This window comes from Rutilus rutilus, assembly GCF_951802725.1.
Source record: "Rutilus rutilus genome assembly, chromosome: 13".
Lineage (NCBI taxonomy): Eukaryota > Metazoa > Chordata > Actinopteri > Cypriniformes > Leuciscidae > Rutilus > Rutilus rutilus.
This window is the reverse complement of record NC_140218.1, coordinates 5,967,192-6,077,768: the sequence shown is the minus strand read 5'-3', so window position 1 is coordinate 6,077,768 and position 110,577 is coordinate 5,967,192. Positions and strand designations below refer to the sequence as shown.

General features: G+C 41.0%; 5 protein-coding genes and 1 long non-coding RNA gene across 8 annotated transcripts in view; 2 read left to right on the top strand and 4 right to left on the bottom strand.

Annotated features, from left to right (window-relative positions):
* Positions 1-7,828: 7,828 nt before the first annotated feature.
* Positions 7,829-28,110, bottom strand: LOC311302618 (E3 ubiquitin-protein ligase TRIM39-like). 3 transcript variants are annotated; one of them, XM_084428608.1, is made up of 9 exons: positions 27,973-28,090; positions 24,197-24,332; positions 21,719-21,795; positions 18,168-18,724; positions 17,167-17,262; positions 16,475-16,708; positions 13,856-14,006; positions 8,850-8,876; positions 7,829-8,730 (listed from the first exon to the last, which is right to left on the bottom strand). In XM_084428608.1, the coding sequence occupies exons 4-9, from the start codon at positions 18,720-18,722 to the stop codon at positions 8,177-8,179; spliced, it is 1,617 nt and encodes a 538-aa protein (XP_084284734.1). In that variant the 5' UTR covers positions 18,723-18,724; positions 21,719-21,795; positions 24,197-24,332; positions 27,973-28,090; the 3' UTR covers positions 7,829-8,176. The 3 variants fall into 3 exon arrangements, with proteins under 3 accessions (XP_084284734.1, XP_084284735.1, XP_084284736.1); XM_084428609.1 differs by lacking the exons at positions 21,719-21,795; positions 24,197-24,332 and having other exon boundaries at positions 27,973-28,110; XM_084428610.1 differs by lacking the exons at positions 24,197-24,332; positions 27,973-28,090 and having other exon boundaries at positions 21,719-22,116.
* A 5,906-nt stretch (positions 28,111-34,016) lies between these two features.
* LOC311302627 (uncharacterized protein) lies at positions 34,017-64,428 on the bottom strand. Its single transcript, XM_084428625.1, has 7 exons — positions 63,112-64,428; positions 62,049-62,602; positions 61,763-61,819; positions 61,508-61,642; positions 42,881-43,181; positions 42,334-42,429; positions 34,017-35,877 (listed from the first exon to the last, which is right to left on the bottom strand). Exons 2-7 carry the CDS (start codon positions 62,598-62,600, stop codon positions 35,819-35,821), a joined length of 1,200 nt encoding a protein of 399 aa, XP_084284751.1. The 5' UTR covers positions 62,601-62,602; positions 63,112-64,428; the 3' UTR covers positions 34,017-35,818.
* Positions 64,429-64,443: 15 nt separating this feature from the next.
* On the top strand, positions 64,444-71,765 carry LOC311302659. Its single transcript, XR_014629638.1, has 4 exons — positions 64,444-64,649; positions 64,784-64,851; positions 66,091-66,190; positions 67,264-71,765. It is a non-coding gene; the product is annotated as an uncharacterized lncRNA (long non-coding RNA).
* A 1,360-nt stretch (positions 71,766-73,125) lies between these two features.
* Positions 73,126-101,230, bottom strand: LOC311302614 (E3 ubiquitin-protein ligase TRIM39-like). Its single transcript, XM_084428600.1, has 8 exons — positions 99,113-101,230; positions 91,049-91,279; positions 89,294-89,619; positions 87,798-87,893; positions 87,137-87,370; positions 78,470-78,614; positions 78,072-78,107; positions 73,126-77,973 (listed from the first exon to the last, which is right to left on the bottom strand). Exons 1-8 carry the CDS (start codon positions 99,228-99,230, stop codon positions 77,435-77,437), a joined length of 1,725 nt encoding a protein of 574 aa, XP_084284726.1. The 5' UTR covers positions 99,231-101,230; the 3' UTR covers positions 73,126-77,434.
* A 2,570-nt stretch (positions 101,231-103,800) lies between these two features.
* On the top strand, positions 103,801-106,720 carry gltpd2a (glycolipid transfer protein domain containing 2a). The gene has a single exon (XM_084428650.1). The coding sequence runs from the start codon at positions 104,188-104,190 to the stop codon at positions 104,770-104,772; it is 585 nt and encodes a 194-aa protein (XP_084284776.1). The 5' UTR covers positions 103,801-104,187; the 3' UTR covers positions 104,773-106,720.
* A 3,656-nt stretch (positions 106,721-110,376) lies between these two features.
* Positions 110,377-110,577, bottom strand: part of atp1b2a (ATPase Na+/K+ transporting subunit beta 2a) — an 18,505-nt gene continuing 18,304 nt past the window's right edge. The window contains exon 7 of the mRNA XM_084428585.1: positions 110,377-110,577. This exon is cut by the window's right edge and continues 2,844 nt beyond it. The gene's annotated coding sequence lies outside the window, so the exon portion shown is untranslated.

Sequence of the window (110,577 nt, the reverse complement as noted above, 5' to 3'; positions counted from 1 at the left end):
AGACAACCGTTTATCCCGCCCCTCAGATTGAGCCCTGCATGAAAATACATGAAAGGAGGTATTAGGGACAATTTCACCTGTATCAAGTCAGTCTGGTCAAAACCTTCTACAAGCTTTGGAATTTGAAAATGTCTGTGTTCCCAGACCCAACATCTTGATGTGGGTCTAGCTTGCCAGGCTAGGAACGTCTGCCAAATCCACCAACTGCGTTAAACAGAGCCTATAGTTTGTATTATTTAAAATGACTTTTAACATTTAAAAACAGACATTTTCAAATTCCAAAGCTTGTAGAAGGTTTTGACCAGACTGACTTGATACAGGTGAAATTGTCCCTAATACCTCCTTTCATGTATTTACAGTAAACAGTAAATTACTTTTATAAAAAAATACTGTAATTCACCACAAGGGTTTTTGGTGATTTACTACAGGTGAGATTTTGCATGATTTATAAAAAAATACTGTAATTCACCACAAGGGTTTTTGGTGATTTACTACAGGTGAGATTTTGCATGATTTACAAGTAGTAAGTCATTCTGGTCACTGGGAACGTACTACAACCATGGCTGTAGCCAGGTATGAGCTCTCAGAGGTCTGAATAATAATGGTGTATATAATAAAGGTTGTAAAATAATTGCCTCATATAGTATTAACTCAACTTTAGAGCTGCAAGGATATTGCACAGCATCAAGATAATTTATTAATGGTCATAAAGTGTGAGGTAAGATGCAAGTAGCTAAAGTAAACATTTAATAATTGACAGCTGTTTTAAGATAGAAATGTTAAAAGACCAACAAAAATAATCAGGCAAACTAATAAACTTTTGACTAATTTCATCATTTTGGATTAAAAATAGGCCTATATAATTTACGTAACATCCATGTATGTAATAATTTTAGAAACTGTCAATGTGAGAGAACAAGAAACCTTAATGAAGCCTTCTTTTTAATCATATTGGGCATGAGATTAATAATGAATGTATACATATTGTGAATGAATTTAATAAACTTTGTTAGCTTTCCTGGTAGCCTTCAGTAAATTAACTTGTCTAAGAAAATGATTCACAAAACATATAAGTATCAGTTGACCCTGTGTTTACTTGCTAAACTGACACAGGCAAAAATGAAAATACTATCAGTCAAAAGCTCAGCTTTAGGAGGGGAAGAGATGGGGCAGGATAAGGAGACAGAGAGAAAAGGAAAGAGTAATGAAGATGGTATTAGGACTTCCGGTTTGAGCATGTAGCGAACAGACGTGTGAGAAGTGGCTCCCAAACTACTTTTTTATTTTCTCCCTCATTTTTTCGGCATAAAGTTTGGCGCACCTTAAGTTGATTATGTGAACGGTAAGACATAACTTTGCACAACTAAATGAGACCAAAGAGACGTGACCGAGGGCAAAAAACGACCGAGATGGACGAAGATGCCACAAGTGAAGACAACATGGCTACACAAGCTAGCCCAAGCTCGGAGTAACCTGCTGATCTTGATAAGCTTCACTCGGTGCTTCTGTCCGACCTTGCACAGCAAACGGACACCCTCCTGAATAAAGCACTTGGCGATGCACTGGCACCAATTTCGGCATCCCTGGAACTGGTAAAATCGTCGCTTGACTCCCACGAAGAACGTATCCATGACATGGAGGAAGGGCTAAACGACCACAGCAACAGGATTGAGGCTATCGAAACAACATGCACCGCACTTCTGTAAGAACTGATTTTCCTGTTAAAACAAAACTCACCCTGCAATAACGCCATAAAATGCACCCTGGACAACAGATAACAAAGGCAGAGCACAGAACCTTGTCCTGCCCAAACTTATCTCATTGTCCCTTGTTTGACTTCAACTCATCCCCCCCCTCTCCTTCCTCAAGGAATGTCTATTTAACACATATGGTGTATCTTGTGAATATGTTGTTTTTCCTTTTCATGTTTGGTGTCATTTTAAAGGGCACAGTGCGATTGGTAAAATGGTCTTAATTTCATTGCAGTCATTGGTTTAATGAGAAAGATTGAGAACTCAGGAGAATCCTGTATCTCTCTGGTTGATATCTCTTTACAGTATCTCAAGAAACCAGGTGCTACCCCCCTGGGGTACATGGATTGGCCCAACCAACTCTAAACAACATTTGTATAACCCCCTTTTGTTCTGATCTGGTATTTAAGGTGAGGGAACAGAGCAACCTTTGGGACTTTTTACCAGCCCCCATAGTAATGTTTCAGTGCTTTCTGGTTGGGAAGCCCTGACGCATTACTGTGTCTTTGTCAGGAAAACATTACTTACTTTTAGAGTCATCTTTGAGTAAATTATGTCATGTATTTTCTGAATTCGCTTTTAATAATTTACTTCTGTAATTGGCATGATATATATTTTACCTGACAAATAAATGTTACATCTTGATTTATTCTGAAGTATTCTGAAATCATTATTTTAGTATATTTAAGGAGGCTGGTGCTACCGCAAATCTTAGTTAAGGTAGGTCAAACTAAAGGCACATGTATGAACGGAGCAGTAGGCACGTCATCTGGAGATCTTTTGATTTCTGTCTATCACTGGTTTAGCAAGTTGTATGGAAGTGGCTAAATTAAACTACACTCTCTAGTCCGAGTAAGCAGTAGGCGACCGACTTTAGAGGTATTAGCAAACCCTACATCCTCTGACTGAAATCAAAATTAACAAGTTTGTGTCCGTGAGAAACACGAATTGGCCGACGTGATCTCTGTGCGGCATTGGGTCCATAATGAATTAATAACTGAAAGTATGGGATACTCAGAATAATCAAAGATCTAAATTAATTCATAATCAATGTGTATGATTATTTTCTAATCAGAAATACGATCTAAATTTGATTATCATTTGAAATTGGAGTCAGATTACGCATAGAGCTAAAGTAATACTAAAACTAAGTTCCAATAAATTAAGTGAACTTCACTGGAGCGCTGAAAAGACATACACGCTTTAAACCTTCGCCAGGCCGTTGGATTCCGTCGTTGGGCCAATGGGTGGTCCTTACACTTCTAACTGAAAACGAGAGGCTCAAAAACAAAGTGGAGGATTTGGAAAATCGCTCCCTTAGGTCCAATCTGCAAGTTATCGGTATCCCGGAGCATATGGAGGGGCCAGACACAGTTAAGTTCATGACTGAATTTTTCGAAGAAGTCCTGGGTAAGGAATTCTTCCCGCATCCCCTCATTATCTCCCGCGCGCACCGAGTGGGACCCAAACCGACCGCCGACTCCAGCGCTAGCTCCAAACGGCACAGGATATTCCTCGTTCTCTTCCACAACTTCCAAAACAAACACCGCATAATAACGAGGAAACGAGTGCAGCTGTTCTTCAGGGGACATAAGGTATTTTTCCACGAGGATGTCAGCGCGGAACTCGGCAAAAACAAGCTGCTTTTAAAGAAGTGAAATCCCTCCTGTATAAGAAGAACGTCAGGTTCGCTCTTATCTATCCCGTCCCGTACCTTCACGACGGACAGACGCTGATCTTCGAGACTCCGGAGAAGGCCAGAGAGTTTTACGAGCTTCACTGGGGAAAGTAGCCTAAATGATGCTGGAGCACAGAATATTTACGAGAAGGTGAAAGTAAGCCTAACTTTCAGCTTAGACACTTTGATTACTTGGGACTATTTGTTTGCTTGGTTAATATATAGGGGATCTATGTAAACAAGAAAAAAAAAAAAAAAATTTCAAACCTTTTTTCATCAACCTACGTTGATGTGGTTTTCGTACATGTTTAAGGCACAATAACAACACAGTGGCCTCTGTGATTTAAATATACAACAGCTAAGGTTTTTTTTTTTTTTTTTTTTTTTAAAAAGCATGGCAGGGTTGTTTTAGTTAGTGTGGCTTTAACACATAACTGGCATATGACCATTTCACAGACTGGTCAATTTTAGTAAGGTAAATTAACTGACAATATCTGTCCCAAGTGAGCTGGATACATTTTATTTTAACTAGGTCAGCCAATCGTTCTCTGTGTAATTGCACAGTGAGCACTGGTGATCCAGATGCAAATCAGGGATATATAATATTACTTTCAATTTTATTTATTGATTTAGTTTGGTCCCTTTTTTCTTTTTTCTGAAGGTGAGCCGAATAGATAATTGTATATAGGTAGAATACAAATCACTTACTGAGAGAGGAGCCATCCTCAAGTTAGGATAGGAGTTATAGACAACGCTAGATGTCTTGGAAGTTTTCCGTCTGGGAATTCCTGCGGTTTTCTTTGTTTGGGGAAGAAGATCTTGGTTTGGGGTGTTCAATGGGATTTTTTTTTCTTCTTCTATTTCAACTTAAGTTTCATGAGAACTGGGGAACATTTTATTTACATGGCAAAACCTTATCTTCTAAGGATGCACACAGCTATGTTAAACTGTATTTTTAGTTGATTATTATTACCATTTCATTTTACTTCTACACAACTGCATGCAGTGTGTGTTGACATCACTTATGACCACAAATGCACTTCCATAATGTGGTTCAGGCTAATCATACACATTTTGGATGTCTCCTATGATAAATAACGCAGGCGGTACACACCCAGGAGGGGGAGCTGCAGTTAGGTTTATGTCCTGGAATGTTAAGCGGATGAACGGTCCTGTGAAACGTTCTAGGATTTTTTCCCATCTTAAACAATTGAAAACTGATGTTTTGTTTTTGCAGGAGACTCATTTACGGCTAGAAGATCACACCAGACTCTGTAAATCATGGCTTAATCATATCTTCCATTCCAAATTTAATAACAGATCACGAGGGGTGGCAATTTTGATTAATAAACGAATTCAATTCTCACTAAATGCAATTATTGCAGACCCGAATGGTCGATATGTCATTGTCTCGGGCTTCCTATTTCAAACACCTGTTCTTTTGGTAAATGTGTATGCCCCTAACTGGGACGATACTGAATTTGCCAATAAGCTTCTGTCATCTCTCCCTAATTTAGATACACATAGACTGATCCTTGCAGGAGATCTTAATTGTACAATTAACCCATTGCTCGATAAATCTAGCCCTAAATCTACCTCACCTTCTGCAATGTCGAGGGTCTTTTCAGACTTTATGAGACAAAATGGCTGTGTAGACCCATGGAGGTTTCAAAATCCGACCTCCAAACAATTCTCTTTCTTTTCTCATGTCCACCATTCTTTCTCAAGGATAGATTACTTTTTTATAGATAGCTCGTTCATCCCTGCAGTGAAATCGGTTGAATACTTGGCCATCATCATTTCAGATCATGCACCACTCATCTTAGACATTTCTTTCACTTTGAACGTTAGAGAGCAATCCTTCTGGAGACTTAATTCGCTGCTGCTTTCAAATGAGAAATTTTGCGAACATGTGGCTACTAATATAGATACTTTTCTTGAAGTAAACAAGAAGGAAGGTATATCATATTCCCTACTTTGGGAAACCTTAAAAGCATACTTAAGAGGACAAATTATCTCCTATGTAGCACATGTCAATAAGGAACGCCACAAACAAATACAAGACCTGACGGATTTAGTTTTTAATTTAGACCACAAATATTCTGAAAGCCCCTCCCCAGAATTATATAAAGAATGGATAGCTCTACAGTCTAAGCTTAATCTTCTATCCACCAACCAGGCTGAATACTTATTACTGCGGACCCAGAGCACTTACTATGAGTACGGAGAAAAAGCTAGTCGATTGCTGGCTCACCAGCTGAAACGTCAGGCTGCTTCATTGTTTATACCCCAAGTGAGAGATCAGGGTCAAAACATAGTCACCAACCCAAAGGAAATCAATAATACTTTTGCAACATTTTACTCTACACTTTACACATCTGAATTACCATCAGATGTTACGAATATGAACAGTTTTTTAGATAATTTAGAATTACCTACTATTGAGCCTGGAGACAGGGAAGTGTTAGATCAACCTCTTGCACTGACAGAGATCGCTGCAGCCATCGGAGACGTGCAAACTGCAAACCCCCCCCAGTATTTAACGAATCATTGGGAAACGGTTCCTTGCCCCCAACCCTCACACAAGCTAAGATTACACTACTCCTCAAAAAGGACAAGGATCTTACCAATTAATTAAAATAATTAAAATAGCCCCACATCATCACATAGCCTTCACCATACCTAGAGATTGGCATGGTTTTATTTCAGTTAGCCTAAAAGCTAGTTTGATTTGCATTGAGAGATGATCTTATGGAAAGTACCCCATGCCCTAGGTATGGTGAATGCTATGTGATGATGTGGGGCTATTTTAATTCCAAAGGCCAAGGGAACTTTATCAGGATGCATAGTATCCTAAAAATTTTTTTTTTAAAACACTTAAAAATAAAAATCTGCCTGCCTCTATGGGAATTTAACATAGGGGTGTACTCACTTATGCACCATGTATTTTAAGGAAGAACATTTATTTATTTACGATACATTATTCATTCACAAAGAAAATTGGTGTCCTTAAAGGTTGGATTTTTCCTAATTTTTTAAATTAAGGCATTAAGTTCAATTTCCAAAATATGATTTTTTATTCCTCTTTTTAGTCAACTTTAGCATGGGTGTATTCACTTATGCATTGCACTGTATATCCAGGAACGGACGGGAGTTGTGATAGATGCTCCCTCTCTCCAGCTGATTTAACACACATTTTGGTTGTGCCCCTGTCTAAATCAATATTGGTCATCTGTTTTTCAAACTTTATCCGAAGTCATAAAAATTCAAATTAAGCCCTGTCCGTTGATTGCAATATTTGGTATTCCAAAGGAGACCTTAACTTTAACCCGGGACCAATCGGACATTATCGCTTTTACATCACTTCTTGCCCGTCGTAGAATCTTATTGGTTTGGACATCCGCTACTCCACCAGCGGTGGCTGCATGGTTAAGGGATGTTTTATTTTTTCTTAAACTAGAAAAAGTTAAATTCACGTTGAAAGGGTCCGTCCAGAAATTTTACTTAAAATGGCAACCCTTTGTGACATGTTTTGAGAATCTCAAAGTATTGCCCGAAGTATGAGATTCCTTTTTATTTTACAATTTACTCTCTGTTTCCTTTTTTATTTTTTCTGTATATGTTTATTTAAATCAATGGTCAATTACCTTAATGTGGTGGGAACTGAGTAGCCTGACTGACAATTGTGAAACTGTGAGTTTAAAGCCCTGTTAACCAATTGGGGTCGAAATGTGGGCATGCAGTTGTGTGCTTGTTTTCAATGTGTAGATCCTTACACTTTTTTTAAGTACTGTGTAACAAACAAAATAGGGGAGGGAGGGGGGAGGGGGGGAACTCAATTCCTGAGTATGTGCAATTTAAAAGTCTTAAATTGCACATTCTGTATAGGTCCTAGAACTCAAACTTTTCTCGGGGGACCATGCCCCCGAACCCCCCTAACTAGCTCACATTTGGGACCTCTGTGATTATTAAACCATGTCTACAGCCCTGACTACAACTTTTGGAACATGAGGAAAAACACTTTTGGTGAGTTACAGTAATTCATTATTATTATTATTATTTTAATTTACAAGTCATATATTGGCAGAAGCTCATGCAGTATGTCAGTCTGTAGGCATTTACTATAACCTTGTAAATATCGTTCTTTGGAATAAATGATTATACGTTTATATTTTTGGACTGTGAGAGGAATTTGCAGACGGTCCCTTTAGCAGCCTCGGCGAATATGCAGCGAATGTCAAACCTAAAACTACAGCTTTCCCGGAACGGTTGCTTTCCCCTACAAATGCAATGTCAAATGCAAATGCCGTTGTGAGCAGATATTAGCAAGCAGTTTAGATTATACTCAAAATCAGTTTTAGAATTGAACAATTGTCTTTATTCAGATGCTGCAGTTATTACAATATAAAACAAGAACCTCAATATTTCACAAGTAATTCAATGTTTACAGCTGGAGAGGAGAGAGAGAAAATGGCTTAAGAGATTTCCATTTTTCATTATTTAACTCTTTAAATATGAGTGAATTACAATAACACTTTGTTAATTACATTGACAATGAATGAAGAACTCACTATTTGTATATAGTTTATTAATGTATTTACTACAGTTTATTAACTATTAATTCATTATAAACTAATAGTTTGTAAATGACTTAAGTTCTTTATTACTGTATTATTATAAAGTGTTCTGGTAAAATCTACTTGATTATGGTTTGTGCAAACTCTTTTTTGGTTTTCATTTACATTTTCTAATCCATTAAAGGTGAGACAGGAGTGATGATCAGTGGGTTTGAGTTTTTACCTTCATCATTAAACCCTGGGCTGAAATATGGATAGAGTTTGTCAGTAAAAGTCTGACCAGTGAAAGAGTAGATATGAGATCTGGACTCCACGTCATAAAAAGAGACCAGACCCTCCTCATAATCCACAAACACACCAACCTTCTCAGGTTTCACTCTCAGAGATAAAGAGACAGGTGGACATTCACAAGCTTTATATTGATTCTCGTTCCTCAGAGCCACAGTCCAGACTCCATCCTCAGGAGTCAGTGTGATCGTCTTCTTCTTCCTGTTAATGGATTCTCTGGCGACTCCTAGATCCCACTCAGTCTTTCCCTTCACCTGCACCTCATAGTAAAATCTCCCTGAACTGAATCCCTGCTTTGCCAGAACACACAAAAACTCATCAAATCTCTTTGGGTTTTTTGGGACGTCCTGCTCAATGTCTCCTTCACTGACTTGTTTTCCATCATCAGACAGGATGAGATATGGATCTGCTGTTTCAGGATCCAGAGTCACATCCACTGAGAGAGAACAGACATTATAAATCAACTTCAGAACAAACATTTTCATGTGTACAGTATATAATACAGATTATAAACAATGTAGTGTATTGAAGAAAATGGTGTCAGTCACACTGTACCTGCAAACTTCTGCACAAACCTCAACCCTGTGGACACAGATGACAATATAATGATGAATTATTTATAGCAATAGTTTGAGTTTAACAGTAAGTTTTATTTAGAGACACCGTTGTTAGTTCCCAGCATGCTTTGCACATGGCTGGAAATGGAGAGTAAATATTGAAATTAAGTGTTATTTTATGTGTTTTTGAGTGAAGGGAAACATCAGTTAATGTTTAATGTTCAGTCATGTTTGACATGTGAAAGAGTTTCTGTTATGTTGATGTTTTGATAGTTTCCATTGAAGAGTAGAGCTTATGGATAGGTTATGAATAACTGCATGTACTAATAATATGTTGCTTTATTCAATAAGCAATAGCTTTGCTAATGCCAGTGCAGTAACAAGTGTGTGTATTGTGCTGTGCTGAGCAGATACAGTCTTTTACTTCTACAACATAACTTAAAGTCAAGTCACCTTTATTTATACAGTGCTTTTTACAAAACAGATTGTTTCAAAGCAGCTTTACAGAGATAACAGGAAAATAATGCAACAAAACAAAATGTCTTGAAGAAAATAGCGTTACAGTCCAGCTTAACTAAGTTCATTGAAGTTATTTTTTGTTGTAAAAAGTTATTAATTTAGTTAATTTATATATAAAGCCGCTCTGGAGAAAACAGTGATGTTGAGCTCAGTTCAGTTATCATATAATGGTGTCAATGCAGGAGATCAGTAATATTGTTGAATATTAAATGTCCCCAACTAAGCAAGCCAAAAGCCAAAGGAGACAGTGGCAATGAACCAAAACTCCGTCAGTGACAGAATGGAGAAAAAAAGAAGAAGAAAAAAAAAAAAACCTTTGGAGAAACCAGGATCACTGTCAAATACAATACAAGTCCATTTCAAACAGGTCATTTCCGTTCACTAAAAATCACACACTTTTCAGTGCCAACTTAAATAAAAATAAAACAAAAACACATTTCACAACGAAAAAAATTTTATGATTAAATTATATTAAATTCATTGTGTCATATATATTAAATAATTTAGGAGATTTTACATTATTTATTCAGGTAGATTTCATTAAAGAAATCAAGCCTTAAAAACTACTCAAAAAATATCATGTGTAATATGGCTGAAAAGAACAGGGAGGTCCAGGCTGCCACGTTGAGAAGTAGGCCTATGATGGGATCTGAATGCAGACATGTTCACCGGCACAATTTGAATCTCACAGACGCACAACAAATAGACATTAAAACCATCCTAGATGCATTGGACGCATACTTCAAGCCTGCCAGGAATGTAATTTATGAGAGGTATGTGTTCGGCTGTAGTAGACAGGACGAAGGGGAATCCATAGATAATTTTGTGACCAGATTGAGAGAAAAAGCTGCAACTTGTGATTATGGTGGATTGAAGGATGAAATGATTCGTGACAAAATCGTACTGGGCATTACAAATGAAGTGCATGCCCCCAGCCGAAACGGTTCACGCTGTTGCTAGGAAACCATTCAAGCCTAACCAGTGGAAGCAGAGTAAATCACCAAGACTCTTAGACACAAGCAAGACATGCCGATATTGTGGTAATGTGCATTCAAGAGGCAGGGATCATTGTCCAGCATACGGCAAAACATGCAGACTCTGTGGAACTGACAATCACTTTGCTAAAGTGTGCCTTAAAAGCAAAAGCAGATCTACAGAGGGAAAGCTTCATTGCATGGAATATTCCACGGAGGTGCCGGGTGGAGGCAGTAATGAGGATATTTACACAGTTGAGTCCATTAGCATGGTGCACATGAAAGGGAAGAAATGGTTTGTTTCCTGCGATTACATGGCAAGTCACTGCGTTGTCAGTTAGATTCAGGGGCAACATGCAATGTGATGAGCTACAAGGATAAAGTAAAGGTGGCACCGCACACACCACTCCGCCCCAGTAACGTCATATTACGGCTGTACTCAGGCGAGGTGCTGGACTCCATGGGTGTTTTTGAAACAGAATGTTTGGTCAAAGGAGAGAGATATCAACTGTCATTTGAGATAGTAGAGACAAATCAAAGTCCACTTCTCTCAGGATCTACTTGTGAACAGCTAGGTCTGATGCAGTTTACAATCCCAGATGACATGCTCAAAATGGAACATGAACGGTGTAAGCCTCTGACTAAGGAACAGTTAATTGACACATAAAGTGATGTGTTCAACTTGCCTGTGGAATCTCTGCCTGGTGAGGTCCACTTTGAGCTGGATACCAGTGTTACACCGGTACAGTGTGCCCCCCGGAATGTTCCAACCGCTATGAAAGCAGCCATCAAAGCCCAACTGGATGTGTATCAGGCATAGGGTCATATTGCAGATGTTACAGAGCCAACAGATTGGATCAGCAACATGGTGATCGTAAAAAAAACAGACAAGCTGAGGATTTGCTTGGACCCAATGTTCCTGAAAAAAGCTCTGAAACGCTCTCATTATATAATGCCAACTCTGGAGGATGTGCTATACAAACTGCCTAAAGCAAGGATCTTCACCTTGGTTGATACCAAAGATGCATTCTTACAGTGCAAGCTGGACCAAGAGAGCAGCTTCATGACCACATTCTGGACCCCATGGAGCAGGAAACGGTGGCTAAAGCTCCCATTTGGTGTCTCAGTGGCACCTGAGGTGTATCAGCGGAAACAGCATGAACTGTTAACAGGTTTAAAGGGGATTGATGATATTCTTGTTGTTGGTTGCGGTGACACAGACCAGCAAGCTGAAAGTAATCATGATCTCAAGCTTCGGGCCATGTTGGAGCGTTGCAGAGAGGTCAAGCTACGACTCTGCTTAAAAAAATTGAAATTCAAGGTCACTGAAGTGAAGTTGAAGCCTGTGAGGGCTATCATGGACATGCCCAACCCCACAGATGCAAAAGGTGTGCAGCGTCTCATCGGCTTTGCTAATAATTTTTTAGCCAAGTTCATGCCCCACTTATCGACTGTTTGCAAGCCACTTCGGCGCTTGCTAGACAAAAACACACCTTGGCACTGGCTACACAAACATGACGATGCAGTTCGCAAGCTTAAATCCATGGCCACATCGATGCCTGTGCTGCGCTATTATGATGTTACTAAGCCTATCACAGTACAAAGTGACTCCAGCCAGAGTGGTCTTGGGTGATGTCTTGGGTGAGGACAGCCTGTCGTCTTCGCTTCAAGAGCCCTCACTCCCACAGAAAAAAATTATGCTCAAATCAAGAAAGAGTGTCTCAGTATCGTTTTCGCATGCCAAAGATTTCACCATTGCCTGTACGGACGAGAGTTGGTCACAGCAGAGACTGACCACAAACCCTTGATCACTATATTCAGCAAACCACTTCTCAGTGCACCCAAGCGACTTCAAAGCATGCTCATGACACTTCAAAACTACAGTCTCAAGGTTGTCTACAAGCCGGGGCCTAAAATGTTCATCAGTGACATGTTGAGCAGGGCTGCTGCTGACTGTACAGGCAAGGGATCAGTTTACCAGCGGCACGCCATATGCCATCTGCAGAAAGAGCAAGATGATGTACAACTCATCAACCAAGCAGAATTCTTGAATGTGACGGACCAGCGGCTGAAGACAATCAGGGAGCACACTGAAAGAGATGATGCACTACAGGCCCTTAAGGCCACTGTCCTTGCAGGCTGGCCTGATAAGAAAGAAAAAACAACACACATCATCTGAGAATTCTGGCCTTATCAAGATGAAATTAGTGTGCAAGATGGTATTTTGTACCATGGACAGTAAGCTATTATCCCCAAGTCACTACGTCCAGAGATGCTCAAGCGCATACATTCAAGCCATATAGGAGGTGACGCATGTTATCGTCAAGCCTGTGACACACTGTATTGGCCTAGTATGCAAGCAGAAATCAAAGACTTGGTGAGTAACTGCTCGACTTGAATTGAATTTGCGAACAACTAACAGAAGGAAACCATGCTATCTCATGACAACCCAGGCAGGCCATGGCAGATCGTCAGCATGGACTTGTTTAGTCACCGGCAAAAGGACTATCTTCTAATTGTGGATAATTTCTCAGATTTTTGGGAGATTGAACTGCTTACTGATCTATCTGCAGAGACGGTCATTAAGCACTGATAGGCTCAGTTTGCTCGACATGGTCAGCCAGATAGAGTGATCACAGATAATGGCCCTCAGTTTGGTGCTCTGTTTAAGCGTTTTGCCTCAAGCTGGGAATTTGAGCATGTCACTTCTTCACCAAGACATCCTAAATCAAATGGAAAGGCTGAGTCAGCCGTCAAGATTGCTAAGAACCTTCGGCACAAAGCTATGCACGAAGGAACTGACCCTTGGTAGAGAGGATACGCATGAAGCCCCTTCCAGGGGAAAACCCTGCGCTATGGATGAAAGTGGCATGCGCTCTTATCTTGTGAATGTGGGTGGATCCCTATATAGACGAAACAGAGTGCACCTAAGAACGGCAGAGTCAAACACCACACAAGCATTGGACAATACTGAACCCGAATTGCCTCTTATGCTGGAAGGGATTGTTGCAGAGGCCCTTCCATCCGCTGACTCACCTCCTGCGAAGCCCATGCCACAGGCTTCACTTGGCCCTATCAAACCCTCATCATCAGATGGACACACTTACACTAGGGCTGGCCGATTGTCCAAGCCACCCAAGAGGCTTGATTTGTAATAGGTTATAAATGCTGCTGTGGCAGTTTTTGGAAAGGAAAAGAACAGTTAGTGTAACAAGGACTCTACAGTCAGCGATACTTCAGGTCATTAGTGCCTAATTTGAAGTTTATTGCAGTTGCTTTAAATGTGGTCTAAAGTTTATATAGTATTTTGTTCTTATTTACTTCTTATTTTAGAAGGGAAGTTATATTTGTAAAGGGGGATGTTACGGAATGTAATGAATCGTGCGATCGGCAGTCGATTGCTTTTGCCTTGTTCTCTGGCTGTTCTGTTGTCAATACAGTTGCTGAGCTGCACTCGCATGTCTGCTTCTTATTTTATGATTATACTGCTGCATAAACAATATTCACATACCAGTTTGAGTGAGTTTTTCATTCAGTGTCTCATCTAGAGTTTTCTTCAGTTTAGTCAGAGCTCTTTTCAGAGAGTTCACATTCACATCAGAGTCAATCCTGATTTCAGTCCAGTTCTTGGTGTGTGGACGAGTGTTCAGGGATGAGCTCATCTACAGCAGGAGAGAGAGAAGACTGTTAAATATGATCATTATTTTTAAAGCAGTTCAATTTGTTTTACACAGGAGCTTTCTAACACAGTTGAGGCAAAACCTCTGTATGAATATGGATGGATATCACCGTACTTCCTCTAGTTGATTGATTACAGGAAGAATTGCAAATCGTCACTATTAAAACATTTCTGAAAATTTTAAATATGCAAATTAAGCATTGTCTTATGTTCAGTCTACAGTGTTTCATCGTCATCTAATTGCTTGGCAGAAGAATACAGGGTTTTTAGTCACTTTGGCGGATCCGTGTGAATGAGGATTGTTTTGATAATGGTGTCGAAGAAAACTCAAAGGAAAAACTTCTCCATTTTCAGCATATCGGTGTTGTGTAAACGTATCCTCAAGCACAAGAAACAAACACATGCCGGCATCCGTCTCCACACCCCACAGAGTGAATATGTGGGAAAGCTTCTTTCACTCTTGTCCTTTCTTCACAATTTATCCCTTCCCTTCACCCATTCTTCCCTTCACTCAGTTCAATCAGAATGATTACATGACAAATATAATGTTCTGTCAATGCAAGTGAATTTACAGTCATGTTTGGTATCATTTGAAATGTTTCAGTGTGATTGGTACAATGGTCTCAAGTCCAGAGAAATAGACCAAAAGCTACAAGTTAGAGAGTTTAGAAATACTTTGCTTACTGTGGAGGGAGAGCCCTTTAACAGTGTATTTCATGCAAATTACCTTCTGTCCTCAATAAGGTCTAAACTACCCAAGTCTGGGATCTTGATTAATGCAAATTTCAATTGTTAGTTCGTGCCTCCATTTGGAGGATGTTTTGTCTTGTTCTGAGTATTTAAAGAAATTTTGCAAACGGCTCAGAGTGATTCTGTATTCAGATCAGCCTGTAATGCTGAAGGTCTTCCATACACTCAGCATTATGTATCTTTCAGATGTCAGGTATGCATATTTTACTCTTTATTTCTGAGCATTTTATGTTTTGTATTGATTATCTTCAAAATGATTATGTAATTGCCATTATAGATTTACCTGACTAAAAAGAAATTATGTCTAATTTTATTCTGTCCTACTTTGAAACTATTGACTCTACTAGATTATGTTGTATCCATGTTTCTGCTAATCTGTGTCCAGGGTTGAGTACGTAATAGATCTCGGGTTAGATTGAGCATGTAGCACATCAGGTGAGATTCTAGATGTCTGACTAACTGCTTGACTTTAGTTAAGTGGCTATATAGTTGCATTCACTATAGGGGGCTAGACAAAAATGCAATTTAAATAATAGCAAGCAACATTACTTCATAGTATTAGCCATAACCTCTGGTTATTGTTTGAGCTTTAAAGGAGAACTCCGGTCAATTTTAACATTGAGCTCATTTTTTTGTACATTTGGAGTGCTGTCAATACAGAGAACAACGACAAAAATCGGTGTTGCCTACACCGAGTTATTCTATTTTTAAAATTTGCACCCTATTGACTTCAATGGGGCAAGTAGTAAGCCTGCTTTTTAGCCTCTTAACATCCTTTAAGTGTCATTACAAGTGCACAGAAAATGTGAGTGATTCCTTCCGAGTGAACACGAGTGGATCTGACTGCAGTAGATGTTAGAGATATTAATAAAAATGAAGTTAATTCAGCCAGCGCTCATACCTTTGTTTACATCCTGTTTTCGGTGGAAGGCCATAGTAATCGATTGTCGAGTTCACGCGCGTGATCATAGGTACTAAACCTATGCGCGTGAACTCGACAATCGATTACTATGGCCTTCCACCGAAAACAGGATGTAAACAAAGGTATGAGCGCTGGCTGAATTAACTTCATTTTTATTAATATCTCTAACATCTACTGCAGTCAGATCCACTCGTGTTCACTCGGAAGGAATCACTCACATTTTCTGTGCACTTGTAATGACACTTAAAGGATGTTAAGAGGCTAAAAAGCAGGCTTACTACTTGCCCCATTGAAGTCAATAGGGTGCAAATTTTAAAAATAGAATAACTCGGTGTAGGCAACACCGATTTTTGTCGTTGTTCTCTGTATTGACAGCACTCCAAATGTACAAAAAAATGAGCTCAATGTTAAAATTGACCGGAGTTCTCCTTTAACTATGTTGTTATATAGGCGGCTGTAAGGGACCAAACGGAATAATCAAATAGTATTAGTCATAACCTCTGCTCTGACTAATGATCAGACTGGCGAGTTTGTGACCGTGAGATTCACGTTAACGGCCGGTGTGAGACTCTGAACAACATTGGAATCCGAATGAACAAGTACAATCTAAAGTAAAGAGTTAAACAGAATAATAAAATATCTAGATAAATATAAATTACCAATAATCCACTGGACAGAACACACAGAAAACCTTCAGCCACACCATTGGATACCATCGTTGGGTCAATTGGGTGGACCTTACAGAACAGACTGTTTGTCCTTTAACATTGTTGACAGACCTGTATGAGATGGAGATGATCTCTAATGTGTGAGAGCTGCTCCAGCTCAGTGTTTCTCCTCTTCAGCTCAGTGATTTCCTGATGCAGCTCTTTAATGAGATCTTCAGCCTGTTTCTCTGCTGCTTTCTGCTGTTCCTCCATCATCTTCAGCAGATCAGACTGACATCTCTCAATGGAGCGGATCAAATCAGTGAAGATCTCAACACTGGAGGATTTCTCTTTCTCTGTGTTTCTCTGATGAAGGAGAACAGTTCTAATTGTTAATCTATTCCGTATTCACATATTATTTACAGGGATAGTTCACCCCAAAATGAAAATTCTATCATCTTTAATTAGCCTTATGTCACCTGAAATGTGTGATTTTCAGTGTAACACAAAATAATGTTTTGCATGCTGCTCTTGAGGACGAGCTGTTGAAGAACTCCAATAGAACTCATACAACAGATTTGTGCTCTATGGGAAAAAATCATATGTGTTTGGAGCAACATGAGGGTTACTAGATGATGGCAGAACTCACAATTTAATTCAACGCTTTTATTAAATAGATTTAACTATATGTAAATAACTATTATGATGCATATAATTAAAATGTATTTTTTTGCTAGGATAGTTAGAGAGTGAACACAAAGTGAAAAGGGGATCGGAAATGACCATGAGTCAGGATATGAACTCGGGTTGATCGAAGCACAAACCTTTCTCAGCTCTACTGAATGTTTGATCTCTTGAATCTTCTTCATTCTGTCCTGGATCATCTGATGAACGTCTGTCTGTGTCTGAACCAGCTGATTCTACATACAGAGAAAAACACAGACACATTTATCACTGAAAATAGCTTTCCATCTTCTGACTATCTTATTTTTTTTACAACCATTTAAAGATCAAATGAATTCAAAATTATAGTTTGAATCTTTTAGTCCATGTCTGACTGTTTTGAGAGTGACAAAATCAGCTTTTATCAGATGTAATGAAAGGTTCTTCAACATGTCAAGACACAGGAAAGAAAATGTCTAGGTTACTAATGTAACCCCCATTCCCTGAAGAAAGGAATGGAGATGTTACGTTGGACTGAACTGATGTATTGCGATCTCGCATTAGAGCCCAATCACCTTTGAGTGGTAACAGAACAAGTTAATGTGAGATTTGCATTGCAAGCCACTCTCCGCTTCTCTCTCTGACATTAAGTTTTCTGCTGAGGGGCTGAGACGGGATCCCGGCCGTTTCAGCGGAAGTACAGGCGTTGTGTACAGGTGTCTAGGTTACATCAGTCAGTCACGTTCGACGTTCCCAGTAATCCAGCCGCGGGACATGGTTGGAGGATTCCACTCGACATCCGGTCCTCTGCTGGAGCCCCGAATGAGATGCTGGGATTCACCCGGCAGGAGTGTCACACCAACAAAGGAACAACTCACTCACTGAACGATGATTGAAGAGCAGAGTGAAACAACATCTGCTCTGCTCCGAAGCATAAGCTTAATGTGTGAGTTTGCACACTGCCTTATGTAACTGGAAGCTGGAAGTGGCTTGCGATGCAAATCTCTTTCGCCAATGTGCATTGGCTTGTTCTGTTACCACTCGATGGTGATTGGGCTCTCAGGCGATCCCTATACGTCAGTTCAGTCCGATGTAACGTCGAACGTGACTGACTGATAGGGATTTCATGGGGTGTTTAAAGTGCTTTGTTTGTAACTCTTGCCTTCTTCTCTCGACTCTCCTCCTCTATAGGAACAGTGTTGTGAGTCCTGTGTTCTCCTTCAGTGCAGGACAAACAAACACACGTCTGGTCATCTCTGCAGAACAGCTCCAGAGGTCTCTCGTGTTTCTGGCATATATAATCCTCCAGTTTTTCCACAGCGTTGATCAGTGTGTGTTTCTTTAGACGTGGGACTCTGCGATGAGGCTCCAGATGAGAGTCACAGTAAGAGCTTTGACACGTCAGGCAGGTCTTCACTGCTTTCTGCTTTCTTCCATCACAGACATCACAGAACACCACAGTTTCTCCTAGATTGAGTTTCTCCTTAAAGTGTTGCATAACTTCTCTGAGTGTTGTATTAATCTTGAGCTTAGGTCTTCTGCTGAATTTTTCTTTACAGAGTGGACAGAAGCAGGTATGTGAGTTCGGCCAGCTCTTGCTCAGGCAGGTTCTGCAGAAGTTGTGTCCACATGGAGTGGTGACTGGATCAGTGAACACCTCCAGACAGATGGAGCACTGGAGCTCCTCATTTAGTGATGGACCACTGGAGGATGCCATGGCTGAAAAGATAAGTAATGATGACAATATATCATCTGCATTGCTGAAGAGAGCAACTTTCATAATGCAAGAACTGTTCACTGAGTAAATTAGTTTGTGTTCTAAAATGTATGTTGCATGGTTAAAAATGATTATAACTAAAATCTGTACTTTGAACCACTGTCCAGCAGTCAAAGCCGCTATACGTGCCATAAACTGGCATATAAGTCAAGTCAAGTCAAGTAATCTTCACTTATATAGCGCTTTAACAATGTAGATTGTTCCAAATCGGCTTTACATTGATAATAGGAAATTAAAGTAACAGAGATTGTTTTGGCTTTACAGCAGCTCAAGAATAAAGTTTTTGTCCAGCTAAAGTTAGTTATGATTGATTCACTTCCGTCGCCGCGATCATTGGTTATTAACTTAGCGACCACTAACACAACACTGTTTTAACAGAAAACTCTAAGTTCTTTCTGCGCAAACTTCAAAAACGTGAACCCGTGAGAACGCTGATGGCGTGCACATGCACATTATGAGTTCAGTCTATAAGTATGTGCATTTGAATATATATGTGTGCAGGCGTGTAGTCCTTCCCTACAAACCAACCCTCAACAAACTAATTGTCTGGCCTTAAAAATTTTAATTCAGAATTTCTATCGCTTCCGCGTAGCCACGCGAACCGGAATCATCCCGACAAAGCTTTATCTGTACAGAGGTAAAGAGAAGGGAAGGAGGCCTTCACAGGGGAGAGACTAGTTGACACTTCAGGACTGTGTTGTCGTCGCGTCCAGGCGCAGGTCCTTCATCAGATCTGGATACGCCCGGGATCCAGCAGACTGCAGCTAACCTCGAGATAAACAGAGAGACTAATATTAGCGTAGACGCTGTTCTTCTTATGATGTAACAAGTACATCAGGATTTATGGGAAGTGTTCCCGGTTCCCGGCTGACCTAAACTATGCAGCCTAACCTTGAATTATAGAAGTCTATAATGTGTTATGTGTATGCTAGGTCAAAGAGATGTGTTTTTAGTCTAGCTTTGAACTGACAGAGTGTGTCTGTTGCCGGCTGCAACTCAGGAGGTCGTCTGCAACAAGTGCTCTGCCATGACGGCAACACAACAAGAAACACAAGAGAGACACTTGTTACAATTGCTCTGCCATGACGGCTACATGACGAGAAACACAAGAGAGATACTTGTTACAAGTCCTCTTGCCATGAGGGCTACACAACTAGAAACACGAGAGAGATACTTGTTTCAAGTCCTTTGCCATGACGGCTACACAACGAGAAACACGAGAGATACTTGTTACAAGTTCTCTTGCCATGACAGCTACACAACGAGAAACACGAGAGATACTTGTTACAAGTCCTCTTGCCATGACGGCTACACAACGAGAAACACGAGAGATACTTGTTACAAGTTCTCTTGCCATGACAGCTACACAACGAGAAACACGAGAGAGATACTTGTTACAAGTCCTCTTGCCATGACGGCTACACAACAAGAAACACGAGAGATATACTTGTTACAAGTCCTCTTGCCATGACGGCTACACAACAAGAAACACGAGAGAGATACTTGTTACAAGTCCTCTTGCCATGACGGCTACACAACGAGAAACACGAGAGAGATACTTGTTACAAGTCCTCTTGCCATGACGGCTACACAACGAGAAACACGAGAGATACTTGTTACAAGTCCTCTTGCCATGACGGCTACACAACGAGAAACACGAGAGATACTTGTTACAAGTTCTCTTGCCATGACAGCTACACAACGAGAAACACGAGAGATACTTGTTACAAGTCCTCTTGCCATGACGGCTACACAACAAGAAACACGAGAGAGATACTTGTTACAAGTCCTCTTGCCATGACGGCTACACAACAAGAAACACGAGAGAGATACTTGTTACAAGTCCTCTTGCCATGACGGCTACACAACGAGAAACACGAGAGAGATACTTGTTACAAGTCCTCTTGCCATGACGGCTACACAACGAGAAACACGAGAGATACTTGTTACAAGTCCTCTTGCCATGACGGCTACACAACAAGAAACACGAGAGAGATACTTGTTACAAGTCCTCTTGCCATGACGGCTACACAACAATAAACACGAGAGAGATACTTGTTACAAGTCCTCTTGCCATGACGGCTACACAACAAGAAACACGAGAGAGATACTTGTTACAAGTCCTCTTGCCATGACGGCTAGACAACAAGAAACACGAGAGAGATACTTGTTACAAGTCCTCTTGCCATGACGGCTAGACAACAAGAAACACGAGAGAGATACTTGTTACAAGTCCTCTTGCCATGACGGCTAGACAACAAGAAACACGAGAGAGATACTTGTTACAAGTCCTCTTGCCATGACGGCTAGACAACAAGAAACACGAGAGAGATACTTGTTACAAGTCCTCTTGCCATGACGGCTACACAACGAGAAACACGAGAGAGATACTGGTTACAAGTCCTCTGCCATGACGGCTACACTACGAAAAACACAAGAGAAAGACACTTGTTGCAAGTGCTACAAATGATTGAGAGCAACCATACAATTCACATAAAATCGTGATAACCTGATCTGGATCCCCCTGTTCCTCACTGGGACAGTGCCTAATCCCCTCCCGTGCTTCACCTTCCAAGTGGTCGAAGTGAAAAAAAAAACGCTTTGTCCGCCTTAGACAAATAACGAGCCCGCATGCATGCCTCAGCCTCCTCCACCCACTCGTCAATACCGGTGCCAGATTTGCCACTAAATTTTGGACATTGTCTGTCCCTGGGAACCCAAACAAAGCGTTCCGGCACGACAAAATCAGTTTCGACTGGCTAGGGAGGGTCAGGCACTGCTGCGGGGGCAACCACCGGAACAGTGTCAGGACCAGGTAGCTCACCTGGCACCTGCTCATGTTCACGACAACAACAGTCATTATCTGCTCTCAACAAAGCCACTATTTCTCGCAACTCCTGCATCTTGTCCTCCATACTGGTCCTAGCTGCACTCACCCCAAAAAATAGAAAGGGCCACCGAGAGAGAAATACAGCTTGCTCACAAGGTCGAGACACACGCTGCTGTTTTGCTTCTGAAAAGAAAAAAGAAATAAAAACAAACCAATATTAAATTAAACACAGAATTACACCCACGTCTCACCTAAAATAATCTCTGCCTTACCCGGTAAACCCTGCCGACTATGCCAAAATGTGGCAAGACTCGAGTGGAGGGTAAAGTGATTCACTATTAAATTAATCCGACTACGCCACCCTGGTGGAGAGCCAGGGAAATAACTCCCAATAAGGACATACAGGTAAGTTTTACCATTTGAAGACAGAGATGACGTGAGACGTGAGGAAGAATACAAAAATACACTTTATTATAAAATCAACAGCGTCAATCAAATTCTCGCTCTCAGGAATTTCCCAACATGACAAAAATAAGTCTCCAGGGCCAGGCGTAGTGGGAACAAGGCAGGTCGGCTGCAACTCAGGAGGTCGTCCAAACCCACCTCAAATCACAACAGATCAAACATCAATCGCCCACACCATAAAGAAGTGTTGTCAGCACACACAGCACACGGTGAAGCACACACTACTGAATGAAGCAGCTAGCCTCCCTTGCTCCACACCTAGTCCTCACTGGCTCCTGGAGATAGAGGGAAGAGACACACATTAACAAAGAAAATGTTGCCGGGAAGCAAAGCAACCAAAACAAAGAAAATGTTTCCGGGAAGCAAAACAAACAAAACTAATAAAATGTTGGCGAGAAGCAAAACAAACAAAACAAAGAAAATGTTGCCAGGAAGCAAAACAAACAAAAGCCACACTTAACCAGAGCCAATAGAAGGGCAGCATCACTTATCCTGCCACATAAGTAATCAGCAATATTTTAGAATGTTTACTATGTTTAATAGGGAGCCAATGCAGTGTTGACAGAACAGGGCTAATATGGTCATACTTCCTGGTTCTAGTAAGATTTCGAGCTGCTGCATTTTTGACAAGCTGTAGTTTGTGTATTAAGTGTGCAGGGCAACCACCCATAATAGCATTAAAATAATCTAGCCTTGATATCATGAACACATTAACTAATTGTTCTGCATTTGTCAATGATAGCATATGACGTATTTTAGATATATTTTCAAGATGGAAAAATGTGGTTTTACAGATACTAGACACGTGACTTTCAAATGAAAGATTGGTATCCAAGAGCACACCCAGGTTCATAACCGACGAAGAATTGACAGAGCAGCCATCAAGTGTTAGACAGTATTCTAGGTTATTACGTGAGGACGTTTTTTGTCCAATAATTAGAATCTCTGTTTTTTCAGAATTAAGTAGTGGGAAATTACTAGTCATCCAATTTTTTAGATCAGCTATGCATTCCGTTAATTTTGTGAATTGGTAATTTTCGTCAGGGCATGAAGAAATATAGAGCTGAGTATCATCAGAATAACAGTGAAAACTAATGCCATGCTTGCTAATGAAATCTCCCAAGGGTAGCATGTACAGAGTGAAAAGCAACGGTCCTAGTACTGAGCCTTGTGGTACACCATACTGTGATCGATGAGACATCTCTTCATTTACTGCTACAAACTGATAACGGTCAGATAAGTATGATTTAAACCATGCTAATGCAATTCCACTAATGCCAACATAATTTTTGAGTCTATTTAAAAGAATGTTGTGGTCAATAGTATCAAATGCAGCATTAAGATCGAGTAACACTAATAGCGAGATACAGTACAACCACGATTGGATGATAAGAGCAAATCATTCGTGACTCTGATGAGAGCTGTCTCAGTACTATGGTACGGTCTAAATCCTGACTGGAAATCCTTGCAAATATCATTTCTGTCTAAAAAGGAACATAGTTGTGAGGATACCGCCTTTTCTAGTATCTTTTACAGAAAAGGTAGATTCGAGATCGGCCTGTAATTGACTACTTCTGTACGATCTATTTGCGTTTTTTTAACAAGCGGTTTAAACATAGCCAGCTTAAAAGTTTTTGGTACGTATCCTAATGACAAATATGAATGAATGATATTAAGAAGAGGATCTATGACCTCTGGAAGCATCTCTTTCAGTAGCTTAGTCGGTATAGGGTCTAACATACATGTTGTCGATTTAGATGATTTAACGAGTTTAGCGATATTCTTTCTCTTCTATAGCAATGAATGAATCAAATTTTTCCTCAGGGAGACGATAATGCACTGCCTGATGCGATACTGCAGTAGCCGGTTGCATGGTTATAATTTTCTCCCTGATATTATCAATCTTATAAGTGAAGAAGTTCATTAAGTCATTACTGCTGTGCTGATAGGAAACTTCTGGGATTGAAGCTTTATTTTTCGTTAGTTTAGCCACCGTTTCAAATAAATACCTAGGGTTTTGTTTATTTTCTTCTAATAGGGTTGAAAAATAAGCAGATCTAGCAGATTTTAAGGCCTCTCTGTATGCAATCAAGCTTTCTTTCAATGAAATGCGAAATACCTCTAGTTTTGTTTTCTTCCAGTTGAGCTCCAATTTTCTGGCTGCTCTCTTAAGGGCCCGAGTGCGCTCGTTGTACCACGGCGTTGGAATGTATATAATCTTCTTTAAGCACATCGGAGCAACTGTGTCTAAAGTGCTGGAAAAGAGAGAGTTAAAAGTTTCTGTCGCAATATCAAGTTCTTCTAAGCTATCTGGGATGCTGAGATGATGAAACTTATCAGGAAGATTATTAATACATTTTAAAATTATTAATATTAATTAAATGCCAATCCCAATGCATCTTTTTTGTTATCCACATGTATATTAAAATCACCAACAATTAGGACTTTATCTGCAGCCAAATTAACTCTGATAGAAAGTCAGCAAATTCTGTGGTAAAGTCTGTATACAGTAGCCAGCACAAATCTCAAATGTGATTTGTCATTTACACTATATATTGCGATATTAAGCACCAACACTTCAAAAGAATTATATTTGAAACTAGACTTCTTAGTAATTCTGAAAATATGACTATAAATTACAGCAACACCTCCCGCTTTGCCTTTCAGACGAGGTTCATGTTTATAACAGTAATCTTGCGGGGTGGACTCATTTAAAGTAATGTAATCATTTGGTTTTAGCCAGGTTTCTGTCAAACACAGCGCATCTAGATTATAGTCTGTAATCATATCACTAACAATAAGTGCTTTTAAAGTAAGGGATCTAATATTCAGCAACCCAAGCTTTATCATTTGCTCATTTGTATTTTATCTGTTTTTTTATTTGTTGAACATCAATTACATTTTTACCCTTGGGTTTGGAAGTTTTTTGTATGTCCTAATTCGGGGAACAGACACAATCTCTATATGATGATATCTAGGTAAAAGAGGCTCTATGTGATGGGATTTATCTGACCTTGGTGACGTGAGACAGCTAGCAGACGGTCAATTTAGCCAGTCTGTCTGCTTCCTGACCTGAGCCCCAATTCATGTTTGAGCTCTAAGACTATGAGCCCTATCTTGCACCCAGCCCAATTGACTTTGTACACCGACGCATGTATCATTCCTATTTTGCACCCGCGCAAAGCGGACTTTTCCCTCCACAGACGCACGTCGGTTAACTAAGAAATACACTTGCGCTCCCCGGTGCGGTTCAGTGCAAAGAGGAGGCGTGTTCCGGCGCAAACGTTCCCTCATGCTATTTTGCAGGTTTAGAAAACAATTCCGCCACTGGCCGAAAAAAAAACCAGTATGTGCTCAACGCGCATACACTTTGATTCTCTCATCTACACACAGACGCAGCAGTTATCATTTTTGCAAATCATACATTATTACGATAGATAGATAGATAGATAGATAGATAGATATTTTATTATAAAAGCATACATCTAGCTTACACATTTACCCAAATTATCATATGCCTGTTTAACCGAAGTTAATTTGGGTGTGTTTCTCCATCCCCAACGTCCCTGACGAGAACGTCGGTCTCCTCGGCCTTGAACCGCTCCTGGCGTGCGCCTGGCAAATCCGCCGTTATAATAGGAATCCGCTATAGAACAAGCACGCCTGCTCTTAAAGGGAATGTGAAATGACGCTCTGATTGGTTTATTTCACGTTACGCCCAAACCACACCTATGAATAATGAAGCTACTTCAGACCAACCCATTTTAGATTTGCGTCGGGCGCAAGAGTCATTTATCCCGCCGGTATAATAGCAACAGCGCCGAGACCCGCCCACAAAGTTACTTGCATTTCGTGCTTGATACTTTGTTTCAGATCGTTAAAATAGGGCCCCATGTGCCATATTACTAGAGAGAAGAGCTGCACCATCCCAGGAGAGATGAATACCATCTCTTTTCAACAGGTCAGGTCTGCCCCAAAAACTTTTCCAATTGTCTATAAATTCTATATTATTTTGCAGACTCCACTTAAACAGCCAGCCATTGAGTGAGGACAATCTACTAAGTATCTCATCACTCCTGCGAACAGGAAGGGGGCCAGAGCAAATTACTGTGCCTGACATCGTACTTGCGAGTTCACACACCTCTTTAACATTAATTTTAGTGATCTCCGACTGGCGGAGTCGAACATCATTAATGCCGACATGAATAATAATCTTAGAGGATTTACGATTAGCATTAGCCAGCACTTTTAAATTTGCTTTGATGTCAGGTGCTCTGGCTCCCGGCAAACATGAGACTATGGTGGCTGATGTCTCTATTTTCACGTTCCGTGTAATAGAATCGCCAATAACTAGGGCACAATCAACAGGATTCTCAGTGGGTGTTTCACTGAGAGGGGAGAATCTATTTGAAGTTGTAATCGGAACGGAAGAGCGGTGTTTTGTCCCGCGACTACAGCATCTCACCGTCACCCAGTTGCCCTGGCTGCACGGGCTCTACTTCAGCCGGAACTGAACAATGTAAAGAGTTCACTAAGCTAGTCGCATCCAAAGCAGTATCTAAAGCCCTTACGCCCTTACAATTAACCTTGATTAAAGCTTGGATGCGTGTCTCTAGTTCTGAAATCTTCCCCGTCAACTTGTCTATCTCCCTGCATTTATCACATGTAAATCCTGTGCTGACGGTGAAGGCTATGCTAAACATGTGGCATGAAGTGCAAGTAACAATAAGAGGAGAAGATGACATGCAGTCATCTTGTGAGACAGCAGTTTCTGACAGGAAGTTCCTCCACCTCTAAATCTAACCTCACTGAGCCTATAAGCTCCGCCTCTGACTGCCAGTCTGAGACCATGTGCTGTAGTTAGATCTATTTAGGCTGCAGAAGAAGAATCTAAATACAGAAACTGTACAGCAAATGTAACTGGTTTTTACAACACCATATTATACAATCATGAAAAGGTATGTATATATAAATAAAAGACAACACAGAAAGGGGTGAAAGTGTATTTTTCAAACAAATAACCCACTAAATAAACATCTGTAAATACCACGTGTCAGTTTTGTTCAACCCTCTACTGCACACATTTTGATGGTACATGATAAAAATGTGTTCCACATCATTTCTTGGTTCATTTAGGAACATTTTTTCGTTGCCTAATGATTAATTGACATATTACAAGAAAATGGTAAGAGAGCAATACAAAATCACAAATCTTTTAAAAAAATGTCAAGAAATCTACAAACTATATTTAGAGCTTATATTGTGCACTAATACGTGATAATATGTGATAACGTCCAAACACATTGTTAGCAAAGACATCCTTGAAAAGTACCCCTTAACACACAATGTTGCACTGAGGCAACAAAAGGAAAAACTAAATGAACTGAACATGCAAAATAAATAAAAAAACTTCATATAACCTTCTCTATACCTTCATTCACACACACGTTTTTATGTACAGTTCATGTCATTTTAAATAAGATTACTAAAGCAAATAAACTTACTTTCTTCTCATATCAAATCTTCTCAAATCCTGCTTTCAAATGCTGCTCGACTCCCACACGTTATTACACTGCTCTTTGATTATTTTTTTGTCCATTCTAATTGGTTGCAATCTTTATAGAAACATACTGAACATAGAGCTTAAGAAAACTTTCAGCGCTGTGCTGTAGAGGGTTAATAGACGTGACTTTTACTAGAGAAGTCATCATTCTGATTTTTCATTTGTTCATTCTGCCGCCAATTCAAGTACTTCCTGTTTCTAAAGTATCTTAAGTGTGACATGACCACAAATAATCAAACTTTGATTTACAGCCACAAAAAAAAAGACATACAGTACTTTTACCAACAATCTGATGAATCTACTGAACTAGCTCTTACATTTCCATCACTTACCTGTGAGTGAATATCAGATCTGGTCGTTGATTTCAGAGTTTCTGAAATGAAATGCTGTTTGATGAAGCCTCCTGTTCATATGTTTAGCTTCACTTTCTCTTAAGTCTTTACACACTTGCAGCGGTACTATATAATCCAGTGATTTTAAGCCAAAATGGGGGTCAACCTAGGACAAATTGCAACAGATGCAAACTCAACTGAATTTGTATACTCAATATGTCCTGAGTAAGAAAGAAAAAGCCCCAAAGAATCCCATTAGGGGAAAGTTTTTTCAAAAAGACCCAAATATACCCTATTCATACGCCTATTCATTCTCTTTCTCACGTGAATAGGATAAAAAATGTAACCTTTAGATATCACCATGAAAATGACTGAGTTGATTACTTACATTAAGACAAACAAAAAATGTATTACAAGTTTTTTTAAATTTTTTGGTAACAAACGGTGCATAATAATGTATGCGCTAATTTGCATAAATAACACAACATATCTAAACATTGGATATAGCCAGGTGAAAATGTCTTGTTGAATTTTGTTGCCATCTTTCAGTAAAAGACTATAGAGACAAACAAATGTCACCATAAGGGGCAGAGATTCAGTCATTCATTCAAGGTCCACTCAACTGTCAATCAACTGTCACTAAGCTGTCACTCAGGTAAGAAAGATTTCCTTTTGTTTCTCCTACATGGATTATTCAACCTACATTAATAAAACATACCTGGTGATCAACTAAAATTTATTGGGAACATCTGGATGTGTATTGAGCTGTGGTACGACTGCTATTGGTGAACTAATCTCTGCAATAATAATTAATAAAGGCTGGTTTAAAGTAATTCTTCCTGCCCCTATGTATTAATGCTCATGGGTCGCCTAAATGGGTCCATTCAGACCTTAACATTAAGGGCCCTATCTTGCACCCAGCGCAATTGACTTTGTACACCGACGCATGTTTCATTCCTATTTTGCACCCGCGCAAAGCGCGCTTTTCCCTCCACAGAAGCACGTCGCTAAACTAGGGAATGAACTTGCGCTCCCTGGGCGGTTCAGCGCAAAAAAGGAGGCGTGTTCCGGCGCAAACAATCCCTGGTGCGATTTTACTGTTACATAAAACAATTGGGCCACTGGCCAGAAAAAAACCTAGTCTAAAGTCAGTGGCGTTGTTCATTATGCTATTTTAAGGGTGCATGCTTGACCATAATGTATAGCGTGCACAACGCACATACACTTTGATTCTCTAATCTACACAGAAGCAGCAGTTTTCATTTTTGCAAATCATATTATTACAAACGATAGATAGACAGATAGATAGATAGATAGATAGATAGATAGATAGACAGACAATTTATTATAAAAGCATACATCTAGCTTACACATTTACCCACATTATTATATACCTGTTTAACCGAAGCTAATTTGGGTGTCTTTCTCCATCCCCAATGCCACTTCTCTCTCTTTTACGGCCATGACGAGAGCGTTGCTGTCCTCGGCTGTGAACCGCTCCTGGCGCGCGCCTGGCAAATCCGCCGTTATAATAGCAATCCGCCATGGAAAAAGCTCTGATAGGTTTATTTCACGTTACGCCCAAACCACACCTATGAAAATTGAAGCTTCTTCAGACCAACCCATTTTAGATTTGCGCCGGGCGCAAGAGTCATTTATCCCGCCGGGAAAATAGCAACAGCGCCAAGACCCGCCCACAAATTTACTTGCACTTTGCGCTTTGACACTTGCGTTTCAGATCGTTAAAATAGGGCCCTAAGTCTTTTACTGTTAAATGTCAACAAGATTCAACAAGATATTTTCACCTGGCTATACCCAATGTTTAGATCTGTTTTGGTATTTATGCAAATTTATTTATTTATTGCCACATTTGCCTCGCTTCAGAGCCTAGCAGTTCATATGTTCTGCTCCGCGAATTCACAGACGAGTTTACCAAGACGAGTCTGTTGCTCTTTTTGTAGGAGCCTCTCGAGTTGGTGTTGATGTGACAGCGCTCACAGTGGAGATTGGGACTTCAGAGAGCTGCATAAACAGCAGTTTTCACAGTTCTTCGAGATTGTTGCACCTTCAAAGAGTTGCTGTTTTACAAGCCTGAGAGAGAGGTTGTGCTTTCAAAGAGTGTGTGAGTATACAGCGGGCTAATAAGGTGTGGGAGTCAAGCACCATTTGAAAGCGGGGATTTCCTCAAACGAGGTGGAGTCCCTTCGCCTATGCTCCGATCTAGTTCCTCTTCTGCTGCTCCAGTAAAGGGAGAGCAAACATGAGTGTGACGTTGCGTCTTTTTTAAAGATGTCGTTCCACCCGTGTGTTTCTGGATGCGGTCGTTTCCTATCCTCATTTGACGGCCACGATTACTGTTTCACATGCCTTGGCTTAAACGTGCTGTGACTGCGTTCGTGGGTGGTTCAAGTTCTCTCAAGAGAGCACGAGCACGTCGGCACGTTGTTCACCTCACCTTTCTCGTAAACTTGTGAAAATGGCTTCTTCGGCGAATAGCCAGGGTGACCTGAGGATCACAGTGAGGGCCTCCCCACCCAGTAACCAATCCCTGTGGACCCCTCACTCCTCTTATCACATCACAAACATAGTGTAAGAAAGTTTTAGAATATCAAGTTTATATTCTCATTTTATCACATTTATGTATCACAGTTTACACGATTGCAGCTTGATAGAAACGACACGCTAAACATGTTTCACAGTGAAATCTTCTGTGTTCCCTTTCAGTCGGTCACTCCCCACGTCACGTCGGGTTAGACTGGCGAAATTTGTATCTGCCTTTTATTTATTTATTTTCATATTTGCCTTTCGCTTCAGAGCCGACCAGTTCATATGTTCTGTCTTTATAAAGATGTCATTCCGCCCGTGTGTTTCTGGATGCGGTCGTTTCCTATGCCTCGGCTTAAACGTGCTGTGACTGCCACGACCACGTCGGCACGTTGTTCGCCTCACCTTTCTCGTAAACTTGTGAAAACGGCTTCTTCGGCGAATAGCCAGGGTGACCTGAGGATCACAGTGAGGGCCTCCCCATCCGGTAACCAATACCTGTGGATCCCTCACTCCTCTTATCGCATCGCAAACATGCTGAGACTGCATTCGTGGGTGGTTCATGTTCTCTCATGAGAGCATTACCTTGTTGGCACATTGTTCGTCTTGCCTTTCTCATTAACGCTTGAGCGTTCAGCGCGCCGTGTGCTGTCGAGTTTGATGGCCACGATCTCTGTCTCGCATGCCTGGCAGCTTCCGGATGGGATTGTTGGTCCTTCTCATGATGGACCTAGCATTTCATTCGGGGCTCCAGCTGAGGATCAGATGTCGATCGCTGCATCTGAGAGAGGGTTATATTGGTGCCAATATGGCAAGGCAAACATGCCTAAATCTGCAGAAAAAGTTTTTCTTCTCTCACTACCCTCAGTGGTGGGGCTGCAGTGCTACTGTAGACCGCCTCTTCCCTGCATGTGACGGCCAAAACACTCATAATGCACGAGGGTAGTTCTGAGTCGGGGTTGAACTGCGAGCAGAACTGAACAGCTTATTGTATCTCCAGCAGTGGAGAATACCCTCTCAGAAGGGGTAGAATATATTTGAACACACATGTAAGATCCAGACAGGTGAAACATAATATTTCGATTTGAATGATTGATTCATAAAGACTTCACTTCATTACTGGATGAATCAGCTCTCTAGCAGTTAAATAAACAGAACTGCATGCGTCTTGCGGAAGAACATTGAAGCCGGAGCTACTTCTCTATGTTTATTTCTATGACGCGCGTGAGTCACTCAGGCACTGTGCTACTCCGCAGCGGTGCCGGTGTAAAGTAGTCCGAGTATAAACGCTTATTACAGGCTTAACGTAGTGATTCAGGAAAAGACAAAAACACGGTTTGAAAAAAGGCATTCATGATGTTACATCATTATATAGCTACATTTAGTAAATTCTGAAGCGAATTTTCGTTATTTGAAGAGACTTTCAAAAGGTGATTTACTCTGTTTTGGTTGCTTGCTACTGTAGACATCAGTGTTTATTCTCGAACTCTAAACTTTTATTTCAGTACTTCTGTGATCATTTGAATATTTGTAACACCGAAATACCGATGCTGTGTTGTTGAAAAGATTGTGAAAGTAAAGCTGTTTCATATTGACAACTGCTCTCTCAGCGACAGCGCCGCAAACAGATTTGAATGTTCCTGTGTGAAGATCGCGTGGGTCTCTCTCTCTCTCTCTCTCTCTCTCTCTCTCTTAAAACGTATATGAGTAGCACGAGTGCTTTCATTACTCCTTTAATATTCATGAGGTGAATGTGAGACGTCGCTATTAAAGGATAAGCTTCCAGCACTTCGCCCACAAATCGGCCCAGAACAGTTTTTGGAACCGAAACTTAGGAATTTCGCACGGTTCCGGTATTTTTCAAAAAATACTACCGGTTCTGGATAAGAACCGGTTTTCGGTTCCCAACCCTAGATATCACCAACATTTGCTTTCTCGATGTTCCCATCTCACGAGACGGCCTTTTCGGCGACACTGTTGAGGACTGTGCCCAGCCGTTCTCCGCAGTTCAGAAGCAGGCTGAGGCAACCAAGAACTTGCCCTGATGTGCTATCAGAGTCACTCGTGGGCTGCTCCTCAGTCTGTTCGTCGCAAAGGGTGTCAATTAAAAACAAACCTCTGCCACAGCCAGCTCTACTGTGACGTCGAGCCTTCGCATGAAGACGGCAGCACCCTTCTCAGCCACCCCTGAGACGGGCGACCCGGAGTTGAACACACCTGCTCTTTTCCCGGAGGGCGGAGAATCTTTTGTTGAATCAAAATTCTGTTCCATCTCTGGCGTCTCAGTCAGCGGTACCCAGATTCTCAATCCTTCTCTCACACACCCTCTGCACAACCGTAGAGTCAGGTAAGTGTTGCTCCGCACACTCACACCCCACTTCGAAACGCTATGCCTCCTGAGTCGGGTCCCTACCCTCCACCTCGCTGTAGGTACTGTATCTACAATGTGATTATGACTAGTCATATTCTTAAATTGACTTCCATTGGAAAATATTTCCAGATATCTTCAAATGAGTATTGATTAGTAGAAATTGTAATTAAAGATATCAATAATTGATTTTGTCCTAGGCATAATTCTAATTAGAGATATTTTGAATTACAATTTTACTAGTGATAATTAAATCTCTAACTGAATTATTTCTACTAAAAATTATAATTCAAGATATCTCTAACTGTTTTTTGACTAGTTGTAATCAAATTGAAGATATCTTTAATTTATCATTTTTAAAGATATCCAAAATACATTTGAGGATATCTGAAACTAATTTATTACTAGTCAAATTACAATGGGCTACTTGCACAACTACTTCCGCGTTCTACTTGCATATCGGGAGTTTCCGGTTAGCGTTCAGCGCACATACATACATGAGAATGCAGATTATAACTACGTTTTATGGATGCCAATTGATCAAAACAATGAATAATTGTCATGGTTGAGGAATTCATTGACGCTCCCTTTCGCTGTGTGTGTGTATTTGTGAATGAATGTGTGTGTGTGTGTGTGGGCGTGGTCGCTGATTATCCTTCGGGGAAATCAGCGACAGGTGGTGTGCATTACCACTGCCTATTTATACTCACCTCATGCGTCTTGTGTTTGTCAGATCGTTGTTTTGTGGATGTTGCTTGTTGTGTTCCTGTTTCTTCAGCTCCTCGTTTCTTCGGCTCCTCGTGTTTCCTGCTTTGTCTTCGTCTGGAAGTTCGCCGTTGCAGTTTATGTCTTCACTCTTGTCTTCACCAACACTGGGTTCATCACTTCACGTCTGACCATCGGATCGAGTTGTCCATGCAAGCCTGCGCTGCCTTGCCATCATAATCTTCTATTAACTAGTAGTCTTTTTCAAATCAGCCTTCACCTTTTTCCACTGGATCTGCCTTGATTCTGATTTCTGAAGCTCTCTTTACCATCACACGTTTATTTGTACTATTTCAAGTTTCTGGTGTATAATTCCATTGTTTTTCACTCATTTCAAAATATATATAATAAATAAATTCAGACGAGCAGTTTACAGTTCTGTCTTTATTGAACATTTCACTCCAGTTGGTCCGTTTTGCAACATGATTCAATTAAAATAACAGTGCTATAAACATACATGCATGCTGGAGAACTTGAATGCATTCAGATATTATTTTGTAATCCCTTAAGCAATTCATTCAGCAACTTTTCTTTCCTTGACAACAAAAGCAGTAAACCTGAATAAGTTGGCAAAAGCCCAAAAATGTAAGGCAATCAGTTGCCTAAACTTTAAGTTAAGAAATTCAAAGTTTAAGCAGAACTGGCAGATTTTTAATTGTTCTTAACTTTAAATGTTTGAGTACACAAATTCATACATTTAAAGGTGTAGTGTGTGATTTTTAGCGGCATCTAGTGGTGAGAATTGCGAATTGCAACCGGTCAATAATTCGCGGCCTTTCCTTGACATTTCAAACTTGAATGAGAGGCTACGCTGGCCAACGTATGATCGGAAGATGTCGTCGTCTGAGTCAGCAGAGAGTAGCAAGTCAAGCAATGAGGTTTTTTCTATATTATATTTACTTAATTATTCAGTAAAACCACATGTTATTGCGATTTGTTATTTTTACTTGTTTATCACTGAGTTAGTCTTTTATTCACTGACTTTACCATAGCTTGTTTCCATGCTAGTTAGTATAAGATAAGAGCTATGGATAAGAGCATCAAAGCAGCTAGGTAAGGGGAGATAGGATCTTATATTGCATTTCTGTCAATAGATCCTCAGAAATATCACACATTGCACCTTTAACTTAAAACTTTCACGCAATCTCAATGTGAACAATTTGATTAGTATAAACTTAGCTAGCTTTAACAAGCTAGTTTGCTAACACACGAGTTTGTAGACATGTCAACAATAGTATGTTATACAGTAGCACTTGCTGTATGAGTGTAGGAATATAAAGGTTTCATTTGCTCTCAAATCAAGCTGCATGCACCACTTGTCACCATGATGATAACTATCCTAAAACCAACATTAACAGAAATTCTCCTAAATTAGCATAACAAAACATTAATCACTACTAAATCTCCCACTTAACATTAATCTTGCACAAAAAAAACCCATTATATTACACTTAATTTTAGCCGTAATATATCCCAGCCGTTTCCGTTAAACTTAAGTTTGTCTAAATTAAAAGAAATAATTTCATAAAACACAAAACAATGAAACAGTTTACTTAAAATATATCAGTTCTGTGAACTTGAAAGAAAAAGAAAGTGCTAAATACTCATAAAAGTTCATTTGACTGAACTAACTAGTTTAATTTAAGTTTGTCCTACTCAAACCAATTCATTATTTTGAGCGTTAGGGTTTACACATTTCTGACCACACACGAAATTGCAGATCTTGTAGATTCTTATGGAAATGACTGGAATTCACCAGTGAAAATTCACAGAACAACAGCTCATTTTACTGCACCTTAACTCTGTTATAATGGAAAATGTTTTCTGCTTGTTGTGACATATTAGAACGGCTCCATGGTCTATGATAGATACTGCTATTTTGACATATCTTAAAATGTTACATCCAGTCTGCTTACAGTTTATTATTCTTTAAAATAGTCTCCTTCAGAGGAACAGTTGTTATATAAATTGAAAGATCAGAAGAGAGAGAGTGTGTGTGTGTGTGTGTGTGTGTGTGTGTGTGTGTGTGTGTGTGTGTGTGTGTGTGTGTGACAGTCATGGATCCACCGATCAAACCTGCAGAGTCTCTGGGTTCAGACTGCAATGCTGGAGAACAGCAGATGTAGCAGACGCCACTTAAGATGATGAAGATGAGGAGAGAAACCACAGCTAAAGAAAGAGCAGAGGGATGATGATGATGATGGTGAAGATAAGGAGAGAAACCACAGCTGAGGAAGAGCAGAGTGATGATGATAATTTAATTCATTCCGGTATGTTTCTTCATTTTATTACTTTTTCATAATATTTTACATTTGTAATTTCAGAACCTGTAACAAGAAGCAATTTGAGTCAAAGAGAACAATTAAAAAAAACTAAAAAGTGTGATTTTTATTATAGCTTCAAAAGTTCTCAGTCACCTTTTAACATGTGCACTTTTTATTTGCGATAATTATTTTAAGCTACAGCAGTTCTGCAAGGGAACTGACTCTGTGTTATGAAGCGCAGACATTTAACAACACATATCGTCTCGGTTACGTATGTAACCCTCATTCCCTGAGTAGGGAACGGAGACGTTACGTCGGATGACGACGAATGGGGTTTCGCTTAGAAAGCCTATCATCTTCGAGTATATAAAAACGAGCCAATGGCAATGAAATGCCATGGGTCTGCGGAATTTGCATAGCGTAACTCCGCCCCACCCTGGGGGTATATAAGGAAGTGCGCTGGCAACATGCAGATATGTCTTCGCTGAGGAGCCGAGACTGAACTCAGGCGGTACAGCGGTACAGCGGAAGTGGCAGGGAGACGTAACGTCTCCGTTCCCTACTCAGGGAACGAGGGTTACATACGTAACCGAGACGTTCCCTTTCGTTGTCACTCCGAGTTACGTCGGATGACGACGAATGGGGTTCCCAGTGTAATCACGCCACCTCTCGACTGTCTTCCAGTGCCCTGCGTAAGTCTGAGCTCCCTGTCGTGAGACTGGCACGGACGAAGGACTCCTACTTAACACAGGAAGACCAAGGTACACTGGGAAGCATATCCCAGTGGAATATGCAATCACGCCCAGCCCGAAGGGGGGGACTTGGAATACACATATGACCCAGAGGGGCTGCATATGGAGAAACACTGGGGTGTCCAGCCGCAGGTGGAATATTTCAACCCCAGGGGTGGCAAGGTGGCTTGCCGAGGGAAAGACACATGCTCAGAGAGGCTTACAGTGGAATACACATGTGGGGGTCGCCCAGAGGGGGAACCATGCACACGGAGGCACCTAGCCAAGCGCGAGAGCTGCCGGTGGCATAACTCTGGCGTTGACGTCAACAGTGCTGGATGAGACTCAGGGCTTATTAGGCTCACCTGAGGAGAATATCGCACGTATCCCGTCCGTGGAGAGGAATGGCGAGCAAGTGAAGACACCTGAGCAGAATCTAGTACCGGCTAGTTGAAGCGAGTACATGAGAAGAAACTGGCTCTACTCGGAGATTATAGAATCTCGCAAATGTGTTTGGTGTCGCCCAGCCTGCAGCTCTGTTAGCGAGCGCTAGAGCCCAAGAGGAGGCCACACCACGAGTGGAGTGAGCCTTCACACCAAGGGGGCACGGTCGACCTTGCTGCTGGTATGCCAAAGCAATGGCGTCCACTATCCAGTGAGACAACCTTTGCTTGGAGAGAGCCTTTCCCTTCAGCTTCCCACCATAACAGACAAAGAGCTGGTCTGAGGTCCTGAAACACTGCGTTCTGTCTACATAAGCACGGAGGGCGCGTACTGGACAGAGCAGTGCCAAGGCTGGGTCTGCCTCCTCCGAGGGCAGCGCTTGCAGGTTCACTACCTGGTCTCGAAAGGGAGTGGTAGAAACCTTGGGCACATATCCAGTACTAGTTCTGGGAACCAGGGGCGGTTGTGCCAATATGGGGCAACCAAAATGACCTGCTCCTCGTCCTCCCTGATCTTGCGCAAGGTCTGCGCAAGAAGGCTCACTGGGGGAAACGCATATTTGCGGAGGCCCCGCGGCCAGCTGTGCGCCAGTGCATCCGTGCCGAGCGTGCCCTCGGTCAGGGAATGAAACAGGTCGCAGTGGGACGAGTCGTGGGAGGCAAACAGATCTACCTGAGCGTCCCCGAACTGATCCCAAATCAGCTGGACCGACTGGGGATGGAGTCGCCATTCTCCAGCGAGAGGCCGAACTCGAGACAGCTCGTCGGCCGCCTGGTTCAGGTGTCCCGGAATATAAATGGCTCGAAGCGACCTCAGATGCTTCTGACTCCATATGAGGAGGTGGCAGGCGAGTTGCAACATACGGTGGGAGCGTAGACCACCTTGACGGTTGATGTACGCTACTGTGGCGGTATTGTCTGATCGGACTAGTACGTGTTGACCCTTGAGCAACGCCCGAAAGCGGTGCAGGGCAAGGCATACGGCCAGCAACTCGAGGCAATTGACATGCCAAAGGCGCTGGGGTCCTGTCCAGGAGCCCGCGGCAGCATGTCCATTGCACATGGCACCCCAGCCCGTGGTGGAGGCATCTGTTGACACAACAACATGCCTGGAAGCTCGTTCAAAAGGCACTCCGGCCCATAGAAAACTGAGGTTCGACCACGGGGTGAAGGTCTGATGGCAGGTCGGAGTCGCTGGGACTCGGAGCGTGCCGTGTTGCCATGCCCACCTCGGGACTCGATCGCGAAGCCAAAGCTGAAGCGGTCTCATATGAAGCAAACCGAGCGGCGTTACAGCGGCTGCGGATGCCATATGCCCCAGGAGCCTCTGAAAACATTTCAGTGGGACCGCACTCTTGCCTTCGAACTGACGAAGACAAGTCAGCAGTGACTGCGCGCGCTCGCTCGTAAGCTGCGCGGACATGGCGACCGAGTCGATTTCCATACCGAGAAAAGAGATCCTCTGCACTGGGCAGAGTTTGCTCTTCTCCCAGTTGACCCGAAGGCCCAGACGAGCTAGGTGCCGGAGCACAAGGTCCCTGTGTTCGCAAACCTGATCTCGAGAGTGAGCTAGAATCAGCCAGTCGTCGAGATAGTTCAGGATGCAAACCCCGTGTTCCCGGAGAGCAAACCGAAGAAACGGTCTGTGTCGAGGAAGAATGGAGACATGAAAGTAGGCGTCCTTCAGGTCGATCGCTGCAAACCAATCCTGTGGCCGTACGCATTCGAAAAGGCGTTTGGCCATGAGCATCTTGAACGGCAGCCTGTGAAGGGAGCGGTTCAAGACGCGCAGGTCCAGGATAGGTCGTAATCCACGGCATTTCTTCGGTACAATGAAGTAGGGGCTGTAGAAGCCGGACCTCATTTCGGCTGGAGGGACAGTCTCGATCGCACCCTTCGCCAGTAGGGTGGCGACCTCCGCTCTCATGATAGGGGCATTGCCACCGACCATAGTGGAGCGGACTCCCGCGCGAACTGAATCGCGTAGCCGTGCCTGATGGTTCTCGCGACCCAGCGGGACAGCCTGGGGAGCTCTAGCCAGGCCCCTAGAAACTATACCAGCGGGGTCATACGAACCACAGACGTACCGTCGGTGGTGCAGCGAGGCAAAATGACCGGCCCAGGCGAGGGTGGCATAGCGGCACGGTCATTTGCCGTGTCCAGCCAGAGGAGGCCAGGGGAGGACCAGCGTCCCACGGGGGCGTGCTCTGGCAGGGGACTGGCGACAGAGGGGGATGAGAGGAGCGTGGCCTGTGGGCGGCGCATGCTGTCATCCGAGAACTCTGTGTGCTCAGAGATGAGTGAGTCAGTTCTGTCTTTAACCACATTAGGGTGCTGCCCGTCGAGGGACGAGCAGCGGGAGTGGGAAAACCAAGGATTCGGCCCTGCTACCGTCTCCTGCACAGAACTGGGTGTCATCTCTGAGCAGCCACCCTCAGGAGCGCCGCTTGGCCTGGCGTTTAGCGAGGGGGCAGGGGATGGAGGGGGCTGTGACGCCTTCCTACGGCTTCCTCCACGATGCGACTCGGGAGCAGCGGACTGCTGGGGCCGATCGGGAGGGGCGGGAGCCGTAGGAGGGCGTCCTCGGCGGCGCGCAGGCTGAGGCACCTGTGCCGACGGCTGCGCTGCCGGAGCAGCGGGCCGCCGGGGCAGGACATGTTTTAGAGCCTCAGTCTGCTTCTGCGCAGTCGAGAACTGCTGGGCAAAGTCCTCGACTGCTCCGCCGAAGAGGCCAGCCTGGGATATGGGGGTGTCGAGGAACCTGGTCCGCTCTGCCTCCCGCATATCAGCCAGGTTGAGCCACAGGTGTCGCTCCTGGACCACACAGGTGGACATCACCTGACCCAGGGAGCGTGCGGTCACCTTCGTCGCCCGGAGAGCGAGGTCGGTGGCGGCATGCAGCTCATCAAAGAGCCCTGGGTCAGACCTCCCCTCGTGCATGTCACGCAACATCTGGGCCTGGTAGACCTGGAGTGTCGCCATGGCATGCAGTGAGGAGGCCGCCAGCCCTGCAGCTCTATAGGCCTTCGCCACAAGCGTGGAGGAGAACCTACAGGCCTTGGAGGGGTGCTTAGGGTCACTGCGGGAAGAAGCACTCTGAGGACACAGTTGCATCGCAACAGAGCGTTCAACCTGGGAAACCCCAGTGTACCCTTTGGCGGCCGCCTGATCGAGAGGAGGCAAGGCGGAGGAGGTCGCCGAGCGATCACGGGAAGACAGGGGTGCCTTCCAGGACCTCGTGACCTCCTCATGCACATCCGGGAAGAAAGGCATTGGGGTTGGACGCCGACGGGGGTCGGCGGCCGCACCCAAAAACCAATCGTCCAGCCGCGAGCGCACTGGACCAGGTGGCGGGGACCACTCTAGTCCAATGGCCGCGGCTGCCCGGGAAAGCATGGCCGTCAGCTCGGGATCTGACTCGGGCAATGCTGGCACACCCGAGGGTGGCAGCACAGCCGAACCATCACTTCCCAAGGACTCCTGCCCACCTTGAGATGCAGCGATCGACATTGAATCCTCATCTGGAGCGCCGAATGAGACCCGCGGCAAGTCAGAGGACTGTACTCGCGGAGCTCGTAGATCGGGGTGCGGATGAGGGGACTCTACTATACAGATCATTGAGTCTCGACCGTAACCGTGCGATGGGCATGTTCCCGCAGTGGGAACATGACTCATCCACAAACGCTGCCTTAGCGTGCTCGACACCCAGACACACAAGGCAGAGATTGTGCCCATCAGAATCAGAAACAAATAGACCGCAACCAGAAGTACACGGGCGAGGCATCTTTAAAAAGACGTGCACCGTGTAAGCTCTTTTAGAAAGGAGATTTCTCCGCAAATGTTGAAGCGACCAGGGAGAGAACACACACACACTGGCAAATCACTGCACAGATAAGCAGGGAATGTGCACTCGCTGGAACTCGCTGTCACACCAACACTTGGAGAGAGGCTCGTCTCGAAGAGAAAGAAATGATAACTCAGAATTGGCTGTGGAGTGAAGTAATGAACTTGGCTCCGAAGCGAAAACATATCTGCATGTTGCCAGCGCACTTCCTTATATACCCCCAGGGTGGGGCGGAGTTACGCTATGCAAATTCCGCAGACCCATGGCATTTCATTGCCATTGGCTCGTTTTTATATACTCGAAGATGATAGGCTTTCTAAGCGAAACCCCATTCGTCGTCATCCGACGTAACTCGGAGTGACAACGAAAGGGAACTAGTGTTATCTAGACACAGCACGTAAAAAGGACATGATGATTTTCCAGATTTTTCTCAGTGTTAGTCTGCCTAATTCAAGCCACATCTACTGCCTTCTGCCATCTCTCACATTTCAAAATTAATACAATTAATAAACACAGACGAAAATAAATTATGCCTCTTGCGCCCGACGCAAATCTAAAGTGTGTTGGTCTGAAGCAGCTTCATTACTCATAGGTGTGGTTTGGGTGTAACATGAAATAAACCAATCAGAGCATCATCTCACATTCCCTTTAAGAGCAGGCGCGCTTGTTCCAACATGTCTTACAGTTTTTAAATCAATATATTGTCTTATCTGAATGAGCAGTCAGGGTGATTTTCAGCAAATCACCAGTTTTGGAGCAAATATTATGGGTTATATATACATATATAACCCATATAACCCATAACCCATATAGCCATAAAACCCATATTGATTATGGTTTATATGGGTTATATATCTATATATATTTCAGTGACAATTAATTTTTTTGTATTTTCACAAACTACGCATAAATGCAGCACATGCTGCTGACATATTATTGTAGCAGAGTTTGTGCTGAATACAGTGTAATCAGACTTTAGCCATGAAAATGTCACAAGTAACAGAAATAAGCACAAATGTCAGAGCATGTCAGAACACCTCCAGGGCCAGAAAAAACCTCAGACCCCAGAGGGTTAAAATAGCATCTCAACGCACCACTGACTTTAGACAAGGTTTTTCCTGGTCTGTGGCGGAATTGTTTTCTGGAACTGCAAAATAGCACCAGGGAACGTTTACGCCGGAACACGCCTCTTTTCACTGAACCACCCCGGAAGCGCAAGTTCATTCCCGAATTTACCAGCGTGCGTTTGTGGAGGGAAAAATCTGCTGTGCGTCGGGTACAAAATAGGAATGATACATGCGTTATGTACAAAGTCAGTTGCGTTGGGTGCAAGATAGGACCCATGAGTGAAATGACCATTAGTGAAATGACCATATGAATTTGGGTTGATCGAAGCACAAACCTTTCTCAGCTCTACTGAGTGCTGGATCTCTTGAATCTTCTTCATTCTGTCCTGGATCATCTGATGAGCGTCTGTCTGTGTCTGAACCAGCTGATTCTACATACAGAGAAAAACACAGACACATTTATCACTGAATATAGCTTTGACTGTCTTATTAAAAAAACATTTAAAATGATAGTTTTTAATCTTTTAATTCATGTCTGATAGTTTTGAGGGTAACAAAATTAGCTTTTATGAGATGTAATGAAACACTATTGGATGAAGCTGTTTTAAAAAAAGGGACAGGTTCTTCAGGACACAGGAAAGAAAACATCTAGGTAACTAATGTAACCCCCATTCCCTTAAGGAGGGAACGGAGACTTAAAGTCGGACTGAACTGATGTATTGGGATCTCGCCTGAGAGCCTTTGAGTGGTAACAGAACAGGTCAATGCACAATGTGAGTGAGATTTACATCGCAAGTGAGTCTATTTACATCCAGTGGACAATAAAGATATATAAATTCAAATAAAGTTTATACAAGGATAGTTACATAATTTTTAACTCACCAGTTTGAGTGAGGTCAGTGTTTCTCCTCTTCTGCTCAGTGTTTTCCTGCTCCAGCTCAGTGTTTCTCCTCTTCTGCTCAGTGTTTTCCTGCTCCAGCTCAGTGTTTCTCCTCTTCTGCTCAGTGTTTTCCTGCTCCAGCTCAGTGTTTCTCCTCTTCTGCTCAGTGTTTTCCTGCTCCAGCTCAGTGTTTCTCCTCCTCAGCTCAGTGTTTTCCTGCTGCAGCTCTTTAATAAGATCTTCAGCCTGTTTCTCTGCTGCTTTCTGCTGTTCCTCCATCTTCAGCAGCTCAGACTGACATATCTAAACGGAGCGGATCAGATCAGTGAAGAGCTCAGTATAAACCAAGCTTGACACTGCTATTCTCTTGTCTTGTCATGGTGAGCGTGTGGTTCCCTTTCAGTCGGTCACTCCGGACATCACGACCGACGAATTGGAATCTTGCTAGAGAGGCCAATCTACTTTGAGTGTAACTAAAACGAGCCAATGCAATGCCAATGTACGAGCATATAATGAGCAGAAGGTGTATCGCATTTTAAGGTTTTCACTGAGGAGCCGAGCCGGTGAACTGAACCAGCAGGGCATAGCAGATGTGGCGACGGGACGTGACGTGAAGCACGAGGTCCGTTGCGGAATGAAGTTTGTGCACCTCCCTCATGCAGTTCCTTCAGTGCCTTGGCCTGACGGACCTGCAACCACGCCATGATGTGTATGGCAGAGGCGGCCTTGCTGGTTAAATCAAACGAGTTCTTACAGGCTTCCCTGCCAGGTGGAGTTAGGGCACAGTTGCATAGCAATGGCCCATTCCACAGTGAAAATCGACGTGTAACCCTTCAAGGGCATCATCAAGGGTGAGGGGGGGAGGAATTACCAAGACAGATTCGGGCAGTAAAAGGTGCCGTCCACGATGTAGTGAGCTCCTCAGGCACCTCCGGAAAGCAAGGTACCTCAGCGTCCCACCCCGAGAAACCAATCTTCCAGCCTCAAGGGACAATCATTCAGGCTCGGGACAATGTGGTGGGTTCCACTTGAGCCTGGCCATCTGAGCGGCCCAGAAAAGCATAGCCATCATCTCTGGATCTGACTCAGGCAATGCTATGGTTCCCGAAGTAGGCAACATAGCCGAATAGTCACCTCCAAAGAAGTCTGGCTCATCGTCCGATGCAGCGATCAACATCTGGTCATCCCCCTCTGAGGAGGATTAAATCGAGGCAGAGACACGGGGACCCAACCTCTTTGGAGGTATTGGAGTCTCAACCGCAACTCAGCGATGATCATCTTCCCGCAATGGGTGCATGACTCATCCATGAACGCTATTTGAGCGTTTTTGAAGCCCAGACACGTGACACAGCAATCGTGACCATCCCTCTGCGTCAGGTAACAACCGCATCCAGAAACACACTGGTTTAATGTCATCTTTAAAAAGACGCAAGCTCAAACCTGTGTAAGCTCTTTTAGAGAGTACTCTCTCAGTGCTGAAGCACGCAGAGGAACAGTCGCAGCGACTCAGACAGGGAATAGTGCAGTTTGTCATGTGCTTCACTGTTTAAAGGCGCCCTCTCACACAGCGCACCCGACCAGCTGTGAAAACAGCCTTTTTGCTCAGTGAACTGGCAAACAAACAAAGAGGAAATCGGCCCCGCTGCAGCACCCTAGAGAGCAGACATAAACCGCTCAGCTCGATGCACCTTCTGCTCATTATATGCTTGTGCCACGATGCTGCGCAGCTGATAGCAAGTATCGCATTGTGATATGCATTGGCTCATTTTAGTTACACTCGAAGTAGATTGGCCTCTCTAGCCAAATTCCAATTCGTCGGTCACTAACCTGACGTCAGGAGTGAGCAACTAAAAGGGAACCACAGGCTCACCATGACAAGACAAGAGAATAGCAGTGTCAAGCTTGGATTATACTGGCCATGTCCGCACAAGCACGAAAGTTCCTGTGCAAAAAATTATGTAATCACGGTGCGGGCGGGCGGTCGTGTGTGTTGAGAGCATGAGACCGCATTTCACGTGGTGGTGTGCACGGCATTGTTTGTAACCTTGTAAAAAAAAAAAATTTACTTTCTGCTTGCGAAGATACACAACTTTGAGCCGATTCTGTCCGAGCAGGATCGTTGTCTACCATCAGACACCCAGTTTGTCCAAATTAATGTCTTACATTTACATAAAGTGCCTACAATAGCAGAAATATGCCTTTTTAATGAAAATAAAGATCCATGATTAAGAAAATATTTAAGAGATTGCTGTTATTAATTAAGTTTTATTAGGGTGACCAATCGTCCTGTTTTCCTAGGACATGTCCTGTTTTCACGTCCTGTCCTGGCCGTCCTGGCTGTTTTTTATAAAGTGATGAAAATGTCCTGGTTTTCATTATTTTTCATTGGGCCATTAAGCCTTTGCACACAAAAAATGAAACCGGCTTCGGCTAAAGCTTGGTTAAAGCTAGGTTTATACTCGATGCGTCCGCACGAGCGCAAAGGTGCGCGCGGCAAAAATGACGTCATTGCGGTGTGGTTAGTCGTGCGCGTTGGGTTCGCAAGACCCCATTTCGCTTGGCGGTGTGCACGGCTTTTTTTGTAACGACGTGCGCGGCTCCGCATCCGAAGATGAACGACTTCGAGCCGAATCTGGCCGAGCTCGAACTTTTTTACAGAGATTAGGTGTCCCTAAAGAACCCGCATATGTCTATGCACGTATCTAACAGTAGTTCCGCATTACATTAATTAATTAGCACGCGAGTTTTATTTATTTTTATACTGTATTCTCCGTGTAAATCCATGCACCGAACCGTGACGCACGTACCGAACGTACATTCAACACGAATACACGTAGGCCTACCGTTCCTCCCCTAATAGGTATCGGATCATAGGTATCGGATATATTTTTTTCTCCCCTCCGATATCCGATCTAGCGTTCTGGGCCAGTATCGGCACGATACCGATGCCGTGGATCGGATTGGGACATCCCTAGTAACCGAGTACGTTCTCTTACGAGAGGTTCTCTCGTATTGCGTAAGTTGCTTACGCTACGGGAACCCTTTGTCAACGCTGTGCGCGCCGAGCATCCAGTGCATGAGTCCCAGGGTAACCGGGGAAAACCACATGCTGGACCAGGTGGCCAGCGGAGAAACGGGCCAGCGCATGTAATAAGCACTTTATATAAGAATAGAGCGGCACTGCCGGTCTATGTGTAAATGTAGACAATGCGGCCAGCAGCGCGGGCCAGCACAGTACATAAGCACATCATAGGGAGAATAGAGCGGTCTCGCCGGTCTATGTATAGAGAGAATAATCTCCAGCGCAACTGAGAGGAGGATAGGAGGCCAGCGGCGCAGGCCAGCACCAGTACACAGGCGCATGACGGGGGAAAAAATACAGAGTGGCTCAGCCGGTCTGTATACAGAGAAACTATTCCCTTAGTGCCATTTACCAGAAATACTAGCAGTACATGAACGTAGTCTGCACATGAGCGACTGGGCAGAACATGCATATCACTTATACTGACAACAGTTTAGCCTGCAAGGCGGGAACTTCCAGGTTATAAAACCTCACGAATGTAGATGGGGAGGCCCAGCCCGCCGCCATACAAATATCGTGAATAGAAATTCCGCTGGACCAAGCCCACGACGAGGCCATGCCTCTAGTGGAATGAGCTCTGATGCCCATAGGGCACTGCAGGTGTTTGGAGGCGTAGGCTGCTGCGATAGCGTCCACTATCCACATGGACAGGCTCTGTTTCGAGGCGGCGAGACCTCTGGTGCGCCCACTAAACGAAACAAAGAGCTGCTCTGAACACCTAAAGGTGGCGGAACGCGTGATGTAAACTCTCAGCGCCCTGACGGGGCATAAGAGGTTATCACTGTCCTCGCTATCGGATGCTGGCAGAGCCGACAGGGAGATGATCTGCGCCCTAAAGGGGGTGCCAATCGCTTTGGGGATGTAACCGTGTCTCGGTTTGAGGATGACTTTGGAGTCATTTGGTCCGAACTCGAGACATGCGGGGCTAACAGATAGCGTGTGTATATCCCCCGCGCATTTTACTGAAGACAGGGCTATCAGAAAAACAGTTTTGAGCGAAAGGTATTTCAAATCAACGGATTCTAGCGGTTCAAAGGAAAAAGCTTTCAGGGCCTCCAGGACCAAAGAAAGATCCCAAATAGAATAGAATAGAATAGAATAGAATTCAACTTTATTGTCATTGCACGTCACAAGTACAAGCAACGAAATGCAGTTTGCATCCATCCAGAAGTGCTTTAGCAAGAATATAGATATATTACAAAATATAGATATATTTTAGATATGTTACAATGTACACGGTATGAAGGAATGTTATGAGTGCTATAACTATAAGTATATACAGGCTATACTGTAGTAAGTGTACAAGCTATGTACAGGCTATAAACAGGTTATACGTATGGATATAAATAAAAGACTATAACAGACTATAAATATACAATATGCAAGTATTAATAACAGCTGTAGAACTATAATTATTGTATTGTATTGTACAGCATGGTTGTCTATACAGTATTTACAGTAAGATATATATGAATAATTTATACAGTAGTAATATTAAAGTGCATGTGGCTGTAAGTGGTGGTCCAGCCACTGTGTATGAGTGTGTATGAGGATACTGGGGTTTTTTTTGTCCATTGTGTGTATGTTCAGTTATGGGTTGTTGTCAGTGGTTGTGAGAGTGCGTGTATGTTCAGTCTATGAGTTTTAATGTGGGTGAGATGTCAGGAGGCAGAATTCCAGAGTCTGACAGCTGTAGGATAGAAGCTGTTCCGGTACCTGGTGGTCTTAGTCCGGAGGCTCCTGTAGCGCCTCCCAGAGGGCAGGAGGGTGAAGAGTCTGTGTGCTGGGTGACTGGGGTCTTTGATGATTTTCCCGGCCCTTCTCAGACACCGCTTCCTATAGATGTCCTCTATGGAAGGAAGTGGTGCTCCAGCGATGCGCTGGGCGGCTTTCACCACCCTCTGCAACGCCTTCCGGTCCGAGGCAGAGCAGCTCCCATACCAGACTGTTATACAGTTGGTCAGGATGCTCTCGATGGTGCAGCGGTGGAAGTTCACCAGGATGTCTGAGGACAGGTTGTTCTTCCTCAGAGTCCTCAAGAAGAAGAGGCGCTGGTGAGCCTTCTTGACCAGCTTGGAGCAGCTGGTCGTCCAGGTGAGATCCTCTGAGATGTGGACTCCCAGGAACTTGAAGCTGTTCACACGCTCCACAGCCGTCCCCTTGATGTGGATGGGTGGATGTGGGTCAGCATTCCTCCTGAAGTCCACGATGAGCTCTTTGGTCTTCTCGGTGTTGAGCAGCAGGTTGTTGGTGTCGCACCACTCAGCCAGACGATCCACCTCCTCCCTGTAGGCGGCCTCATTGCTGTCTTTAATGAGGCCGATCACCGTGGTGTCATCTGCAAACTTAATGATGGTGTTGGAACCATCGACAGGTCTGCAGTCATGGGTGAGGAGGGAGTAGAGGAAGGGACTCATCACACAGCCTTGTGGTACACCGGTGTTCATTGTGATGATGGATGAACAGTGGTTATCCAGCCGGACATGTTGGGGCCGGCAGGTCAGGAAGTCCAGTAACCAGTTGCACATGAGGGAACTGATGCCTAGGTCTGTGAGTTTCCTGATGAGTTGTGAGGGGATGATTGTGTTGAACGCTGAACTGAAGTCTATAAACAGCATTCTGGCGTAGGTGTTTTTATTGTCCAGGTGTGAGAGGACAGTGTGCAGCGCTATGGAGACTGCATCCTCTGTGCTCCTGTTCTGACGGAATGCAAATTGGTGGGGGTCCAGGGTGGGGGGGAGACAGGATTTGAGGTGTGCTAGGACCAGCCGCTCTAAGCACTTTGTGATGATTGGGGTGAGGGCTACCGGGCGGTAGTCGTTGAGGCTTGATGGGTTGGAGTTTTTGGGTATCGGAACGATGGAGGTGGATTTGAAGCAGGCCGGTACCACAGCATGGGCCAAGGACAGATTGAATATCTCCGTCAGCACTCCTGCCAGCTCCACTGAACACGCTCTGAGAACACGGCCAGGGATGCCATCAGGACCTGCAGCCTTGTGGACATTAATCCTGCTCAGCACCGCTCCTACATCAGTGGGGGAGAGAGTCAGTGGTTGGTGGTCTGGAGTCACCTCTGCCTTAGTTGCAGTTGTTGTATTCCCCCGCTCAAAACGAGCATAGAAGTTGTTGAGCTCGTTGAGGAAGGGGACATCAGAGGATGCGGGGGAGGGTTTGATGGTCCTGTAGTCTGTGATGATCTGGAGACCTTGCCACATACGTCGGGGATTGGAGTTGGAGAAGTGTTCTTCTACCTTCCCTTTGTAGTGGTGTTTAGCATTTTTGATGCCCCTCTTCAGTTTGGCCCTGGCTGCACTGTAAGCCTGTGCATCCCCTGACCTGAAGGCGGTATTGCGGGCCTTCAGTAGGAGACGAACATCTCGGTTCATCCAAGGCTTCTGGTTGGGGTACATGGTGATCTGTTTCTGGGTGGTGACACTATGTGTAGTCAAGGAGATGTGGTCCAGTACAGATGTGGCGTACTGGTCCAAGTCTGTGTGGATGAACATATTCCAGTCTGTGTTTTTGAACCGGTCCTGGAGCACAGCATCTGTCCCCTCTGGCCACACTTTTACTGTCCTCACAGTGGGTTTCACACGTTGGATGAGTGGTGAGTACCGAGGTGTGAGGAACAGGGAGAGATGGTCTGATTGTCCAATGTGGGGGAGGGGTGTTGCTTTGTAGGCTCCAGACATGTTGGAATAAACATGGTCCAAAGTTTTGTCTCCTCTGGTGTGACAGGAGACATGTTGGTGGAATCTGGGAAGGACTGTCTTTAAATTGGAGTGGTTGAAGTCACCAGCAACAATAAAAGCAGCCTCAGGGTGTTTAGTTTGGTGTTTGCTAATGGCTGTGTAAAGTTCTTTCATAGCTAACTTAGCATTAGCATCCGGGGGGATATACACTGCAGTGAGTATGATGGAAGTGAGCTCTCTGGGGAGATAATAAGGTCTGCATTTGACCATTAAAAACTCCACATTGGGTGAGCAGTGACTCTCGGTAGTGGCAGAGTTTATGCACCAAGCATTGTTGATATAAATGCACAAACCTCCACCTCTGGTCTTGCCGGAGTCGTCTGCTATCCTGTCGGCTCGGTGTGTGTGGCGTCCTGCTAACTCAATAGCATTGTCCGGGCAGCTGTTGTTTAGCCATGTTTCGGTGAAAATCATGACATTTGAGTCCATAATCCGTCTGTTGTTAGTGATGGAGAGCCGTATTTCGTCTATTTTGTTTGCCAGAGAACGGACATTGGCGAGGAAAATGCTGGGTAAAGGGAGCCGGTGTGGTGTTAGCTTTAGCTTAGCTCGTAGCCCTCCGCGCCTACCCCGCCTTTGTTTACGTTCTCGGCGCCGTCTGCGTGCACTTCCGCCCGGCCGGGAAGAGTGAGCAGCCTCCGATGTTCTGGAGATCTCTGGGATGAGGCGGAGATCGGCGATAAAACTATTGGAGTTTTGAGTCCAAATGTTCATAAGCTCCTGTCTGTTGTAGATCAGCAACGAACAGCAATTCGGGATGAATAATCCAGTCAAAAGTAGATAAAAAAACGCTAAAAAACAAATTCTAGAGAGACGCTGAGCCTCGCGTTGTTCACGCGCCGCCATCTTGGTTGTTATAGGAATAGGAACCGAGGGGGGCCGCGGGGGATACATCCGTCCGGCTCCTCTAAGGAAACGGATTATGAGCTTGTTCCTTCCTATCGCATGGCCGCGCGTCATCACCGCGAACGCTGCAATAGTCAAGTCAAGTCAAGTCAAGTTTATTTATATAGCGCTTTTCACAATACAGATTGTATCAAAGCAGCTTCACAGTATTAAATTAAAATAATACATCATAATACATACAACAAACAATGTTTGTTTCTAGTGGAAAACGTCCACGTTTGGTAATGCTGATCAATAGTATTGTTGATTGATTCATTAAATTAAATATACCCAAATATCCCTAACTGAGCAAGCCAAAGGCAACAGTGGCAAGGGACCGAAAAACTCCATCAGGTGACCTAATGGAGAAAAAAAAAACCTTGGGAGAGCCCAGGCTCAGTTGGGGGCCAGTTCTCCTCTGGCGTTTATTAACTAGAGGTCGGATTTAACTGTAAAATTTTAAAGTATTATATGAATGCCTGGCTGAAGAGATGCGTCTTTAATCTAGTTTTAAACTGGGAGAGCGAGTCTGAGCAACGAACAGTATCAGGAAGACTATTCCAGAGTTTTGGAGCTAAATATGAAAATGCTCTCCCTCCTTTGGTGGACCTAGATATCCTAGGTATGACCAAAAGCCTTGAATTTAGTGATCTTAAAGAGCGCGATGGATTATAGGGCGATAGAAGATCCATTAAATAGACTGGAGCTAAGCATTTTGGACTAACTGTAGCTTGTTTATTAAGGATGCAGGACAACCGGCTAATAAAGCATTACAGTAATCTAGTCTCGAGGTCATGAATGCATGAACTAACTTTTCTGCATCAGAAACTGATAGCATGTTACGTAGCTTAGCAATGTTTCTAAGGTGGAAAAAGGCTGTGCTTGTAACATATGAAATATGATTTTCAAAAGACAGGTTGCAGTCTAGAATAACACCCAGGTCTTTTACTGTAGAGGATAAAGTAACAGGACATCCTACTATGTTAACCCTCTGGGGACCAATGTGTTTTTGGGGCCCTTGAGATGTTCTGACATGCCTTGACATTTGTGCTTTTTTCAGTTATTTATAAACATGTTAATGGCAAAGGTGTAAATTCACTCTATATAGCACAAACAGGGCTACCATAATATGCCAGCAACATGTATGTAGATGTTTGTATTTTTAAGAGAATAATGTTTATGCGTGGTTATTGGAAAAAATAAAAATGAAAGTTGCTGAAATAAGACCACAAAACACATACTAAATATATGTCCACAAGACTTTTGACTAATGGATGTTGTCGCTTCGAGTTCTGGCTTCAAAATGATCTGAAAATAGTCTTGCTTTATCGTTCACATAAAACAATACATTGATTTAAATTGTGTAAAACAGGTTTTGATTGGAAAGCCAATATGCGAGGGGGGCGTGAAGGAGGAGTAGTTTACACCTGAGAATACAATGTCCCACCCACTCTGCATAATGAGCCATTCATTCAGGTGTGACACTGACTGAGCCACAATGCAAGGACAAAAGATATATTTAGAAGAAGACTTATATTGACCATTTAAGATTTTGCATACATCTATCTTGTAAATCTGTTTTGCTATTTTATTAAAAAGGTTACAATTACAACAATAATTACAATTACAATTTCAACAATATTTCAAGTGTACTCTTTCTTTGTAAAAAAAAAAAAAGATTATAGGCCTACATTTTATCATATGTATTCATTAGTTTGAATATAGCCAACATTGGAACATCTAACATCTTAGTCTATGACTTTATTTTTGACAAAAATAGTATTATATATATATATATATATATATATATATATATATATATATATATTAGGGCTGTCAAAAGATTAATCACGATTAATCCATCCAAAATAAATACACCAAAATAAAAGTATATATCAATACACACACATGCTTGTATTTATATTTAAGAAAAATGTGTAATTTATATATAAAAAAATTATATTTATATATAATATAAATTAGATATAAATATATACAGTATATGTATGCAAATATTTCTTAATTATATACATGCATGTGTGTGTATTTATATATACAAAATTATTATACACAGTACACACACATATATTATGTAAACACAAACTTTTATTTTGGATGGATTAATCGTGATTAATCTTTTGACAGCCCTAATATATATATATATATATATATATATATATATATATATATATATATATATATATATATATATATAACATATGAGCAGAAATTGCTAAACAAAAGCTTATTTGATGTGGCAGTATATACTACAGTAAAAACTGTACCCAAATCTAGTCAACAAAATGTTGTCTTTCATATTTCGCCTGACTGTAACGTTGTTTTTATGAAATATTAGGGCATATAAATGTTAATTTGCAGTTTAATACGTTGCTTAAAGCAAAGACATTTTAATTCAACATATTTTAGTCGATTTTTACTCATCTCAGTAGGCTATAGCAAAGCATTTTAGTTGATTAAAGCGGTTTATTCTTTCACACACAGACACGCGATTCATATTTAGGCTAAACAGTCTTTACAAATATTTACCCTTCATTCATCTCACAGAAACGCGATTCATATTATAGAAATGCGATTCATCTTTTTGCAGTTTACATAGGCCTACACTAACGTTATTCCATAACGTTATTCCACATTAACACTTGAGAAAAGATAACAGCCTACCTCACTCCTCAGCGCAGTAGCGGTTTTAGGCACGGGCGAACCGGGCAATCGTCCGGGGCGGCATTTTTGGGGGGGCAGCACCGCCGGCACGAGCAGAAAAAAAAAATCTGCGCCGCGAAGCGGGTTTCTATTATCTATCATTCACTGTGTGGGGAATTGGCAAATTTGCGCACCTGGTTGCTGAGAAGATGCCGTGCACAGAAGCTGTTTGTTTGAGAAGGGGAAAGGGGAGGAGGCGCAGAGGCGCGGATGACAGTTCACCTCTGAGTCTCTCCCAAATGGAACGGACAAGAGGGGGGATCCATATAGTTATCGAAGTCAGTCACACCTCGACTTTCTTCTAAATAACGCACATTTCATTCATAATATTATAAATACGGGCCTCTATATTTCCTGCACATTTTTGTTTTTCTGAATGGTCTGAATGGCTAATAAAATTAGGTAATACAAAACGATTACTTGGTCACCACCACCAAGGTGAATTGGTTTAGTCTTGACTTCTGGTCGTGACTCGTGAGCGTGAGTGACAGTTATGGGGGGATCAGGGGATCTGTTGATTGCATAGACAGTGGTTGATTGTCGATGTCGAGTGCCAAATAAGAGATGGACAAGAAAGGTCAAAGCCATTAGGTTCCCAATTTAGAAACGAGCGAAAGATAAAGGTATGCAACTATCTTTTCTCTATATGATTACGGTATCCATGTCATGAATGAAGGGGTAATATTAATTGGTGGGTATAACTTTTATTTGTTAGCCTTTTTGCTATGATTCTTGCTATGCTTAATAATAATTCGTTTTTAACTCAAACACGAGATCTAATTTCACCATAATATTGTTACTACACTGCAAAAATGCTTTTCTTACTTAGTATTTTTGTCTTGTTTCCAGTCCAAATATCAAACATTTCTTATTTTATTAAAGTAGTCAAATTACATAAGATATTAAGTCTTGTTTTCTGGGGAAATAAATAAAAATAAATTCTCGAAAGGGGTCTCGCCCAGGGTGTAATTCAATGTAGAACCGCCACTGCCTCAGCGGGATCTATTGCTCCTCATATCAGCACTGTTCTGAGGAACCTTTTCTCCATAAGGTAGGCTTTATTATGCCTCACTCGCGACGCGCTGTGTTTACAGCTGATGTGGGAGTTTCACAGGTTTGAAATGGTTCTCAGTATTTGCGTTTGAATAGCACGCGCTCTCCGGGGCATGGTCACATTACATTTGAATGAGCTCTAATGAGCTCGATTGGAATCGCTCTCTTTTTATACAGATTACAGAAGCTGAGAATATTTGTTTTTTATATAAATTACTCCATTTAAAAGATGTGATCTCAAGCTTTATGCCTGTGGGTATGTTTGCCTGTTTGACTGAATTTTCGCGGAGTTATAGATCATTTTCGAACGCGTTTCAAATTGGAGTTTACTGACAGAGAGAGTGCAGAAATCGCATCATGTTAATTTTTCTTTATTTGGCAAAAAGCAAAACACTTTATTTTTATTGTGAGTATACAGAAAAAAAATAGAAACTGAACAGGATCGTTTGATGTATAACACGAAAATGAAAGATCAAAATGAACAGAGCATTTAGTGTTTATTTTGCATTGCTAAAAAAAAAACGAGCAAAACGCGAGGGTGCGTTTTTGGTCCCCAGAGGGTTAAAGTTGTATTGTGAGAGGTTTTGTGGGCGGTTTTTTGAACCGATAAGTAGTACCTCTGTCTTGTCTGGATTTAATAAAAGAAAATTGCGCGTCATCCAATCTTTTATATCTTTAACACACTCTGTCAATTTGGATAATTTTGCGTTTTCATCTGGCCGTGATGAAATATAGATTTGAGTGTCATCAGCATAACAATGGAAACTAATTCCATGTTTCCTTATAATATTTCCAAGTGGCAGCATATATATTGAGAATAACAGAGGGCCTAACACAGATCCCTGCGCACTCCATAGTTTACTGGAGTTATGATCGATTTTTCTCAATTTAAATTGACAAAATGGTAGCGGTCAGATAGGTATGATCTGAACCAGCTTAATGCTTGTCCTTGAACACCAGTATAATTTTGTAGTCGATCTAAGAGTATTGTGTGATCTATAGTATCGAACACAGCACTAAGATCAAGTAAAACTAGTATTGAGATACAGCCTTGGTCAGAAGCTAAGAGTAAATCATTTGTGATTTTAACGAGCGCAGTTTCAGTGCTATGATGCGATGCGGTCTGAATCCAGACTGAAACTTTTCATAGATGTCATTTTCTTGCAAGAAAGAGTATTTTAGACATAAAAGGAAGATTTGAAATGGGTCTATAATTTGCTAGATTATGTGGGTCTAATTGTGGTTTCTTAATGAGAGGTGTTATAACTGCCAGTTTAAATGTTCTTGGAACATGACCTAAAGATAAAGATGAGTTAATAATATTGAGGAGAGGCTCTTCCACTATAGGTAACACTTCTTTCAGTAGTTTAGTGGGTATAGGATCTAATAAACATGTTGTTGTTTTAGATGAAGTGATAAGTTTATTTAACCCTATGGGGTCGACAAACGCACCGGCGCGTTTTGCTGGATTTTCTTCACATTGTAGCACTTTAAACTTAAATTACTCCGTCATTTATGGACATACAGAAAAAATAAATATAAAAAAAGAATCTGTGATATTTCTACTTTTGTATGTGTCCACTTACAATCAAATCAAAACACTGTGCTTTTGTAAAATAAAGAAAATAAACAGGGTGTGCGTTCTGCCTCTCCGTCGCGGTGAACTTTTTTTCTTGAGCACGTCTATAAACTGAAACAAAACTCAGCGAATACTTGTCACACATTTATGAGCCATATACTTTTATAAACATTTAAGTGTGTACTTTTAAATGATCGGATTCAAACTGAAAACAAATATTCTCTGTTTAAGTAATTAGTATAAAACCAACAAGATGTCCAGCTTCTCAAACGCTTCCTAATTACTTTTAATTAGACCACGCCTACTCGCGCAAAAGATATTCACATGCAAATCTCCACATGGAACGCTAACGTGCTCATTACCTCAACAACAAAACACCAAAACACTTCATCAGTCTCTGCTTTTCGTCGAGATTGAAAGACGCGCCGTGAGCTTACATTGGCTTTACCCCAGAAGAAGAAGAATGCGATTTGAAGACAAGAAAGATGTAAGGTAAGAAATTCTTACATATTAGTTTGTTATTGTTGCATACATTTCACATTGCAGTTGAACTGTTGCTAGATATATGGTGAATATTGTAATATTTAGACCCGTGTTTACTGTTACTGTGTTTGTGGATATCTGCTCAAACGTAGATATGTATATGGTAACCATAATGTTTTATATTTGAGCGCGATCGCGTTTGAATGTATCATATTTTGGATCGCGATCGCGTTTGAATGCATCATATTTTGGATCGCGATCGCGTTTGAATGTATCATATTTTAGAAAAGCAAAACGCTCCAAACGGCTTCATGTTTTTACTGTTATCTCATTTCATATCATCATAACGAATGGAAACATTTGAAGTAACATGATAATCAATATATTTTTCTCTAGCTTAGTTGTTACTGAAATATTTTGGAAGATTTATAGGCTGCTATGGTTATTGTTATTATTTTATGCAGCACTGCGCATAGTCTATGCCTACAAGGCACAACAAACCTGGTGTTCATTTAATTATTGTTGGAAACATTTGTGTGTGTGTGTGTGTGTATTCTGTAAATTTTAAAAAGCAATTTTAACCAGAAAAATCTAAAATGTTTTACCAAAATCGTGCAGGCCTTTCTCTTGATATCAGTATGTTCACTTTTTTTTTTTTTTCAGGGCCCAGATGCCACTCCTGCTGACTTCAACATTCACATGAGTCTCTGAACATGAACATGGTAAAGTGAAAATCAAACACCTTGGAAATGAAAGGTATGTACAATGTTTTTAGGAATGGCACAAAGGTCTCTGTCTTTGGATAATTGGTTATCTTTGGATTATGTTGTGTTGTAAATAAATCAAACAATCTAAAAGCCATTCTTTTTTAAATCTCCTCATTCTTTGTGAAAGGTTGCTCAGAATGATAGGGGCCTGATAGCTCCTAATAGGGCAGTTAGAGGAGGGTCTTTGTCTTTCTCAGGTGTGGAAAGCTTACATATTAATGAGCTCCGGCATAAAGCTTTGTGGCACAAAACACGTCATAAAAATTTTAAATCAATATATTGTCTTCTCTGAATGAGCAGTCAGGGTGATTTTCGCCTGGAATTAATCCATTTTGATTAGACTGTTGATATGCTGCAACATCCTGTGGGCTTATGCAGTTGAAGGTGGTCATACTGCCTTAAAGGTCACGTTTTTCGTGTGTTTTTGAAACTTTGATTGTGTTTACAGTGTGCAATATAACATGTGTTCATGTTTTGCGTGTAAAAAACACAGTATTTTTCACACAATTTACTTATCTGTATACCGCTGTTTTCACTGTCCTAAGAATGGGCTGATGACTTCCTTGTTCTATGAAGTCCCTCCTTCAGAAATACGTAACGAGTTCTGATTGTGCCAGCGGTTCCTGTGTTGTGATTCGACAGTAGCTTAGCAGACGTTGCCCGAAAAGGTCATGCCTCTTACCATAACGTGGAGATGCATGCGCTCAGTGCCAAACAAAGGTGATTGGACTCCGGGATGAAAATAACAGCGTCTCGATGACATGGCGACAAACACACTCTACAAACGCAACTCTTCCTCTTCTCCGTGAGAGTGCAACAAGACCACGCCCCCTTTTTTGTGTATTCCTGTGGGCGGAGGTTAGTCAAAAAACTATTCTAGTGACGTCATTAAAGAAGGAAGTAGAGGGATGTAGTCCAAACTGGCCGTTCGCTGTAGGCGACTTCTGTTAAATAAAATATCTCGCTTGGCATTGAACTTAGAGCTTTAGAATTTGACAGATATTATTTATACTCTAACAACAACATTACACACTTACTAAAGTTTGAAACATGGGATCACGAAGAACGGGACCTTTAACCCTCTGAGGTCGAAAAACGCGCCGGCGCGTTTTGTTGGATTTTCTTCACATTGTAGCACTTTAAACTTAAATTACTCCGTCATTTATGGTCATACAGAAAAAAGAAATATAAAAAAAGAATCTTCGATATTTCTACTTTTGTATGTGTCCACTTACAATCAAATCAAAACATTGTGCTTTTGTAAAATAAAGAAAATAAACAGGCTGTGCATTCTGCCTCTCCGTCGCGGTGAACTTTTTTTTCTTGAGCACGTCTATAAACTGAAACAAAACACAGCGAATACTTATCACACATTTATCAGCCATATACCTTTATAAACATTTAAGTGTGTACTTTTAAATGATCAGATTCAAACTGAAAACAAATATTCTCTGTTTAAGTAATTTGTATAAAACCAACAAGATGTCCAGCTTCTCAAACGCTTCCTAATTTTTTTTAATTTGACCACGCCCACTCGCGCAAAAGATATTCACATGCAAATCTCCACATGGAACGCGAACGCGCTCGTTACCTCAAAAACAAAACACCAAAACACTTCATCAGTCTCTGCTTTTCGTCGAGATTGAAAGACGCGCCGTGAGCTTACATTGGGTTTACCCCCAGAAGAAGAAGAACGCGATTTGAAGACAAGAAAGATGTAAGGTAAGAAATTCTTACATATTAGTTTGTTATTGTTGCATAAATTTCACATTGCAGTTGAACTGTTGCTAGATATAGGTGAATATTATAATATTTAGACCCGTGTTTACTGTTACTGTGTTTGTGGATATCTGCTCAAACGTAGATATGTATATGGTAACCATAATTTTTTATATTTGAGCGCGATCGCGTTTGAATGTATCATATTTTGGATCGTTTGAAAAGCAAAACGCAACAAACGGCTTCATGTTTTTACTATTATCTCATTTCATATCATCATAACGAATTAAAACATTTGAAGTAACATGATAATCAATATATTTTTCTCTAGCTTAGTTGTTACTGAAATCTTTTGGAAGATTTATATGCTGCTATAGGTTATTGTTATTATTTTATGCAGCACTGCGCATAGCCTATGCCTACAAGGCACAACAAACCTGGTGTTCATTATATTATATATTATTGGAAACATTTGTGTGTGTGTGTGTGTGTGTATTCTGTGAATTTTAAAAGGCAATTTTAACCAGAAAAATCTAAAATGTATTCCCAAAATCGTGCAGGCCTTCCTCTTGATATCATTATGTTCACTTTTTTTTTTCTTTCAGGACCCAGATACCACTGAGTCCTGCTGACTTCAACATTCACATGAGTCTCTGTACATGAACATGGTAAAGTGAAAATCAAACACCTTGGAAATGAAAGGTATGTATGTATGTACAATGTTTTTAGGAATGGCACAAAGGTCTCTTTCTTTGGATGATTGTTTTCAATGAGTGCTTTTTTGTCATTTGTTGTGTATATTTGGATTATGTTGTGTTGTAAATAAATCCAAACAATCTAAAAGCCATTCTTTTTTAAATCTCCTCATTCTTTGTGCAAGGTTGGTCAGAATGGCAATTCTATTATGATAGGGCCATTAGGGAGTGTCTTTGTCTTTCTCAGGTGTGAAAAGACTTACATATTAATGAGGTGATCCGCCCCTCCCGCATAAAGCTTTATCACACAAAACACGTCGTAAAAATTTTAAATCAATATATTGTCTTCTCTGAATGAGCAGTCAGGGTGATTTTCACATAGTTTTAGAGCAAATATTCTAGGCTACGTCATACAATTTTCAAAAGTCTTGTGAAGAAATAATCAGTATGGGTTTCATGACCTTATTTCAGTGAGAATTTTTTTTTGTATTTTCACAAACCACGCATAAATGTCATTATCTCAAACTACAAACTTTTACACACATGCTGCTGATATATTATTGTAGCAGAGTTTGTGCTGAATACAGTGTAATCAGACTTTAGCCATGAAAATGTCACAAGTAACAGAAATAACCACAAATGTCAGAGCATGTCAGAACACCTCCAGGCCCAGAAAACAGCTCAGACCCCAGAGGGTTAACTGTGTACATATATGTGTATGCACCTATCTCATAACACAGAGTCGTCCCGCCCTGTTCTGCCGTTGCGATCACTTCACTTATACATGAGCCCTGGGCTACTGCCCTTGGGACATAAGTGTTGGAAACTTAGCACGCACAGCGCTTTACATAGGGTTCCCGTAGCGTAAGCTAAAGGCAACACGAGAGTACTCTCGTAAGAGAGCGACACTTGATTACTAAAGTAACCTCGGTTCTCTCTAGAGAGGGAACGAGTGTTGCGTAGCCTGCTGCAGCAAATGCGTTTTACATTCTAAAAATTAAGGATAATTTTTTGCTTTAGTATTCTCGAGAAAAGGAGTTTTCCCGTAGCGTAAGATAAACTTACGCAACACTCGTTCCCTCTCTAGAGATAACCGAGGTTACGTTAGTAACCGAGTGTCGTTTTATTCATATGTTCTCATATCCATATATTTTACACGATTCTTTGTATTCTGGTTTTGATGAAGTGTACTAAAATAAACATCGGCTGAATCCGAAATCGCACCCCCTAAATCCTCAATCACTATTCCCTAGATTAGTCCACTAATACATTTCACTTGGAGTAAATGAAAACGAGTGAGTGAATTCGGACAGCCGTTGAGTGTAGGAGTCAGCGGAGACTCGCGCTGCAGAGCCAGGCAAAAGTATAAACAAGGCTTCAGAGTTCTCTCATCAAAGCCAAGAATAAACAGACCAAAGTGACAGAACACTGACACTGTTTAAATGCTAAATGAACAACAATATTATCAAGTGATGCAAACCAATTTTTTGTTGTTGTTGTTGAAATTTTCAGTTATGTGATTTACAGTATGTAATTCATTGACTGTGAGGAGACTAGAAGACTAGATTTTTTTCCATTTTGCATTTTCAACATATTAGGTATATGAATACGACTGAATAGGTGCATATAAAAAATATATATATATTATATTATTTATAGATATAGATATATATATAAATTATTTGCAAACACTAACAAAAAAACATATTTTTTTACTGCTCTTTTTAACTTTTTGTTTTCCCCTATTTTAAATATTTTATTTATTTATTTTAACCTCCAACCGAACTGCTGAGACCATCACATTGTTCAAGAAGCAGCTGAAGACACACTTAACCGCAAGTACCAAACCACTCACTCCTAAACCAATACACTTACACACTCCTTCACACTCACGGTATATTGTTTAAGCAAGATGATCAATGTTGCTATCAATGTTGCTACCAACAGGACACCCAGACCAATAATCATCCATTTTCTAATGTGGACGGCCCGTGACGAAGTAAGGGAACAATCAATGGAGGCGAGAGTCTGCAAAAAGAGGAAGATTCAGTTCAAGCAACACTTCTCGAGGAAAGATCGCAAAGCTTGTGATAAGTTGCGGCTCAAATTGCAAGAAGCCAAATGATTCTAATAATTTTTTACACTCACTTTTCTCTGCTCTGAGCGCGTGATCTCTTGAATCTTCTTAATTCTGTCCTGGATCATCTACATACAGAGAAAAACACAGACACATTTATCACTGAATATAGCGTTCGATCTTCTGAAAACACAATTTGTTTTCTTCTTATTTGAGATGTCTTTTATGTCTTTTAGTCCATGTCTGTCAGCTTTGAAGGTAACATCTTGAATTCTCAAAGATTTACAAAATTAACGTTTACCTGATTTAGGATGCATTTCACAGTGTGTTTAAAGTGTTTTGTCTGTATTTCTTTACCTTCTCTCGACTCTCCTCCTCTATAGGAACAGTGTTGTGAGTCCTGTGTTCTCCTTCAGTACAGGACAGACAAACACACATCTGGTCATCTGTGCAGAACAGATCCAGAGGTCTCTCGTGTTTCTGGCATATATAATCCTCCAGATTTTCCACAGCATTGATCAGTGTGTGTTTCTTTAGACGTGGGACTCTGCGATGAGGCTCCAGATGAGAGTCACAGTAAGAGCTTTGACACGTCAGGCAGGTCTTCACAGCTTTCTGCTTTCTTTCACCACAGATGTCACAGAACACCTCAGATTCTCCTGGATTGAGCTTCTCCTTAAAGTGTTGCACAACCTCTCTGAGTGTTGTATTAATCTTGAGATCAGGTCTTCTGCTGAATATTTCTTTACAGAGTGGACAGAAGCAGGTCTGTGTGTTCGTCCAGCTCTTGATCAGGCAGGTTCTGCAGAAGTTGTGTCCACATGGAGTGGTGACTGGATCAGTGAACACTTCCAGACAGATGGAGCACTGGAGCTCCTCATTTAGTGATGGACCACTGGAGGACGCCATGACTGAAAAGATAAGTAATGTCAATAAATTGTCTACATTCCTGAGGAGAGCATTTTGATAATTATATGTACTATAACTAAATAGTTAATTAGGCTGTGGATGTTGCATGTTACCTGTAGAAAAAAACCTGAAGAAGCTAAATACAGAAACTAAACAGAAACTAGGAGCCACAGTACTAGGTACTGTATAATTACTAATTACTAATATAATAGGTTTTCACAAAAACATTTTAATACCATCATAAGATTTATAAAAAAAAATTAAAAAAAACACAGAAAATGAGTGGAACTGTAATTTTTCAAGCAAATAACTTACTAAATAAACATATGTAACCACCAAGAGTAATTTCTGTTTAATCGAGTTATGGTTTTCATTGAACTTTGTTTATTCTGTCTGAAGTTCAAATACTTCCTGATTCTGATATGTGACATGAACACAGACTTTAATTTTACAAACGTTCTTGTACTGCATCATGCTATTAAACTAGTGAACTTACATTTCCATCGCTTACCTGTGAGTGAATGTCAGATTTGATTGTTAATTTCAGGGTTTCTGAAAAGAAGTGTTGTTTGAAGAAGCTTCCAGTTCACCTGTTCAGTTTCATTTTCACCGAAGTCTTTACACACATGCAGTGACGTCATATACTGTAGCTCCGCCCATAATCATAAATATTAAACTGTTCCTAATCCATCCATGCTGAGTGAGTAAACAGTGTAAGAAACTTTTAGAATATGTGTAGTTTTATTCAGTTCCTTAATTTTTGAAGAGAACAAATATAAAGTTATCACAGTTTATACAATTGTTATACAAAAGTTTGTTTAAAAAGACACACTAAACATATGATTTAGTGTAATTTGCCTTGATTTCCTGGATCGGTAAAACAATAAAACATTTAAAGGCTTTCGGTTAGCAAAAAATAAATGATGAAGACGTGGTAAAAAAAAAAAGAAGAAGAAGATTGTTAGTTGTTTTTATAATAATAAAATGTGTGCATGATTTGCATACATTTATATTAAGCAATAATAAAATGCTGACCGTTGTCTGGCCACTGCACGAGTGCGCACACACACGTCACGATCCTGAAGCGCGAATCTCAGCCGTCTGTCGTCTGAGGGAAATCTGATTTTACCCGCTGTTAAAACCACTAAAGAAAGAGCTCACTGGAGGTTAAAACATATATCTATAAACATTTCAAATATGCTAACAGTAGCTATAGTGTGTAGTGCTTGCTTGTTGTTTGCTCTGGACGGTGTGTGAGGCTCAGTGTGGATACAGGAGGAGCTGGAAACGATGACTGAGAGCTCTGATACCTCCAGAGATGAAGGGTGTTTTCTGGTCCATATACTGCCAATAGGTGGCGCTAATGCACTATTTATTAGTTTAAGATCCACTGTAAACGAAACGAAGCAGCAGCAGCAGCTCACTTTTGAAAGGAGTTCACACAGTGCTCACAGATTCTGAAGAAACCAGTAGAAGTTTGAGAATAGCATGTTTAAAATGTAAACCTGTTAAATGTAGATAATATATCTGTCCATCCTGGATATTGATAGTTTCATCACAGAAATCTGTCAGCTGAAGAAAGAGAAGGCATCACTGGAGGTAAAGATGATGGAGACAAACCAGAAACTGAAGGAATCGAGAGGTTTGTACATAATAAAGATTCACTTCATCCTTAAATACCAGAATTACCTGAAACTCTGTGTTTGTTTGTCTTTCCCCGTTTTTTTCTTTCTTTATGCTAATGAACTAATCAAATTGATTCATTGATTCGATTCTCACAATCCAAACATCTTGATATGACTGCAGATTTTGACTGCAATGTTTATACACTGTAAAAAAATCCTGTAAATTTACATGGAAATTTAACAGCAAATTGCTGTTTCCATGTAATAACAGCATTTTGCTTTTTTTTTACAATGCATTATGGGAAGACTTGTTCACTTCGGGTTGTGTGGTCGATCAACAACAAATTGTCACTGTTATTTAACAGTATTATACCCTATTTTCGTCCAATGTGCACAAGGCGACATTTTGGATTATCTGAATGAGGTAGGTTTTCAACGATTTATTATTTTATTATCTTTAAATGACCTATTACTTTAAAATATAACATCTTAAACATCTAATGAAGCTTCTGTGATTTAAATAAGATGGCTCCATTAAATTATGTGTTTTAACTATAGGCAAATAATTGGTCAACGGAGTGAGATTGAGCCCAGACTGCCATACAGCCATTTTATCACACACACAGGTAAGAATACCTAATTTTCATTCAACCTGCATTACCAAACTTTATCCAAGTAATAGATGAATGGAATGAACGAAATATATATATTTTTTCTTCTTGTGTGGCAAGTTAACATGCACATTCAGTCCATGAGAGACATTATCTAGAGACATAGACAAATTATCTGCTGGTGTAACTTAATTTGCCGCTCTGCGCTTATTTTAATCGCCCTGTTATCAAGTAGGCCTATATTATAAAATAACAATATATATAAAGATCCAGTGAATCCGGTTAGTGAATGGGTAAGATTTGCACGCACACTCATAACGCGTTTATACTGTCAAGCATGCAAGGGAATTATAAAGTTTGAGTTTTGAATTATAAGTGTTTATGAAACATGTTCAAATCTTTTTTGTCAGTAAATGGTAGTGAGGTATGAACAACATTTTAAATTCTTGTCTTATATACTTTAAATGTGTCTAATGGACAATGGAATCCTCAAGCCATCCTATGTGTATATTACTTTCTTCTTTGAGCCGAACACAGTCAGAGTTATATAAAATAATATACTGGCTTCCCAGCTTTGCAATGGCATTAAATAGATCCCGAGTTTTTGAAGCTTAAAAATATCCATGTTTATAACTTTTATAAACTATAATCACTGGCTTCCGGAAACAGCCGTACACGAGTTCATGATAGAGTCGAGTTGCGGCAGAAGAATGACCTCTGACCCGACATATGAAATCTTATATCAAAGTCCTTTTCTTTCAAAACGTCTCTTTTTAGACTTCTAATTCATGACTTGCATTTTGTTTTACTCTATCCTCTGCACTTCCGCATTCGTCAGTTCCAACCTAATCTTTCGCTACGTCTTTGCTATACGTCAGGTCAGAGGTCACCCTTCCACCAGAACTCAACTCAATCATGAACACACATACGGCCATGCCAGAAGCCAGTGATTATATTTTATAAAATTATAAAATACAGATATCTTTCTTACAAAAATGCATGGCTTTTCTTCAGAAGAACTTTTTTTTTTACTTTTATGATTGATTGATGCATTTATTGGAGCTTCAAAAACTTGGCATTGTTCAGTGCCATTACAAAGGGGAAGGATGTATGTAATATAACTCTATTTGTGTTTGGCTGAAAGAAGAAAGCCATATTTTGAGATTGAGTAAATTGTGGGATAAATTCTTGTTTTGGGTGAACTATTCCTTTTAAATCATTGTTCACTGAAGATATTCTCCTCTTATTTTTCAGACGTTTTGTTGTAATTAATCCAGAAAAGGGGACCAAGGCTGCAAGGGGAAAAGTGATGTCCAAAAAATCTGGGAAAACCGTGCAGAAGAAGACCATAACCGTCAGTACCAAAGTATCAAATCTTTTAAAAAGACTTATGTACTTCAAGTGGCACTTCATTTAAAATGTAGCTGACACTCCCTACACATGCAGTTTGTTTTCAGAAACATGGTGGCCTGGTGTTATTATTTTGTTTATACATAGTTCTTTAGATATTAAAAAGGGCTGGTGTTTTTTAAAGCCTGATTTAAGAGGTTATTTTTTAATGATTTAATTATTTTAAATAATTACTTTGTTTTAGTGCAACTGTTTTTGGGCTAATGTTTGCTAAAACCTCATTTGAGACTAGATTTGTATTTTATATACAGGTAAGTCAATTCTATATATTGTGTATTTGTTTGCTTTTTCTTAAGCCATTTTTGCATTTTGATGGGTGCTTATTTCTATGCACTGAATATTACTTGACTACTATGTTACTATATTTTTTTTATTTGCCTGTTTTAGTTCACAATAATTGAGCAGAATTGATCTGGTGTTGTATCAGAATAATAAAAAAAATCCTAACTTGGCTTTATTCCTTTTTTGTAATCCATGACAAAAATAATGTGCAGGGTTATAAATTGAAATTATTGGGGTGTCATTGTAAAAAATGATACTGTAAAAAAAATGGTAAACTACTGGCAGCTGTGGTTGCCATTATCATACTGTTAAAATACGATGTGTTACTGTTTTTGAAATTAACAGCTAAATACCGTTTTGACAACTACAGCATATAGCTGTTAAATACCGGGCTGTAAAATTACAGTTTTATACTGTAGTTGTCAAAACGGTATTTAGCTGTTAATTTCAAAAACAGTAACACACCGTATTTTAACAGTATGATAATGGCAACCACAGCTGCCAGTAGTTTATTGTTTTTTTACAGGATTATTTTTTACAGTGTATGTACAATAAAGTGTATTAGTGTATTTAGTGTATTAAGTGTAGAACGGCTCCATGGACTCTCCTGCTGTTTTGACATATCTATAAATGTTACATCCAGTCTTCTTACAGTTTATTATTCTTTTAAATAGTCTCCTTCAGAGGAACAGTTGTTATATAAATTGAAAGTCGCTGTGATTCTGTGTTCCTCAGGAGCTGGAAGAGGTTTGAGTGTGTGTGACTGATGGACAGGATTCAGTGGAGCGGCAGAGATCAACCCTCTGAACAGACAGAGATCCAGAGACACACAGGACTCACTTTACTCTGTTAAACTGAGTTCTTCATTTTATTACTTTTTCATAATATTTTACACTTGTAATTACAGAACCTGTAACAAGAAAGATGGTTTCACTTGAGTCAAAGACAACAATTTATTTATTTATTTATTTTTTTTTTTTTTTTGATGCAGATGTCCAAGATGGCGTAAGGTGCAAGTCACGCTATTTTCTGTCCAGTGTATAGTCCCTGTCTGTCACTTTTATTTATTTTTTGCACTTATTTCTTTATACGATCCTTCCTAAATCACAACGGATCTCCCCTGGATTCAATTTACCAGATCGGGAACCTATTCAAAATATACTTGCTATTTATGCCTAGCCGACATACGATCTCATACAACTTCCAGCCAGCCTGCGTGATGTATCATTACTTCTAGTGCCTTTGGACTCATACTTTTCATCATCAGAAATATTCACGGCTAACCAGCTACTATTATTGACTAGCCCCGTTGTCAACAGAGCTGACAATAACATCACTGGCTAACAACACGGCATTAAGCCCGACGTACCTTCCACCTGACCAACGAGGCAATTTGTCCCGGGAGATTTCCCCTGCTGAAGTTCCGGTGCTGTGATCTTCGGTGCTGCGGCTAGTTCATCCGTTGCCCGCTCGATTGCTGACTGCTGTGGCGGCGCCGTTTTTTTCGGTTGGCCACCCCTGCCCGGGCCCGATTCGGCGGCTCTCTGTCTTCATTCTTCGGTCGGCTCCACGGGATGGAAGGATTTCTGGTGCAGCCGATTACCGCGATCCCTCTTCGTCGGGGTGATGCTTATGCTCTGTTGGTCTGACCATTGCCTGGATTTCGTAGGCTAAAGACAATATTAACTGTTGCGATCTACCTTTCCGAGGAAGCATTGTTTTGATTTCCCCGCTCTGAGAGTGCATGCGCAGTATACTCTCTGGGGAGGAGAAAGGGAGAAGCTCTTTTTTTTTTTTTTTGTTTTTTTTTTTTTTGTGATAGTTTTGGACAATTTTTACATCCGGACATTATGGCCCGTTTTTGGTTGCTTTTGTTAACTTTTTTAGCTTATTCTTATTATAGATGTCCTTTTCATCAAACACGAGTTAAATTTATGATACCCCCTCCAAACTTCTTTGTGACTTCTTCGGGCTCATTTGGTTTTTCCAGAGAGGCTGCCTCTTTCTTCATCACTAAACACCTTGGTTTACCATCTCAGGTCAATACGTATGTATCATCACTCTCTGCTTTTAATGCTATAAATCTAACTCAATTTGTCCCGAAATCATTCCCCCTCTTTTACTTTCATAAAGGTATTAAACGACCAGTTCTTAAAGCCATTACTCGATCACTCATCTTAGCCCTTCTCATATCCTCTGGAGATATAGAGACAAATCCTGGCCCAATAGCCCATACTAATACCTCAACCCCTCAGGTATTATCATTTAAAGACTTTTGCGACCATACTAGTTTGGGTTTTATGCACGTGAATATTAGAAGCTTACTGCCCAAACTTGATCTACTCACTACTCTAGTACATTCTGCTAACCCTGGCATCTTAGCAGTTTCGGAAACTTGGCTCAGAAAAACAACAAAAAACTCTGATATAATCATTCCCAACTATAACATCTTTCGTCAAGATAGAGCTAATAAAGGAGGGGGGGTCGCTGTATTTTGTAGGGATAGTTTTCAGAGTTCTATTGTTCTATCCAAGTCCGTGGCTAAACAATTTGAGTTACTTGTCTTGAAAATCAATCTTTCCAGAAATAAGTCTATTATTGTTGCTGTTTGTTATAGACCACCCTCAGCCCCTAGTTGTGCCCTTGACACCATATGTGAACTGTTAGCTCCCCACCTATCCTCTGAGTTCATATTATTAGGTGATCTAAACTGGGACATGTTCAACATTCCTGCAAATGTACAATCGAAATTAGACGACCTAAATCTTACACAAATCGTTAATGAACCAACCCGGTACAATCTGAAAAATGTGACCAAGGGAACCCTTATTGACATTATCTTAACAAATATGCCCTCAAAATATACCTCGGCTGTTTTCAGTCAGGATCTCAGTGACCATTGCCTTATTGCATGTATCCGTAATGGGTCAGTAATCAAACCACCTCCACTCATTAGAGTGAAACGTTCAATGAAGCACTTTAGTGAACAAGCCTTCCTAATCGACTTAGCCCGGGTACCTTGGAAGAAAGTTGACCTTATACCGACAGTGGAGGATGCATGGTCATTTTTTAAAAATGCTTTCCTGTCTGTCTTAAATAAACAAGCTCCTCTCAAAAAGTTTAGAACCAAAAATAGATACAGCCCTTGGTTCACTCAAGATCTGACCGCTCTAGCCCAGCACAAAAACACCTTGTGGCGAACTGCTATAGTCTCAAAAAACCCACACGACATGCAACTCTTCAGAAAAGTAAGGAACCGGTACACACAGGCAGTCAGGAATGCCAAGAGTAGTTTCTTTAAACAGAAATTTGTGGCCTGTAGTACCAACTCAAAAAAGTTCTGGGACACTGTGAAGACCATGGAGAATAAGAACACCTCCTCCCAACTGCCTACTGCGTTGTGGCTAGATAACACTATTACTGTACTACTGTTAAAACTGCTATAGTTGAACATTTCAATAAGCATTTTGCTAGGGCTGGCCAAGTGTTTAACTTGGCTACCCATGCAGCCATAAGCTCTTCACCCCCCGCATCACCTTGCCTTAGTCCCCCTAATTTCTCATTCATGCAAATTCAATCAGCAGATGTCATGAAAGATTTGCAAATGCTTGACCCTTATAAATCAGCTGGATTAGATCATCTGGATCCGTCCTTCCTGAAACTCTCAGCAGCAATCATTGCAACCCCTATTACCAGTCTGTTCAACCTTTCCATCGTATCCTCAGAGATACCTAAAGACTGGAAAACAGCAGCAGTCATTCCCCTCTTTAAAGGGGGTGACACGCTGGACCCCAATTGTTACAGACCCATATCTATCCTGCCCTGTCTCAGTAAAGTTTTCGAAAGCCAAATCAACAAACAGATGATCAAACATTTTGAATCAAACAATACGCTTTCTGCGATGCAATCAGGTTTCCGAGCTGGTCATGGCTGCACCTCTGCTACACTCAAGGTCTTAAATGATATTACAACTGCCATTGATAAAAGACATTACTGTGCAGCCGTATTTATTGACCTGGCCAAGGCTTTCGACTCGGTCGATCATCAGATCCTCATTGGCAGACTTGGTAGCCTTGGTTTTTCGAAAAACTGTCTTGACTGGTTCACCAACTACTTCTCGGACAGGGTTCAACATGTTAAATCTGAGGGTCTGTCTGAACCTATTGCTGTCTCAACTGGGGTGCCACAAGGTTCGATTCTTGGACCAACTCTTTTTTCTGTTTATATCAATGATGTTGCTCTTGCCGCTGGTATCTCGCAGATCCACCTCTATGCAGACGAAACCATTTTATATACATCTGGCCCTGCATTGGATACTGTGCTAACTAATCTTCAAAAGAGCTTCGAGGCCATTCAGCATGCATTCTGCGGACTTAAACTGCTCCTAAACTCCAGCAAAACTAAATGCATGCTGTTCAATCGCACACTGCCCGTACCTGCCAACCTGACTAGCATCTTGACCCTGGATGGATCAAGTCTAGATTATGTTAGCACCTACAAATATCTAGGTATCTGGTTAGATAATACACTTTCTTTTCAGTTCCACATTAACGAGCTTCAATCCAAAATTAAATCTAGAATTGGCTTTTTATTCAGAAACAAAACCTCTTTCACTTATTCTGCCAAACATACGCTGGTAAAAATGACTGTTCTTCCGATATTAGATTTTGGTGATGTCATTTATAGGACTGCCTCTACCTCTCTTCTGAAAAGGTTAGATGTGGTCTACAACAGTGCCATCCGTTTTGTCACCAATGCACCTTTTAATACTCATCATTGCGATCTATATGCATTAGTAGGTTGGCCCTCTTTACATACTCGGCGCTTGACCCACTGGTATCATCTGATATATAAGTCAATTCTACACAAAACCCCTCTGTATTTGAACTCTTTACTCACCATTGCCTTACCGGTCCGTAACCTGCGCTCTAGTAGGTACATTTCCCTAGTAACCCATAAAGCAAATACTTCCTTCGGCCGTAGCTCCTTCCAATTTGCAGCTGCACACGACTGGAATGAGTTACAAAAGACTATGAAACTTGAGAACACCATCTCTCTCACGTCTTTTAAAGCACGACTATCAGAGCTTTTTCCTCTTCGTTGCACATGTTGATTTCCCTTATTATAATATCGCACTCAATTTACCTCTGCTCTGGTGCCTTTTTGTCCGTTGGTGCCCTGCTGAGAGTCTCATGCACTCTGTTTGTGTGTTGTATGCTATTTGCACAATCTCTCACGGCTGGACTGGCCATTGGGCATACCGGGCAAATGCCCGGTGGGCCGACGTGCTTTTTGGGCCGATACATCTCATAAATACTTTTTTTATTATTATTATTATTTAATTTTTTACGGCCCATAATATGTGTACATCGGCGGGCCATTCGTTTTGTTTTGTTTTGCTTGCGTTTTGGGTTTGTGCCGGTGTAATGCATTGGTCAAAAAAAGTCAGTGTTAGTTTTTTTTCTGACAGACCAGCCCATGAAAAACGTAGATCAGCGGCCCATTGGTTCTTTCCTTGATTGACACTGGGCTGGCCCAATCACAACTTTAAACGAGTGAGCGAGCGTGCAGCAGTGTCAGTGTGTAATATCTGCCAGAATAGTCTGCGAGATGGAGAAGAAACGCAAGGAATGTGCAGAGAAATAGCGTGAAAAAATAGAACCAGGCCCTTAAAGCAGACGCTTTATGTGTCAAAATATATGTTTTCTGACCTTCGTCAGCTCCTGTGGCAGATGATGATAGTGAGGACGGAGGATCAGGAGAGAGATGAGAGAGTGTAGAGCCTGCGGTAAGCAGAACTACTTTCAAAACACTTAGGCTATGTCATGATGGAGTGTAGGAACCCATAACCCAGTTACAGATTATTTCCACATCTGCATAGTTGACGATTACCGCAATTCACTAGAAATTTAATGACAGGCGTTTGTAAACCATGTTTTCCGCCAAAATAAAAGCTTGATGCAGTTTGCGTCAAAATAAAAGATCATGTGCTTATCTCTTTCAAGTATAGAAATTGTTACAAAACTAATTATGAAAGTGTCCTTTATTTTTTAGTGCATTTGTTTTACAAAATATGGCTATTACTGTCATTGGATTAATATTATAACTATTATATAGTAGGCCTAGGTGTAATGTAAATAGACACTGTAACTAAAAGAGGTTTGAATTTTTCTTTGTTTAATTTGGACACTGAATATGGGTTGGAGCTTTTAATTTTTAACTCTCAAAGTGCACCACATTGATGAATTTAACATTAAAATGCACAAAATTTTCTCACGGGGGGGCATGCCCCCGAACCCCCCTAGAAGAACCAAGGTCCACCCACCACAGTTTTAACAAAAAATCCTGTAAGAAACACTTGTATTGCTATGCCAGAGCCGCTTATAGCTTGTTTTAGGATTCACCACTTTGGAGTATAGTTCGACTGTACTAATAAATGTCAAATTTGTACTTATTTCATCTGTAAACTCTCACTCGTTCCTATACTCACTCATCACATGGCATTAGTGGTTTTAATGAATAGGAGTTGGTATGCAAATAATTAAGGGCGTGCAAAGATGGGTGGTGTTTATGATCATATAGTGGGCCGGTCTGGGCCAAAATGCCCGGGCCGATTTTTTGTCCCAGTCCAGCCCTGGTGGTAACAGAACGAGTCAATGCACTGTGATGGATTTTTTTTTTATTAATCATAACTAACATTTATTGTTCTTGCAGGATTAACAATTATATGCTTTTGAAACCTGAAATGTCCCCAAACATTCAGTCAGTTAGTGTGTGTGTGTGTGTGTGTGTGTGTGTGTGTGTGTGTGTGTGTGTGTGTGTGTGTGTGTGTGTGTGTGTGTGTGTGTGTGTGTGTGAATCATCTCTGGATATAACAAAAGGGGAAATTAAACTAGACAGATTTCAAAATATATCAACTTATGACTTCAAGTAACAAAGTAACAGAATGGTTTGCTGAATTATACATATGAAGAACCAATCATATTGCAGAAAAATGATTATCTTTAAAAAGATTTCTTTGATTTGTTTGTAACAAAAAACTTATGAGGTAATAACCAGACACTTTCCCAATCAAGGTCATTAACAAATTTAGTCCAATAAGCAATAGAGCAAGATTTGATGACAACCTCCTTTAAAAATAGAGAACGAATAGATTTCTTATTGTTTTTGGACTGTAAAAAAACAAATTTTACCACATACTGTGTCAGTTGGGTTAATTATGGGCATATCAACTGATGACAACACACCTCTATAAGGAAATTATACCAGAATTGATTGCAGAAAATACAAGAGCAATGCTGTCCGTTGTCTGACCTCTGCACGAGTGCACACACACGGTTTTACCGGCGGGTAAAATCAGATTTCCCTCAGACGGACTGCCAAAATATCCTTTGGATCCTAAAGCACGAATCTCAGACTTTTAAATTTAACGGATATGTTGGCGGTCCGTCTGAGGGAAATCTGATTTTACCCGCCGGTACAACCGCTAAAGAAAGAGCTCAAAATTATATGAAGAAGAACCAATCATATTGCAGAAAAATTATGTAATGTATCATGTCACCTTTGCCATGCTCCTATTCTATAAAAACTGTTGTATTCTTTTCTTTCAGGTGGGACTCTCTCTGCAATTTGTCTGAGGTCCTCCGGTCGTGATTAAAGCATAATGTAAGGCACTGATTCTCAAAGTGTGGTACGCAGGCTCTCTCTAGTGGTATGCAGTGGAATCACTGAATACATTTTTAATTAATGTTATTGGTGGATGATGAAATTATGAAAATTTCAATGAAACTGCTATCGTGGCTTCAATCTGGCAAGAGAGTGCGGATCAGGGGTGTGTTTCCTGTACAATGAAGTAACTCGATGCTTAACTGGTCGCAAATTGATCATTCAACCACGCTGGTAATTGACGTCATGCAGGTGGTGGAATAATAACTACTTTTATTGAATCTGTTTGAGATCGAATTAATGCTAGATGTTTTGCTATTAATTACGGACATGGCATCTGAGGACTATTTCTCATTTTTCTCAGTTATTTTGCTTTATTTCCAGGCTGGTTCTTGCAAACAAGAAACTGCTTCTAACCACAGATCGTTCCGAACACACAACTTTGCAATGCTGTTGGCAAATGTTCGTTGGAACAATTGTTTCGGGAAACACAGGCTTGTTGAACTGCTGATAACGACAGAACTTGCGACCATAGTTGGCTAACGATGCTTTTGGGAAAGGCACAATGAACATTCACAAACAGCATCGCAAAGTTGTGTGGTTGGAATGACAGCTCTCGACCTGTGGTTAGAAGCAGAGTTATGAGCTTTGCGTAGCTGAATAGTTAGGCCTACTACTCTATTTTAATATTGGTCATTATGGTGAACCAAATGTTGTAAAAAACAAATATTTTCTGAGGTGGTACTTGGTGTAAAAAGTTTTAGAATCACTGTTCTAAGGCATTTACTGGAGTCTGTCTAGTCAATGCTGTGCAGCTAGCCTGGATGCCAGCCGAACTTAGCCCCGCCAACATCATGTGTAGATTCCACCATCGTCTGTTATAGAAAATATCGACAGCGCATTAATTTTAAAAGAGGAACAGAGAACCGCGATCAAGGCATTTGTCGATTGGATCGGAAAGATGAATGAAGAACATACGTCACTTACTCCATCGCTCTGATTGGTTGTAGGTCTATCCAATTGAGTGCAGAGGCATTTTCTTTCCTGGTTCGGTTGAAACGCCCCTTAATCACAGCCCAATGGAGCAGATCAGACTCATATTCTGACTATAATCTGAGTATGACGATGTCAGGCTACTGCGCAGCAGGTTAGTGGAACACTAGAGACCTTATTCCCAAATGATACTTTTCAAAAAGGAACGACGTAAGACTCAGTGTAAGACTCTTAGGTCGGGTTAGATGCGGTAATTCTATAATTCTAGAAAACTATAATTCTGAGGCATTTTATGCGGTCAGAGTAGCTACACTTCGGCATCAACCAACACGGTCAGAGGGGAAGTCACTTGGGTATAATTTTGCAGGCGTCAGGGACTTTTGGTTAAACTTAAGTCAGGTGCGTAGGGGGATATCTACCATAGCACGCTGGCAAGTGAGATTTGCATTGCAAACCGCACCACCGCTTCCGGGTATATAAGGGCGTGCGGGCAATACTCGCATTCGGTTTCCGCTGAGGAGCCGAGACGAGGTCCCAGCTGTCAGCGGAGGGACAGGAGTTGTTGCGACGGGTATTAACGGGTATTAACTAAATTAGTAACCTAGACGTTCCCTATCAGTCAGTCACATCTGACATAATCGTCAGTGACTGATGAATTGGGATCCCTATGGAAGATGCCACAACCTGCCCTAGGTAACGTGGAATTACTCGTATGGACTGACCGTCAGGACAGTACTACATGTGGAGTATCTCAGAAGTAGATCCTGCCTGTTTCAGGGGAGGACTCAATGCTATACAGAGATGGCAGAGAGGGTCTGACGAGGGAAAGAGTAACTCCCTTACCACGGAGTTTACACATATTGTATCACCTAAGGAGGAGAATCACAACATATGGGCATCTAGTCTAGTACAGGGGCCGGCAAACCTGGCATATCCACGAGTAGTTGTGTCTTCACAACACTTGACTGCCGAGGATGCTGGAGGAACTCCAACAGGGTTCGCCGTCTGGGGAGCTCATCTGAGGAGCAAAATAGGGGCTTGCATCCCATCCTTGGCGGGGAATGGCACTGCAAACAGGACCCGTGGCTATCTACTTGTATTATTATAAAATCTGGCGAATGTGTTGTGTGTCACCCAGCGTGCAGTTCTGCATATGTCTGCCAGAGACGTGCCGTGCACAAACGCTCACACCGCATGTTGAGTGAGCTCTCACTCCAAATGGGCACGGCTGATCTTGGGATTGATACGCCAAGAAGATGGCATCCAATATCCAGTGGGGTAACCTCTGTTTGGAGACAGCTGTCCTCCATAGCAGACAAAGAGCTGTTGCGAAGTCCTGAAACTTTGTCGACCGAAAATGCCCACAGTTCCTCCACCCTCATAATAGAAGTGAGCGCAGTCAGGAGCACTGTCTTAAAGCTACACTGTGTAGGATTCTCTCCCACTCTCTTCACCGCTAGAAATTGTATATGACTACCAACTGAATATTACTTTCTAGCCCCTCCCATTCCGAGGGCATTTTAACTCCTACGGTGGCCGTATTATTTCAAATCTGACGGCAGTCGCGAGTAATCCCCCCCTCGCATTCGTCACGGTGCCACTGAGTGTAAAAACGCGAAAGGCGAAGCTTGAATTTCCAGGTATGTCCCTCTTTGTCTAATATATTTTCAAAATGGATGCGCAACATGGCTGCCGCCATTCGAGCGACTCGCTCATATGTATTCTAAATGGCAGATTATACACTTACAAGAATACTTAATTAGTTGGTTGAAGTGATTACACATTAATGAGAATGTATCATTTTGAAAGAACAAAGTGTTTTTGGCTAAAAATCAACTTAAAATATTACACAGTGTAGCTTAAAGGGACAGGATTTTAATCTCCACTGACTGCAGACGCTCAAAGGGTGCTCTCTGTAAGGCCGTCAGGACCACGGAGAGATCCCAAGAGGGGATGAGGCATTTTTAACAAATTAGCCATTTACACGTACACATAATATATACGTGTAAATGGCTAATTTGAACAAATATTTTATTATAGGTGATGTTTTGTCAATGACTGATTTTTTTTTAAGGGCCTGAATATACATTTCTTTTTTGCACTAGTATCACGTTAATTTTCTTTATATTTGTAAGTACAATCTACTTGATTGTGGTTAGTAGAAATTATTTTTTGTTTTTATTTACATATTCTAAAAACAGCGCATCCATAGTTAATCTTTTCAGACTTTAAAGTTATTTTGTCTGTTTCATCTGACAGGAGTGATGATCAGTGGGTTTGAGTTTTTACCCTCATCATTATCGCATGGGCTAAAAAATGGATAGAGTTTCTTAGTGAAAGGCTGACCAGTGAAAGAGTAGATATGAGATCTGGACTCCACGTCATAAAAAGAGACCAGACCCTCCTCATAATCCACAAACACACCAACCTTCTCAGGTTTCACTCTCAGAGATAAAAAGACAAATGGATGTTCGCAAGCTACATATTGATTCTCATTTCTTAGAATCACTGTCCAGACTCCATCCTCTGGTTTCAGTGTGATCGTCCCCTTCCTTTTAATGGATTCTCTGATCACTCCTAAACACCACCCAGTCTTTCCCTTCACCTGCACCTCATAGTAAAATCTCCCTGAACTGAATCCCTGCTTTGCCAGAACACAAAGACCCACATCAAATCTCTTTGGGTTTTCTGGGACGCCCTGCTCAAAGTCTCCATCACTGACTTGTTTTCCATCATCAGACAGGATGAGATATGAATTCGCTGAATCAGGATCCAGAGTCACATCCACTGAGAGAGAACAAAATATATTAATGTGTACAGTATATAATACAGATTAACACAGTATTCTAAGTGTATTGAAGAAAATGGTGTCAGTCACACTGTACCTGCAAACTCCTGCACAAATTTCAGCCCTGTGGAAACTGATGATAATATAATGATGAATTATTTATAGCAATAATTTCAAGTTAACACTGAGTTTCTCTCTATTAGCAGCATCAATGGCATGTAGTGAAACTGGATATATTTTATGTTGTTTACATGTCTCTAAAGTAAGTTAAAGTAATACTGCAATAACTGGTTATGGCATCAGTTAAAGTTTGGATATAACTTTAAATAGACTAGGTTTAGTTAGTGATTTTATCATGTCAGTCTAATACTAACTTGGCAAGTTTAAGTTATCACCAGCAGGTCACCGGTGCTTAAATTTTATTTAACCTACAATATATCTTGAAAAATATAGTTACTAACAAACATCTATACACTGTATTTGATATTCACATACCAGTTTGACTGAGTTTTTCATTTAGAGTCCCATCTAGAGTTTTCTTCAGTTGAATCAGAGCTCTTTTCAGAGAGTTCACATCAGAGTCAATCCTGATCTCAGTCCAGTTCTTGGTGTGTGGACGAGTGTTCAGGGATGAGCTCATCTACAGCAGGAGAGAGAGAAGACTGTTAAATATGATCATTATTTTTAAAGCAGTTAATTCAATATGTTTTAGGAGCTTTCTAACACAGTTGAGGCAAAACCTCTGTATGGATATGGATGATATCATCGTACTTCCTCTAAATATATTAGATATTAATCAATTCGATATTTTCTGTATTAAAACCTTTCTGAAATATTGAAATATGCAAATGAGTTAAAGGTTTTTACTGAGGGGATTTTGAAATTATAATAATAATAATTAATAATTCTCTTTTTATCACTCCATAAAAAAGATTGATTGAAGACAGAAAAAAAAAGATTTGTCACCATGTTTTTAGGAATAAAATGTTGTATAAATCCAGTGAATGATGTACTAACAAACCCCTCAGTATAAAACTTTTTTAAGACGGGAATATAGACAGGAATAAAACTCTGTGGATGTGGGAGTATAAATACTCAGGGAAACTTAATGACAGACAGCTGAATGTAATCAGTAACCAAGGAGAATAACTAGGATGCAATTAATACATTTACACGACAACGATATGCTTAAAACTGAAAAGTTCTTCCTTTAACTTTTTCGCATGCAGACGACACCGTTGTCAAAACTATCCCCATTCACACGGATCTACGAAAACAACTAAAACCGCTGTATTCTGCTGCCATTAGATGGCAATGAAACACTATAGATTGAACACGTATTAAGTATGTGCATGACGTCATCATCTTCGTTTTTTACACGGAGAGCGTTTTCAAAAACGATTTAAATAATAGCAAGCATGGGGCGGTATACCTTCATAGTATTAGCCATAACCTCTGTTCATTGTTTGAGCTTTAATTAAATTGTTACATAGGCGACTGTAGGGGACTAAACGGAATTACTATTTAAATAATGGCAAGCATGGGTGGCAAATTAAATAGTATTTGTCATAACCTCTGACCAGGGCTTGACATTAACTTTTTTGCTTATCAGCCACTGTGGCTAGGGGTTTTCCAAAGTTACTAACCACTCAGCATTTACACTGGCCACAATTTTGACATAGATACCATAGGGAAAAACTGCCATATAGATATTTTAATATTATCTCATAATTTGGCAGCCGGTATATTAGGCTGCTGTCACTTTAAGACCTGACACACTGACCCATTATACTGTTTTAGCCAATATTTAGCCTTGTCTATCTGCACACACAGTTTAGGAGTGAGCACGAAGTCTGCTGTAATGAGTAAAATTATGCTCATTATGAGCAATCCCTCGCCAAAATTGAAGCCCTGTAACACCAACAATATTCATCTGGAGCAAATGAAACGAGTGAGTAAAGGGACGCAGGTTTGTGTGTCAACTCACTGTCGGAGAGATTAGAGAGCAAGATCACGCAGCTGGTATTGTACATCCTGCGGAAGACTTTCAGATATTTCAGTATCGATAAGTATCGAAAACGCTTCAGTTACGAAGCCCAAATCTAGGTTGTAAACCCGATGAATGTGTGTGGAAAGGACTAGCCCGATGCATCACACACTTGTAGGGATACCCCTAATATAAGGCTTACAAAGCCGCCATACTGTATACATGAGCTGATGCAAAAGACACCACCCAAAGGTGCGTAGAAAGCAGCTACAGTGGGGAGAACAAGTATTTGATACACTGCCGATTTTGCAGGTTTTCACACTTACAACGCATGTAGAAGTCTGTAATTTTGATCATATGTACTCTTCAACTGTGAGTGACGGAATCTAAAACAAAAATTTTTAAGTAATTGCAATTTATTGCATGACATAAGTATTAGATACATCAGAAAAGCAGAACTTAATATTTGGTATAGAAACCTTTGTTTGCAATTACAGAGATCATACGTTTCCTGTAGTTCTTGACCAGGTTTGCACACACTGCAGCAGGGATTTTGGTCCACTCCTCCATACAGACCTTCTCCAGATCCTTCAGGTTTCGGGGCTGTCGCTGGGCAATACGGACGATCAGCTCCCTCCAAAGATTTTCTATTGGGTTCAGGTCTGGAGACTGGCGAGGCCACTCCAGGACCTTGAGATGCTTCTTACGGAGCCACTCCTTAGTTGCCCTGGCTGTGTGTTTCGGGTTATTGTCATGCTGGAAGACCCAGCCACGACCCATCTTCAATGCTCTTACTGAGGGAAGGAGGTTGTTGGCCAAGATCTCGTGATACATGGCCCCATCCATCCTCCCCTCAATACGGTGCAGTCGTCCTGTCCCCTTTGCAGAAAAGCATCCCCAAAGAATGATGTTTCCACCTCCATGCTTCACGGTTGGGATGGTGTTCTTGGGGTTGTACTCATCCTTCTTCTTCCTCCAAACAAGGCGAGTGGAGTTTATACCAAAAAGCTCTATTTTTGCCTTCTCCCATTCCTCCTCTGGATCATCCAGATGGTCATTGGCAAACTTCAGATGGCCCTGGACATGCGCTGGCTTGAGCAGGGGGACCTTGCGTGCGCTGCAGGATTTTAATTCATGACGGCGTAGTGTGTTACTAATGGTTTTCTTTGAGACTGTGGTCCCAGCTCTCTTCAGGTCATTGACCAGGTCCTGCCGTGTAGTTCTGGGCTGATCCCTCACCTTCATGATCATTGATGCCCCACAAGGTGAGATCTTGCATGGTGCCCCAGACCGGGGGAGATTGACCATCATCTTGAACTTCTTTCATTTTCTAATAATTGCGCCAACAGTTGTTGCCTTCTCACCAAGCTGCTTGCCTATTGTCCTGTAGCCCATCCCAGCCTTGTGCAGGTCTAGAATTTTATCCCTGATGTCCTTACACAGCTCTCTGGTCTTGGCCATTGTGGAGAGGTTGGAGTCTGTTTGATTGAGTGTGTGGACAGGTGTCTTTTATACAGGTAACGAGTTCAAACAGGTGCAGTTAATACAGGTAATGAGTGGAGAACAGGAGGGCTTCTTAAAGAAAAACGAACAGGTCTTTGAGAGCCGGAATTCTTACTGGTTGGTAGGTGATCAAATACTTATGTCATGCAATAAAATGCAAATGAATTATTTAAAAATCTTACAATGTCATTTTCTGGATTTTTTGTTTTAGATTCCGTCTCTCACAGTTGAAGTGTATCTATGATAAAAAAATTACAGACCTCTACATACTTTGTAATTAGGAAAACCTGCAAAATCGGCACTCTCCCCACTGTAGGTCGCCACTTAAATCTTTAGAGTGAAGGGGGATAACCTTGCAGAGAATCAATCCTGCAGAAGTTCCATCACTGTACCAACCCAGCAGTTAACTGGATCCAAGTGATGATTCCCACCAGTTTACTTGTGCAGGGAGCTGCACAAGGAGCGGCAGAGTGATCGTGGCCTCAACAACCTCCATATGAGCTCCACCACCTCGGGGGTGGAGTCTCCATTCCCCAGGCCTCAGCCCCTGCCTCAACAGGATATCTGGTGCACAGGGATGTAGAGCCTGAGCCATCATCACCAGGCAATTAAGTGCCTCATGAGATGATGACCCATCCACGGACATTGATTGACCATTCAGACTGTGAGGGAAGCATCCATCGTAAGTGTTACGCGATGACAAGGAGCTCCCAGCACAGGACCCTGGGATGAGAACCAAGGCTTCTTCCACATAAACAAAGTACGAAACATCTACGCGTAACCTTGATCATGCCCCTCAGGGAAACCCCTTGGTCTTGAGCCACCACTGCAAAGGTCTCATGTACAGCAGGGCAAAAGGTATCCCATTGGACACAGCTGCCATCAGACCTAACAGTCCCAAAACTCTTTGACAGTGAGTGACTGGCCTAGCTTAATCTTGCTCACGGTTGTGAGGATTGAACTGATACGAGCAGGGGATAGACCTGTCTGCATTGTCATCGAATTCCACACCACACCTGAAAAAGTGGTCCTCTGTAATGGAGAAAGCACACTTTTTTTCCATTCAGCCTTAACCGCCATACATTCATGTGGGCGAGGATGACATCTCAATGCCGAACGCCATCTGCTCCACATTGAGCCAGTATATGGGGTGACAAGAGTAGGCCGAAAGGAAGAAAAGGAAGGAAAGCCCATACAGTGTTTTTCCAATAACAAGCCATGGATTACTCCTGATATAAAAGTGCTCCTGAAGGAGAAGAAGAGGGTTTTTAGGTCAGGAAATAAAGAGGAGCTAAAAATTGTTCAGAAGGAGCTGAGGAAGAAGATCAGGGATGGTAAATGCAGCTCTAAGAGGAAAATGGAGGATCAGCTGCAAAATAACGATGTCAGAGGTGTCTGGAGGAGCCTGAATACCATCTCTGGGTATAAAGTCACCACACCTCAATCTGAGGTGGACCATCAGTGGCTGAATGGATCTTTTTTAATAGATTCGACTAGGCATCTGCTCCTCCCATTGTTCAGACACTCCTTACAAGCACATTACCATCGCTGACACTTGGTTCAGAGCCCTTTTACATCTCCAGTACACCTACTTCTCCGTTTCCCATCCCCCAGATTACAACTACTCACAGCCCTGAGCACCCAACTACTAAACTGTCTCTTACCATCAACCAGGTGAGAGGAGAGCTGAGGAGACTGAAGATGAGGAAGGCAGCAGGACCAGATGGAATCAGTCCAAGGCTCCTTCGGTCTTGTGCTGACCAGCTGTGTGAGACTCTTCAGTACATGTTCAATCTGAGCTTGAGGCTGGGGCAGGTACCACAGCTGTGGAAAACATCATGTCTGGTTCCTTTGCCTAAGACGGCACACCCCAAGGACATGAACAGCTACAGACCGGTGGCTCTGACGTCTCATTTGATGAAAACATTTGAAAGACTCGTTCTAGGATATCTTCGTCCCCTGGTGAACCTGTCAATGGACCCGCTTCAGTTTGCTTACCGGCCTGGCATCGGAGTGGATGACGCTCTCATCTACCTTCTCCACAGATCCCTCTCTCATCAGGAAAAAGCTGGAAGCTCAGTGAGGATTATGTTTTATGATTTCTCCAGTGCCTTTAACACCATCCAGCCTGCTCTGCTGAGAGACAAGCTGGGGGATGCTGGAGTGGACCTTCACCTCTCCTGGATCCTGGACTACCTCACCAACAGAACACACTTTGTGAGGATTAAGGACTGTCAGTCTGACACAGTGGTCTGCAGCACGGGGGTACCACAAGGAACAGTATTGGCTCCATTCCTTTTCACCCTCTACACTGCTGACTTCACCTTCAACACCTCAGACTGCTACCTCCAGAAGTTCTCTGATGACTCTGCCGTTGTTGGTCTCATCTTTGATGGGGATGACAGAATGTACAGGAAACTGAATCAGGACTTTGTGGTCTGGTGCAATTTAAACCACCTCCTTATCAATGCTGCAAAGCCTAAGGAGCTGGTGGTGGACTTCCGCAGGAGTAAGCATGTTTCCACGGTACCTGTGAATATTCAGGGGGTGGACATTGAGATTGTTGACTCCAACAGGTATCTTGGCTTCCAGGTTAACAATAAATTGGACTGTACAGACACTGTAAGGCCCTTTATCAGAAGGGCCAGAAGAGACTGTTCCTGCTCAAGAGACTAAGGTCTTTTGGAGTACAGGGTCCACTCCTGAGGACTTTTTATGACTCTGTGGTGGCGTCAGCCATCTTTTTTGGTGCGGTATGCTGGAGTAGCATCATTACAATGGCAGACAGGAGGAGCCTAAACAGACTGATTAAAAAGGCTGGTTCTGTCCTGGGTTGCTCACTTGAGCCAGTTGAGGTGGTGGGAGAGAGGAGGGTGAGAGCTAAGCTCTCATCCATGTTGGAGACCTCGTCCCACCCCCTTCATGGGATACTAACATCACTGCGCAGCTTCTTTAGTGGCAGACTGATACACCCACGCTGTGTGAAGGAGAGATTCAGAAGATCTTTTCTTCCTGCGGCTGTAAGACTTTATAATCAGTACTGTTAAAGCTGAACTCGGCAACTCTAGCGAACTCTAGTCACTTCTTCGCTGATTTTCCCTTTTGTTGTCGCATGTTTTCCCCACGAGCTCCCCCTATAGCTGTGGGGGTGCTTATATATAACAACACTGTCGTAAGAAACTCACTTGCGGCGGCCTCCTCCCCCTCTCTACCGCTGCTCATGTGCGTTTGTTTTGATCGGAGCAAGCCAACTGTATCGTGTGGAGCTATGTCTACCGAGGTGGGTAATCATTATGTGTTTATGTTGAATTGCCGTAAAGCAATTCGTGTTTCGCGCTCGTTCTCGTTCTTGTTCTCGCTTCTCACGAGACTTCCAATTTCTATCTTGCCGGGACGGTAGTCCCAAAGTTGCAAGGTTGGTTTTCCGCCTGGGAACGCTGGGGGGAGCGGGGAAAGTCACCAATATCACTAGAACAGGTTGTTTAACCATCCAAATGATTTCTAGACAGTTTTATTAAGTTAAAAAAGTTACCAAGTTCTCCTTTAAGTGTTAAACAGAAACCACAATGGAAATCAATGCACAATGCCACTTTATATTGCTAATATTTTCACTTGCACTGTTTTTATATTTGGTAATTTGTTTCATAGATGTAAATATATATTCTTTTATTTTAGTATTGGTATAATTTATTTAGAATTTTGATATTGTTAGTATTATGTTAATGTCACTTATTATTTTATTTTATTGTATTCCTTGCTATCTACTTTCTGCTGTAAATGCTGAAATGTCTCACTTGTGAGACAAATAAAGGTTGATCTAATCTAATCTAACCCAATAGTGGTACGTTTTGCCCCCGAAAGCAACCTGAGGAACTTCCTGAGTTGAGGAAGAATGGAATATGGCAGTATGCGTCCTAAAGATCTACCGTGACAAACCAGTCCTTGTATCTGATTGTGACACGATTCGCCTCAGCGCACAGATCTAGAATTGGACGCAACCCCACATCCTTCTTATGAACGATAAAATACCAGCTGTAAACGTGGACTCTCTGTGGGGGGAAGGAACACGTTCTATGGCCCCTTTCCCTAGCAACACCTTTATCTCTTGTTCCATAATCACGCTGCTAAAATCTAATAAGGGAACCAGTCTCTCAAGACTGGTCTCTGATGTTACACGAGCGAGCAATTCGATGCCCTGAAGCGGCGAAGCAGCAGGGAACAGCCGAACTGATTTCTCTGAGACCCTCCTCAGAGGAGGTTAGCATCATAGTGCCGCTAAGTTTCCGGCGGACACTGAGATATGGGCTTGCCGAAGACCACTGCGCCCCTAAGCACACAAGGTGGCGGGGCACCGAAGGGAAATGGGCACCGCCCATACACAAAAGAAATATATTTTCTGGATATGTTTTGGAATATATGCACATATTTGAAATTGGCCCAATAAATATATTTCATACTTATATTTCATATATTTTTGTTATATTTCAGAATATATTTCAATGTATTTTTTTCTGTACGGGTCCCCAAAAGTGTCAAAAATATATGTGGCATATATTCCAAATACATTGAAATATATTCTGAAATATAACAAAAATATATGAAATATAAGTATGAAATATATTTATTGGGCCAATTTCAAATATTTGCATATATTCCAAAACATATCCAGAAAATATATTTCAAATACAATTCTTTTGTGTATGGGCGTATAGTGAGGTGTTAACCACTCCCCCCCGGAGGGGACTGCCCTCAGAGGCCTGATGCTACTGGTGTCAGGATCTCTTCCCCGAAGCCTTCATTATTGAAGATAATGACGGTCCTCAGATCTTACCTCGGGAAGACTTCAGCTGAGAGCGCCACCCCGACCCCCAGTCTTTTAGTGGGGGCTCCGGAGCAGACACTCTACTTCTTTTGAGACATGTTTGGCAGAAGTTCCCACACTGCCAAAAATCCTACTAAGAGAACCAGTCTCTCAAGACTAGGTCAAGGTCTAGGTGTTACTCGAGCAACCAATTCGGTGCCCGATTTCATGCGTGCCTCACGACTCAATCATGCAGAGCTTTCCCATAGCGTTAATCTCGATGCAGCGCGAGTTCCTTTGAAAGGAAAATCAATATTTTTGACAACACTAGATTGCAATATTACTTTTAATTTTATTTCAGATGCCTTTTTAAAAGACTACATTTGAAAAAAAAAAAAAAAAATTCAACCCACCAAAGTGGCTAGTAGGAGTGACTGCACCACTGCTGAAATCAACCCGGTTTGTCAAGCCCTGCCTCTGACTAATGATCAGACTGGCGAGTTTGTGACAGTGAGATTCACGTTAACGGCCGGTGTGAGACTCTGAGCAACATTGAAATCCGACTTAACAAGTACAATCTAAAGTAAAGAGTTAAATAGAATAATCAAAAATCTAGATAAATTATAAATGACCAATAATCCATTGGCATTCCAACCTAAATTCAAGGTCAAGATAAAATTGAGTCAGATAAAATTGAGTCAAATAAAACTAATTGAAATTAAATCACTTTGCGCACTGAAAAGACAGAACAAACAGGAAACCTTTAGCCACACGATTGGACACCGTCATTGGGCCAATTTGGTGGACCTTAAAGAACAGACTGTTTGTCCTGTAATATTGTACATATTGACTGAGACAGATGTTGACAGACCTGTATGAGATGGAGATGATCTTCAGTGTGTGAGAGCTGCTCCAGCTCAGTGTTTCTCCTCTTCAGCTCAGTGATTTCCTGATGCAGCTCTTTAATGAGATCTTCAGCCTGTTTCTCTGCTGCTTTCTGCTGTTCCTCCATCATCTTCAGCAGATCAGACTGACATCTCTCAATGGAGCGGATCAGATCAATGAAGATCTCAACACTGTATGATCTCGCTTTCTCTGTGTTTCTCTGATGATTGAAAACAGTTAAAAGATGTTCTATTTGTTAAACTATTACATATTTATTTACATATTATTTAAAGGGATAGTTCAACCCAAAATGAAAATGATCTCATCATCAATTAACCTTATGTCACTTAAAATGTGTGATTCTCATTGGAACACAAAAGACACTCAAGTGCAATTCACCCAGATTTGTGCTCTATGGGAAAAAATCATGTTTGGAGCAAAATGAGGGTTACTAGATGATGGCAGAACTATCAATTTAATTCAACGCCTTTATTAATAAGATTGAAATATTATGATGCATAACATTTTTTAAATGTATTTTTTGCAAGGGAAGTTAGAGAGTTAACAGAAAGTAAAAATCAAAGTGAAATGGGGATCGAAAATAACCATGAGTCAGGATATGAACTCGGGTTGATCGAAGCACAAACCTTTCTCAGCTCTACTGAGTGTTTGATCTCTTGAATCTTCTTCATTCTGTCCTGGATCATCTGATGAACGTCTATCTGTGTCTGAACCAGCTGATTCTACATACAGAGAAAAACATAGACACATTTATAACTGAATATACTGTAGCTTTCCATCTTCTGACAGTCTTATTTTTAAAAAACAAACAGTTAAAGATCATATGAATTCAAAATTATAGTTTTGAATCTTTTAGTCCATGTCAGACAGTTTTGAGGGAAACAAAATCAGCTTTTATCAGATGCAATGAAAGACTATTGAATTTAGCTGTTATTTAAATAAAAAAAGGGACGGGTTCTTCAACATGTCAAGACACAGAAAAGAAAATGTCTAGGTTACTAATGTAACCCCCATTCCCTGAGGGAGAGAAAAGAGACTTTATGTCAGACTGAACTGATGTATTGGGATCTCGCCTGAGAGCCCAATCACATTTGAGTGATAAAAGAACAAGCCAATGGACATTGCGAGTGAGGTTTGCATCACAAGCCACTCCCCACTTCCGGGTATATAAGGCAGCGTGCAAGCTCTCACATTAAGTTTTCTGCTGAGGAGCTTAGACGGGGTCCCGGTCATTTCATCGAAGGTATAGGAGTTGTGGCGATGGGATGTAAAGTCTCTGTTCCCTCCTTCAGGAGGGAAGTGACATTCCCTATTAGTCAGTCATGTTCAACGTTACATCTGACTGAACTGACGTATTGGGATCCCTGTGGAAAGTGTCACAACAGCTGCCCAGAGTAAGCCGCCTAGTCCCCCTGAACCTGTTGGGGTAGAAGAAAGGATAGGGCTTTGCACAGAGAATTGAATCGCATAGCCGAGTCTGACCATCCTAATGACCAGGCCCGACAGACTGGTAAGCGCTAGTCAGACTTCCAGATACAGTTCGAGGGGGACCAGAAGGACAATAGACGTGCCTGCCAGTGTGGCAGTGCTGTGGCGTACAGTGGCCCGCCTCAGAAAGCACAGCATCTCGCTGTGGGGTCATGAGTGTGGTGGCACACAAGAGCAAGAGGACCTCTGCAGGATCCCCGAATGAGATGCTGGGTCCCCCATGGGAAGGACCAGTAACCACAGCCGGAAGCTCCACAGCCTGCAATGTGAAAGATGAGTGGGAGGGCCACGGGGATTCACCCAGCAGGAGAGCTCCCACTGTAAACCTCAAATCACCCTGTGTATTAACCAAAGTGTCTCTCTGCTGCACAGAAAGACCAGATCAGGGAATAAGAGGGGACTCCACCTTTTTCAAGGTATCTCAGTCTTTTTCTCAACATCGCGATGGTCATCTTGCCGCAATCTCATTCGCCAATGTGTATTGGCTTGTTCTGTTATCACTCTATAGTGATTGGGCTCTCAGGCAAGATCCCTATACATCAGTTCAGTGCGATGTAAATATGTTGAACGTGACTGACTGATAGGGAACTGCATTTCATGGGGTGTTTAAAGTGTTTTGTTTGTATCTCTTTACCTTCTTCTCTCGACTCTCCTCCTCAATAGGAACAGTGTTGTGAGTCTTGTGTTCTCCTTCAGTACAGAACAGACAAACACACGTCTGGTCATCTCTGCAGAAAAGCTCCAGAGGTCTCTCGTGTTTCTGGCATATATAATCCTCCAGATTTTCCACAGCATTGATGAGTTTGTGTTTCTTTAGACGTGGGACACTGAGATGAGGCTCCAGATGAGTCTCACAGTAAGAGCTTGGACACGTCAGGCAGGTCTTCACAGCTTTCTGATTTCTTTCACCACAGATGTCACAGAACACCTCAGATTCTCCTAGATTGAGCTTCTCCTTAACCCTCTGAGGTCTGAGGTGTTTTCTGGGCCCTGGAAGTGTTCTGACATGCTCTGACATTTGTGCTTATTTCTGTTACTTGTGACATTTTCATGGCTAAAGTCTGATTACACTGTATTTAGCACAAACTCTGCTACAATAATATATCAGCAGCATGTATGTAAAAGTTTGTAGTTTTGAGATAATGACATTTATGCGTGGTTTGTGAAAAAACAAAAAAAGAATTGTCACTGAAATAAGGTCATAAAACCCATATTGATTATTTCTTCACAAGACTTTTGAAAATTGTATGACATAGCCTAGAATATTTGCTCCAAAACTATGTGAAAATCATCCTGCATACTCATTCAGATAAGACAATATATTGATTTAAAATTTGTAAGACGTGTTTTGTGTAAGAAAGCTTTATGCGAGTAGGCGTAAACACATCCTGAATATTAATGGGTTTTACACCTGAGAAAGACAAAGACACCCCCCTAATGGCCCTATCAGGGGCTATCAGGCCCTATCATTCTGAGCAACATTGCACAAAGAATGAGAAGATTTAAAAAAAGAATGGGTTTTTGATTGTTTGGATTTATTTACAACACAACATAATCCAAAGATACACAACAAATGACAAAAAAAAGCACATTAATTAACACACTGAACTAAAGACAGAGACTTAACCAGTCACACACCTTTGTGCCATTCCTGAAACATAGTACATACCTGTCATTTGTGTTTGATTTTTCACTTTACCATGTTCATGTACAGAGACTTATGTGAATGTTGAAGTCAGCAGAATGTTAAATCGCGTTCTAATTCTTCTGAGGTAAATCCAAGTGAAACAGCACAGCACAGCATAAACACAGTCTTCCAAACTCGATGAAAAGCAGAGAGGAGTAAGTTACTGAAGTTTCTGATTCTTTGTTTTGAGGTGATGGGGCGTTTACAGGTCTGCGTTCCTCCGCATGGATCATTTGCATGTCAATCGCTCGTGCGCGCGTGGTCACATTAGAGTTAATTAGGACGCGTTTGAGAAACTGTACATGCCGCTGCTTTCATACGGATTACTTAAACAGAGAATATTTGTTTTTTATATAATTTACACAGTTTAAAAATAGAGACTCCAAGCGTTGTATAGACGTGTTTCAAGTCTGTGTGACAAACATGAGTTACAGGTCATTTTCTGTCGTGTTTCAGAATGAGTTTCACATTGAGAGAGACGGCAGAACGCGCATCGTTTATTTTCTTTATTTTACGAAAAACACACCATTTTGTTTTTATTATGAGTGTACACAAATAAAAGAAGATATTTAACAGTTTTGAATGATGTATAACACTTATATGTAAGATCAAAATCAACAGAGTATTTTGAGTCTCTTTTGCACTGATAAGAAAAAAAGCAAGCTGGTATCGCCGGCGCGACCGCCGACCCCAGGGGATTAAAGTGTTGCACAACCTCTCTGATTGTTGTATTAATCTCGAGATCAGGTCTTTTGCTGAATGTTTCTTTACAGAGTGGACAGAAGCAGGTCTGTGTGTTCGCCCAGCACTTGTTCAGGCAGGATCTGCAGAAGTTGTGTCCACATGGAGTGGTGACTGGATCAGTGAACACTTCCAGACAGATGGAGCACTCCAGCTCCTCATTTAGTGCTGGACCACTGGAGGATGCCATGGCTGAAAAGATAAGTAATGTCAATATATTAATAAACTTAATAAATTAATGGATGTTGCATGTTAAATGCTGTTTAAACTTACAACATAAGTTATGTAGTACTGTTTATTTTAAAGTCAAAGAATGTCTAACCAGTCTCTAAAACTAGCTTATAAGCTCTGCCCTTAACTTCTGGTCTGAGACTGCTGATCTGTCCTTTCATATGGGCTCTGTGGCACTGCAGATACTATTGAGTGGTAGAAAAAAAACCCGAAGAAACTAAATATGTGTCTCTGAGAGCCACCGTACAGCAAATGTAACAGGTTTTTACAACAACATTTTAATACCATCATAAGATCTTTTATAAAAGACAACACAGAAAATAAGTGGAAGTGTAATTTTTCAAACAAATAACCTACTAAATAAACATCTGTATACACCTGGTGCCATTTCTGTTATGGAGTATTCACTGTACTTAGTTTATTATGTCTGCAGTTCAAGTACTTCCTGATTCTGATGTTACATGAACACAGACTTTAATTTTTATTAACATTCGTATACTGCTTCATGCTATTAAACTAGTGAATTTACATTTTCATCTGTGAATGAATATCAGATTTGATAGTTAATTTCAGGGTTTCTGTAAATATATGTTGTTTGAAGAAGCTTCCAGCTCATTTGTTCAGTTTCACTTTCACTGAAGTCTTTACACACATGCAGTGATGTCATATAGTTCACATAGTGCTCACAGAAGAAACCAGCAGAAGTTTGTGAGAATAGCATGTTTAAAATGTAAACTTGTTAAATGGAGATAATGTATGTCTGTACATGCTGGATATTGATAGTTTCGTCACAGAAATCTGTCACCTGAAGAAAGAGAAGGTGTCACTGGAGGTAAAGCTGATGGAGAGAAACTGAAGGGATTGAGAGTTTTGTACAGGGTAAAGATTCACTTCATCCTTAAACTTAGCGCTAACTTACAGATTTGTCTCTTAGGGCCACCAAGGAGACGTCAAGTCAGTAGGCCGATTATGGTAGCCCTGGTGGCCACGGAGAAGCATCTCTGGTTAAATATATCTGACATTATAGGGACAGAACTGTCTTATTGGATGCTCCGCTCTTGCCTTCTGGCATCTGTCACCTAGGTCGTCGAAAGGTTTCAGGAAGCAAAGAAACAAGCGGCAGCGTTCTAGAGATTTCTTCCTCGCCGATCTATGGTCCCTGAAACTGCTGGGCAGGAGCAGTCTCGGCCATCTACGAGCTCCTCGCAGCACAGAGTGCAGCAAAAACAGAGCGTCGCCACTCGGGCTCCTCTACAATAAGGGGGGTCTGGGTGGCATCCGCAGTCGAAGCCCTCTAGAAATAGGCATGATCTGAGGACTGTCATTATCTCAAAGAAGGCTTCGACAAAGAAGAAGTCCTGATGCTGTCAGACTTCTGAGGGCAATCCCCTCCGGGGAGAAACGGATTCCACCTCATTATACCCTGCCCATTTCTCTTCGGTGCCCTCAAGGGGCCGTTCTGCCAACTCCACCACCTCAGGTGTTTCGGGGCGCAGTGGTTCCCAGCGACCCTCTGAGGAGGGCTGCAAAGCTGCCAGTTCGGTTGTTCCCTGCCGGTTCGCCGCTTCAGGGCACAGAGGTGGCAGCGATTTCCAACAATCCTCTGAGGAGTGTTGCAGCACTGCCAGTTCGGTTGTTCCCTGCCAGTTCGCCGCTTCAGGGTGCCAAAGTGGCTGTTCGACCAATACCAGAGGCCAGTCTCGAGAGGCTGGTCCCTTTAGGAGATTTTCTGGCAGTGTGGAAGCTACTGCCAAATATATCTCATTGGGTCCTGCTCACGATAGAAAAGGGTTACAGAATTCAGTTTCTAGGGGTCCTCCCTACAGTGGTGGTCATGGAGCAAGATGTTCAGACTCTTCTACGAAAGGAGGCTATAGAAAGGGTTCCTCCTCCCAGTAGGGAATCAGGGTTTTACAGCCGTTACTTCATTGTTCCAAAGAAGGATGGAGGGTTGCGTCCTATTCTAGACCTGCGCCAACTAAATCGCACAGTTCTAAAGCTCAAGTTCAAAATGCTTACACTCAAACCCAGGACTGGTTTGTCACGATAGACTCAAAGGACACTTACTTTCGTGTAGCCATCCATCCTCACCACAGGAAGTTCCTGAGGTTTGCTTTCGGGGGTGAAGCGTACCAATATCGAATTATTCCTTTCGGCCTAGGTTTATCACCCCCGCACTTTCACAAAATGCGTGGATGCAGCTCTGGCTCCTCTGACACTCCAGGGCATTCGCGTGTTAAATTATATCAACGATTGGTTGATTCTAGCTCAATCCGAGCAGATGGTGGTTCAGCATCGAAATGTCTTTCTTGCTCACATGATAAAGTTGGGGTTGAGGCTCAACGCCAAAAAGAGTGTGCTCCTTCCAGTTCAAAGGACCACTTTTCTAGGCGTAATTTGGGATTCAACAATGATGCAGGCTCGACTATCCCCTGCTCATATAGCATTGATTCTCTCAGCCGTAAATAAGGGTAAAACTAGGCCAGTTACTCACTCTGAAACAGTTTCAGAGACTGTTGGGTCTTATGGCATAACTTTTGGCCTTCTGTGCATGAGACCCCTGCACTGGTGGCTGAAAACCAAGGGGTTTTCTCCGAGGGGAAATCTGTTTTGCATGATCAAAGTCACACTGAGATGCCTGTGCGCCATAGTCATATGGAAAAAACCTTGGTTTCTCGCCCAAGGCCCAGTGCTGGGGGCTTCTTGTTGTCGTGTAACGCTAACGACAGATGCTTCCCTCACAGGTTGGGGGGCGATCATGAGTTGTCGCTCAGTGCAAGTCTCTGGCAGGACCATCTACTTTCCTGGCACATAAATCTGCTGGAAATGATGGCGGTGTTTTGAGCACTAAAACACTTCCTCCCAGACCGTAGGGGCCATCATGTACTTGACCGCACAGACAACACAGCGGTGGTCTCTTATATCAACCATCAGGGGGGTCTGAGGTTGCGTCACCTATGCAAACTGGCACACCAGATCCTCATGTGTGCCCAAGGGAAACTGCTGTCTCTCAGGGCAGTATATATCCCTGAGCATCAAACCCAGGGAGCGGACATAAAGGCAGGAGCTGAGGCCCAGGAAATGGAGACTCCACCTCGAGGTAGTGGAGCTCCTGTGGGAGAAGTTCGGTCAAGCAGAAGTAGACCTATTTGCATTTCTAAAGACAACTCACTGTCCTACGTGGTTCTCCATCACAAATAGGGAATTCCCAATCCATGGGACAGGATGGGATGGTACAGATGTGGACGAGGCTACACCTGTACACTTTTCCTCCGATTGCTATGAATTTTTTATTCTATTTGATGTGTCTGGAATATGTATTTTTTTGAGCGTTTGCTCATCTGCAGAACTTCTCTTGAGACTTTTCCTGTCAGATGCGATATAGACATTTAGAAGATATCTTTTAAGATGTTTATGATTTAGAATGTATGTAAAATTGCTCTTTAAAAGACATCTTGGAGACGTACATGTACTATCTGGGTATGTAAATGAGGGCATATTACAGACTTCTACTGTTTCTATTAACGACTGTAAAACTACATAAAAGAGCTTGAAATGTATTTATATATCATTTGTGCCCCAGAAGGAAAGTTTTGTCAAATTAAGTTTAGTTTTGTCCGTCAAACAGCTAAACAAACACCCAGCTCTCATATTTATTTATGAATAAATAAATAAATATTTATTCTAATATTTATTTCACCATGTGATTATACTCAATTCTGGTGTAAAATGTATGATATTGAATCAATTATTTAAACATTTTATGTATATGATTATAGAAATAATCAAACTATTAAAATAAAGTGTTTTCTTCTATTTGAAATTTGAGCGTCAAATGTTCATTATGTTCAGATATTACAAATATCTGAAGTGTTTTTGCACGCGATCGGTTCACACAACTTTCTCTGCCCTGTTTATTAGTGTTAGCGAGATTCTATAATGTAGACTAGGGTGAAAAAAGCAGAATTGTGTAATACGGACTGTATTTTTTTTTTTCAGGTTGTTTTCAGTGGACTTTAGAGCCATAAAGTAAGTCAATGATTAATGTCGCTGCAGAATTGAGACTTAAGGCTAATCACAGTGAGCGACGAGAGAAACAAGTTTCTCACAGCGACCGGATCAAATTTAGATATACAAATACAGTAACTACTAAAATAACTGTTTAGTACCTTTAAGTGTTTTGGTAGTTGATGCTGAAACCGCTCTGAAGGAAAGTCAACGCGACTGCTACTCACGTCATCTGTCCATCTTTTCTGTCTTGTCCTTATAACTTGAATTGATCAGAATTGTGAGCGCATTGACCAGAGATGGAAGAAAGTAAGGTAAGAGGAACTCTCTTAATGATAAAACATGAAATAACCACCAGTGATTTCATCCGATTGCCTCTCTCTATTACAGACTGTTCATGTAACTCCGCCCACAACTCCGACCAAAGCCACGCCCTCCCAGCCAACATCTCCTGAACAGACGAGTGAGTGAATCTGATACATCGGACCTTTTTCACAGAGTGATGACGCATTTTAACGGTCATCGGCATCCTAAACCCTGTTTACTATACTTAGTATTATATTACCTTTGCATCAAAAAAAGGTTAACACTGCTGTGAGGGTGTTTCTAATACAGTGATGGTAAAATTGACATATTTTTCTCTTCTGAGTTATCAGTCTCTCTCTATTTTTTCCTACTGTATCTTGAAAGTTGTCAGAACACTATTGTGGAGTTTGCTATTTTGCTATCTGTGACCCTGGATCACAAAACCAGTATCGAGTCGCTTGGGAATATTTGTGGCAATAGCCAACAATACATTGTACGGGTCAAAATTATTGATTTTTCTTTTATGCCAAAAATAATTAGGATATTAAGATCATGTTCCATGAAGATATTTTTTTACATTTCCTACTGTAAATAGGATATAAAACATTTATTTTTGTGAGTGAATGCAACACAAGTGCGAACAAAAATTAACAACTTTAAAGGAGATTTTCTCAATGTTTCGATTGGTTTGCACCCTCAGATTCCAGATTTTCAATAGTTGTATCTCAGACAAATATTGTCCAATCCTAACAAACCACACATCAATGGAAAACGTATTTATTCAGCTTTCAGATGATGTATAAAGTTCAATTTAAAAAAAATTGACCCATGTGACTGGTTCTGTGGTCCAGGGTCACATTTGAGCAAATGGGAACATGAAAAAATATTTAATGTAGTCTCTCATTCACCACTATAGAAATTTACCTGAATATGACGACTTCTGCTTCTGAGAAGCCCATTTCCGCCATATAAGATTAATTGTTTAATCTTAATTATGACATAAAATGTCATAGTTATGACATAGCCTATTTAGTCAATTATTATGATATTTAAAAAAATCTGAATCATGACATAGGAGGTCGACATTGTAACCTACTAAGCCATAATTTAAACTTTTTAATGTCATAATTTGATCGTATGAAACACTCAGATGACCTACAAAATGTGCAACAATGCACAAATACTGTATCTCACAATGCAACTTGATGTATGAATGCGATTACAGTGAGTCCTGCCGATGTCACGTCCTTCTCTGTGTGTGTGTTTCTCCTGCAGTGAGTTTGAGCAGCCCAGAGTTACTGGAAGAGCTGAAACAGCCTCACGCGCTCAAACACGTCTCTGCGCACAAGGGAAAGAAAATTGTGTTTCGTGGACGAGGACGACAGGTCAGACACACACACTAAACGGGGCTGAAGTTTATTTATACAGAGTCACGCCAACCCTTAGAGAACATGAATAAATATAGATAACACACACACACACACACACACACACACACACACACACTGCAGCATTTCCAAGCAACACAAGCAACATAATATCTTATGCCATGGTATATATCAAAGTACCATGTGACAACTAATATATTCTACTAATAATAATATATTTCATGTCACCTTTCATACATGTTACATATATAAACACAACAGATTTTTCATTACAAGTCTGAGGTATCAGGACTGTTGTTTTGCATTAATTAATCATGTTATATTTATATAATCTAAAAATATTTCCACTGTTATTTATAAATATATATTTAAATTGTGTTTCAGAACCAGGAGGCAGAGAGTCACTCCAAACTGCACTAAAACTCAGGAAGTTGCTCTGTCATTGGCTGTTTGAGCTGTCTGTCAGTGCTAAGCCCCTCCCACTGTGGTGATGTCATTATGAGCGGCTCTGGTTCCTCAGTGAACACGTCTGTGATGTTTGTGTGCAAGTATGAAAGCCAGTTTATCACTCTGTCTGCATGTTTATCTGATGTTTAAGCAATGTGTGTACTATATCAAATAAAAATCTAATTTCAATCTGATGTGTGTGTTTGTCTCGTTTTAATTCATGAGTGTGAGGTGCAATACAGTCACACAGAATTGAATTAGTCCAAAATGCTGCTGCTGTATGAAAACCAATAAACTGCCTCATACATTTTGATTAATTTTGTCTATTTATTCTCAGATCAGACACAATTCTCTCAACATGGTTCAATACTGTCAAAACAATCAACATCTACCATTTTAAATTAAAATAAAGTTATAGTAAATGTTCTGGCAAGAGAAGCGTTTCACTATGGTCTATACAATAAACAAGGTTTATTTATTAAATATAATAAAATATAATCATTTATTAACATTTATTACATATAAATAATATCATTTATTATTAATATTCTCATTTTTTTTAGATTAATATATATATTTTTTTTTTTTCATTTTGGTTAAGTTAAGGTTTTAGTAATTTTTTGTTTTTTGCAATTTTTATTGTTTTTTTTAAAATATGTTTTAGTATACATTTTTATTTCAGTTTTACTTTATTTAAGTTAAACTAAACGAAAATATAATAATATAATATAGAAACATTGCCTTGAAAACTAGCTGAAATAAAACATGGATTTATTTAATATTTTATTATATTTCAGTTTATCCTTATTTTATTTCAAGTAATGTAAAATGTTTTTATGGTTTTGGTTAATGTCAATAACCCTGGTTTCTGGAAATAATCCATATGTTTATGGATAATTCATATTGACAAATGAAATGTATTACTAAAACTACTACTACGCTTATATGAATGTCATGTTGTAATTCTATTTTCTTGAATTCAAATTGCCACCACAGTTGTGTTTTTAGTTCAGCTCAACCCTGCTCTTTACACAAGCCTGAATCAGTGACACGCACAACAGTTCAAAGGTCACGCTGATTTGAGTTTTACTCTGTTCATTAGGAGCATTAGACCGAGAGACGAAGGAGACACGGAGGAGAACCGAGACGTTATTGCGATGAGAATGCGCCGGTGTGTCGTGACCGCAGTCACGTTGAGTCTGCTGCTGTTCCTCAGCTCTCTGTGGCTGCGTGAGTACATACAACCTTTCACCATCACACACACACACACCCTACACAAACACACAACCCCCCTCGAGCTTGAATAACTGTGTGTTTCGCTGTTTTTCCTGTTCTCTGCAGCTCAAGGAACAGTCCAGAGTTGTGAGCAGTCGTGGCGGCCTTGTCTAAATGTGTTCACACCAAACAGAGAGGTGAGAAGTGACTGAAATACACTGAACTTGAATACTTCACATCACTAACTTTAGCTGGACAACAACTTTATTCTAGAGCTGCTGTAAAGCCAAAACAATCTCTGTTACTTTAATTTCCTGTTTATCACTATGAAGCTGCTTTGAAACAATCTATATTGTTAAAAGCGCTGTATAAATGAAGGTGACTTGACTTGACTTGACATTAACTATTACCAGTGCTGATTGACACTCACTTCCTGTCCAGGTGGTTCGGGCTGCTGTTACTGATGCTGCTGCTGATGATGCGTTTGGAGGAAATGACATCATCAGAGAGTGTGCTGGACAGCAGTTCCAAGCGTCCCGCCTCCTCATGCATCTAAGCTCCGCCCTTGGCCCCGCCTCCGACGTGCTGCTGGAACCGTACCTGCTCTGCTGGGAGGAGCTGATCAAGTAGGATACGCTTTTTTCTTTTATTGCAGGAATACATACAGAAATTTTCGCAAATCAAGAAAAATGAAACAGACAAACAACAATATAAGGATAGAGAAAAGAAAGACCTTATCATTTTAATTATATTTCTTTTGGGGGTGTTGAGCGTTTTATGGTATTCAGTAATTTAACATATTTTACCCTTTCTCTCATGATACTCTTAAAGCTGTAACGATTATGGATGTGCCGATTCGATACTGACTTTAGGGGTAAAAGCGTAGCGCTGAAACCCTATTGTAATTAGTGGTCGACCGATATATCGCCAAGGCCGATAAGTTTTTCTGATTGGCCGATGTGTTGGAAGCGGGACTTTTATTTTGACGGGCAGCGTTGAGAACACCAGCGCCTGAGAAGAGAACGGCAGCGCCTGATCACACAGCACTCACTCACATTCTCCGTCTTCATTAGTTTACGATCTCTGACAGTCATATCTAATACTTTGTTAGACAGAACTGGTAAACAAAGAAAGTAAATGGTACGGGAAAAAGTGCTTTTATATTATTTGTAACAGAAAAGGCAAACAATTAGGCTAAAATACTCTATCATTTACCGTCAACATTCAGCAAATGCGCATCTACATCATTTAAACAAATCTCTGAATATCTAATAAACATTTAATTTCACAAACCTTGCAGATTTAATGGAATCCAGCAGTGATATCTTGTGAAGTGTTCCTTTGTAGCCTGATAAACGAGTTACTGCGAGTGACGGTCGGTCCGTGCGAAGTGAGTGAATGCGAACAGAAGATCAGCTTCACAGGAGACGCGATCGAAAAAGTTGAAATCCTTAATTTTAAAATATGCTGTGCTATATCCAGTTGCCCACTGTGTCATATTCATCGTCTACAACGTCACCAAGGCTCGACCCCAATCAGCCTGATGGTGGCGCTATAGCGGTCAAAAGTACGTAATGGCTTAAAACTCCTAAACCGTTTGTCAAGTGTCTTTGTTGGAATCCTTGGCTCAAGACGAACTATTTTTTCTTGTACATCTTGGAATCGATCATGACCCTAGTGACATTTTCTGGTATATTTTGGAATTTTCTAAAAGCCTACTTTTGCGAACTAGTCCTAGGTTTTTCACCCGATAAGAAGCAAACCTGTGCAGAAAGATTCTCTGGAGTCTGACTGCCAATAACTGTAGAAAAAAAGTAAACATTTCACTTTATGTCCGTGACAGGACGCAAAAAGTTTTGAAGTGGGCGTGGCCACTTTTACTAAAACGGCTATCTCTTTTGAACGGAATGAGATAATTTCACCAAACTTGGTACACCTATGTATGGTCTCAGTCTGTGGTCGCATGAAAAAGGACATCCGACTGGCCACTTGGTGGTGCTTTAAAATGAAAAAACACGAAAACTGTGATAGCTAACAGTCATTCCGATTGCCTTGAAAACTGGCATGCGGTGTCTTTGTCCAAGGTGCAGCGATTGTCTCCGAGGACATTCGTGTTCCTACTAGGAATTTCGAGCAGCTGTCAGACAAGATTAACAGAGACAGATCGGAACAAAACTCGCTGGGCCTGTTTGACCCGCAGCCCTAGAGCCCTGTGAGAAAAACTAAATAAATCAGACCACCAACCGTAAAGGACTGTGTATCACCCAATGTTTTGCACATGCCCACGACATTCACTACTATGTTAGAACTCCTCATTCTGAGCAACTTTGCCTCTAGGACCACCTCTGTCAATCGAATCATTCGTTAAATATAGGAGATTATTACAAAAACCTACTTTCGCGAACTAGTCCTAGGTTGTAGGTTCTACCTCAATAACTGTTAAAAAGCTTTAAATCATATATTTCCTTAGTAAATTGCCTGTTATGGCTGTAAATGTTATTTTCCATACAGTATGAATGAGATGGTTACAGGCTTGCTAAATAAAACCTATTAAAACCTATAATACCTATTTCCACATGTGTTTAAAGCACCTGAGCCCTTTAGCCATACAAAAATAGAATGCATGTATAGGATAAACATTAATATATATATATATATATATATATATATATATATATATATATATATATATATATATATGTATATACAGGGTGCGATTTGTGAAAAAAACAGAGGGGGGGGGGGGGTGTTTTAAAACACTTTTATTCATAAAAATAAATCATGAGAATATGAACTTCAATTGTAAAATCTTTTTTCTTATTAACTCATGAAGTAGCCTATAAGCATTTATTTGAACGCAATATTTTTACTCCAATAGCTTATCTTTCCCCACACATATGAACTCATGCACAACGAAAAAACATGCAAGAATTAAATCTCCCTCCCAGTACGAATAGTGCCACTCGGCTAGACATGTCAAAACACTTATTTATGAATGGCACATTACAGCACTTTAGTTAGTTTAATAGGCTAGGCTACTTCTATATATATATCAGCCTCTGCTGAACCACGGATTGATTGCAAAGTTAAACCATCACAGTAGAAACAGTTTTACTGCTGCTGTTAAAGTAATAACGTTAACTTTACATCGCGATGCTGAGCTACAGTGAAATGATAGAAAAGACAGATGCATTATCTGTGTTAGTCAATTCGCGCCGTGCTAAACACCTCATTCGCGCCGCGTAAACGCGTCTTTACATTGACTTAACATTGAAATATATATTTGAAATATACATTGAAATCCATTCCATTCTGAATAAACAAACAACGCAGTTTAGCCTACATGCTTCGTCCTTGTTGCATTTTTCACTAAGATAATGATTAATAAATGCACGCACAATTATCCGTGAACTTGATAAATGTTGCAGATATGTTTTACTATGCACAAACAAATGCCTTTCAACTTATGTGTGCAAAATTCAGAAGTTAATGAATGTGCAGCAATTTGTACAAATAAAAAGTCTGTAGGCCTACTATAGCCTATGTGTTGTAGCCATTAAATAAGCTCATTTAGTTTCATATTTGTTAAAATAGTATAATGTTTTTTTTTTTTTTTTTTTATATGTTGATTATGAAAAGTGAACAGCAAGAGTAAGATAGGATGCGTAATATATCGAGAGACATGGAGTGGGTCAGACATGATTTTGACCACTTCATTAAGTTTTGTTTTGTATAAAACCTTTCTTTAAACTGAATTTCGTTTTGTATAAATTGTATCTTAATTTTAATCAATTTTACATCAACGAATTGCCTGTATTTAATAAATAAGAAGCAAATATAGCAGACAATATAATCATAGAGGCGCCTGCGCGCCGCAATCACTTGCATTGCATGTGACCTGAAGCGCACCTCATCATAAATTAACCGAAACTCAGTGTATGCCTCACACAGACATGAGAAATATAAAGAAAGCTTGAAATGTCTTTAAACGAAACAATTCAAAACAAAAAGAAATAGGCAACTCTCTGATTATGTAATCCATGATGTGCATTTCTCTCTGCGCGTTCACTACGGAGATGGCGATCGTCAACTTCATCTTTGCAGTTGCAGCCGACACTGTTTATTAATAAAAATCAATGCACGCCTGTCACCTGATTTACAAATGCACATCTTGCTTGTTGCACGCACACATTATGTACATATTACGAAAAAACGAGATATTATGTTGAAATAACATTATTAATAATAGCCTAATACATCTTTAAGAATATTTGATTGAATGCTGAATGTTGTGCTTGTTCAATTTAATAAAATTAATACTTTAATTGTGATAATTAAAATATTAAGTGGCCTATGTTTGCTCATTTATTATTAGTATTTATATATAATATAGCCTATTTAGCACCCCCTCAGCACCTGCGTTAAAAAATTCTCTAGCGCCGCCCCTGGTTATAACGGCCTACGTATTAAAAAATGTTCGGGTTTAAATCGGGCTCTGGCTCATAATTACAGTTAATGTGTCAGGCCAGGCCGGGCTCGGACACAACGTGCACGGGCTCGGGTAGGGTCGGGCTTGAATTTTTGGGCCCGATCTAAGCTCTAACACAGCTCCACTGCCCAGCGGACCTGCAACCGTCTCGCAAGTGTTGATAGGCTATTACTCGTGAGGTGTAACCAATCAGATAGCGCCGTGGGCGGGACATTGAGCAAGTCTGCAGAGTGGTGATTACCGTGATTACAGAGAGGCTGCGGCAGCTATATCAGAGCCAGCCAAAGTAGCGCATTTTAAAATAAAATTGACTTTGATCAAACCACGGATCCGTGATAAGTTTTGTGATCCGTCTCGCCACTAGTGTAGTAGCACTGATCACTTTGAGGGGGGGATAAAAATAATTAAACAGAGGCAGGGATACATTGACCAGAAAGGGGGAAATCCCACGCATCCCCCTGGCAAATCGCACCCTGTATATACAGTATACATACATATATATATATATATATATATATATATATATATATATATATATATATGTTTATCCTATATATGCATTCTATTTTTGTTTGTCCTATTAAAAAACTCGGTAACACAATAAGGTTCATTAGTTAACATTAATGTATTAACTAACAATGTATGAATGTATGAACTTACAATGAGCAATACATTTGTTCAAGTATTTAAGAGTCTTTGTTAGTGTTAGTTAATAAAAATACAGCTGATCATTGTTTGTTCATGTTAGTTCACAGTGCATTAACTAATGTTAACGAATACAACCTTTAATTTTAATAACGTATTAGTAAATGTTAAAATTAATATTAACTAAGATTAATAAAGGCTGTAGAAATATTGTTCATTCTTAGATCATGTTAATCATGAGGTAGTTAACTAATGTTAACTAATGAACCTTATTGTAAAATGTTACCAAAAACTCTATTATACATTCCAAAGAAACATTGTTTATAGTGTGTATATATTTATGTAACAATAACTATAACAGTCTCACACTGATGTTGTGTCTGTGCTGCAGGTTCATGGAGTCTCTAGGCCCTCTGGTGGGCTTTTTCACTCATAAAGTTGAGGAGAAGATCACACTCATCCGACAGCTCTCACTGGAAGAGTCTATAATCGTTAAGACTGAAGATGCTCAGCGCTTAGCTCCGCCGCCTCACCGTAGCCACGCCTACCACTCTGTGCGTTCCATGCTGGAGGCAGAGCTACAGAGGGGTGTGGTCTCCTTCGACAGTCAAACACCTTCCGGGAGTCGGACTTTGCTCCGCCTTCATCGCTCGTTGCTGTGGTTACAGCTTCTGCTGGAGAAGCTAGTGACGGAGCCCGAGGGGCGGACCATGGGCGAACTGTGTCGCGACGCGTACCTGGAGGTTTTAGCACCGCATCATCCATGGCTTGTGCAGCGCGCAGCTGAGCTGGTGTTTCATGCGATGCCCGACCGCAAAGTTTTCCTGCAGCTGGTGTGTGTGCGAACGCAGGAAGAGGCGGAGCCTGTGATCCACGTCATCGTCGCAGCGATCCATGAAATTCACCGACGGACACAGAGAGAGCTGGAGATCAGAAACATGCTGGATCTGCCTTAACACACATACAAACACTCCCACACAACATAGATATATGTATCTTAAAGGCCCCCTGAAATCAAAATGTAAGTTTTTTAGCTTTTAGTATGAATATGCTAGCCTTAAGGTTATGAATAACCTTGTCTGTTCCAAAACAATGACAAAATTCGCATTTAGGAGATATAAGCATTCAAATCTTACAGTCTCTCACTTCTGCTAAAATGGATCACAGATTTTTATGACATCACCGCAGACTTCAGCTTCTCATCACATCTTCTGTCCAATCAAATGCTCTCTAGAATCTAAAGCTCCGCCCCCTTTGCTATAAATTCCACCCGGCCGAAGCAACCGTTGACTCGTCACAGAGCAATAAGGGCTTGAGATGTGTGTTCGGTTGCTCAAACGCTTGAGTTTTATTCTGTTTTCTAACTGTAGGTTGGTTAAGAATGAAATGGCTAGAATTTATTCACACCTCTACTATTGAATCCATCATATCATCAGCACTCAGATTCGCTTCAATGGTGCTGTCAGTCTGTGAGGTAAACTAAACGCTATTGGCTATTTGAAAAGGGGGAGGAGCCATTCAATATGTTCTGCCTTAGCTTCTTGTTTCAGTGGAAATTATGTCAACGCATCATCATACAAAGCTGCGCGTTTCAAGGCACTTCAGTGGGCCTTTAACATATTATATCCACCTTATTATTTTTTTATTATGTTGTTATGTGGTTGCTAGGTATATTCTTCATGTTGGTGTGAAAAGAATCTGTGATCTTCTGGTCCAGAAGGTGAAAATAGTGTGTATCATCACTTATTTGTACACTAGATGTCGCTATTTCACTTTGTTTTTTATAGTTTTGTTAAATTATTTATGAGAGGTTTATCAGGGAAAGTCAAAACTTGTTCAGGAAACGGAAGACATTTGACTATTTTTCTATTAACAGATTACTAGTTTCTGTTGCTCAAACTGTGTCAGACATAAAAATACTCAAATGTTACAGCTCTTTCAAAGCTTTATATTTATGGTATCAACTTTGTCTCATGTTTCTCTGAGCCTTCAATGTCTTGTAGGATAAATGCAAAATAGACACAATTATGTCAGTATTGTCATATAGTGACTATAGAGCAATAAAGTGAATGTTTATAGCAGCTCCCCAGCTAACAGACTTTTATTACAGGAAAGTTCTCCAAATGTTCAGTGTTGGTTCTGGGAACGAAAAAAAAAGTCCAGTTTTCTTGACGTTAGAGGAACGTGTTTTAAAAGGTTTAATGTAAAATGGAAGAGCCCTCTGTCACATCCTCAAACGATCTTTCAACTTAATTTCTATTTAAGAAGTTCTTGTTTCCAAGAACATAAAAATGTCCAGTTTCCTGAATGTTACTAGAATGTTATTTAAAGATTAGTATGATGTTCCTGAAATATTCAAAAATCATTCAAACACCTGCTGTGAACAAGCACTGAAAGAAAGAGAAATAAGAACACAAACTACAACTTTCATCAGCCACAGCCTTAGATGAATTGAAGATATAAAAGACTTTAACTCTCTCAAGATCTGATTAAACAACTCCACAAACTTCATTACCAGCTTCACTTATTACTAACCAGACTGACTTTATTTCTGTCACACTTCTACAGAAGCTCTTGTTGAGAATTAACAGAGGTTTAGATGTTGATGTCTTATTGAAAATGTTTAGTCTGTGGTCACCATTATGGTGATCGGTGTTTGCTTTAGTTGGGCTCTCGACCCTTGACTTTCTTTGAGATGTTGCTTTATCAGCAATTGCAGGAGTTTATGGAGAACCTTTCTGCATTGATAAAGCTATTGTTTAAGCAATTAAATAACTGCTTTTACTGTAGTTTTACTCACTTTTTGAATTTTAACATTATTTGAGAAGAAAGTAATAAACTCAACTGATGTGATAAAAAATTGTTTGTAACACTGAAGAAATTTGTGTAAGATTGTCCAAAACAGTTTACAAGTTAAAAACGACACACTTAGACATCAGTCATACAAACCTCAACAATGGTGACAATCAAAAAATAATTCAGCTGCATAATTTATTCATGCCGCAATGCATGCTGGGTGCAATGAATGTGTTTTCTATGCTGGCATGAATAATGTCACCATTGTTGTGTTTCATATGCTGATTGTTGATGTCTGTGAGTGTACAAATGACACAAAACATGTTGTAAACAGAAAGTTAACAATGACAGTGTTATATATATATACTCACAGAAATCAACATTCAGCATCTGAAATACAATTGTTACAAATGATCTTTTTCACATTTGTTGGGTTTCAAATTTTTCAATAATGCTTCAATTCCTTAAGTCATCAATTGCAGAAAAAGCTGTCATTTGTCTGTTATTTAAACGCATGTTGATCTGCTTTATCAATAAACACCTGCAATTGCACCAACTTAAAGAAAGTCAAGGGTCAAGAGCCCAACTAAAGCAAACACCGATCTCCATAATGGTGACCTCAAACAAAACATTTTCAATAAGACATCAACATCTACACCTCTGTTAATTCTCAATACTTCTGTAGATGTGACAGAAATAAAGTAAGTCTGGTTAGTAATAAGTGAAGCTGGTAATGATGTTTGTGGAGTTGTTTAATCAGATCTTGAGAGAGTTAAAGTATTTTATCTTCAGTTCATCTAAGGCTGTGGCTGGTGAAAGTTGTAGTTTGTGTTCTTATTTTTCTTTCTTTCAGTGCTTGTTCACAGCAGGAGTTTGAATGATTGAAAGAATGTTTCAGGAACATCATATACTAACCTTTAAATAACATTCTTTTAACATTCAGGAAACTGGACATTTTTATGTTCTTGGAATGTTATTAATCATTAAATTTTAAATCGAAATTAAGTTGAAAGAACGTTTGAGGAACATTATACCTTTTAAAACATGTTCCTCTAACGTCAAGAAAACTGGACATGTTTTACGTTCCCAGAACCAACAGTAAATATTTGAAGAACGTTCTTGTAACAAAAGTCTGTTCGCTGGGTCAGATCATTTGATCTTGGAAGAATTTGATTAGAAATTAGTCCGTTCATACTACTGACTCTTTGATTTACAGACCAGAGTTTCTTGGCAAATCTGAACACATTTTTGAGACATTATCTCTCCTGAAACTCTACGATAGACATTATTATGATTCCATGATTATTTGGGTATTTTTCTCAATAGAAAATAAGGCACATTTGTTCACCATTTGTGTTTCTTAACTGGTGGGTCACGTCTCACGACTGATGAATGTGCAAGAGGTCTAAGCAGAGAAGAAACGATGATGAATGCAAACAGGAACACACAGCTAGCCGTGTAAGCATGCATAGTTAAGATAGTAAAACAAACAGAATTATCAGAAAACATTTCCCATATCTCTTGTGGCTGATGTCAAAGGTTGTGTGTCCAATATTTCAGCAGAAATTCATCCGTCACATGGTAGAAACTGAATTCAAGAGACATTTAGAAACCAAAATTGTCAATTGTCCTATTCAGCTCATATCATATAGACTATGATAATATTAATACATTTCATTTGTTTGATTTTAAGAAAATAATTGTGTTACTTTTGCACCATAGATATATTTTGTACAGTGTCCTGAAGTAAAACCAGTTGAGAACGACTGATCCAGGAGAAACAATTGAGATATTAAAGATATTTATATTATATATTTGTTGTTGTTGTTGTTGTTGTTGTTGTTTCGATCTTATAGGGAGACACACAGAGGATCAGATTGGGAATTATATCTGCTAAAGATTTTACCAAAGTCTCATTACATAAGATGATAAATAAAGCTCTCAGTATGTAGCATTATTCATATATTTCTCTTTGTATGAAAATTGCATTAACGTTCTTCTGTCTTGTCATAAGCCGTCGTTTCTTCTTCGTGTGCATGTGTGTTAACTGTGCTATAGTTTGGCATCAAAAATATTCCCAAGAAGTGAGTTTGGAAAGAAAATTAAGAAGTATTTTACATTTCTGTCATGACAACTCTGCTTGGCATGGTAATGAATATGAGAATGTGTTTGGTCTTAACAGTAATACTGCTGCTGCTGTTATTGCTGCTGCTGCTGCTGCTGTTATTACGACTGCTGCTGCTGTTATTGCTGCTGCTGCTGTTATTACTACTGCTGTTATTGCTGCTGCTGCTGTTATTACTACTGCTGTTATTACTACTGCTGCTGCTGTTATTACTACTGCTGCTGTTATTACTACTGCTGCTGCGGTTATTACTACTGCTGCTGCTGTTATTGCTGCTGCTGCTGCTGTTATTACTACTGCTGCTGCTGTTATTACTGCTGCTGCTGTTATTACTACTGCTGCTGCGGTTATTACTACTGCTGCTGCTGTTATTGCTGCTGCTGCTGTTATTACTACTGCTGCTGTTATTACTACTGCTGCTGCTGTTATTGCTGCTGCTGCTGTTATTACTACTGCTGCTGCTGTTATTGCTGCTGCTGCTGTTATTACTACTGCCGCTGCTGTTATTACTACTGCTGCTGCTGTTATTACTACTGCTGCTGTTATTACTACTGCTGCTGCTGCTGTTATTGCTGCTGCTGCTGTTATTACTACTGTTGCTGCCGTTATTACTACTGCTGCTGCTGTTATTGCTGCTGCTGCTGTTATTACTACTGCTGCTGCGGTTATTACTACTGCTGCTGCTGTTATTGCTGCAGCTGCTGTTATTACTACTGCTGCTGCTGTTATTACTACTGCTGCTGCTGTTATTGCTGCTGCTGCTGTTATTACTACTGCTGCTGCGGTTATTACTACTGCTGCTGCTGTTATTGCTGCTGCTGCTGTTATTACTACTGCTGCTGCGGTTATTACTACTGCTGCTGTTACTGCTGCTGTTATTGCTGCTGCTGTTACTGCTGCTGTTATTGCTGCTGCTGTTATTACTACTGCTGCTGCTGTTATTATGCTGCTGTTATTACTACTGCTGCTGCTGTTATTGCTGCTGCTGCTGTTATTACTACTGCTGCTGCTGCTGTTATTACTACTGCTGCTGCTGTTATTGCTGCTGCTGCTGCTGTTATTGCTGCTGCTGCTGCTGTTATTGCTGCTGCTGTTATTACTACTGCTGCTGCTGTTATTGCTGCTGCTGTGGTTATTACTACTGCTGCTGCTGTTATTGCTGCTGCTGCTGTTATTGCTGCTGCTACTGCTGCTGCTGTTATTACTGCTGCTGCGGTTATTGCTGCTGCTGCTGTTATTACTACTGCTGCTGCTGTTATTACTACTGCTGCTGTTTTTATTGCTGCTGCTGCTGCTGCTGCTGCTGTTATTACTACTGCTGCTGCTGTTATTACTGCTGCTGCTGCTGTTATTACTACTGCTGCTGTTTTTATTGCTGCTGCTGCTGCTGCTGCTGTTATTACTACTGCTGCTGCTGTTATTGCTGCTGCTGCTGCTGTTATTGCTGCTGCTGCTTCTGCTGTTATTGCTGCTGCTGCTGCTGCTGCTGCTGTTATTACTGCTGCTGTTGTTATTGCTGCTGCTGTTATTGCTGGTGCTGCTGTTATTACTACTGCTGCTGCTGTTATTGTTGCTGTGGTAATTGCTTATTATTTGGTTATTTGTGGTTATTATAACAACAACAAAAAGACAAAAAATGTTTGTTAAACACAAAATGTTTTTATTTCCTGTTTCCATTTTTCATTTATAATGATAATCATTTTTCGAATATAAGTTTCACAATTTTCATGTCAGGCAATATATAACAGTATATTCAGGATATTTAATAAGATACATCTAGTTTCTGAGCAGTGTTTTTACAGAGAGTGAAGAAAGAATAAGACACCGTCTCACTATGAAG

What these genes read in the sequence shown, in the direction of transcription:
- LOC311302618 (XM_084428609.1), bottom strand. Translation starts at nt 18,722, where the DNA reads ATGGCATCCTCCAGTGGTCCATCACTAAATGAGGAGCTCCAGTGCTCC. An exon ending in ATCATCTCCATCTCATACAG is followed by an intron (nt 14,007 to 16,474) that starts GTCTGTCAACAA and finishes CTCCTGCTGTAG; the next exon opens with ATGAGCTCATCCCTGAACAC. An exon ending in GTTTGTGCAGAAGTTTGCAG is followed by an intron (nt 8,731 to 8,849) that starts GTACAGTGTGAC and finishes GTTCTCTCTCAG; the next exon opens with TGGATGTGACTCTGGATCCT.
- LOC311302627 (XM_084428625.1), bottom strand. Translation starts at nt 62,600, where the DNA reads ATGGCGTCCTCCAGTGGTCCATCACTAAATGAGGAGCTCCAGTGCTCC. An exon ending in CGCGCTCAGAGCAGAGAAAA is followed by an intron (nt 61,643 to 61,762) that starts GTGAGTGTAAAA and finishes CTCTTTTTGCAG; the next exon opens with ACTCTCGCCTCCATTGATTG. An exon ending in ACTCAGTAGAGCTGAGAAAG is followed by an intron (nt 35,878 to 42,333) that starts GTTTGTGCTTCG and finishes GCTCTTCCTCAG; the next exon opens with CTGTGGTTTCTCTCCTTATC.
- gltpd2a (XM_084428650.1), top strand. Translation starts at nt 104,188, where the DNA reads ATGTTGTGTCTGTGCTGCAGGTTCATGGAGTCTCTAGGCCCTCTGGTG.
- LOC311302614 (XM_084428600.1), bottom strand. Translation starts at nt 99,230, where the DNA reads ATGAGGAGGCGGGACGCTTGGAACTGCTGTCCAGCACACTCTCTGATG. An exon ending in CCGAACCACCTGGACAGGAA is followed by an intron (nt 91,280 to 99,112) that starts GTGAGTGTCAAT and finishes TTATCTTTTCAG; the next exon opens with CCATGGCATCCTCCAGTGGT. An exon ending in TGAAAAACTCAGTCAAACTG is followed by an intron (nt 78,108 to 78,469) that starts GTATGTGAATAT and finishes TATTATCATCAG; the next exon opens with TTTCCACAGGGCTGAAATTT.